The sequence below is a fragment of the Peromyscus eremicus genome, chromosome 7 (genome assembly GCF_949786415.1).
Source record: "Peromyscus eremicus chromosome 7, PerEre_H2_v1, whole genome shotgun sequence".
Classification (NCBI taxonomy): domain Eukaryota; kingdom Metazoa; phylum Chordata; class Mammalia; order Rodentia; family Cricetidae; genus Peromyscus; species Peromyscus eremicus.
Window position 1 is genome coordinate 79,619,126 of NC_081422.1, and position 144,179 is coordinate 79,763,304.

The window sequence follows — 144,179 nt, forward strand, 5'->3', positions numbered from 1 at the left end:
TCATGGCTTGCTTAGCCTGCTTTCTAATAGAACCCAGGACCACTGCCCAGAAGTGGTACTGCCCACTGTGAGCTGGCCCCTCCCACATCAATCATCAATCAAGAAAATGCACCACAGCCTTGTCCACAGACCAGTCTGGTGGGAGCATTTTCTCAATTGAGGACCCTCTTCCAAAGGGGTCCTCTTCCAAAGGCCCTAGCTTATGTCAAATTCATGAAAAAAAAAAAAAAAAAAACAAGCCAGCATGCAATTCCAGATGCAGGGAACTCTCTTCAGTCTCTGGATCATAGATGTTATGGGTTTCATCCAAGAGAGGAGGCTCGATAGTGAGGCTGTAGTTTAAAAAGTTGAGAAGCATCCACACAGCCCTAGATAGAAATGTACCTTAAAACATTTGCACAAAAGGGTCATCCTTAATGCCAAGCTGATGGAAGGCAGCAGTTTTAATCAGCACATATAAATGCCAGCTGTACATGGAATCACTGCTCTATGACTGGTGTTGGATTGGAGCCTGTGATACTGTCCAGATAGCAGTCCCTGGAAAACCGTCACCTGCTCACTGTTCAAGAGGACCTGCCAAGTACACAGGAGCTATGTTTTTGAGGGACTGTGGTTTTACTTCTGCAACTTTCTGATAGCACAGTTTGGGAAATCTCCTGATAACTTAGAGGGGACTCTTCAGATATTAAATGTGGAATATTCCTTTACAGTGTATGAATATATATCGCTGTGATTGGTTTAGTAAAGAAGCTGACTGACCAATGGCTGGACAGGGTAAAACTAGGTGGGAAAACCAAACTAAGGACACTGGGAAGAAGAAGGGCAGAGTCAGAGGAGTCACCAACCAGACACAGAGAGGAAACAGGAGGTGCAAGATGAAAGATAATGCCACAAGGTCGAAAGTAGATTAATATAAATGGGTTAATTTAAGTTGTAAGAGTTAGCTAGTAACAATCCTAAGCTACTGGCTAAGCATTTATAACTAACATTAAGTCTCTATGCATTTATTTTGAAGCCAAGGAATTTTTAAGAATTTACAAAACTCCTCATAACTATGACAATTATGATAAATTATTAAAATTCAACATCATGACTGCTTTTGTCAGAAAATGTATTTGTACTATTATCTTTAAGCAGAAGTTATAGGTAAGTTAAATGATAATGTCAAGGAAATGGGCAAGTAGCCTACGCCGAAACTTAAGAGCAACATTTAGTTAAATTTCTAAACACACTTGATGTTAAAGCTGTGTCACAAAACCCAAGGGCCACTCCCTCCTGGTCTGCCTGACTATCTATGCCTCTCTGCTGTATTGAAGACATGGCTGCTAGCCTAGGCATCCAAGAATCAGGAAGCATATGAGGTAACATCTGCCCAGGGCTAAAATTTCAGGAGTTGAGCTGAAAGACTTGTTCAATGTACCCAACACAAAGAGTCTTCAGGGAGTCCAGACATGGAAAGAGGCATGACCTAGCCACTAGATCAACAGAGCTCAGGAAGATGGATGGCAAACCGGCAAAAGACACCCTGGGAGGCTTTCAGAGTAACTGAGGTTTTATCCATAGGTGTAGTGGAGGTGATTAAGGATTAGTAACAGACTGAGCGATCATAGCTTCTTTTATCATCATAACCATCATCATCATTAGTGTGTGTGTGTGTGTGTGTGTAAGAACATGCATGGGTTCCATAACCACACTGTATGGATTGCTCACAGTCCAGGGAAGATGCTACATCAGGGATATTTGAGGGAAAAAAAAAAACTACATACACTATACTCTTATATCTATTAACTTTATTCCTCTATGACAAAATTCCATCTATATAGCTACAGCTCCATCAGGCATTCAAGCTCTTTGTCTGTCTACTTTACTTCTCTGGGATGAAATCCTGTCTACATAGCTTCAGTTCCATCCTGACACTCTGTTTCTCGTTGTCCCCTCTTTTACTGCCCTCTCATAGTCCTGCTAACAACTAAGTGTAAGGATTCTATCCTTAATTATGTCATCAGCCTGCGATGGTGTCCCAGCCTAAAAAGTGGGTGGGCCCTCTGTGTGTCCCTCTCTTTCCTTTCCACTTCTTCCTTCAGTCTGTCTTCTCTCTCCCTCTCTCTCTCCCCGCCTCTCTCCCCATAAAGCTCTAAAAAGGTAACCATGGCCTCTGATTCTTCCGATCAGTACTGTCCTCCAATGGCATAGCTGCTGTGGGCGGCGGCCAGCCACGAGCAGCACGTGTTTTAACCAACACTAAGCTCTTATGCTTCCAGCCTCATCTTCATCCTTTGTTTCTTCATCCTCCACCTCTACTTGCTCTCTACTCCTGGCTCTGATGAACTCTACAAGAGTTCTGCCTTACCGTCTACAAAACTTCTATGTAGCTAGAGTTTTCCTGCCTGGCCCACAGTCAGGACAAATCTCTCTCACCTGCCAGTCCCACAGCCGCTTAGACCTAACCAAGTAAACACAGAGACTTATATTGCTTACAAACTGTATGGCTGTGCCAGGCTTCTTGCAAACTGTTCTTATATCTTAAATTAATCCATTTCTATAAATCTATACCTTGCCAAGTGGCTCGTGGCTTACCGGCATCTTCACATGCTGCTTGTCATGGTGGCGGCTGGCAGTGTCTCCCTGACTCAGCCTTCCACTTCCCAGAATTCTCCTCTCTCCTTGTCCCGCCTATACTTCCTGCCTGGCCACTGGCCAATCAGTGTTTTATTTATACAGAATGATATCCACAGCACCTCTGTGTTCTTAACTTCTCCCTGGTCATGCCATTCTGTCTGCCTCTACAGAAAACATCTGTCTCTTCTTCCCCTGGCCATGCAGTTCTCTGCCTCCTCAAGAATGTAGCTCCACCTTACCTCTCACCTTGATATGTAAAAACCTCTTTTGTTCTTGGTCAATTGCTCTGGAGAGCCACTAGACCTCAAGGTAAGGGGATGGTCTGAACTTCATTTGCACAAGAAACAAAGCTATGTATCTACCCCTGCTTGGCTTTGCCTACAGTGACCTTATCAAAGTACTGGCTGGATCAGGAAGTTCACACACACACATTCTATGGGAATTGTGAGCACAAGAAGTTCATAATAAGGCACGGCTGAATATTAAACTGTATATTACCAAATAGTCCATGCTAGATGGCTTCCCACTTGACTGGCCCTTGGCCTGGTCAAGGTGTAGCTTTAATACACAGCTGCACTCCTTATAACATATTCTTGTGGCTCACCACAACACTGGAAGTCAAATGTCAACTTCATATAATTGGCTATTTCCTTTCTCTGTGTGGGTTCTAGAGATCAAACCTAGTTCTCTAGGCTCACCAGCAAGTTCCTTTACCCCCTGAGCCACCCTACCAGCCCAGTCACAGCTTCTTGACCTGAAAAAAGGAATATGGCAGTCACTATCTACCCATGTACTTTTCTCATCCTTCTCATACAGCCCATTTCCAGGGCCTCCAGAGCTACAGGAGGGACAGTATACTGTATTTGCCATGACACTAAAAGAAACACATTAGTCGGGACCCAGATAATTGCAACCTTTATGCAAGCATGCATTTTTACAGCATATTCCAAATAAGAAGCATGTATAAAGAATGCACTTTGTAACTTTCTCTTCCTCACATGGCAAGCCCCACTGCGCTATCCCCTTCATGTGGGTTCTGTTACCTTCAGGCTTGAAGACTCTTAAGGGATCCACATTTGCCAGCTCCAGGAAGGAGGATGTGGTTAGTTACGCAATGTAACACTGTAATGTAAGAGGTCCCATTGTGACAAAGAGTCCCAGAAGGCCAGAATAACTTCAGTAGCTAGTAACCTCAGAGAGGGCATTAAGCTGACATCCTCTGCTATAAAATAGATTAATGCTAGTTTTACCACTTCCCTAGATTGTAAACACACTGAGATATTAAACATAATAAATATGGGCACGTAAAAATCTATATCTTTAAAACACCATATAAGACAATGTCAAAAATAATATACTGAGGGTTGGCGAGATGGCTCAGTGGGTAAAGGCATCTGCTACCAACATGACAACCTGAGTGTAGTCCCCCAGGACCCACCTGATAAAAGAAAGAACCAGCTCCCCCAAGTTGTCTGTCCTCCACACACATGCCATGGAAGGTGTGCACACACACAAATATATACTGAAGCCTCTTCTTGAACACTGGACTCCTAAACACCCAGGCAGATCCCAGAGTCAAATAACCTAATATCTCAATTACGTAATGTCTTATTATTGAAATGGTTATAATTTCAAACTCACTGACTCAGTTACCCTTTATTCTAAGTTTGAAGACTTATTTCAATATTTCACACACGTTAAGCTCAGATGCTGAAGCTATGATTCAAGTCATTTCATCCTTCTGTTCTTTGGGAACAAAATCACCATCCATCAATGTCACAAATGAGTAACTTGGAAATTACTTGGTTTGCCTCTCCTGTTCACTCCCAAATTCTGTTGCTACAAACAGCTTGTGTTTCTGCTCCAGCCATTCCTGCCTTTGTTTCTTGACTCTTCTCACTGGTCTTCCCATCTCTGTTTATCCCTCTCTAGTTTTTTATTGTTGCTACTGCAAATGTTATTTTTCTGAAATTTTAGTACAATCAGGATGCTCTCAAATTCTTCACCGAGCTCAGTACAAAACCAAAGTCCCATAAGTACAGCTCACAAGCCCTGCAAGATTTTCCCCGCTCTCCTCCCCAAAAGCCCTGGCCATTTATTTATCCTCTTGCTCCAAAATCCAGATGCACTGATTTGCATTTTCCCAAATGTACACCCACCTCCCTGACCCGACGGATTGCCCGCACTGGTCTCAATAGTGTTGCTATTTAGCTCACTCCTACAGTTATTTTAGCCTCTGGTGGTTCAGTGAGGTTTTGTGGTCCTGGGGCTGGAACCCAGGGCCTTGCAAATGCTGGACAAGTGCTCTCCCATGACATTACATAGACTTAGACTTGGTTTCAGTATCACCTCTTCCAGCAAACTGCCTCACACCATTCCCAGCATGCTTGCATCTCCACAGCTGGGCTTTGCTAACACGACACCTGAAGCCACTTTTCCATTGTCTGTTTTCTTAACCAGATGTGATCCCTGAGGGCAAGTACTGAGACTTTCGTTGTTTTTTCTCCAACAGCCCCTTCTTCCCCTGGAACAGAAAGGGATTACTCCTGACCCTGATCAGGTAGTAAAAGCTGGGGAGACCCATGCATGGAAGGAATTTTCTTTTGAATCCCTTCCCAGACAGGAAAAGGATCTCTTTAATTAGGTATGACCTTGAGGTTGGCCAGCAGATGGATAAAAGCAGGTCAACGGTTTAATAATAGGTCTTCTCTAGACCGATGACATTTTAAAGGAATGTACACAACTATCCGGCTATCCTTCAGTTTTAAGGCTGAAGAGAAACCACAGCAAGCAGGAGACAGTCCCTCTCCTTCAACTAAATGCCATGAGTCAATGAGAGTTTGTTCCCAAGGTCCAAAATATAGCTGGCCCTTTGAGTATAGGCCGAGAAAGAGAGAGAGAGAGAGAGAAAGAGAGAGAGAGAGAGAGAGAGAGAGAGAGAGAGAGAGAGAATGAATCCTTTTGTAGTTATGTTTTTTTACTCTTCTACTGTATGGACATTCCTCATGGCCCTGAAAACAAACCAAAAGGCCGTTGCTTCCATGGCAACAGTATCTCCTTGCACTGACTCTGAACAAAGAAAGACCAGGAGAAAAGAAGCCTTGAACGTTTTGTTTGAAAACTCTTCCTTGCTTAATGAATTGTAGAAAGCCACTTGACAATCATCTTGCCCAGAAACAGTATTATAATCATTAAAATGGCATTGGTACCCTGATATGTACAAGTATTACCTAAAAACCTCAGGCTGTGTCCCTTCATTGTCTGACTAGCCATCCCAACCCCAATTGCTCTCTCTCTCTCTCTCTCTCTCTCTCTCTCTCTCTCTCTCTCTCTCTCTCCCCCTTAACACAGCCAAAGCCCTCTGCCAACACAGATTTCTCCACTCATGCAAGTATCCTGGTACCAAGAAGAAGACAGAAAATCCTTTGGAAAATTAATGGCAGTGCTCCCATTTGGTCTTAGCAGAGCTAACCACTCAGATTATTAGAAGCATGCTCAGCAAAGGAAATTAGCTCAACCTTTTGGCTGGAGAATGTTCCCCACCCCTCCCCCTGCTACCCCTCTCTCTGTCAATGAAGTTTCCATCAGACAGAATGGACACGCACACCTACACATGTCCTTACAGGCAAAAGCAGCTCCTGCATTGTGCCGACTGCCAAGCTGGAAGGTAATTAGTTGTCTGTAGCCTGGATCGCCTCATCAATATTTTAGCAAATTCAACAGCCTGAAAATCCATGGCTCTAGCAGTGTTTCTGGCTTACCCTGCCCTGGCCTTTGTCCTGTCCATTCCTCTTAACAAAATGCTTTCAGAAAGGCAGGAAGACCCAAAGGAGCCAAAGATGCCACTACTTTTGAAATATTTTCCTTCATGTTTGTTTGAAAAACATCCAAATTAGTTCCAATTATTCATCCACAGGCTTAGCGAATGAACCGAGGCAGTAGGCACAGGTTCACATTTCTTCTTGTTTTGTTTTGTATTTTTAAAAATATTGCTGTGATAAGCATCTATTTAGACTTGCCTAGGTCTAACAAATGAAGATGGGGACACCAATTCAGTTAGATTTAGATTTCAGATGAACAATGAAAACCTTTCTGTCATAAATGTAGCATAATCTTTGGGATGTACAAACACTAAAAGGGTATTTATCGGTTATCTGAAATTCACATTTATCTGGACACCTTTATTTTATTCATAATACTATATGTATTTCTTATGATCATCACTGGTTGAAGCAGATAAAAGAGAGAAAACCACATAGAACATGCAATGTGGTTACAACAGTTCTCTCCAGGGTGGGATTTCTTCTGACTTTTATGTTCATTAAATTGGTATGAAATTTCCAATTTTTTATCTTAGCTTTTATATGCAGAAATCTAGTGTGAGTCATGTTTTAAATGATCTGTATAGCAGGCTTATAGTTATGCAAATTGTATCCAAACAAAACTCATTCTTTGGAAATGGAATCCACTCCTCCATAGCAGGCTGAAGGAGTAACTGGCTGTGAGGATCCCTTGCCCTCATCCTGAATTTCATGCAGAGGAACCTCACCCTGTAAGAAGAAAATCAGCATTTCCATCATAGAACATGTCTGCAATGAAAGTGCCTGTGTGAGCTGCAGAGAGAAGCCAAGGTGTACATTGCAGAAAGGGAATGGAAGCTGTCTTTCAAAGTGATTGTTTTTCAAGTCCCAAAGCACACAAATCAGAAAAAGTATGAATTAATTTTTTTATTTGATACACGATGCATTGATTCTGTGGCAAATATCTTCTCTATAAATTCGATCACTGATGGGTAAGTATTGAGACAAAACAAAACAAATTTCACAGCCACAGACACTGCTGTTCTCACTTGAATCTTGCAGACCATAAACAGTCCCACTAAGACTTTGTAAGCTTTTTGGAATCATGAATATTTGAGTGAATTTTCTGCATTATTAATAATAAAAATGTAAGCTACTTTTCCATGACATAACACGCAGCAGCTCAGAATTTGCATTAGCAGTTCACGAGGGTCACAATCAGACACCACTTTTGTTTATACATATATTCATTTGAACTTATTTTCTCTTGAAATAATTTATTCAAGTTTTGTGGTCTCTATGGTTCGATAAATCACCCTAAGAAATGGTTCCTCATGGATATGTTGGCATTCTTGGTGAATTTACATGATTAGTGATGATTAAAGGTTATTAAAAACTTACATGATAAATATTAAATAGCCATTGTGCTAATTATTGGCTCTTATTCTAAGTCATATTTGTAGTAACAGATGCTATGAAGGGTCTCTGAAATAAAACAATGGTGTTCACAAAAGGCCTACCTCTTAAAGGAAGCCTTCTTTCAACTTCTGATTCTAATTGACTAAATTCCTGACCTCATCTCTGTGTTCCCAGCCATAGACTAGAGGTGAACAGAAAGCCAGCAATCAGCATTAGGAGGACAGGGCACTCCTTTGTGTTGGCTTTGTTGTGGCTGTTGTTCATTTTCCTTTTTATTTTTCCTGTGGTTTAGGGTCACTATTCCAAAAATAAGAGCTATGTAAGAATGATGGTCTAAAAATCAAAGGGAAAAAAATCCGCTGCTGAGAATTTTCTCAGAGAATCTAAAGCTTACCGCACTTTTCAAATGTCAAGTAGCAACTCCATGCTATGGCATTAGAGTGATGTCTCTGTTCCTTGGGGCAGTGGGGGGTGGGGGAGAGGGCTGCCTCCTAGAGTTCACAAGGCAACCAGGGGCTGCTTTCTTTCAGCATACTGAGGACATGGCTGCTCCTGCCAGTTTGCAGTCAGCAAGTTAAGACAGGCCAGAGTCAGGAAAGCCAGGAGGGGAAAGAGGGAAAAGGGAACAAAAGGAAAGAGATGGAGGGAAGGAAAAAAGGAGGGGAGCAAAGAGAGGAAGGAAGAGAGAGTGTGGTACTTTGAATGTAATTGGCCCCCATAAGCTCATAGGGACTGCCACTATTAGGAGGTGTGGCTTTGTTGGAGTGGGTATGGCCTGGTTAGAGGAAATGTGTCACTGTGGGGGCAGACTTTGAGGATTCCTATGCTCAGGGTACCACCCAGGGTCTCAGTTGACTTCCTGTTGCCTCTAACATGCGGGACTCTCAGCATCATGTCTGCCTGCACAGATCCATGTTTTCCACCATGATGATAATGGACCGAACCTCTGAAACTGTAAGAGAGCCCCCTCAATTAAATGTTTTCCTTACAAGAGTTGCTGTGGTCATGGTGTCTCTTCCCAGCAATAAAAGCCCTAACTAAGGCAGAGAGGAGAGAAGGCAGAGAATAGAGCAGCAAACTGGAGCACACAGATAGGGAGAGCCTGATGCAGAAGTACGGCATCAGATAGTGAAATCGGGGTTTTAAGGGCAGTCACTTCCTGGGGAATGGTTTCAATGGGAGGGAGCGGGAGCGCTTTTGGAAACCAAAGGAGAATGGGGACAATCAAATTATTTTGTTGGAGGTTGGGGAGATGGCTAGGTGTGAAAAGTGCTGTGCAAGCATGAAGACCTGAGTTCAGGGCCTGGGGATCCCAAAGGCTGGAGACAAACTCCAAGTTCCACAAGAGACTCCATCTCAAAAATTAGGTGGAGGGGCCAAAAAGATGGCTCAGCAGTTAAGAGATCTAGCTGCTCTTGCAAAGGGCCTGGGTTTAGTTCCCAACACTTAACATGGCAGCTTCTAATCATCCATAACTCTAGTTCCAGGGGATCTAATGCCCTCTTCTGGCCTCGGTGGGCACTATACACACCATGTGGTACACACACACACACACACACACACACACACACACACACACACACCTTTTACTAATTGAGACTTGTTGGAATATGTTTCACTCATCTGCAGTTCAGACCCACACTCACACTCACACTTGGATTAACATATACTGCTCAGACCTGTTCTGATGACCACACCCTCAGCCTTCCTCTTGACTAAGACTATGTACCTCAGCATTTGGCATACAAATGAGAAAGGCAGAGAAGAGCTGCTTTTACATTGGAAGCTGAGTAAATCCTGGTCGTTTATAATATTCTCTATGCTTTCTTATAGCTTAGGAACTTTTTCATTGTTCATAGTTTAATTAACTTATAATTAACTCTCCTACACCCAGTGTTGTCTGCATGTATATGAACCAACAGAGCTCATTCATGGAGAAGACTAATTCTCCCTCTCTCCATAGTCATTAATTGTCCATAGGTCCATAGGTCTTCATCTAGGAGTAGGGCCATTAAGAATCTCCCCATTTAGGTTGGGATGTTCTGCTGGCTAGTTTTAGGTCAACTTGACACAAGCTAGAGTTATCTGAAAGGAGGGAACCTCAATTGAGAAAATGCTTGCATAAAATCTGTTAAGAAATTTTTTAATAAGTGATTGATGGGAGAGTATAACAATAGTTTTCTTTGGGCCATCATCTCACAAATAATGACAGGGAGACTTATTATTAATTATGAAAGCTCGGCCTTAGTTTAGGCTTATTCCTAACCCATATTTTTAAATCTATGTTCTGTCACATGGCTGATTACCTCATCTCTCCATATTGCCAATCCTGCTTTCTCTGCATCTGGCTGATGGACTCTGCCTTTCCTCTTCCCAGCATCTTCTCTGTCCCCAGAAGTCCTACCTAACCTCTTCCTGCCTAGCTACTGGCCATTCAGCTCTTTATTAAGCCAATCAGAAGGTGCCTTCACAAAGACACATCTTCACAGTGTAAACAAATATTCCACAACAAGGGAGGGCCAAGTTTATAGTGAGTGATGCTATCCGCAGACTGGTGGTCCTGGGTTCTATAAGAAAGCAGGCTGAGCTAGCCTGTAAGTAGCACCCCTCCATGGCCTCTGCATCAGTTCCTGTCTCCTGGTTCTTGTCCTGTTTGAGTTCCTGTCCTGAATCCCTTCAATAATAGACTAAGATGTAGAAGTGTAAGCCAAATAAACCCTTTCCTTCCCAACTTGATTTTGGTCATAGTGTTTCATCACAGCAACAGAAACCCTAACTAAAACAGATGTAAACTGATTTTGGAATGGTTCATGTCTTGTTTAGGCATCCATGTTTTTGGGATTCATGGATGTAGCTTCCCTGTCATAGCTAGAAGGCACAATCTCACAGAGGACGTCCTGGTCCTCTGGCTCTTACAATATTCCTACATCCTCTTCCATGATGTTTCCTAAGCCTTGAATGTAGGAGCTGTGTTGTAGATGTATCACTTGGGGCTGAGCACTTTACAGTCAGTCATTCTCTTCATTTTGACCAGCGTGGCTTTCTGTAATGGTCTCTATACAATGTAAAAGAAACTTATTTGAAGAGGGGTGATAGCTACACTTATCTGTGAGCATAAGGATCAATATTTAGAATGTAGTTAGAAATTATACCACTTTAGAAAGTGACAGCAGTAGGTTCTCCTCTAAGATTCATGGCCTTACTAACCAGATGCATTTAGCTAGTTTTAAAGTAGCAGGCATGAGTCCCTCCTATTAACCAGGAGTTGAGTCCAATTAGATAGCTATTGGTTAACTCCAATGCTATAGAATGATTCATTTGTACACTATAGAGATTTGTCACTCAAATTGGTTTAATAAAAAGTTGACTGGCCAGCAGCCAGGCAGGGAGTATAGGCAGGACAACCAAACTAAGGATGTTGGGATTAAAAAGGGCGCAGTCAGAGGAGATGCCAGAAGACACAGAGGAAGCAGGACATATAGAAGATGACATAACAAGCCATGATCCACGTGGCAGGTGATAGATAAGAAATATGGGTTAATTTAAAATGTAAGAGTTAGCTGGTAACAAGCCTGAACTATTGGCCAAGCATTTGTAAGTAATATTAAGTCTCCGTGTTGATTATTTGGGAACTGGCAGGCAGGAAAGAAAAGTCCCCCTACAAATGGCGCACAAATGTGTGGCACCTACACCCACATAAAACCTGAGAGAACTTGGGAAAGGGTTCTAGACACACAGAAATGGAACAATGTATGGTTTCCCTCTTGTGTCTCTCATGCCAGGCACAATGCAGAGATGTGTCTCCCAGCCACTGCCTGCAGACTTGAGTTGCCAGCCTGAGCCCTGCCTGCATGCCATGAGGTAAGCTGCTTGGCAGGTTCACACAGACTCTCATGCAGGCAGTGGTACAGAGAAGTGTCTTCTGGCAGCTGCCTGTGGGAAGAGCCAGCAGCCATGTACTACCACCATATGCTAGTAAGCTACACCTGCAGCAGCTGACAAACCACTTTAAGATTCATCTCATGAGATTAAAACCCAATACAGATTCTTGGTAAAAACAGATCCAGACTTAAAAACACCTCTCAATGGGTTACAGTGTTTTTAAAAATATACACAGGCTTGGGAAAGAGATTAGGAAGAGTATATACAGTCATAGGTTAAAAAAATATAGTTTTAAAATAATAAAGTACTTAAAAGGGAGTAAAGTAATTTTAAAAAGCCATGTGAAGATGGAAAATACACAGAGAGTCTGGGTATTGTATGTTATCGTGTTGTCTTTGAATTTTTTGACTGCTAAAAAAGGAGCAATAGCTACTAAGAGACATTTGATTATAAAAGCTGCTGAGTTAAACCAACCTACATATTTTAACAATATCTTGATTTCAAAATTTAAGTCAAAAGGTATGTTACTTTGGGAAAGAGGTTATACTTTTATTTCCACAGAAAATAAAAGGCTATGGATTCATTCAAAGTTAAGGATCATCAGGTTTGATGGAGGTAGACTTCCTGAAAATCCTGGCTACAAACATAAAGAAAGAAATATAAAAAATTACAAAACACATAGCATATATTTTACCTGCTCAAACATAAAACAAAAAATCATCTTTGGCTAACTTGTGAACAATACACAGTCTATACTTGTATTAATACAAAAAAAGTATGTTACCTTTTAAAGTTTGTATATTTTTCAGAACAAGGAGACCAAACACCAATAAAAATGGATGACCCAGATTATCCAACATTGCAGAGCACCTCTGTTACAATTTCCTCTGAGTTCTGCATCCAGACCAGCTTCAAGGCTGCTGGCTGAGATGATCCAGCCTCACAGACTATTCCAGCCAAGATTTAACAATTATCCTGATTTTTCTCAAGGTTCCCCTAAAGTTGTCAGTGACCCCAAACAATAGGAAGCAGTCTAGAGAATAATAACTATATTTCAAAAAAAATGGGTTCTCCCTACGGGTGTGATACACCTGAAGCCTCATCCTCAGTCACTGACCTGCATGGTCTAGTTCTAGGACCCTAAGTTCTAGAAGAAGTTACTCTGACAAGGCCAGGCCTGGGTGCTATGCTATGCCTATGGCCACTCGCACTCCATAGCATAACATAACAGCAGCATAACACAAGATAAAACCAGCTAGATAGAACCAACACTATGGGCTGCCTTCTGCTGAGGCAGAATCATGGCTCAACCCTGCTATGAGCAGCCACAAGTAATTTTGGTGCAAATAAAACTCAGATGGAGTAGACCCACATGTCTCCACCAAACACCATGGCTGTCCCAGTGGCTCTTGCCACAAGCAGGTCTGAAGACAGGGTCCTAAGGACATGTCATGTGAGGTTGCACCAGTCCATCACTAAGTTCTGACACTGTCCTTGGCTGTCCTATCCTCTTCAACCGACAGTGAAAAGTCATTCTTCATACTGTGCTGCTTGAAGTTGAGAGAGTGCTGGTGAAGTAGTCTGATGGCCACTGAGGTTGATTCTAAACTGGGCCACATCTGAGTCTCTTAGCCCCAAGGACCTGCACACTCTCAAGGGAGCACCCCGACCCTTTTACCAACTGATAGTAATGCAGGCCAAAATATGAGTCGGTCCCACTAGGGTAGAGGTCTCCATCTTTGCTGGAAGCCTGTCTAGAGGCTGTATGCATGAGCCCTAGCCTTCGGATAGCTGCTCAGCATAAGGTTAGGGAATGTGTGATGGAGTATTCATTTGGCCACCAAGGCTGGTGCTAAGCTGACTCACACCTGAGGCTGATGATGCTCGAGGTACACTTCAAAGATGGCAATGATTCAGGCTAAAACTTGAGTGTATCCCACAAGTGTGCAGGTTCACCACTTGATGACAGGCAGGTCTAGAATTTCCATGCATGAACTTTATCCTAAGTGTAGAGGCTTTCCATTTCTCTCTGGCCCACCCGCTCACCATCAAGGATGCTGCTCTGAGCCCCTCATCAGAGTCCTAGGCTAGCTTGCATTTCCTGCTCCTCATCAGGTAGTCTTGTCCCTCCATCCGCCCCATCATCAGAGTGAATTGGGGTAGGAGTGGTGGAGGCAGTCAGACACCAGTTGATAAGTTCTGCTGACTTGTGCTGTGGCCACTTGCCTGATGCTAGGAATTGCTGGGCTCGTCTCTGGCACAGATACTCACGCTGGATACATGGTATCTGGTTTCAAGAAGAAGGCCTGAACTGAATTCCTTTTCTTTCCCCAGGCAGTAGTGTCTTTATCATCTGGAGTTAGAGAAGGGTGGAGGACAACTTCCTTCCTGTGCTCTTTCTCTTTTATTGTACCAGACATGGGCTCTCCCTTTGCTTCTTCAGCTTTTGCAAAAGGAATTTGAAAAGCTGTTCAAGATGGTGACTTTGTGAGAAGAAAGCTATTAAAGAATATTACTCATCCGCTAGTTCACTCTCCTTCTTTGGTTGGATGACTGAGGAGAGGTATGTACACCTTGGGTAGAAATGTTGGAGACCATTGTAGAATTCTGCCTACCACGGCCTGAAAACAAGAAACCAAACTTGGCTTCTTGGAAACATCATCAGAGCCACAGAGGAAATGTCCAGGTGATGTGCCCAAGACTATGAAACTAGAAAATCAGCACCATTTAGCAATCTATTCCCTATTGCTGTAGTGAACTGCTCCAGTCTGGAGACTTTATAAAGAAAAGGTTTACATACTGTGCTGTTCTGTAGAGTAAAAGTCTAATCTTGGGTGGCTTCATCTTGTTCAGCTTCTGATAAGCATCACCCCAGCCGTGCCACACGTGACACACGGATAGCGTCATGGTAGGAGTTTGCATGTGAGGGAGACATCAATGTGGTGAAATGGGAAGCTTGGCTACTCAGGGGTCAGTGTTGCTGCTGGAAGTAGAGCCTAGTACTTGCTGTGCCATTCCATTGTCTGAAACAAGTCACATGGCCAAGCCGATGTAAATGGTATAAGTATCTACAACACTCTCCCAGGATGGAGACTGCCAAGCTGCTCCTCAGACCACACTTTTTAAGAGCCTTTATTAGGGGTACAGAAAATGAAAATCTCTCTAGGGTAGGTACACCTTGTATTGCCTGTGGACAAGGCCTACTCAATAGGAGGAGACTCATGGCTGCTACTGCTAACCAAGCTAATCTGTGGCTGCAGAGGTCACAGACGCTCAAACAGAACCTACGGTTGCCATTTTCCTAAATCAATATAGCTTCTAACTGTATTTTAAATACTTATCCTTATACTCACAGATGAGTGTAGCTGTCAGTCTTCACCAAAGAAACTTCTTTGTGCAGCAAACACCATTACAAAAATCCACACCTGGTTAAGAGGCTGATTAGTAAGTGACCATGTGGTGCCCAGACACAGTTGTTCCAGTACAACCCAAACAGCTAAGACTCATGGGACATTTGTGGAAGAAGGGACAGAAAGACTGTAAGAGATAGATCCAAGATGTCTGCTGCAAGACATTGTCTCTAGATGTGACAAGGTGCTGCATCCATGAAATCTCAACAGCATGGTTACCTAAACAAGACCTTCATAATGACCATGAGTAGATGGGGGAAATTTCACAAGGCCCCACCTTAGATGAAGAGCTATTGGTAAAGCAATGGCTGATGAGAAAGGGAGAATCTATTTCCTCAGTTCAAGGGGGAAGTCCTAAACGCAGGTGCATATGAACAATACTAAATGAATCAATTGACTGTGTGTGTGTGTATATTCGTGTGTGTGTGTGTTTCATGTTTATGTATGTGTGTGCATCAATAGTAACTATAGGAGAGTTCATGAATTCAAGAGGGGAAGAGACATAGTAGGAGCTGAAAGGGAAGGAAAGAAAGGTGGAAATTGTGTAAGTCTAGTACTCATGTATAAAATTTGCAAAAAATTTAAGTTAAAATATTAACCTTCTGCCTAAAACTTCTGATTATCAGATAAGGACACACATACAGAGACACACACAGACACACAGACATACACACACACACACACACACACACACACACACACACACACTGTGCATTCTTCTCTCAGAAGAAAACAGGATCTGTCTGGTTTTCTTCTCTATGCTACCCTGGCTGAGCTTCACACATTCTGAACCCCCAGCGGCCACAGGCCTTGCTTGCTCAAGTGGCAGCTCATCTGGCAGGGCTGTGTGCTTCTTCTTGTGTTTCTGCCAATGTGTCACCACAGATAGGGTTAGATGATTTGATGGGAAGCAAACAGTTTATACAAATAACAACTTGACTTCCAGCTATCTCTGAACCAACGACAAAGCAGTGAGAGGTTTTGGAATCTCACTAATGGAACATGGCCTTCTCTTACTGAGAAAAAAGTGTCCAGAGGCTGGTGAGGTGATACAGTGGGTGAAGGGCTTGCCACCAAACCTATAAACCTGAGTCTGATTCCCCAGAACTCACAGGGTGAAAGAAAACTCCAAACTCCCTGGCATGTTGTCCTCTGATCTCCACATGGGGGCCATGGAATGAACACACAACACACACACACACACACACACACACACACACACACACACACACACACACACAAAGTCAATGTCAAAGGGAGAATGAAAAGAAAAGGCAACAACAAATGGCTGGGGGTTTATTTTCTCTCCTCGCCTCTTGCACTTACTTCTTTTTGTGTGTGTATTGGACATAAAACAGAGATCATTTGCCCCAACTAAAAAAAATTAAAATTTAAGTAATAGACTTAGTTTACTATAATTACAAACTACCTAGTTTCTTATAAACTTCAGTCTCCTGGGCTAAAACATAAAATGTCAAATGTTTTAACAGTATTCCCTAGAACAACTTTACATTAATAAAGCCATATCAAGTATTTTGAGAGTAAGGCTCACTCAAGTGAATTCCATATCTTCAAAGAATACCTTTTATACCTTGACATGAAGTTGTTATAAGAGAACTACCTTCAAAGTCAGTGATCCAGACCACAGTTACCTGGACTCTAGCTTACCTACCACTCACTGTCCCTGCCATTAAATATACATATAATATATTATATATAATAAAATTTTAGTTATATCCAAAAAGAAATAAACACACACCCACAGACACATTCAAGCATGCATGCATACATAAAAAGTATGCATAAACACATTCATGTTTATATTATAATATAACATACAAACTATTTTAGAGTTACAAGAAAATACACACAAATGTGTATGTAGCATATATAGTTATATAAGTTAAAACTGTATTTGGATTTAAAATTATGTACACAAATATAATATATAATGTAAACTATTACTTATTATTTAAATTATATATTTCTTATTCAATTTATTACAAATTATACATGGATCTCACATGCATTTCTGTTACTCCAAATAACTCTGCATTAATAGACAGTTATCAAAATCTTCTGTTTGAACCAAACATCCTCAAGGTAATTTGGTAGCATGAATGTATAGTTTTATTCTTTTATGAACCATCCTTTTAACACCTTAACTTAAAACTTATATATTCTCAGTTCTGCCGAAGCTTCCTTGGCTCATGGGCAATGAAAATGGCCTAGATTTAATAGTCACCCAAATAAAGTAGATCTTTTGTTCCCATCGGGATTTAAAGGCAGTTCTGCAGGTAGGCCTGTGGACCAGCTGGCTCGTCAGTGAAGCCACACACCAAAGAAGCTTCATACAAAGCAAGTTATTTTTACATTACCTAAAATGAGCTCTAACAAAGTAGTGTGTTCACAAAACAACAACCCACGCTTTCCTCCTCCACATGGTTTCATAATACTTTAATTAACTTGAATTATTTTGTTAGATAAAGCCTGTAATTGAACTAATAAGAGCCTCCCACTTCGTTATCACTAGGAGTCACAACTAATCATCTTGAAATATAATTTCTTAACTTGATGCTCATTATTAAACCATGCAAAGAATCAGAATAGATATTTTATTCATCATCTATTATTAGGGGATATGTATTTTAGTTATAGCTTTGGATAAGTGTTATAATTATTTTTCCAACTTTTGACAAAGGTTTTCTAATCAAAGAACTGGAGGAAGTGTCATAAAAAAGAAAAAATAAGGATGGTGTCAATGAAGAGTCCAGATGTGAACCCAGTCACAGTGAATAGGTGCTCGGAGTCAGAGGAAGAATAATGCATTTTGGCTTTTCTGTATTTAGGTAGAATTTTTCAAATTTCCTTTTGGTCAAAACTAGCTTTAAGGGAATCTGAACCCAGTTTCATAATCCTTAAACTTTACAGCACAAAAAACAGCTACCATCCTTTGCTTCTCCAACCCCATTTACTCACAGCAAAATGTTCAAACTACCTCACAGTAAATCTTTAAAATTTGGTACAGAAATTTACTCCAAAGAGTTTTGTAAACTCATGACTACAAAAGGTAGTTTCCCAAGAGCCTAGAAGAGACAATTTCTGTTCTACAGAAATGTAGTGATTTGAAGATTTTTTTAAAATTAGTGTATAATCATTGAATAAACAATGGCTTGACTGACATTTTCACACATGTATATAATGTACTTTGACAATATTCACCTCCTGTTCTTCTCTCCTGACTCCTCCTACCTTTTTCTGGTCTCCCTCCTCTTCTCAAGTAATCTGTCTTCTATTTTCATGTCTTTTTTCCATATAATCTAGATTGTATATATGAGAAAACAACATGTGGCATTTGTCTGTGTCTGGCTTATTTTATTTAACATGATGATCTCTAGTTCCATCATTTTTTTTTCTGAAAATGACATAATTTCATTCTGATGTTTGTTCACATTCCATTGTGTACATTTAATACCCTTTCTTTATCTAGTCATCTGGTGATGGACATCTAGGACAGTTTCATAACTTCTCCTACATCTTGGCAAAGATAGCTGTTTAGCTCACAAGTCAGAAAATAAAAAAGCCATTTCCACCTCCTTTTTAACCACGGGGAAAGTGTCTCTGTCCCTATAAAAATTCTATTGTTCTTGGGGAACCCATTGCAAGAATGCCACTTGTGCAATTATTTCTTATTTCCTCTATTTTTCCTCTGGATTATTCCAACAGCTCAAAGACATGCTCATGTTGCTGATGTTACCCATCCCCCCTCCAATGAAGCTCAATGATGTTATCGGGAGGTTAATTTCCTTGCATCTCTGCATCCATTCATGCTGTTAGCTTCATCCTCAAAGCAGTGTCTCTTACACTGGCCAAGTCACTGCAGCAGTTCTAACTCCATATCCGCAAACCATGCCATACAAAACGATTTGGAAGAGTGATTTTGGCAGCTTCCTTGGTGCTTTCAGAAAGACATGAACTGCTTCTTTCTATAGAAACTCACAGAAATGGAGACTATTAACGTTTTATTTGCCAAATATTTTACAGAACTACTTCTATTCTAATTCCCTTGAATAAATCAACATCATATGGAGAGTGACTTAAGGCTATGTCATGTGAGTCAATGACTATGATATAAAAGAGGAAATATTGAGACACAGCCATCAAATCTATGTTAGTCTCCAAGTAAGGAACCAGAGCCCTCCAAATACGGCAGGTGCCATACATGGTGACGAGAAAGAAATGATGGTGGGAGAGGGTGCCACTACCCCGCGTCATTTCCGGAATTACGTTTCACACTCCAATGTGAGATGCCCAAGCTAGAACTCTTTTACTGCCATCTGCCATCACTAGATCTGGTATCTTCTCCGGTATCCCAGTAAATGCTAACACTTATCACTTACTTTGTTGATGACCAAAGTTTACAGATTATTTTAACTTGACTTGGTTTCCATCTTCCCACCATCTAGACCATCAGTGGGGTCTATGAGTCCCATATCCAATCTATACTAAAGCTAATGATCTCCTGATTCCAAGAACACTGTCTAGATGTTCCCACCCTGTAGATTTTACTGTTTTCTTGGGTTCTAAAGAGAATTTTAGAAAAGGTATTCTAACTATAATCAGAATCATTTATGCATACAAATATTAACAATGACAAAAATAATTGCCAATACAGAGATGGGTAAACTTTTAATATATTTTCTCAAAATGTCAACATAAGATCCATATATTTATTAATCTCAGTATTAATTAAACAAATAGAAAGTACGTTCATGTTATTTTGAATTCAGGAAGAATGGAAGCATGCATGTTGAATAAAGAACAAGTGTCCAGCTCTAGAAATGGCTGTGGAAGCTAGGCCAATGTTGTAAAACTGTCAGTCTAGTTCTTTTACTTGTCACAGTTTTAACATTTTTGTTTAAGACATATTTAGGAATTCTGGGGGAGGGGATGGAGAGATGGCTCAGCAGTTAAGAACATGGGCTGCTCTTTCAGAGGTCCTGGGATTCCCAGCACCTGCATGATGGCTCACAATTGTCTACAACTGTAGCCCCATGGGACCTGATTCCCTCTTCTGGTGTGCAAACCATGCAAACAAAACACCCACATATCTAAAATAAATAAGCAAATCTAGAAAAAAAGAAATATTTAGGAATTCTTTAAAATACTTTTAAGTTCTTCAGGTATGGAACAATTTTATATAGTCCTGCTACTTAAAGTGTATTGACTGTTATTTTACTTTCTGAACATTAGTTAACATTGGCTTACTTTGCCTGGGGTAGGGTCCTCTTTAAAAGCAGTCTTCATGCTGGGTTGGGTGGCAGTTGTGAGGCAGAAGCAGGTGAATCCCTGTAAGTCTGGCTTACATAGTAAGTTCCAGGCCAGCCAAGGCAATATAATAAGACCCTGTCTCAAACAAACAAAAACAAAATGTCCCTCAATTCCGTTAGAGTTGAAATTAAATAAACAGAATGTATCCTGAATTCTTTTTGAAGAGCTTTTAACTATATGCAGTTGAAATAAATAAACTCTTTTGATAGTTTTTTTTAAATTAGTTCATATTCACTGTGCATAGTGATGAGTTCCCTAGACATTTTCAGTAAAGTATACTACATACTTTAACTATATTTAATCCCATATGTTTTTCCCACCTCTCTCCCCACCAGTCTGTCCTTTTCACACACACACACACACACACACACACACAGAGAGAGAGAGAGAGAGAGAGAGAGAGAGAGAGAGAGAGAGAGAGAGAGAGAGAGACAGAGAGAGAGAGAGAGAGAGAGACAGAGAGAGAGAGAGAGACAGAGAGAGAGAGAGAGGGAGAGAGAGAGAAAGAGAAAGAAATAAAGACAAATAATATATTGATACATATTTAAAATCAACATATAAGAAAAAAATTGATATTTGTCTTTCTGAATTTTGCTTAAAATTATAATCTCCAGTTCCATCTACTTTCCTTCTAATGACATGATTGAGTTTTCATCATAGCTGATTAAAATACCATGTGTGTATATGCTACATCTTCCTTACCAGCCTGATGGACATCTAGTCTAATTTATAACTTGAATAGTGCAATGAAAAGCATAGACAAGCTGGTACCTTTGTAGTACGTTTAGACTCCTTAGGATATGTCTCCAGGAGTGATATAGCAGAATCATATGGTAGCTCTATTTTCATTTTAAAGTGTTTGAGGGAGCCTCCATATTGATTACTATAGTGGGTAGACTAATTTACATCCCCAACAACAGTGTAGTAAATTTTCCTTTTCCCCCAACATTGTGACCAGGATTTGGTTTTTGTTTCCTTAATGACAGTCATTTTGAGTGGGGTAATAGCAAAAATAAATTTAAAACACATCAAAGACCTTAACGCAAATCCTGAAAGTGAAAATGCTTCAGAAAAAAATATTTCAAGATATTTACATAAGCAAGGATTTTCTTAAAGGATGCCACATAAAATTAAAAAACTTCTATATGGCAAAGTAAATAATGTACTGAATGAAGAAATGCCTTACAGAATGGAATAGAAATCTTTGTCAGCTACATATCTGGAAAGTGATTAAAATTTATACTCTATGAAGATCTCAATAAAATAAAAATAAAAACTCCCCAAGCTAAAGACTCCAATCAATAAATGCACAAATGAAATTGTGCTGGCTAGTTTTATGACAGCTTGACACAGCCAGAGTCATCAGAAAACAGGGACTAGCAGCTGAGAAAATGTCTGTAAGTGCATTTTTTTATTAATAATTTATATTGGTGGTATCAGCTCATCTTGGGTTTGTAGTCTGGGATATATAAGAAAGCAGACTTAGCAAGCTATGAGAAGCAAGCTAGTAAGCAGCGTCCCTCCATGACCTCTACTTCAGTTCCTGCCTCCAGGTTCCTGCCTTGAGTTTTTATGCTCACTCTCCTCAGTGATGGAGTGAGACCTGAAAGTTGCAAGCTGAAATAAACCCTTTCCTCCTTGAGTTACTCTTGGTTATGGTGTTTTATTACAACAGTAGAAACCCTAACTAAGAAAGAAATGGACAGATGATTCTCAAAAGATAAAATACAAAAGGAAAAAAAAAAAAAAGAACAACAGGAAAAATGTTTATCATCCTCAGCCATCAAGTAAATGCAAGTCAAAACTGCCTATTGATGCACAAGAGACTTCAAATAGCCAAAGCAATACCAAGCAAGAACAGCAATGCTGGCGATATCACGATACCCTACTTTAAATTACCCTACAGAGCCATAGGAACAAGACAGCATGGTGCTGGCACAAGCTCTGACATGTGGACTGATGAAACAAAATCAAACACCCAGAAATCAACCCATGCAGCTACACTCATTTGACTTTCAACAATGGAGCCAAAAATTCACATGGAGAAAAGAGCCTCTTCAACAGTAAATGAACTCTCAATAAAATTTTATTATCGTCCAGTCTACAAAAAGGAATAAGAAAAGAAGAGCTCTGATCATTCATAGTCTCTCAACTAATTTCCCCTGAGACTGAGAAGTGTTATCTTGGTATTCCTCCCTCTACAAGTATTCTGAAGCGGAAGTCTTACTCTGGGAAACAACAGTACCATAGGATTTGTGTTCTGAGGTTCCCATGGTTGAAGATGGTTTTATGGAGGAGAATTCAGGCAGAGAAGAAATGGGGAAGGAGAAAGGAACACACCTCCAGAGACCCATAAACATACAATCTAACTCATAAGCCCTGCCATCACCACAGAAAGGGGAAAGCTCACCATATCCAGTCACTAAGCATCTTATTTTCCTCTCTCGTCCCTGTCAAGAAGAGCTCTCTCATTTCCTGATGCCTTTCAAGGTTTGAGGTATGGAAAACAAGAGGCAATTAGACATTGTTAGGTGCCTGGAGTCTCGAAGCCTCACAGCCTTACATTATGATGGTCATTTCCTATTTTTGTTTTCAAACGAGAGGAGGGAATTAGGATTATGTCATTAAAACAGTCATTGGCTTAACCTTCTATTTGAGGTAGAAAAGTGGTAGCAATGGAGACAAAAAGAGACGTCTCTGGGATATATTTTGGAAGTAGATTGACATACATTGTGGTTGGAGGAATAGCAAATAAAAAAAGAACCAAGAATTACTCTGAGGTTTTTTTTTTTCCTTTGAGTAACTGAGTTTCTTTGAGTGGATGCCACTACTGGGAAAGAGAAATATAGTCAAGAGGTAGGTTTGGGGAGTAAAGAACAGAAATTAGAAAGTTCTGATTTGGGTCATTTGAATTTTGCAGTGTTTGGGGACCATGTGAATGCAGACCCTGTTCCAGCACTAATCAGGCTGACATATACACATCTTCATACACTGACACTTCCGTTCACCCTGTTTTCAGAGGGGAAACTTCCATGCCATACTAAATCAGGCCTTTTATTTCTGTCAGCCATTTTCTCCCAAAGCTTTCAAGCTTTCTACATTTCATTGTCCTGATGCTAACTCTGAATTTACACTTTTCACCCCAATTTCCACTACTTTGTGTTCTCTGTAATCATTAGAACTAAAAAACAGGATTGCATAACTTCTGCTGGCTGTATCCATCATAATACAAGAAACAACTCCACAAATAATAAAAATGCAGTCATCTGAATATGGGAGAATTTGTTTATTTAAGCCGTTCCCACTGGCATCCTTCCCACCCACTCTGGGACCAGCAGAAAACAAAGATCGTTGAGTAGTATTGGCCCTGTATCATTTGGTTTTCTTGATCATGGGAATAAAGGATGATAACCAGGTAACACTGCAAAGGCGCTAATGGAATTCTGGTTACCAGATGCTCCCGTGTGAACATTAAAACTGTTCCCGAAGGTAAAAAACAAAAAACAAAACAAAACACCTTTAGTGCATAGCGATCTTTCCAGCTCAAGTCTGTTCAGCTCAAAACTCCAGCTTTAACGAGAATGTTCTTCATCATATCTTACTTTGTCCACGCTTTAAGATAGTAAAAATCAAAGGAAGGGAGGGAGGGAGGGAAGAAGGAAGGAAGGAAGGAAGGAAGGAAGGAAAGAAAGAAGAGCGGGGAGGGAGGGAGGGAAGGAAAGGAAAGGAAAGGAAAGGAAAGGAAAGGAAAGGAAAGGAAAGGAAAGGAAAGGAAAGGAAAGGAAAGGAAAGGAAAGGAGGAAGGCTCCGCACATGTCACTTTATTTCCACCCTCTCAAACTTTATATCACTCTAACCCAGAGTGTAGTTTGAAGCAGTTTGATATTCTAAGAGCATCTAGATGGATCTCCTGTGAACGCCACAGGTAGACTATACATATAATTGGTGTTGTTTACATGGTGAAGAGAGAAGTGGTGGGGATGAATAATTAGATATTTCTTAAATCTTTTTAGCAAAGGTTCTTGGGAGTAGAGCATTTCCACTGATATTACAAGGGAAATGGAGACATCAAAATGAGAGGAGGAAGACAGAAATGATGCTAGTTTAAAAAAAAATACTATGAATTGATGCAAAGCCAGTCAGATTGGCAGTTCACAAGTATGCTTGCCTGAGGAGTGGACACTCCCAGGAGGCCCTTGTGTGTGTTCAACAGAAGCCATTAGAATCAGTGGACAGGAATTTGCATTTCACACCTGGGAAATCCCCAGAGCAAGTGTTTTAGTTCCTTTTCTGCTTCTGTGATAAGCAGTGTCACCAAAAGCTCCCTGAAGACAAAAGGGTCTCTTACATCTCACAGCTTGAAGTCTGCCTATTGGCTTGCCCTCTACAGCTTGCTCAGCCTGCATTTTTATATAACTTAGGACCACTTACTTGTCCAAGAGTGGCACCGCCCATAGTGGGCCCTCCCACACCCGTCATCAAGTCAAGGTCCTAGACTTGCCTACAGGCCAATCTGATGGAAGCATTTTCTCAGTTGAGGTTCCCTCTTCCCAGATGACTCTAGATTGTGTCCAGACAAAAAAAAAAAAAAAAAAAAAAAAAAAAAAAAAAAAAAAAAAAAAAAAACTAAGCAGCATACCACGTGACAGCAATTAGAAGCAACCAAACTAGCCAGAGTTGAAAACACCTCCATGCTGTTCTCCAGAGCTCACCTCCATAAGAAATTAATTTGTGTTGCACAACTCAGCCTTCTGGTGTAGACAGAAATATTTCATTTTTTAGAAATTACTAAAAATATTTATAGCTTGACGAAGCTAATTTAAAACACACAGCAAAAGCAGGCCATTTCTTGGGTTCTCTGGGCTGCAGCTGCAGGGATGGCGGCTTCTGCCTCAGCAGTGATGGTTCAGGTGGGAGCTCTCTGTGAAAGCCATTCTCGATTCAAGACAACCCTTGAGCAGGCAACAAGGCCTTTCGGCTCATCGGGCAACCGTTGAGCAAGGATATGAAATTCCTTCTGTCCCATTTCCACTAAACTTTCCAGGCATTTGGGCCTCAACAACATCCTGACTTTATCCTAGGGAGAGGTGGTATTTTTTTTTCTGACCCAGGAAAGTATTTTATAATCTATTTCCTAATCTAGGAAAAGCTGAATCTTACCCGTTTAAAATAAAACAACAAAACAAAACAAAACAAAACAAAAAACAACTAAAATTTGTCCTGAAAAACAAGTGCAATTAAATACAGCATTTGGAAAAAATATTTTCTTTGTTCTGCTGAGAAAATTCAACAGAGCCTGCGGCCCCCAGCCAGCCTGGCCATTAGGAATCCTGGCCAAGGTAGGAAGGTGGCCATGCTTACCCTGTCTAGCAGAAACAGCCATAGACATTTCTGATCTTTTTCTGCTCCTTGGATAGAAACAACTGCTATTAGCTTCTTTAAGAGTTCTGGAGAAGATGAACTCCATCATCTCTGCACATACAAAAGGAATCAATTTTTTCTCTGATGGAATTAACAATACTTCTTGTGGAAAAACTATTTTGTCATAAATTTTAATGAGCACACAAGGAGAAACAATTTGCTAGCTCCGAAACGTACAAAGAAAAAAAGAGAAAAAAAAAAAAATCGGAAGGGAGCATAAGGGAGGCCATCAGGAAATGGGAAGACCCACTAATCACATTCATTCTGAGGACATTGCTAAGCGGGTGCCGATTTCACACTCCGCATTTGAGGCACATATGTCTCTTGATAAAAGCAAAGGGAATGAAATTATAAAGCCTGACAATGTCATCACCGTAAAAAGCTCTGAAAGTTATTGTCTTAAAATAAGCGCCTGAGAGGCCTGGATGGCCTCACCCACACAAAAGCAATTTCTTTGTCATCTTCTTATTTAACTACGCTAATCCCTAGCGAAGGAAACGCGGGGTTCCTCCGACGAAGTGCAATGTTGTGAACCATGACATTTAACAGATGAGCAAGCTGTTCCCCCAGATGAGCCATTCCTTCAAGACTGGGCAAAAAATAGCCTGAAATGAATCACATAGCGTACAATGGCACAAACGATGATTCACCGGGTCCCAGGGCAAAGGAGGAGGAGTGACTGGCTGGTGTACTCGGTAGCACAATCCCAACGGGCCGGTGTTGATTGGTCTGTACCACACTGAGCTTGGAGCTGAGGGGACACCACAGGAAGAGCTGTGATGGACAGGGCCTGAGGAAACTACTCCTTCGGGGATGATAGCAAGCCATGGCTGCTTGTCTTCTGAGGCAGACAGGGCCCACCGCACTACACGCTCTGAAGTGTACACAGTGGGGTGATTTATCCGGAAGGTTGCACAGCTGGCATCAGATGAAACATTTGGGATCATTTTACTTGTATGTTACCTAGAGGCAGCATTCCCTCCGATGCTAAATCTAAACCATTCCTGTCCTGTCATTGCAGGCTCTTTAATGAAACCTGTTTCTCACAGGATGTCTCAGTCTTGGAAATAGTATGTGATTCCCCTACCAAATGGAATCACCTATGTACATAACTCCTTCTCTTTCACACACACACACACACACACACACACACACACACACACGCACGCACGCACGCACGCACGCACAAACAGACAGACAGACAGAGACTTCCTTTAAAGGAAAAAAAATCTCAAGATGAAGTGATAAAGATGTGTTTCTCAGGATGGTAGGGGATGGGCACATTAGCACCTGCAAATAATTCATACTAGAGGTGACTGCTCACTGACTCACGAAAAAGCCCCAGAGAGACTGGTTCCCATAGTTTCCCTTAGGGAAAGAGGGACAGAAAATGTGGTATGATAAACATTCCCACACAATTACAGCTTCAGTGGATTCAGGGCAAGTGGAATTGCCTTTTCAGACATTCACCATGCAAGAGTATAAATAAGGCAATAGTCCCTGCCTAATTAAAACTCTAAGAGAAAACATTCAAAACGCACCCCACACAATGCACACAAGTCCAAATCCAATGAGAATGTATTGATAGGCTGTGAGTCTATCCTACTTAATGCTTGAATGTTAGTCAACTTTACTTCTTGATTCAATTTAAAAGCAAAATCAATATTGTGATTATTACTATTCATATCTTAACTATAGGTTCCAAAACTATTTTAAGAAATTAGAAAGCAAGTTTAAGCAAGTCCCAGGAAGAGTTCCAGTTTGATGCCCAAACATTAGCACTCTTTGCAATTGGTAAATGAGCATCTTGCTCACATCCATTATAACCCACAGGCATACCACATCTTTAACTTTTCCCATATGTCCTGGGTTTGCATGGTGACAATACTGCTGCTTACCACAGTTTTTCACTTCAGCTAGAAATAGTCAAAGAATTGGATGCTATTTCTAGCATTCCAGGAAGGATGCCTAGAGTCTGTGCAATTAGTTGACAGTGCTTATAAGAGTCTACAAGTGCAAGGAAGGGTGAGCAAGCCTTGTTTGGTCTGAGTGACCTCTTCTTGCTTCACACTGGGGCTCAGAAAAAAGATGACCAAGCAGAAGTTCACACAGCACTCCTGTGAGGCAAGCAAGGGGCAGGTCATCAGGTGCCCTTATCGGTGACACCTCAGAACTGGGAAGTCTTTGCTTCTTTTATGTCCAAAGAACAGGCGCCTCTAAAATCACTGAGACTTCAAATGACCACGCCATTCTGGCTCTTCAGTTTGAGTGAACTTTTGCCAAACTGCTAAATTTGCTGTGAACGGTGAAGTCATGGTGTGAGTAGGTAATATTGGTAAAAGCTTCCACTTGATAGTTTATGGAATATAGCATAAAGTCAGAGGGAAAAACTGGTTTTTGGAAGTCCTGAAGTCCTACATCAGAGGTTACTTTAGGTGTCAAGATGGGGTCTACTTAAAGCACAGAATCAATGCTGTGGCATAATTAACACAGCAAAAAATTCTGCAGTCCTCACTACCAAAGCAAAGAACTTTAGTCTTCCTGGAATTCTACTGTGCTTTCATCCATGTTAAGTATTGCTGAAACACCTCACCCCTTCACACTCTTTTTGATATAGGCTTTTCCATCTAAAGGATGCTTTCTAAGAAGTCAAGCATTTGTTCAAACTTAGTGTGTGTCAGTAAGTTCTGGTATAGGCAAATTACTATTTGGTATTATGCATTATATTAGCCCCCAATGAAAGGCATTCATGGTACAATATTAATTGCACAAATTTATCTACAGAATGCAATCACCTCTATGACAATCAAGATATTGTTACATTATCAAACCAAACTATCCCACTCTTGCTCCATCCTAAGAACGGAACTGCTGATTATAAACATCTGTTGGTGGATTTAGTCAAGCAAAGGTTGTCTCGGTGAAGACCAGTTAACAAAGCAGTCCATCACCCGCCTGTTAGTCTTTTTGTTGTTTTAAGATTTATTTTACTATTACTTATATGTATGTTGTGTGCCTGTGGGTATCCACACGTGTACCTTGGGAAGAAAGAAGAGGGCATCAAATCTCCTGAGGCTGGAGTCACCAGGCCATTAGTTGTGAGCTACTTCATGTGGGTGCTGTGAACCAAACTCAAGGCTTCTACAAAAGCAGCAAGCACTCTTAACCAATGAGCAATTTCCCCAGACCTTTAAGATCTTCATTTAATGTTCAGAAGAGATTGGGTGAGATTCTTGGTTGATTTCCAGAATGCAAACAGAATCCATGTTTTTTATTTAGTTAAAACATACAGCAGTTAGCAAAGCCTGACAATGCACTCAGTTACTAAGATATTTTAGATGATTTGTAGGCAGGTCATGGAATGTACCAAGTAGAAAAGTAGGCACCACTCTTAAATATATTGTCTTCCTAACAAAAAAAATTCTTTTTTTTTCTGATCTCTTGTATCAGTGTAGAAATTTTAGTTCTTCTGACAGCAACATCTAATACTGGCTCACAAATTACAAACTAAACTTACTTCCTTGTGCAGTGACCATGAAGAACATTGACATTCAGTAACATAACATACACTTCAAGAACCAGTGACTGTACTCACCAGATGTGGTTTGATTCCACCTAAATATAACTTTACACTGCTTAGTAAACCAGTAGCTTTGCTATATAAAGAAGTAGAGAACTCTGTAGTCACTTCTTAACTGAAAGCATGTGGAAGAGACGCCACAGCAAAGGGAAGGGAGCACGACCCAGTGTTCCTGGAGAGGAGCAAAGTGATGGTTTTCTTTGTGCTTTGCCCTTTTCTTGACTTGCCTTATCTTCCTTCCCTTGCTCTCTGCCATCAGCTCTGTCCCAAGCCAGAGACCTTCTAAGAATCGGCCCATTTCATCTACTGTGAACGCCACCTATAGGACCTGACAGCCTCATAGGACCAACTGGATCAGATTCTCCCTGGGGACGTTGCCGGAGTCAGCTTGTGCATTTTTATCCTATCAACTTGACACAAGCTAGAGTTGTCTGGGAAGAGGGAACCACAACTGAGAAAATGCCCCCATGAGATCGCCCTGTAGGCAGGTCTAAGGCATATTCATGATTAATGATATGAGAGCCCAGCCACTGTGGGTGGTGCCATCCCTGGGCAGGTATAAGAAAGGTAGCTGGTCATAAGCCTAGGAAGCAAGCCAGTAAGCTGCAGCCTGCCATGACTTCTGCTTCAGTTCTTCTCTCTAGGTTCCTACCTTGAATTTCTGCCTTAACTTACCTCAGTGAAAGTGTGACATGAAATAAACCCTTTCCTCCCCAAATTGCTTTTGGTCATGGTTTTTAATCACAGCAATAGAAACCCAAGACACTGCCTACCCCAAAGTTGACTCATTTGTTCCTTCAAAGTAGCCTTGTTTTCAATACTGGGTCTCTGCTTAGGTTGCCCTTCGACATTTTCTTGGGTAGTTTCCATGTGCAGTAAATTCTCTGCCCTCAAAGACTGGCATTAATGGAGTTAATGGAGATGGGGCCTTGATGGTTCTTGCCAACCAATATCAAAAACTGAGTCCTGTCCCCAGTGCTCTCAACAAGATATAGGTAATCATTTGGGACCATGGCATTTACTGGCTCAAGGATTCCAAGTTCTTAGTCTCTGTACCACTATATCCTCAAAACCTGAGGGACTATGTAGCCCATGAACAAGATGGAGCAACAATCATTATTATTTCACCTTTTTTTTTTTTTTTTTTAGAAAAACAAACATAAAAACCCCCACAACTTTTTAAGTTTGAAATAATTATAGTCTCACGGAAAGATGCAAAAATACTACAGTCCCAGAAAACCATCAACTAACTTCTCCCACCAGCAACATCCCAAGAAGAGCTACAGCATATCACAAACCTAGCATGATGCACAAACCAGGAAAGGGGTAGCCGTCTATTACTGCTCGGTAGACTTTATTGTTTTCATCTTTTAGCTTGTACTCATTTTAGAGCACTTTTATATAATGCATTTCTTTTGTTTTTTGTTTTGTTTTGTTGACAGGGTTTCTCTGTGTAGCTCTGGAGCCTGTCCTGGAACTCGCTCTGTAGACCAGGCTGGCCTCGAACTCAAAGATACCCGCCTGCCTCTTTCTCTCGCATGCTGGAATTAAAGATTCGAGCCACCACCGCCCGCCCATAATGCATATTTTCATGTAACAGCTTCCACAATGGAGACAGAGAGCCATTCCACCTCTTTTGGGTGGGTACCTTGGATTTTGGGCCCTGCCATAACTGGCACCTGTCCCCTGGCAACCACATATCTGTTATCCTCTATAGTTTTATTTTGATTTTTTTTTTAATACAATATGAAATCTTTTGACTTTGTTTTTCAGCAGCCATACAGTCCTTGAGGTCTATGGAGGTTGGAGTCATGTATCAACAGCTCATTCCTTTCCATTGTTTATGGATCAAAGTTTGCAGAGTATAGGAATTCAGGGTCTATTTCCATCTCAGAAGTCTCCAGCCCCGGCTACATAAGTAAACAGTAGTAAGAGCTGAAAACAATCCACCCACAATGTAAGGGATGTAGGTTGAGATCTGGTTAGCTTCCAGCAATTTCCAATCACAACTAACCTGAGAAGAATATCCAAGTACAAGTTCTGTGTAAGTATAACCTTCTATATCTCTAGGAAAAATACTTAGGTGGAACTGTTGGTCACAAGGTCAGTTTTCCACAACAGCTGTACCAGGTTTCATTCCCACCAGACAATAACAAACCCAGTTCTTCCAGGTCCACATCAACACTTGCTGTTTTCACTATTTCTCATTTTAGCCATGGTAGTAGGTGTGCAATGATACGCCACTGTGGTTTTAATTGCTATTTTCTACTAGCTAATGAACATGTTTTCATGAGCTTACCTGTCAACTCTACCCCCTCATATGGTGAAACAGCAGCTGCTTTCCCCCTATTTTGCAATCAGATTGCTTTTTATAGTGATGTGTGTGTGTGTGTGTGTGTGTGTGTGTGTGTGTGTGTGTGTGTGTATTTAGGGCCTGGAGCTTGTTCATACTTAGAATGGAGCCTTTCACTGCCAAACAGGTAATGCTTTGAGGGCCAGTTTCTCCCTTAGAAGGAACTAAGGACACATTTCCATTGTGCTTAAATCTACACAAGAGGACTGGGAGAATGCCCTATGGAGCTCCTGAGGAACAGGTAGACATGAGGGACATGCAAGCTCAGCAGTATTTTTATGACAATTAAATGATAAATGCACATGAAAACACCCACTTGAACAGTGAATTACAAACCACGTGTATTTTAATCCAAGAGATGAAATTCTTCTTTTCTCACAAGGCAGTTGTCTTCTAACATGCCACAGTTCTTCCGTCTTTTTCTGCTGAGGAACTGTACTGGCTGCATCTGTGATCTCTGCTTCACCAACTTCTATGTCCTTCTATGAATCAGCAGTATTCCACACTGTGGTCAAGTAGGAATTATTACTGTACATCAAAGTTTGCCAAATGTAGGAATGCAAGGACTACTTCCCTATCTCAGAAGTCACTCTCCTCCCCTGGCTACATAAATAAATAGTAGCAAAGACTGAAAATGATCCACCTACCACACAAAGGATTTAGGTTGAGTTGTTGGCTAACGAAATGATGAAAGATTGAAGATGTGCCTTTGTTCAATTAGATATTTTGCAGGAACCATTTAGTGTGCAGCATAATTTTTAGTCATCTTCAGATTTCAGTAGAAAATCCACTCAGAACCAAGGACAACAGGATGGAGATGTGTTTGTCTTTGATTTTCCGCACCAACATGGCTGCTCAGAGTCATCTGTGACTCTGTTCCAGGGCTCTGATGCCTCTTCTGGCCTTTGTGGGCAATGTACACACAGTGTACAGACATAGAAGCAGGCAAAATACTCACATATACAAATAAATAAATCCTTTTAAAATGAGGATAAAAGAATTTTGAGACCAAAAGTTTGGGTTTACTTTAAAGGATATAAAACACAGTAAAGACGTTAGAAGTAATAAGGACAATGTAGGACAGAGAAGAGAGAAGATATGGAGGAGACAGGGTGATAGGTGTTGAGACCAGCAAGTGTGCAGAATGGGGAAACAGAGAAGCAAGGAACGTCCCACAGGCTCGGCCTGAATGATTTGGGTAGACAACTAAGGGACAAGAAAAGAATGGGATAGTAGAATAGCACTTCAACACAAATCAAAGGCTGACTCAGGAACAACAGAGGAACAGCTAGAAAATGAACCACGTTTGCCTTGGAGCAAAGATGCAGCTGGCTAGGGAACACATAATAGGACCAGGGTGGCTTTGATATCTGTCACAGCTTGACATTATCTTAAGAGAGGACACCTAGACTTCAGCATGTCTCAGATCAGTGTTTCCAATTTCTTCTTGGAAGATAGCTCTATTTTTTCCTGAAAACCTATCTATATTGAAAATCTCGAAGTCTCTGGACTATAATTGCCTTATTAAGAGGTCTTCTGTAATTTTTTTCTTGGCTAACTGCTATAGATAAATGACAGTTTCAAAGAGACAGCCTGCTGTAGTTAGAGAACCACACTACAAAGATAGAAGACATCATTCTCATTGCTCACTTTCTGGACTTCGACTTCTTCAGTATATAAAACAAACCGCCTGAGGTAAATCAATAGGGCTTCTTTAGATCTAAAATTGTGAGAAATGGGTATCAACCCCCATCTTAAAAAACAAACACATGCACCCTGCCCTCCAGAAGAGCCCCACACAAGCTGCTCACCATGGCTGGGCTTCAGACTGAAGCTGTTCCCATGCGAAACAGGATTTCCTAAGACTTGTCTTTATAATTTAGAGACCCAAATCCTAGTATTCTGTCAACAACTTCACTTGCAGTTTCTTGATTTCACAAACTTTCAGCACATTCTGCTGCTGCTACTCATTCCCCCAGCCCAATGTTTCTGACACCATCACCTTTCTAGACTCCAGCACTGGGTCTGTGAGTCTTAAAGGGCCTCTCCATCCCATCGATCACTTCAATGGATGACTCACAGGCTTTCTTCAGTTCTACTGGATTCTCTTGAATCTATGCACTAGAGATGGGTGAGTTACTACAGGAAGAAGGTACTGTTGGGGAAAACTACCATCATCCTCCTGGGTTTTCAAGGCAATATAACAGCTGTCATCTTCATGGATTCATTCATGAAAAACTAGAGTTCACAGCAGGGCTTATCTTCCACTTTTCTTGCAGGAGACTTTCTTCCCATATAAAATTTTATATAGTAGCTCACTACACAAAACAGACCATAAAGTACAAGCAATGTGGTGATGGTTTATAAGAAAGGACAAGGGTCCCAAGCTCAGCCCCAGCTCCTCCTTCCCATCTTCCATCTGCACCAAGGACTCCTGCGGATGCATCACAGGCACGGAAGACAGGAGAAAAGCACCATTTACATTCTTCTTCAGAGTATCAAAGCTTCCAGTAAGCCTATGACTTCGGAAAGCTTCTTTACTGACATCAAAAAGACATCATAAAAGTCATTTTTTTCTCAATTACTCAAACATATGGAATACAAAACAGGATTTTTAGCAGAATAAAAATATACACTGGCTATCAGTGTGGCACATAAGGGAAATAATTAGGAATAGCTGAAAATTCTTTCCTCAAGGTTTCAATCAGACACACATTAGTAGTGAAGTAGATCAAGATTACTTTTTATTGCACATTTGCTTACACGTCTGCTGCTTGCGGGTGGAACTGAACTGAAACACTGAGTTAGCTTCAGCCAATTTCCCATCAACTGAAGTCAAGTGGTGAACTGCCTACATGTGCCCAGGGATTCTCTCCCAGAACTCAGGCATTGACATTCTTATTCTATCTACATACCAAAGCACACATTTTAACAATGTTTTTCCTTTCATTTTAAACACTCAAAAACAAACCAAACAGCATACTATAAAGAAGATAATCAAAACTGACATGTCCACATATAATCCCCGGCTCACAGAACTTCTGATCACACAGCACTAAGAAGGAACTGTAAACAACCACTCTGCAAACTACTCAGCAATCCTATGTTTGTTCTGGAAAATCCCAACATTGAAGAAATTTACTCTTTCACAATTAGGCATTCATGACCTCTCTTGCCACCTTCCCACCCAACAAAAATTCATGAATCCAAATCTCCCATAGAAGTGATGATTCTTGACCAAAATGTCCAGAGCAGTTAGGAAGAACACAGCATTTCACCAGGTCCAACTTTAAAGAGGCCTAAGACATTAACAGCCCAGTGAAAAAGCAACAAAAGACACATCCCCTGTGGCAAACAGAACATTCTGGCCAGTAGTGGATCTGAAGTAATTACTGAGGCCCCTGCCTTAATCTCATCAATGTCTTACTTAAAAACATATATGGCAAACTCTTCTAAATTACTCCATATTCTAAAATGAAAAAAAATATTTTAATGGATCATTCCTAAACTTTACACTTCACCCATATTTTCCTATGTAAGGTAATTTAGAATGAACAATCCAACCAACATTTTTCCTGACACATCTTCACAGAAAAGCTACTAAAATCACAATTTTGAAAAATTTCTCATTAGTCATACAAACATTATAAACTACAGGAAGAAATCATATTCACATCTGCTCTGACTAGAGCAATGTGCTACCAAACACGTAAGAACACTTGTGCATGGGTTCTCTTCACGTCAGTGCAGCAACCACAACCTGGGCAGCAGCATCCTCTTTCCAGTGAGCTAGCACCCATGCTTGTTCCACATAGGCACTGCCAAAGGCCCCTGTGGTGTCCTCTCCACGACGACAAACTCATCAGGGTTGCCAAATGCCTCATAGAAAACCAGCAAGTCTTGTATGGCATGCTCCTCAACCTGGGAGAAAGAAGTGAAGAAGATTTGCTTCATTCTTTTAAGTAGAGCACATTAGTGGGGTTAGCAGTGTTCTGACTTCCTTTGGAGAAACTGAGACTTTACAGAGACACAACACAGCAGAACTGAATCAGAAACCTTCCTAGGCCCATCGCCTTGCTAGAAACCTTGAGTCTGAGCTAGAATAATCAGATACCTGTTCTCATTCCAATTCAAATCTCTTCTTAAAAAGGTTATGTGCATGTGTGAGCGACTGAGTGCATGTCTGTGTACCCCCTGTGTACAATGTCCTGGGAGGTCAGAAGAGAACTTCTGAACTCTTAGAACTCGAGTTAAATGGTTGTGAGCTAACAAATGCTAGTTAGTGTTGAGAACCAAATCCAGGTCCTCGAGAAGAGAAATACATGCTCTGAGCTGCTGAGCCATCTGCCAGCCCCTCAATTTGAATCTTAAGTTAAGGGAAAAGAAACGGAATTGACTTTCTGGGATCCATTCATGGTAGTAGTTCACCCTGTGAGGTATTTCCTGCTACTGCACATTCCTCTACAACTTGCTTTTGCCTTCTCCACTATCATGGGGCTTATCTTTTCCGAGCCGGCCTCTCTAATCTTTCAGATATGTCTGTGAAATCTTCCATCTCTCAAATAAATCCTCTTTTTCATAAATTAAGCCCAAGATGGTCTCTGTTGTCTATAATCTATAAGCTTCAGTAGAAACTGAGAAGAGCAGTAAACATCATCAAATTCTTTTAAAGCTTAGAACAGCCCACAGCATTGCCAATACTAAAAATAGAAACCTGATGGCAACATGCTAGTTCAAATTATCCTGAATAACTCCAATTAATGACTTAAGTTAATGGATATTTCCGTCTAGTTTTACATGCACTTAAATTTTTATCTAGTAGATCTAGTCAAATGCTCCAAGCCAATCAATAAAACGTCCTACAGACCTGTGGATGGATGTGGTGTCACACCAATAATGTGACATTTGGAAGGCAGAGGCAGGAAGACAGCCAGCTTGGACTAGAGAGTTAGACATTGCCTCAAAAATACAACAAATAACCACCAAACCCATGGGCCTCGGACTGAAACGGAGAGCGGTCCTGGCCGAGCTGAAGCATGCCAGTGTGTCCCTCACCTGAATGAGAGCCAAGGGTTTCTCCCGACTTCTGATGAGTGCGGCTTCTTGTTGCCGTTCTTCTTCTACGATAGACGCAAAAGTGACAGGAGCGACTGCCGTCGGAGCAGCCAGTGAGGAAGACAGCCAGGGGCTGGAAGGATGACAACAATGACCTTCATTCACGTCCTCAGAGTTTCTTCACATGTACAATTTCCTATGAATATGACTTAGCAATGCTGTCCCCCACCCCAGGGACTATTCCATAATGTAACCTGGACACTTTTGTAGAAATTTTTACACAGAATGGTGAGTAAAAACACAGGAAAGGAAAATTATTATTTTGCTTAAATAAGTGTTACAGATAAAATTTTAGAAAATTCTAAAAAGTAAAGGTGTAACAGAAATAATTAACTCTTATTTAGAAAAGAGAATACTCAAACAATACAGTCTAGTAATTTCAACTACCCAATTATCCATTTCTTAAACATGTATTTGTGTCAATGTATAGCACCAGCTTAGCTTTTGAGGCCCACAGGTAATCAATTAAGCTTACTTGGGACTCTCGAGAAGTGGAAAATCAGAAACATGATTGCTTTCTAGTCCTGGAGTTCCATGAGTTGAACACCTGCAAAACAAATTCCAAAAATTGGGATTAAGGCTTTCAGTAATATTAGTAGCATTACTTATTAATAGATACAGTAGAGCCATAAGCTTCTAACTCAGAGACAAATTACTGTTTGCAGTCAGACATAGCTTAAGAAAGACAAGCAAACAAAGGAACCTACAGAGAATTGAACCACACAGGGAAAGCATCGTAAGAAGCAGTCTTTTTCTAATGATGTTCATACATCATTATATATGGTAATCAGGCATCCATGAGAAGTATGAGGGCCTGTGTAAATAACTAGCACTCAGTACTAACATACTGTTGATATGCTCTAGATGACAGATAGAATAGGAAATAGGACACGATCCGAACTAGTTTCTGTCTCTGGAACATAAATAAATCTTTTTCTGTAAACTGCCTTGGTTATGGAGTTTTATCACAACAGAAAAGAGACTGATACATGAAGGTATTGCCCACATTTGTTCTTTTATTGTGTTTTAACACCCTAGCACGCCTCTGCTCTCTAGCCCTGGTCTGACTTGTGAGATCGTCCCAACGACTTCACCAAGAGAAGTTGCATTTGCTCTCCATCCAAGTTAATTCCATCAGAATATAGACTATTTCCCATTTATATTACCCTCTTGTGTAGATCTGAAGGTTTAAGTTCATGATGGCAGAGCAGAGAGAGTATGTATGATGGCTAGAACAACAAGCTGAGAGTTCACATCTTCAATCACAAACAAGAAGCAGAGAGAGTGTACTGAAAATGACACAAGATACTCTCAAAGCTTGCCTCCAGTGACATCCTTCCTCCAACAAGGCCATGCTTCATAAGCTTCCCTCAACAGTACTGCCAGGTGGGGACCCAAGTATTCAAATGCCTGAGTCTATTGGCGACAACTCATTCAACAACCACACTTCAGATGCTGAAAATTATCCTGGTGGTTCTGGGAACCAATTAAAATGTATTGACACTTTCAAAGATGCACAAATAATGTAGAACCGATAATTACTTAGTTGTTAGATAACTACAGTAAATCAGTAGTTACCAACTATTGAAGAGGAATAAAGGGTAGATATGATCAAAGTACAACATAGTTATACATGGAAATGTCACAGGGAAATCTGCTATTTTCTACAATTAATATTAGCAAATAAAGTATTAAAAAATGGTCTGTTGCTGGCTAACAAAAGAAAATTACCAGTCTAAGGAGGTTTCAGACCCAGGGCCTATTAAATCAATGTAAGCTAAAGCTTTAAAAATAACAATTCTAGCCGGGTGGTGGTGGCGCATGCCTTTAATCCCAGCACTCAGGAGGCAGAGGCAGGCAGATCTCTGTGAGTTCGAGGCCAGCCTGGGCTACAGAGCGAGTTCCAGGACAGGCTCCAAAGCTACACAGAGAAACCCTGTCTCGAAAAACCAAAAAAAAAAAAAAAAAAAAGAATAACAATTCTACATAACATTTTGTACTTTATGAGAAGCGTCAGTAGGTTTGTATGATAGGGTATTGTAGCCCTTACTTCATATATGACATTCAGAAAGGGCTATGATGTGATGTTGAAACATCAATCTGTGGACTGTACATTTAATTCAAGTGAGCGCTTGGTGAGCAAGTCCTCCAAAAATTTTAAAATGGCAAAAATCTGTTTCATAATATTATAATCCCACAACTCTTTCCACTAATAATATTTAATGGATAATTATATTAATCATTTCTTTATCCAAAAAACTTGGGAGTCCATCAAAATTTCATCATAAAATATAGGAAAGCTATTAAATAAAACAACTAGTATTTTTAAGAGTTCTAAGCTTCCAAATAATATAAAATTAGTAAGCTTCAGATATAAAAACAAAACCAGACATTCCAATATACAATCTGTATATAATTAGCCTTCTTAAAAACTACCAAAAGGTTATCTAAAATATTCTTTAAAGATTTTTATTTAAATTAAAAAGTACTGTCAATTTAAGAAGTTAACTGAGCTATTTTTGTTTAGACAATATCTTTTTATTTATAAGATTTTATACTAGCTTTATTTTAAAAATTTACCTAATACTAAAACTAATACAACAATAATAGTAATTTTGTTCCAGGAATAGTTTTTGATGTGATTAGAAGCACAGCTCACATTTCCCAGTGCAGAGACACAGTTATTTAGATGAAAAGGAAAACAAAAAACAAACAAACCAACAACCACACCGAACAAAGAACTAAAAGACAGAACACAAAATCCTTCCCTTCTGCATTTTAATATCCCCAGGACACTGCTTTCCTTTGCTTGCCATTGCCTCGGGGGCGAAGCATTTTTTTAAGTCACATTGTGTACAACTAAGACACGTGTGGTGTACAGACAGACCCTCCTCAGCTGAGTCCGATCCTTACACTCTAACCCCGAGGATCACCTGCATTCCTGTCCTCCCACTGTCTCCTGTGTATGCTATCTCTTCTCCTATTTGTCAATGTCTTCTTAAAGATCTCAGTCGGCATTCCCGAGCCTGTGACACCAAAAAGGCTAACTCCTGCCATGGCCTGTTTCTCGGCTATTCCCACAGTCCACAGTAGAGCAGGACGGTCAGGGCTGCAGCAGCCAGAGCTGTTCTCTACCTTACTTCCAGCATGTCTGACTTTCCCTTCACCAGGTCCTCTTCCATGCTGCACTGTACTGTCCTTTACTCTGCCTTGGCGTTTAACTTCATGTCTACACAGTCTCACTTATTTAACCAGACCTCAAATCCAGTAAGGCCTGGGCCTGCACATTATAGTTTTATATACGCCCAACAGAAGTCAGTACAACGCTATGCCCCTACCAGGTATCCCATAATTTGGTATTTTGTTTGTCTGCTGTTTTTTATATGTCCTTTTTGAAAAAACTTACTGGAGAATTACATGTTTTCTACGGTTAAATAAAACATGAAACACAACCTATGCTTTTTTCCATATCCTTATCAGTGAGAACCATCTACATAAAAATTAGTTCCCACATCAACCATCAAGCTATTGACACACAATCTCTCAACTCAATCTTCCAAAGTCACACAACAGCACATACTTCTCACAGTTAAGTTCCAATGTGACAGCACACTCTAGTGACCAATGAGCAAAGCACAGGTTCTTAAGATTTTCTTTGTTCCATGACCAATGGCAACACATTCAGTGAAGAATTAAAATCCTAATGGACACTGCTAGTATTCAAAATGTAAAATACTATAAAAAATAAACTTAATTTTTATACTTTCAAATTTGTGCATCAGAGATACCCAATTCATGACATTCAAAACAAGTGTTACCTGAAAAAGAGCTACAGTTTTAATTCATTTATTTATTCAATCACCAAATATTCATTAAAAGCCCATTCTAAATATGTGTGTGCAATGACTAGCAAAGGAGACATCATCCTTGCTTTAGTAATACTGCTAAAAAAACAAACGCAGCACACATACATCAGACTATAAGCTGGCTCACATCTTTAATTCCAGCCGCTGAGGAGACAGAGGCAGGGGCAGGTGGAGCTCTTTGAGTTTGAGACTGGCCTGGTCTACATAGCAAATTCCAGGCCAGCCAGAACTATTTACTAAGATCCTGTTTCCAAACAAACAAAAGAATCATTAGCAACAACTATAACCATGTAACAGAAATAAGTAACAAGAACTGACTAACTAAAAGAAGTAAGACCCTTTAAAATACCCAACTAAATAGACTATGAAGAGTTGGAATCACAGTTAAGGTGATACAAAGAAGGACTGTTGTGAACAAGAGAAATTCAAAGATACTATAACAGTATGGTTTCCACTAACATGAAATTCTAGAAAGTATACAAGCTCTAGATTGTCAAAAATTAATGGGTAACTGCTAGGGAAAAGGGGCATGAGGCAGACTCTGGGAGCAGTGATTATATTCACTCCTTTGAGTATATGTGACCACATCATGGGTGTAGACATATGCCAAAACTCCAAACTATGGCTTCAACATGACATTTATTATAAGCAAATATCTTCAAAACCATTACCAAAAGGAAAAATAAAGAAGAAATGGACTTTTTAACTTTAATCCTGAATTATAAGAAGTTATAACATCTGCCCTGTACATTTTTAACATCATTTCAGAACAAGAAATCACCAGAGAATATTTTAAGGTAGAAAATATATTAGTTTTGAATTTATTACCTCACAACATTTAAGGCCTGAGAGTTTTCGATTCCTTTCAAACCAACTTTTTTGACATGATCTCCTGAACCATGGCCGGTAACAGGTTTTTTTTCTCCTAGTAGGAAGTCCCGGAATGACTTGGAAGAAGGTGAGTGCAGAGAAGCCCTGCAGAAGAAAGCAAAAAAGCATGTTAAAACACTTTGCAAAGGAGCAGTATAAGGAGATAATAAATAGCGTGAAACTGTCAAAGAATAAAAAAAATGTAAAAACCAACTTCATAGATTTTTCAACAAGAACATTTAAAAACAGACAAGCTTCACAAATTTTTTTTTTCTCCTACAACTGTTTATTCCAACAGAGCTTCTGTGTGCATGCCTGAACAGGACATGATATACTTAATTTTTTTTTTTTTTTTTTTTTTTTGTCAACTTGATACAAGCTAAGATCATCTTGAAAGGGGGAACTTCAACTGACAAAACGTCTCTATCAGGTTAGCCTGTAGGGAAATCTGTGAGGGGCTTTCTTTAGTTAATCATACAGATAGGCCTAGCCCACTTTTGGACTACCCTGGGCAGGTGGTCCTAAACCATGGGGACCAAGCCAATAAGCACGATTTCCTCCATGGCCTCTGCTTCAGTTCCTGCCTCTAAGTTCCTGCTCTGATTTCTTTCCTGGACTGTGACCTGGGACATGTAAACCAAACAAACCTTTTCTTCCCCAAGTTAGTCCTGGTCATTGCTTTAACACAGCAAAGAAAAACTAAGACACCAGAAAACACTTTCATTAAATGACTATTCAAAGCGTATGCAAAAAAATAAGAGAGGAGAATATACAATGATTTAATTATGATTTTCAATGTGGTATTGGAATTTTGTCAATTTTGCACCAATGAAAGTTATGCCATAAGAAAAAGGAATTACTAGATACCTGAGCTGGAGATAAACTCTAGATGTTAAAAATTAGCAAGGATACTAAAATAGTTACTATAGTTGTGCAACAAATTTATGTTTGGGATGTGTGCTGGCTAGCTTTTTGTCAAACTGACACAAGCTAGAGTCATTTGGAAGGAGGAACTTTCAATTGAAAAAAAAGTCTCTATAAGCCTGGCAAGTCTGTCAGACACTTCATTGATCAATAACTGATGAGGGAGGGTGCAGCCCACTATGGGTGGTACCAACCCTGGGCAGGTGGTCCTGGGTTGCATAAAAAGCAGGCTGAGCAAGCCAATAAACAGCATTCCTCCCTGGCTTCTGCTTCAGTTTCTGCCTTGAGGTCCTGCCCAGACTTCCCTCAATGATAGACTGTGAATGTGGAACTGCTAAGGAGAAATAAACCCTTTCTTCGCCAAGTAGCTTTTGGTCATGGTGTTTTATCACAGCAATAGAAACTCTAGCTCAGACAGGATGAATTAAATGACATAAATAATGCAGCTGAGAAAAAGAAATGATAAAATAACAATGGCATTTCAAAAGTGAAACACAATGTTTAAAAACAGTTAATTGGATAGACTTGCAGACTGAAAGTCACTAAAGGAGATAAATATTGGAATTGTTGAATGTGAAGAACAGACAGATGATTACCACTAATTTAAGTCAGCCTTGGTGAGTTATGAGACATTAAGTGGCTAACCTACAGATTTCCCTACAGGAGAACCAGAACCAGCGGAGATATACAGAAGACAAAAATGGAAATCAGACAATGGCCAAAATCTTTTCACAATTGGTAGGAGACATAAATTTAAAGATTAAAAAATGTTAGCGAACTCCAAAGCCAAACACAAAAAAAACTCTTAAAAATTTGCTTTAAATTAAAGATAAAAGGAAAAGCTGGAGAGCCCAGCACACTTAGCTCAGTGGTACAGAATGCCTAGCATGCAAGAGGCCCTGAGTTTGATACCAAGACCGGAAAAGGGGTGTGTGTGTGTGTGTGTGTGTGTGTGTGTGTGTGTGTGTTTGGTGCTGGTGATGTGGGATGCTCTGAAAGCAGACACAGAAATACATCAGAATATGAATATAACTAGCTTGTTTCAGAAACAAGAGAGTCTAAAAAGCAGTAGAAAGAAATCATTAACATACCAAGGAAAAGAAAAATGTCAAGCTAGCCTACATCTCCAAACAAAACTTTGAAGCCATAAACAGGCCTTGACTGTGTTAGATGGGAGCCAAGACCCCTGAACCAGGCAATAAACACTGAAGCTGCTTTGTAGGGAAAATATGCTATGGAACAATAGATAATACAATGCACCACAGGAATTACAAAGGTAACGAGGAACTACTGTAAACAACTCAATGGAGAAAAGTGTGACAATTTACATGGCATGGGCAAATATATTTAAAAAAAAAATCTATTATCAAAGATTAAATGTTCATATACCCAACAGAGGTAAATCTGCAGAACAGGAAGAAACCAGAAAATGCACCTATTTCCAATTCTACTGAAATTACATATAATATTCCAACTACATATATTCTAATTGCATTATGTTTTAGAGTAGGTAAAACTAATCCACTGTAGAAAATGACCAGTCATTGGCTCTGGGACAAGAAAGGCACACGGTTAAAGAGAATATTCCAGTGGGAATGTTCTAGAGTGACAGTAATGTCGAGTAATTTATAAAACCAACAATATACAATTAAGAAGAATTTATTTTAGGAACACTAAAAACACTCCAAAAAAAGTCAATCAATATATATAATTCATCATATTAAGATGACAGGATGAGAAAAATCCTATGAAAAAATTCTATGATTCAGTCAACAGAGGCTTCACAAACAAAATACTTAGGAATATATATATATATATATATATACACACACATATATATACATATATATATATATATATATATATATATATATATATATATATACACACATTATGAAAACTGTTGAAACAACCCTAAGATTTACTATGCTCATGATTCGGAGCACGTTAAATTTAAGATAATTACCAACAAAAGTCCATCAGTCTTTTATCTGTTTATAATTTATTTATTTTTGACAAAATTCGTGTAAACATGCAAAAGATAAAGCAAATAATTTTGGAAAAAAGTCTGAGAACTTAATGGTCCCCAATTTCAATGCTGACAGACACTTCTCAGGGCAGTGGAGTAGAGGAGGACACAGACCTAACAAACTCAGTAACGGGTCTAGGTTAGACCCACATTCACTTCCAGCAACCTACCCTTTCATCTGCAGATACGGTCCCTATTTAAGGTCACTTACTATAAATAAAATCTCAAACAGCAGGAGACAAAATAATTTCTTTACAAATTAGTATTGGAACCATGAACTAATAAAGTATTTGTGTTTAAAAAAAAACTTTAAAAAAATTAATCTGAATTTGACTTTATCATAAAAATGTTGTACTCAAGACACACACACACACACACACACACACACACACACACACACACACCAAAAATCCAAAGTCCATTTGGAAGAACCACCTTCATTTCCTTTGCAGCCTTGGCCCTAAGCCAGACATATCTGAAGGTGAGGATACCACAAAAGACAGGGGCCATGAGTGACTGGGATCACTGTTGAAGATCCTCACAGCTCGCTTCTAAATCCAGGAAACCTGTAACTCCTACTATGAAAAGACAAGCTGTCAAATTCACTCATGAAGTTAGGAATTCCTACATGTAGTAAACAGCATACACCCTGCCAGGTTCTTTCCAGACAAAAACAGTTCTTTGCTTAGGATAATAAAACTACTAAAAAGTACCAAGAGCAGTTAGAGAATATCTTAAGCACACACACTCATTAACTGTGCACAGTAACCACCTATAAAGCAGCTAATTCGGCAGTCTGAGCAAGCCCGGCCCTTTCCATTGGTTATGCCCAAATGTAAAAAAAGTCTTGTTTCCCACAATTTTTCTTTCTGAAGTTGGGCTTTGGCTATTTTCTATCCTAAAAGCCACAGAAAATTTATGGAGAAATATTTTCAGAAATTTATATCCATACAAAAATTAGTTAGGATTCTGTTCCTTAGCCTCAGAAACTTTAATAAATAAAATTTTCAGGTCAAAAAGGCTAAATATCTGCAATTATTTTACATAAGCTAGCTCAAAAGAATTTTACATTCAAACATCACGCCAGGCCACAAAGACCATATATTTTCCACAAGATGATAGTGAAAAATGTATTTCGCCAAGTAAAACATTTGAAAATGAAAAGTGCCCAGATCCCACACACACTCAATGTTTCACATTAATTTTAAAATTCAACTGGCTAGAACTTCATTCTAATGCAAAACCCCATTCTATTTAGCACTTTCCATGGCCACAGCCAACTGTAGGTAGCAGGGGTACAACTATATCTTAGGAACGTAGGGAGTTACTGCATGGATATGTGACTAGACCAGTAAACACTACCACAACCACAGTGTAAGATTTAGCAGGCTCACTTGTGCTTTAATTAACTGCACATTTAACATTAATCTAAGGACAAATATAAAAACATCTACAAAAGTAAAATTTCATTAGGTGATCCTATAGATAATGAAATGTAAGTAGCTAAAAAAAAATCACTACTATCGTAAATACATTCTGTAAAGACAGCCTAACAAATCAGATTAAAATGCTAACTTTAGATTTATTTTCTACTTTCTAAACTAGAATATAATTTAAACTCTGCCAATTACTTTTCAATTAGCTTGTACAAGGGATGGTATCTCAGGAGTATTCACCATGCATTACACATGTTTTCACAGCACATGTGTCTGAATTAAAAATCAAATTATGTATTATATTGAATAATGTGATTAACTGTATTTTAAGTATTTTGTACATAATTAACAATTATAAATCTATCAAAAGCAGCATATTATATTCATTTTTTTCTTAAGCTCAATTTAAGCTTTACAGACAAATACTAATTCAAGAAAGAAAATCACTCAACAACTAATAATATTTATTTCAATTTATCCTAAAACATGCCTCAAAGTTCCTAAAAATTAACCATTAACTAATTATTTTATATAAATGTATTCTTTAAATTTCTAACAAATAATATTGGGGAATATTATTTTAAGGTGTGTTACTTTTATTTATGTTGCATTTGTTTAACTCTGTAAAGCTGTGTTACTGTGCCTATGTAAAACTCCTGATGGTCTAATAAAGAACTGAATGGCCAATAGCTAGGCAGGAGAAAGGATAGGCAGGGCTGGCAGGCAGAGAGAATATATAGAAGGAGAAATCTGGGAGAAAGAGATTGAGGAATGAGGAGGACTTCAGGGGCCAGCCAACCAGCCACCCAGCTACACAGCTAGACACGGAGTGAGAAGGAAAGAAAAGGTATACAGGAATAGAGAAAGATAAAAGCCCTGAGGCCAAAGATAGATGAAATAATTTAAGAAAAGCTGGCAAGAAACAAGCCAAGCTAAGGCCAGACATTTATAATTAAGAATAAGCCTCCGTGTGTGCTTTATTTGGTAGCTGGGTGGTGGGCCCCACAAAAGAGCAAAAACCAACAACAACACTGGCCTGTGCCAATAACTTAAGATAAAATCCACATAGCCTTACAGCCTATTACACTCATGGATATTATTCTAAATAGAGATCTTCACAAAGAAAATATCTTCATATTTCTGCCAAACTTAATAGCATTTTTCTTCCCATATTCCTAGAACTCTCCTTAATAAGCAATACCCGATTCCCTGAGCATTTTAGTAAGACAGTGCCATCCACATGGAGCTCAGCTCACACTGCTAGTGATTACTGACTGGGGAAGTGAGTCGACTAAATTTGAACATCAACAGCTGAGGTTTCAAATACCTCATTACTTTTACTAAAATCCCATATAACAGGAAAACAAAAATAATCAGAATAAAGACATAACTCCACAGCATCCTGAGGCCAGCACGAGTGCAGCAGTAGACAGCTACAGGGACAACTGGTTTGAGTGTGTAGGAAGACTGAATTAGTAGACAGCTACAGGGACAAATGGTTTGAGTGTACAGGAAGACTGAATTAGTAGACAGCTACAGGGACAACTGGTTTGAGTGTGCAGGAAGACTGAATTAGTAGGACTGAAACCCCACAAATTCCTGTCTGCTAGAGACACCTTTGGAACGAGACCCTGTGGTGTGGCTGGGTTACTAGATATCACCTACCTTAGCACAAAGAAATGTTGATTTGAAGTCACAAGTCAAATGGAAAACAGGAATAATAAGCTGTGTGCTGTGTGTCGTCTCAACTTGAAATGGTAAAGCATGTGAAAATCTATACCAAATGTTGAGAACCGAGCACCAGCGCTAACCTCCTTACCCTGACCAGCTTCCAGAATACCAGCACCTAAATATGCAGACTTTGTCAGTGGAAGCAGAAGATGCCCGTTAGAAAACTATGATCTCTGGAGATGAGGGAAAGACACCAAAGATCACCAACATATGTGGGGTCCTAAAAGGGAGACTGCAAGGAATCACAGTTATACACACAGGCACACAGTATTTCCAACTGTAGCACAAAAGCAAAAGAACCAACATACTAATACAGCAAGACATAAAAATGAACCATAACAGAGACCTCTGAAGCAAAGGGCAGTGTTTAATCAAATGCTAGTTTTAATGTTTTATGAATGAGTCATACAGTGTGACTTTTTGACTTCCTATATTAATATATTGCTAGGATCCAGCTATGGTTATATTTAGTCATACTTCTTTCATTACTCTGCAGTATTATACTTTCTAAAAATGTTTAGCTATTCATCAATGACAGATGACAAGGCTGTACCAGGTTTTAGGTACTGCAGTACTGATAATATGGACATTCTTACAGTATGTAGACACAGATTTCTGATTCATACATACCACACAGAGAATCATTTACAGAGTAGATGGATCTATCATAGTATTTGAATCATGAACACTATATAAAGGCCACAAAGCACCACAGCAAACGAGACAGACCACAGAACACAGATGCCAAGAAAGATGTTGCCAGGAAAAATCCTGAAACTCCCTATCCTTGTTTACTGATGACTTTTAAAATAAGCCAAGTGATGGCATAGCGAAATCCACAATATGAAGCCCAACATATCCTCAAGTATTTAACAACTTCTCTCAGACTACGGTAACATCCAGAACTGCGACAGTGGTTTTCAACTGGGTTTTGCCTGTGTTTAGAGAAACACCTCAGTGCCACCTCCAATCTCCAACAACTCTTAGCTGGGTTTTCCCATTTCTTGTCTCTTTGTTTCCTTTCTCACTGACAATGCTTCACACCTACTGGTACCTTTGGCAGGCACTGACAGTTCTACTGGCGACACTCAGAACAAAATCAATTGTTTGCTATTCTCTTCAAAATAATTTTTATTTTCAGTGGTAGGAAAACAGAAAACAAAAAACCCCTCAGGAACAGAGTGACAGGCATGAACACTGACGGAATTCCCCTAAATCCTGAGACAGGATTCTCCTGTCCTTCCCCTGCCCTTCCCTCTATCCCTCTATCCATGCACCTTTCTCTTAAACTGGGTGCCAAGCATTATGAAATGAGTTTCCAAAAAGGGAAACTAGGAAGGAAGCAAAGAACAGCATTTTACACAGCTCATCTTTGGAGATGATTCCTAGCAATGTGGCCACCATGGGAAGACTGTGACGGCTCAAACTGCCATGATGTGACACAGAGTCCAACAGCACTGCTCGGTCAACGGACAGCTGCTTCGGCTGTCCCATGTGAGACAACCAAGGATGCACACAGGACTAGAGGGTCGGATTACTAAAGATCAAGCTTGCTGTTTTGAAATTTTAATCTATTTGTTCTTTATTTTAAAATGAAACACTGAATCTCTTTTCAACAGAAACTACAGAATAGCAAGACTGACATCCAAAAGTAAAAAGTAAATCCACACTCTTGAAACCATGCTGTCTGTTAATACATCTAAAATTACAATAAAACAAAAATACTTTAGAAGTCTGTACTGCACAAGCTCCAACATTTAAGTTAAAAGCCAATAGGGGAAATGAAATATTTAAAAGGACTTTAGAAACACATGCAGGGGAAACTCAGAAGCCAAGAACCACCATTGAAGCCAAGGGAAGACCTCTGTAATTTTAACAAGAGCATACCATGCGTTTGCTGGCTTGGGGGACTTTGAAGGAGCTGTTAGAATTGGTTCCATGCTGTTTGTTCCTGAATTGTTTTCTTTGGTGGTCAATGCAATCATTTTCCTTTGCCTCTGAGAAAGTTTGACTCCATGAGAAATAATTTTCCTAAAAATTAAATTAGGGTAAACCAATTATTTCTAATGGCTTCACTGCTTCTAAGAAATCTTAGTTTCCTAAGAAATCATTATGCTCAAAACAAAATTAAACCCCTCAGCATTAATGTCTGCTTAATCAAGGTCATCGTAACATGTTTTCTATTAAGTTTCAAAAGTTAAAGTTTCAGTTTATATTGCTGATGATCAAACAGTGGTTAAACATGAGCCCCCAGAACAGCATTCTTTTCAAACGACTTTGCATCAGGCTTGTGCATTTCTTCAGAAATAAAACTTCATGACAGTCACTTCCGTGACAACAGTACCCTGGCCCTCTGGCATGTAACACTGACTCTAATGCACTAGAGCATCAGACCAACTCAATCATCAGCACATAGCTAGCAAACAGTACTGAGGCTAAGGTACCTATTGGAGGGTTTATAACTATTGTATCAACTGCACAAAAATAATAGGAAAGATCCAGTATGTTGTTCCAATTCTGTAGGACAGAAATACAACACAACATGGTCTTTTGTCTTAATTTTTTTTTCTTTTTAACCAACCCTAAGTTTAACTTTGGTGCTGCGCCATATTTTTGTCTATTTTCTTCTGTTTCCATGATGGTTCTGAAATCCACAACAGGAGGACTCACGGGACTAAAAGACAAAAACAAAACAAAAAAACAGGATTCATTACCTATAATGCCCAACACCAAACTTAACTGAGCCTGTAAATTATATATAAGACTGATAATTAACTTATAGACTAATAATTAAATTCATTTTGTTAGCTTCAGCCACCCTCAAAAAAAGATATTTTGAATGACAGATACTCCCATAGATACATATATAACATTACCAAATAATTGAAATCTTCAAGTTGAGCAATAACCTGAAGTTATTCTAACAAAACAAAAGGAGTCCTAGATCATCTAAATTAGGCAAAAGAACTCACTAAAATTCTAATTAAAATCTTATCCTGACAGATGAATGAAGCTGAAAATCATTTCATTTTAAAAAACAAATGAAATTGTTGCTATCATCTATTATTAACAAAAACAGGGACTTTTCAAAAAATACCGGGGTGCTCAGCAATACTGAAGACATACCCCAGATCCCTCTGTACTCTAAGTGGAAAAAGAGGCCCTTAGGGGTATGGCGGCTGCACTGTTAGGGGAAAAAAAAACAAAATCTCTAGAAATAGTTTCCGATACAAGTGAAATCTATGATATAGCTAAGAATAATTCACTTTATTACATATATATTTCATATTTCCAACTGACAAATGGTTGCAAAGCAAAAACTAGTTTTCTCCAATGGAATCTCACTAGGGAAACAAACCATTCTTAAGGGTAGAACCCCATGCCCAGTAGTACATGACCAACATAAAATGAACTCAATAGTGATTTTGTAGATGTTTTGTCTTACATTGCTTTGAGCATTTTTTAAAAAATGTTTCATGCCTTTTGCTTGTATTATTATGGTTTCTGATTTTGTGTTTTTACAGGTGTGTGTGTGTGTGTATCTATTATGTGTATTTCCTATGGTTTTTCTTTTAATTCTTCTGATTTGTTTGTTTGTTTGTTGCCTGTTTGTTTCCTAAAGAAAGAGAAGGCAGGCATGGAGTTGGATGGGTGGGAATGTGGGTGAGGATCTGAGGGGAGATAGGGAGGGGAAACCATGACCAGAATATATTATATGGAAAAAAAAACATTTTAAATAAATAAATAAATAAATAAGTAAGTAAGAGAAAAAAAGAGCACCCTACCTGCAAGAGCCAGCAACCCAACTGGAAGAGCCTGTCATGTCGACCCTGTTACTGGGGATGAACCGGGGAGCAGATTTAGACGTGGGTGATTTTTCCCATGGTTTTAAATCTTCCCTAGCACATGTAGGAGGTGTACCATTCACATATGGTTTAGCTTTCCCCTGTGAGAAAAAGGAGAACCCAAGTAGTAATGGCAAGCATCTAACTTGGTAGCTTAGCGTGCATAGTCAGTGACACCCGATCAGCTAGCACTCGCCATGTCTGTCTCCAGGCCCCCCACTTAGCCTGCTGACCCTCATCACTTACAACAAGCTGCTGCGCACACAGGAGAGTAAGTGCACACCTTAAAATTCTACTCACTACAAGAAACACACACACAAAAAAAAAAAAAAAAAAAAATTCTACTCAGACAAAGAGCAAACAAAATGACAATAAAAGTAGTACATATAAGGTACAAAACAGTAATATTAAAATTCCTATTTTAGAAAGAAAATTCACTTTAGACATAAAAATGTGGTACAAATGTCTTATCATCTACTCTATGATGTAGTATTTTAAATCAAATGAAAGTAAATAATATTGACACTTCAGGGGCCTTTAGGTCACAGCTATTACAAAAGGCTCAGGAAGGTCTTAAATGGCATGTGTACTACTTCTGTCCTCACAAGACATTCACTATGCACCTTCAACCTCCTGACACCTCACTGTCCTTCAGATTAACCTTATGAAAACAACAATTTCCTTTAAACATCTGCATTAAACTTGAACACTTTGTAAGAATAAATTTATAGTCTCAGAAATTCCTAGATGTTCCAATATGTTTTGTGAATGTGGCAAAGGTTATAGGAAAATGACTCAATTTCTAAACATGTAGCTATTTTCCTTCCTGTAAAGAAAAGCTGCGGAGCAGGTATTAATGGATGTCAAGAAGAAAGCCTCCGCAGAGATAAGCCCAGGAGGAGCGCTGCAGCTGTGAAATCAGCCAGCCAGCCTGGCAGAACAGCTTCCAGCTGGCTATGTCCATTAGCACCAGGTAAGAAAGAGACCACGACATCTGAAACCAGGCTTACTTTCAAATCATTTTTCTCTGATAAATTTTATTTCGTTTTAATAGCCCCTTCTTCAAATATTTCTGGAATTTAGCTACAAATATACTTTCCACTGAATAATATTGAATGTCTATTGAATAATACCACATTATATCAATATATTTATCATCAATATATTTTACTTGCAAAAAGACTAGAAATGAAATCATAAAGAATTGAAAACTGTATTAAAATTTCTACAATTAGAATAATTAGCCAGGCAGTGGTGGCGCACACCTTTATTTTTATTTTTATTTTTTTTTGGTTTTTCAAGACAGGGTTTCTCTGTGTAGCTTTGCGCCTCTCCTGGGACTCACTTGGTAGCCCAGGCTGGCCTCGAACTCACAGAGATCCGCCTGCCTCTGCCTCCCGAGTGCTGGGATTAAAGGCGTGCGCCGCCACCACCGCCCGGCATTTTTTTTTTTTGGTGACGCACACCTTTAATCCCAGCACTCGGGAGGCAGAGCCAGGCGGATCTCTGTGAATTCGAGTCCAGCCTGGTCTACAGAGCGAGTTCCAGGACAGGCACTAAAACTACACAGAGAAACTCTGTTTAAAAAAAAAAAAAAGAATAATTATATAATTCTGGAAGAAAACATACATTATACATATTAATTTTAGTTTTTGTTAACTCCAGGAAAGTATTTGAAACTTTAAGAATATCATGAAAACTGAGGTAAAACTAAGGGCACATCCAAACATGTGGTGAGGAAACAATGCTGTATCAGACCAACCTCGACCTTCTCTGAATGGAATCCTGCTGTAAAATCAGGCGACTGTAAGTCCCTGGGACTACCTACTCCTGCATAGCTTCCTTCAGAGTCTGAGGTCAACAGTTCTGGAAGAGACTCCACAGAATTGGTCTTATCAGACTTTAATAATCCTAAAATGCAAAATAAAATAAAGTAAATAAACTTTAACCAGACATAGTAAGCAGATATGCATTTCACTCAATGAGCCAAATGGAAAGCGAGCAGCTTATTGCTCCAGACTACACTAACACTTAAACTATATTCACCACACTAACAGCACACTAGTTAAGCTACAGTGACAAAGACATTAAGTGAAAGATCAACACGGAGGAGATAGTAACACAACTGTTTATTCATCCCAAGTCTCGAATAACTCATCAATCTCAACAACATAGAGCGCACAGCATTTGCTTTGAGAGATGGTTAACTTCCTTCCTCAAGAAAGGTAAGAAGGGAGAAGAGGTGACTGACTCCACAGCAACCCATCCCTGCCTGTCCCTTTTCAGCTGTGCTCTGCAGGGAGGCAATGGCTCAGCTGTGAGAGAGGAAGTACCTAAGGGTCTCTGTGCCAGCAGAGAGCCCAGGAACACAGGCTCCTACTGACCCCACTGGCAGCCTGTTGGAGGGTTTGTCAGTTTGTTTTCTGTACAAAAAAATCTGTCATTTGAAATTGTTAATTATCTTACCTCCAGAGATGATCTAAATGTTCACCTCTGTTATCCCTAAGTACAGGTTCGCCACACACACACTACAAAATAAACTTCTACTTGATTTCAGGTGATAATTCATGCATTTCAAATTAATTAGAATCTATATGAAATGCCAAAAGAAACTTGAAGATGTAGACATTATCTGAGCCGTAAAAGCTATACAACTGATTAAAAAGAACATGTGCTGTCTCTTATACATTCAGAAAAGAGTTATCCCTCTAAGGAGATCACCACACACTGTAGCCGCCTTCTCTTGTCTATTACTAAAAACAGGTGGCAATGACATCTAAACTTTCTCCTACTTTCATAGGTATTTTAAGTAAATTTTAATTTCATATATTACACTTAAAACTGTATGCTTCCAAACCCATTAAAATCAAGACAATCAAATAAATGATTGACATGGCAAGCAATTATTTTTGGTCAAAACGAAACACCTTAACAGGATCACTCATGGAACTTTAAGGATCAGCATCCATGTCAGGTCTCTACACAATTGTTTCTGATGAAACATGCCTTGTACTCAAATGTTCCTTTTGGCTCCCAATTAAGTTTCACCCTTTCATCATTATCTGCTTGGGCCACAGAAATTATGCAACATCAGAATGTATATGGAACTTAACTCAAGAGAGCAAATACTATTCATTCCTTTTGTCATTATCTCAGATCATCATAAACTTTCTAGATCCATTCCCTGATGTTTAAACGAAAAGTTTAAAGTAAGGAGCATAAAGTATTTCTTCACTAATCTCCTCCAGCTTTGAAATGTCAAGATTGTGTGTGTGTGTGTGTGTGTGTTTATATCCACATGTGTGAGCATGACTCAACACGTCATAGCAAAGGTGTTAAGATCAGATAATAATAATATTGGGTGTCTATCCTCACCTTGTATCTTCTTTGAAGCAGGATTTCTTTGTTGTTTTCCTGCCATGTATACCAGGCCAAGCTAGCTAGCCTGTGGGATTAAACGGATTACTGTCTGTTTCATCTCCCAGAGGTGCACTGGGATTTCATATTTTCCTGCTCTGCATCTAGCTTTTACTTGGGTTCTGAGGGTTATAACTCAGGTCCTCACTTGCACAGCTAATGCTTTTACCCACTAAACAACTCCCTAGTCCATGAGACTCTAAGACTCTACTACACATATATATATACATACACACATTCACTCACACACATTAAATTGATTCATACTATTTAAAGCAAATCAAGTATCTACTTTTTCCTTCAGTCATTAGGTAACTGAAAGATCCCCAGTTTCACAACTGTCTGACCATTTACTCATCCTTTATCAACCTACCTATGCTTTGTCTTCAGGTTAGAAGTAAAGCATTCAAAAGAGAATACAAATCACAGAATGTTATGCTTGGAAAGACCCTAAGATATGTCTTTCTCATTTCTAGATCTCCTGATTCCTACCTTTAATGCTTCATAAATCAATCTAGGCAAATAATCTCTCATTTTAGGTATCTTTTGTGTTACTTAAACCAATTCTTAACATTATTTCCTTTAGTTGTAACAAATATCAAATACCTCATTCTTTCTTTGTCTTGCATAACAGCCGTCTTTTCCTAAGGACCACAAGTCAATACACAGGGTAGACTGCCTGTGAATGATGTGACAGAAACTATACCAGATTATGTCTGATTGCCATACGCAGACACACCTACCACCTCAAAAGCCACACTACAGTCTCGTTACTTTTTGGTCCTACTTCACAATTTTATCTAAAGAAACCATTAACATTTTGTACAGTTTAAATATAGATAAGATGAATCTAACACAAGGGACACTACATAAAAGAACTAGCCTAACGGTTGAGAAAACAACACAAAACAAATAGCATGGAGGATACTGTTCTACTAAGAGACACCACCAAGCAAAGGCAGTGTGACCCTTGATAGAACAAGAGACAACGCTGAACAGAGCTCTGAAAACACTGTTGAGTACTCCTGAAAATCTGGATACAGACACTAACACTAGGTAAAGCTAACCAACTGTGTTAATATCTGACACTGATATTAGGGTTTTAGAAGAGAGTTCTTAAGAGAGTCTTATTATACTATTTATGAGAAACAGCATATTACAAACAAAGTATTCCAATCAGATCAGTTAAAAACAGCTCTGTCAACTCCCACACTATGTGTGGAATGTTTAGAGGACCACTGTGGGCAACAAGCAACTGTGCTTCTCATAAGATGCATCTGGACAGAGCTACAATGAAGGGCACTGCCTGGCATGTATGTTGCCCAGGGTCAGGCCTCAGCACCACAGAAAGGAAAGGGTACAAGGGAGAGAAGGAAGAAATTGTGGCAATAAATTAACACTGAGTCTAAATACAGTATAAAGGTGTTCATAATGGTGTGTGTGTGTGTGTGTGTGTGTGTGTGTGTGTGCGCGCGCGCGCGCGTGTGTGTGCCTGCATGCATCTTTTATATTTTTAGTAATTAATAAAAAATCTTCAAAATAAGGCTGGCAGACAGACCAGCAAATAAAGGCTTCTGTCACCAATCGTGATGACCTGAACTTGACCCCTGGAACCTACATAGTGGTGAAGGACGGAAATCACTCCTAAAAGTTGTCCTCTGACCTCCACACACAGACCAGAAATATGCTCAAACATACTAACCTGTAGATGGTGGACTCTGAATAATATCTGAAAGGTTGTAGCCTCCGGAGCTGTCGGAGCGCTTCCGTGGCTTCTTTTTAGCTCTTGTTTTGGCCTTCTTGAACATTGTTTCCCTAAAAAAATGCAAACATAGAATTGAAGGGCAAAAAGTTTGGTCAAGCACAAACCACGTAAGGACATGCAGGTACCATTCATGCGCTTAGGCAGACCAGGGGACATCACTAACCTTGCTACTCATTAGTGTCATCTATTTGTGCTTTAGCCCCAGAATGACTGTTAAAGTTAAAAAAACACAATGTTGGCCACAATAGCCAACAAAGAGTAGCACTGAGAGTTCCGTGCAGCCACATCTCCAAGTCACCGTGAGGGCTACCGAGTGATGGCAGCAGCTTGAGATCCACTCACTTCCACAGGCGCTTCCCAAGAACACCAAGTTCACCAAGACTTGATCTGAGACCTGGGCCTAGTCACGTATATGAAGCATGCTACAGAGCTGCTCCAGAACTCCAAGGGCAAAGGGACCCTCAAGTTCACCAAGACAAGAGGACATACATCTGTACCATAAGGAAGTGAGGACTGAACAGCATCCTTCCCAAAGACTGAGCCTCCTCCCCGTCTCCTCATAAAAAAGCCTTCACCAAAAAAAAGTACAACACTGTACATAGTTACATAAACTATAATCTTTAAATAAAAACATTTGGCGTGTGTGTGTGTGTGTGTGTGTGTGTGTGTGTATGTGTGTGTGAGATTGCTTGTTTGTACAATGTGAAGGCATCAGGGGTCCTGCTCCATCACCTTCTACCGGACTCCCTGGAGACAAACTCTCTCAATATTTGCTTGTGTTACTTCACACTAACACCTAGGCTCCTGCCTCTAACCTCCAAGTGCTGCTGGACTTCCAGGACTAAGGCCAGACCTGGGTTTTAACAATGGGCTGAGGTCCCATCTCAGACCTTCAGGCTTGTGCAGCAGTGTTCTTTCCCATGGAAGCACCTCCTCAGCCCCTGTGGTGGATTTTTAGAGTAGCTGAGTGAATGTTTAATTGTTTGAATTAAGTACTATAAATCAGGAAAGGGAAAGTAGGTATCTGTGAGTACAACAACTGTCTTATTTTAGTGAAATATTTAACATCTCATTATATACTATAGTCATGCAAGCCAGCTGTGAATATATCATTTTGTGGCAGTTAATATGAATTATTTAACTCAATGTTAATGCATTTTATAATATTAATATCATATATGTTACACACTTAAGGATATTATGTTTAACTTCTATTGTCCAAAATGATATCACACATCAGAAAAAAAGCTTAGAAAGTAATTAAAAGAACACTTCTAGAACTCAAGAATAGTTTTTCAATGAGGTATAGCTGTTTGTCTATCATAGATGACCTCAATGCCCAAAGACTTCACCTTACCAAGTTATTTGTCCCACAGATAATTCTATGATGTGAGCCTAAAATACTAGTAAGGTATTAGCCTAAAATACTAATTAGGTATCTATTCTATGCAAAGGTTGTCAAAATTGTTAGACCCACATTTTGGTGATGGACTCCCAAATCTCAATTTTTGTGGATTACTGTTGGGGTCTGAATATGAAATGTCCTTCCACAGACTCATATATTCAAAGTGGTCCCAGATGGAGTAAGGCTCAAAAGCAGGGTCACAAGAAAACACTTGGATAATAAGGAGTCCAATTTCATCAATGGCATAACAAATTTATGAGTTTACATCTTAATGTGCTATTCAGAAGTAAGTTCCTAACTGGAGAAACTCGATCACCAGAGCGTTCCTTGGAAGAGTGTGTTGTGACCTGGTCCCTTGTTCTCTCTCTCCTTGGCCTTATGAGGTGAGCAGCCCTGCTCTGCCATGCCGACACTGCTGTGACATTCTGCCTCTGGCCTTAAAAGCAAAGGAGCCAGCAACACATGGACAAACCTCGGAAGCTGGAGGATAAAGTAAACCTTTCACCTTGAATGTTTTTTTCTCAGGGATTTTCTCACAATGCCAAAAAGCTAGTGTAGTCACCATCTACTGAAGCAATCCGGGTCTACAGAGAGGACTCCTGAGAAAATACAACCCCACCTATGGCTGCTACATTTCTCTCTGGATGCTCTCTAGTTCAGCCTCCTGAGTACAAATCTGTAGTCTTCCAACAAGATGGAGGAGAGACAATCTCTTGACTGAATGGAGCTCAGGAAGGGATGGCATCTACTTGTCCTAATCCTCACGAGCTGGGCTGCCATAACTGCCAAGCATTTCCAGAACTGTTTCAAGTTGTGTGCTGTCAATACTACAGAGCCACGACTTTTCAGCCAACACCAGCCGCATCTTCTGACCCCCGCTGGCACCCCTGCTGGTCTTCCTGTCTAGGGCAAGCAGCACGCCTTTTCAAATGTCTTTACTGTAACTTCAGGAGGTTTGGAGGAGGTCATTAAGACAAACGCACTTGACTAACCTGTCTGTCTATCTGAAGCCTACAGTATTTTTATACTTACATGTTAAACAGTTTAGATTTATAATATCAGTCATGTATAATTACTGTGTATTATATCAAAACTGAACTGCACATTCATACTTCCTATATCAGAACTTCTCAATTTATAATTCCAGTGTTAATATAAAGTGTCAGGTGTCCCACGGGGTAAGGAAGAAGAAAAAGGAAAGAAAAAATAGAACGGGGCTTACGAGTAATTTGGTTCCATATTTATTTCTTCTTTAAAAAAGACATCTCCATCATCTACTTGCATGTAGCTAATATCTGGTCCATCTTGATATGGTGTAATGACTCTTCTCTCCATTGCTGGAATCTACAGAATGAAAGACAGTAAACACAAAATTTGTAAAGATTTTTAAAAACTAATAACGTGTGTCACTTATACTGTCAGGTGGTAACACTAACTAGGAAAAGCCTAGGATGCCTAATAACTCTCAAATACAATGGGGAAAAATTTTTGAACAGATTCAATAAAAAGCATTTTATATAAAATCATTGGGGGTGGGGGCTGAAAGGCAGCTCTGCTTTCTTATTAAGTACAGACTGATCCATCTCTCAGGAGTCATGTGAACCCATGCTCTGTACGTACTGTCCTGACATTTGTAACTAACACTCTGAAACAGCAATTTTTATTATAAAGAAATTATAAGAGATGTGTTAATTTTTTATGTCTTCAATTTTGATTTGCACACTTATCTATGGGACTTGAAAGAAAGTTTATATTCTAATTTCTAAAAGATAATGTATTTGCATTCATTATAAAATTATTCCATTGTGTCTGGTCTAATACCGTTTTAAAAGGTAATATGTTGTTTTTTGCTTTTTACTCTTTTTGGGGGAGCCCGTCACCCAGCCCCCAAATAAATCACACACAAGGCTTATTATCACTTATGAATGCCCAGCCTTAGCTAGGCTTAGTTTCTAGCCAGCTTTCCTTATCTTAAATTATCCCATCTACCTTTTGCCTCTGGGATTTTACCATTCTCTTACTTCTATAAATCTTACTCTTACTCCTTGGCTTGCTGGTGGTGGAGCTGGGTAGCTGGCCCCCGATGTCCTCCCCTTCTCTGGCTCCTTCTCGATCTCCCTTTCCAGATTTCTCCCTCTATATATTCTCTCTGCCTGCCAGCCCTGCCTATCCATTCTCCTGCCTTGCTATTGGCCAGTTCTTTATTAGATCATCAGGTATTTTAGACAGGCACAGTAACACAGCTCACAGAGTTAAACAAAGTCAACATAAACAAAAGTGACACACCTTAAAATATTCTACTACCGTAATACCTTAGCTTACAAAAACTGTACTGAGAAAACAAAAATATTACCATTTTTCGGTAAAATGTGGAAAGATCTTTCAAAACATCCTCACTTAAAACATCAAGAGACCTGAAAAACAGGAAATAAAATTCTAGCTTAGACTCAAATGACTTAGCAGCTATCGAGATTTTCAAGTATGTTTATTTCAAGTTGTCAAATAAGTAACAAAGTTCTTTTTCAAGTTTACATACACTAGCTATGAAAACTTCTTTTGGAAATACATATAGTTATATGTTATGGATTTCAGGTAACCAGCAAACATATTATACAAATATCTTGATAAAACTAAAGCAAGTCTTTGGAAAGGGAATAAATATGATCTTTTCTTCTATAAGATGATATCAATCCTCATTTCTCAATCTTCTTCTGCAAACTGTAACGTCTAACTGTGTAAAGAGTACTGTAATGATAGAAGACTGCCTTAAGCATCAGAGTATCAAGGTTCTACCTAACATTATCACTACTCTCAACTACCTCCATGACCAAGAACAGCTTATTTTGCTTCTGAGTCTTAACATCTTCCAGTATAAAATGAAAAATGTATTACATCAACTATATTCAAGATAAATTCAAGTCTCACAGGTTCCAAAAGATACTTTAGGCATCAATGAAAACTTAAAACAAGGTTTACATCCATTTTTATGTGTGTGTATATATGTATATATTGTTTTATATATACAGTGTTATGTGTATGGTTTCACATATATACTGTTGTTTTTTAAAGCTATTTCTACAACTAGTACAAAGCAACTTTCATATTCAAATTTGTACCATAACAGTTTTCAACACTTATAGGATAATTACTTACATTAGCTTATAATGCTAAGTAAATTTGATATAGCCCTCCTTTTCTTAATATTTCTGTACATGTTGTTTTCACTTTTAGCAAACACATACCTGATTAAGAACAATTAACTTTACAAACAAAGTTATGCTTGTCTACTCATATAAAATTACTCAGAGACATCACCACAGCAAGAGCTATCCTGAAGTGGCTCCGAGGACACATCTGTCTCAGTATAATAGAAAAACAATGTGATATAGCATTTTCTATTACAGCAGTTTTGAAAGAATTGATATTTGTTTTATTTTTCGGTAGCCTCTTATCTGACAAACTGAATGAGACTAATCTCACGATATTGAATAATAAACCTGCTCTCAAGAGAATCACTAATGTCAGAAATGAAATTAAGTCCAGAAACCTAACTAGCTTCTAATACATTTTTATTTTAATTTTAATTTTAAAAATTACAAAATAATTCTTAAATAGCAATAGAATTTTCTTTAAATCAGTCCTAGCTCGTGATTGAGACCATTCGTGATTCATCTCAAGAAAACAGAAGAGCACTTTATTTCAATGTTTTAGAATAAGTTTAATTAAAAATCATATTGAATTTGCAAAGTGGATAGCTAAGTTGTTATTTGTTTTGCTTTGTTTATTCATTTTATTGTTGTTTTGATACACAGTCTCACCATATAGCCTTGTCTGGCCTAGAGCTTGCTATGTAGATCAAGCTGGCCTTGAACTCACAAAGATCCACCTGCCTCTGCCTTCAGATTGCTAAGATTAATGGCATGCACCTCCATGTCATTTGTTATCATTTGTAATGATCAAGATTTTCTCATTTCTTTCCTCCCAAATTAAAAAGGACAAAGGTTCCCCAAGCCTTCTTGTAGCGTGAATCCTAATTGGACTTAATAATAAAAACCTGGAGTCAGCTATACAGGTAAATGCTGAAAGATCAGAGAGACAAAAGAGCAAGCCACAGCCACTACCTCTTACCTCACTAACTCCTCAATCTGAAAGAGCTTGAGCTCCTATCTCTGTGGCTTTATATTCCTCTCTCCACCCAGCCATATCACTTCCTGTCTCCTCCTCCCTAGTGCTGGAATAAAAGGCGTGAGATCCCAAGTGCTGGGATCAAAGGTGTGTGCCACCACTGCCTGGCCTCTATGGTTAACTAGTGGTTTAGCTCCACACTCTGATCTTCAGGCTTTTTAGATCACAAACAAAACATCACCACACCTTCTCATTTGCAGTACAAGGATATTAAGAAAAACTATTTCACAAGTATGTGAAAATTAATTAATCTATGTAACACTTTTAGAAATGATCAGTATATATAAAACATTAAATACTAATTATTGTAACTACTCAAACAAAATATAAAACTACATATATAATAAGCAGTATTAGCTACTATTATTATTAGTGAAACAAAACACAAAACAAAGGAGAAAAGAAATTATCTTAAATATCCTAAAATACAAACTGGCACCAAAGGCTCCAATTCCATAAATCTTTGCTCACAAATGTAGCCTCATTTTTCTTACCACTGACTTAACAGTGAGAAGTAATATTTTTATCCTCTTTAGGTTTAAAATTTTCATTAAAAACAAAAAACAAAGAATGACATGTAAACAGGCCTCATACACATAACCCTAATGATTAGGACCATAAAGCTGCCCTAGACCACATAGCCAGAACTTATCTCAACAAAAAATCATTTTTAAATCACTGTTAGAAACCCTGGAAGTTTCCATGGTCCCGCAAATTCTGAAAGTGATGACTCCTTAGCATTTGTCAAATTCTTTCCATCTTAGTAAATACATTATTCACTTTTAAAGTCCAAGTCCATCTTTTATTTACATATAAACATCTGCTTGTGCAAAAATCATACAGCATGGGAAGTCAACCAACCTTGCTTCAAGTAAGGCTGCCATATTCAGCCCTATGAACTGTAAACAAGACAGTTTCAACTGCTGAGCATTGTACATCGCTGCAAACTCCAGCAGCATAGCAGCGTTCTTAAGGGTGACTGCAGAGAAAAGAGATTTGCAAAATCAGACAAGTGGCATACTTTAGCGAGGGAAATGCTTGCATTTCCAAAGTTACAAGATTTCAACATTTAAAACAAGAAAACTGTTCTCTAAACCAAGAAAGGAATGCTGAAGTGAATACAGAAATGAGTTTCACTACAATAGTAAAGTAATTTTCACTGACTGGTTTCGAGGGGAAAAAATAAGCTTGCACACACAAAAGTTTTAGAAACAAAATACATAAGGGTATTTGTGTTATCTGAAAGCATATACATAAGAACTACCATTCTGGGCTGGAGGGATAGCTCACAACAAAAATATAACAACTACCATTCTTCCTCCCCAAAGCCTTGAATATTCTTCACTTTCATCAGTGAACATTCCTTTTCATTCACACAGCAATAGTCTTCTATAACACTAAAAAAGACAGTTGGACATAGTAGTGAACACCCTGTAATCAATCCCAGCACTCAAGAGACTGAGGAAGGACTTCTGTGCATTCACTCATCTGGGCTACATAGTAAGATCTTGTCTCGGAACCAACAACTACAAACGAAAACAGGCATTAAGTCTAGGAGAAACTGTCAAGCTACTTCTAAGATCTTGTCTCGGAACCAACAACTACAAACCAAAACAGGCATTAAGTTTAGGAGAAACTGTCAAGCTACTTCTAAATGTTGACTAATCTGTATATATGAAAATATAACTAAATCTTACTGTAGCATTGTCCATGCCAGTGCATAAAACTATACAAGAGCTCAGCATTACTAACGTTTAGTAATGTTCTATCTATGTAAAATGCTGTCTTGCTCAAAACCCTCCAAGAATATTCCACCTGCTTGTAACTCCAGCTGCCTAAAACTCTCATCTTCTTATTTATACTGAGTTCCAGCCAACAGAAGAATATAGCAGATTTTTACAGTCTGTCTTCTCCCATTTCTTTTTTCTTTCTCCCCTAAACTGTCAAAAGCTACAATCACAGTCAATAACAGTTTCTGCCTCCCTCTGACTAAGCTAACACTGCAACTGATGAAATCATCTCACAAAACAAAAGCAGATCACACAAAAGCTTTCCTTGAACTGTTTAGCTGGAAATGATGTGTATAATGACTAGACAGGCTTCCATGGAACCCTTCTGCTAGGAATTTACCTACCAGTAAAATCAACTGTGCAGCTAAGACTAGGAAGGAATATCCCAGGGGGTCAACAGAGACCACTGAGTCGAGGAGAGTACCTAGGTACATACTGTACATCTATGCCACAGGAAGTCCTTTACTGTAGCATCTTTTCTTGCCTATGGAAAGAAATTCAGGGCTATTTGCCTATTACTAATCAAGAAGACAGCCCACAACACTCAAAAAGAAGAGAGCCTGGCAAGCTCCTATCAAAATAAAAAAAAAAAAATTTAGTAGAATCTCTTCCATATTTCCCAAAGCAGCCATGAACTAAAATAGGTTATGAAAACTGCAACTTTCATATTAGAATAAACAAAATTATCTAAATGAAGAAAGGAAAAAGGGCATTTCAAGATCACTGTGGTACTGAAAGGATCAGTAACACTGAGCTCAACAAAGTGAGAACCAAACAGTGGACAAATGGAAAACACATGGCCTGCACAGCTAAGTCATTCCTATAGCTTGAAGAAGCAGGGTACAACAGGTAAACCATAAATAAAAACTAATATTTCATTTCTAAGATGAAAAAAGTCCATTGATTTTGTTGAGATAAGGTAAGGAGAGAAGTATATAAAATTTCTAGAAAACAGAAAATGAGTTGGTTAAAAAAAAGAAAAAATAGCGATCAAGACCAGGATAACGGTAACAGCCTGCTTTCAAACCTTCACTACTGAAATCCCCAAAGAGACTGGCTATCACTGTCATTATTGATGGCTTCACAGCATGTTAATAAAAATATTTTCAGCCGGGCGGTGGTGGCGCACGCCTTTAGTCCCAGCACTCGGGAGGCAGAGCCAGGTAGATCTCTGTGAGTTCGAGGCCAGCCTGGTCTCCATAGCGAGTTCCAGGAAAGGCGCAAAGCTACACAGAGAAACCTTGTCTTGAAAAACCAAAAAAAAAAAAAAAATTTCTAAATCAAAGGTATGTATGTTTTCAATTATTTCTAAGGAAAGAATATGTTTACAAATGATGGCATGTAATTATCTAAATGTCTTGCCCTTTCTTTGTTTTTTGTTTGCTTTTGAGGCAGAGTCTTACTATGTAGCTCTGGAACTCTATATGTAGATCAGGAGCTCTGGCCTGGAACTCTGTATAGACCAGACTGAATTTAAACTCACAAAGATCCAACTGCCTCTGCCTCCCAAGTGCTAGGACTGAAGGTGTGTGTCCCCATGCCCAACCATCTTGACTTTTTTTAAAAGCACACACACATACCAACAGTGTTTCACCACAATGGAAAAATAAAGCTAATACAATAAAGTACACTAGATCAATCTGAAAACATGGTAGTACTCTCACCCCAATTACTCACGTTTTTCAGTCAACGCTCCTTCACAAACCTCCTTTAATCTAGTTATGAGAAGCTGATCGGCCACTACAAGAACACTACAAATAAAATCCACATTTTGAGACTCTAACAAGAAAAAGAAAAAGAAAAAGATTACTGTTATTCTGTAACCATTTTAACTAGTAAAAAACAAAAAATTAAGACATCAAGGTACAGAGGCTTATGATTCTTCCCTACATGTCCGACGGACAACTACAACAAACTGAAACACATCAAATTATCTGCACTTTTCAGGTGGACAACTAGAAAAAATCCCCTAAAATGCCTTAGTATTGAAAGTTCTCTTCCTATCACTATGATAAAAACCTCAACTAAAGCACCTTGGGGAGGAAGGGTTTGTTCCGGCTCACAGTTTGAGTACAGCAGGAGTCAGGGCGGCAGCAGCCTGAAGCAGGGCTAACACTGCAACCAGTGAGAAGACAGTGACGGATGCATGCTGCTGCTCAGCCCCCTTTCCTCTTCAGACAATCCAGGACCCCAGTCCAGGGGATGCAGCCCCCCACAGTGGATGGCTCTTCCACCCTAGTTAATGGTCTTCCTATCTCCACTACCATATTTAGGACAATCCTTGGCGGGCACAATCCCCCTCCCAGTTAATTCTACGTTCTATTAAGTTGAAATTAACCACTAACCACACTTGGCTCATACATTCTCACCATGGGACCATAAAACGATCAACCTGAAGTGACTATTTCAGTGCAAAAGGCTATTAGAATATCTGACTTACCTATAATTTCCCGTTTCATCAGGAAATATTCCTAGACTAACAAATGAGAGTCAAGTAGCCTATGCTCCAGTGCAGGGCCACAGAGCCATACATATGGGAAGCATAAACTATACTTAGTGGTCTATCAAAAATAAATAAGTAAAAAAAAAAAGAAAAGGAAGTTGGGAGGGGAAAAAGTTGGGAGATACATGGGAGAAGTTGGAGGGAGAAGCAGGGCTGAATATGATCATATTTCATTGTATACATGTATGAAATTTTCAAGAATAAAAAACTTTCAATTAAATTATAAAGACAAAATATCATAAACATAACTACACACCAAACAACAATGGTAGAAATGTATTTCTTCCTTGATGACACATTTCTTTTTTCAAAAACGTACACATCAATAACAGACTATGATGATGGGCATACAATATTCTATAAAGACATAATGATAACACAACAAAGTAGGTAGAAAGGGGCTATAAAATACATTTTTGACTAATATTGACATTGAGTTAGAATTAAACAGGATTGTTTTGACAGTAAAAACCTCCCCTAAAACTAGAAAATTAGAAAATCACTTTTTCTAAACATAATAAGGGCTAGCAGAATGGCTGAGTTGGTTAATCCACTCGCCACCAAGTGTGATAACCTGAGTTCAATCCCCAAGACCCACAGGGTGGAAGGAGAGAACCAACTCCAGTAATTTATCCTGACCTCCAGCACCAGGGTATCCGACACCCTCAGCTGGCCTCTAGGGGCACGTGCATATACAACACACACACACACACACACACACACACACACACACACACACACTTTAAAAAAGAAATAAAGACAAAAATATTTCCATTTAAAATAGTGGCAAAAAGAATTCTGAGAACAATTATTTTAACAAAGGAAGTAACTGTAAAACCTATACACAAAAATCAACAGATTAAAACTATGGTTGCACACCCAATGCCCTATACTCAGGTTACTGTTAAAATGGCAGCTTTCTCACATTAATCTACAGGTGAAAATACTGCACAATTTGAAATGGTGACAAGGGCACAATTTTAAATTATAACAACAGATATGTACTTTAGAAATATGTCATTTATTTGATGTAAATATCTCATTTTTTAAAAAGAAATATATATATACATTTCTTTTTAAAATATACTATTCATTTCAAATATATAAATAACAAATATATATTTTAAAGTCAAAGTTACACATCAGGTACACAAATCTTCTGAATCTCACCCTCAGTCGAACACATCTTAACAAAGACCACCCAGACTTCCTCCTGCAGACTGGGGTACTGTCCCTGCTACAGACACTTGTCTTCTAACACAGTTTCATTCTTCTCCGCTCAACTCTAACTTCTTGCAAAGAGGGTCTCTTCACTTTAAAAATTCTTCAATGTACATCTGTGTGCTGTGGGATGGTCTGTGTGTCCAGTGTGTTGCTGATTGGTCAATAAATAAATCACTGATTGGCCAGTGGCCAGGCAGGAAGTATAGGTGGGACAAGGAGGAGAATAAAGCTGGGAAGTAGAAGGCTGAGTCAGAGAGACACTGCCAGCCGCCAAGATGAGAAACAGCATGTGAAGATGCCGGTAAGCCACGAGCCATGTGGCAGGGTATAGATTAATGGAAATGGATTAATTTAAGCTGTAAGAACAGTTAGCAAGAAGCCTGCCACGGCCATACAGTTTGTAACCAATATAAGTCTCTGTGTTTACTTGGTTGTGTGGCTGTGGGACTGGCAGGTGATAGAGATTTGTCCTGACTGTGGGCCAGGCAGGAAAACTCTAGCTACAAATGGCGTCCAACGTGGGGCAAGAGTTTCCACCTAAAAACTGAGAAAAAAAGATTCTAAAACGGAGCTAAAAGCAGCTTCCTAATTGTCTCTCTCAAATGAGCGGCAGCTGCCAGTTGAGCTACTGGCGGGTTCCTAGAGTGCGCGCTCGACCTGCGGTATGGTGGGAATGAGGCCTCTGCAAGTGGCACATTAAGCTGCGTGGTGGATTTAGCCTTTGCTAGTACAAAACAAAAAAAGAGGTTCTGGGCTGCCCGCTGCTTGGATAAAAGCATAGACCCACGATAGCTCCCAGAGCTGGCGGTAAACGTACCACCGCCATGTTGGGAAGCTGAGGTGGGCGGAGCCAGCAGCCACAGCTGCTGCAGTTTAAAGCAATAGCTTCACAATAAGACAGATTCAGATGTAATAGTTTACAATGTGTGTAAAATATACATAGGCTTGAAAGAGACAAAAAAGGTGGTATATACAGTTATAGAAACAAATACATAGTTTTAAAAAATAAAGTCTTTAAAGAGACAGTAAAATTAATATAAAAAATAAGCCACGTAAAGATGGCTACCACACAGAGAATCTGGATTATGTTCTCTTTGATATTCGTAACTGAAGAAAAACATTTGATCGTAAAAGTTGTTGAGTTAAACCAATATGGATATTTTAAAGATACTTTGACTTCAAAATTTGGATGTAAGGATACGTTGCTTTGGAAAGGAGGCTCTGCTTTTATTTCCACAGAAAGCCAGAGGCTATGGATTTGTTCCAGATTAAGATACATCAGGTTTGACCAGCCAAGACCCCCTGAAAGGTCTCCGATGACACCATGGCCCAGATGATCCAACATCCAGAATGGTTTCAAGGCAACTGGCTCAGACAATACAGCTTCATGGACTATTCCATAATCCTAAAATTTTCTTTGTGTCCCCATAAGATACAGCGCCCCCCTCCAGCAGGAAGTAGTAAGAGAAGCTACGCCCAAATTCCCAAATTATATGTAATTTTACTTTAAGGTTAAATAAAACCTTCCTTTTTTGAAAAAAAAAAAAAAAAGGGGAAGTGCTGTGGGATGGTAAGTCAAGTGTGTTGCTGATTGGTCAATAAATAAATCACTGATTGGCCAGTGGCCAGGCAGGAAGTATAGGTGGGACAAGGAGGAGAATAAAGCTGGGAAGTAGAAGGCTGAGTCAGAGAGACACTGCCAGCCGCCAAGATGAGAAACAGCATGTGAAGATGCCGGTAAGCCACAAGCCATGTGGCAGGGTATAGATTAATGGAAATGGATTAATTTAAGCTGTAAGAACAGTTAGCAAGAAGCCTGCCACGGCCATACAGTTTGTAACCAATATAAGTCTCTGTGTTTACTTGGTTGTGTGGCTGTGGGACTGGCAGGTGATAGAGATTTGTCCTGACTGTGGGCCAGGCAGGAAAACTCTAGCTACATCTGTGCCTAAAAACTAATGGCACAATGAACCCCACAAATGTTATTCAGAACTGCAGCAAATCAGACCCACAATCAAAGCGTGAGTTCTGCTTAACAACATGCACAAATCACTTCCTTCACAAACTTCCTTTGAATCTGTCTGTTTCACTGCTGACACATTATTAGAAAGAGGAAATTTCATAGAGAATTTGTCAAAAATTATACTCCTTGTATTCACCAATCTTAACACAGAGGTAGCTAGAGATGAAATTTCTAACACTAATTTCAACCATAACACACAATTCTAAAATGATTCAGGGTGATGAAAATATAATTTTTTTTCCTGATTACTATATAATAATCTGTTACATTTTAAATTAAACCCTTAAAGACAGCACAATAGGAAACTATGATTCCTGTTGATTTCATCATTCTCCTATGATGTTAGTACCTTTTATCACCACAGCTTCATCAGTATAGAGGTAGTCCAGAATAACTTTCAGAATCTCAGACTGTATTGGCATTTCCAGAGCTGCACAACTGGAGGCCTATGAGCATATAACACAAAACAAACTCATTAACCTGAAACAACAAAATACTATCATACTCTATGCTGAGTTAGTACTATGAGAACTTTGGACAGGAAATAACACAAAAGATCCTTGAAAGAATTTATAAAATACAAGTCTAAAATGAGATGCTTAATTTTAAAATATAACATAAAAAAGGGACATAGAAAATTCAGAAAACAAGACACACAAGGACAGTCCTAATGTGTCTTAATAATGGTGGTGAGACTATGATTTTTAAGCAGCTTTATGGCAATAATTTTAACTTCCAAATGTTGGTATTTTCTAGCAAACTTGAACACACATAAGGTAACACAGAAATGAAGAACTAATCCAAAATACCACGTTCCAATTCTGAATGTCTTAATGTCTAACCCCCTAACCCCAGATATGCCGAGATGCCTACACACTCTCTATTTACACCTTACCTCAATCCACGAGCTGCTCAGCATGCTGTGAAAATATTCTGGAAAAAAAAAAAAAAAAAAAAAAAAAAAAAACAGTGCAGTGAGAACAGAGAAGAAGAACCCAAACAAAGGACCCAGCAGCTAACAAGATGCCACCTACCAAGTCTTGCACAGAGCACACATTTATGACAGGGGAATTCCTTTCCATCCACAGACTTCATGGTAACATCATACAGAAATGAACTGGAAAAAAAAAGTTTACTCAAACAAAGATCAATTTCTTGCATATTTACATAGGGGTAAAGAAGCCTAAGGGTTTGGCTTAAGTTTAATCTTAGTCAAATGCTGGCAAGAGTAAAAACACTCACGGATACACATGCACCTCATCTCTCACTATCTCAGGAAAGACAATAATAGCTAAGTCATCTTTAATTTTTTTAGGAGAACTGAATCTTAACACTCAAAAACCTTCCATTTGATTTTCTCTTTTCTTGTACTTGATTTCTTTTTGTATTAGTGGCAGTTAGTGGTACACTCCAAGCCCTTTAACTCTCTTTTTTGAACAACCTGTTGCACGCCAAGTAATCCTTAGAAATTTTCAGTATCTCTTTCTTCAAGATTTATCACCTATAAAGTATCTAACATAAAACTTTAACAATGTATATAGTCTATTTATTCTGGAAAAAAGGCATATTAAGCAAAACAATTATAATCATAATGAAAATACATAAACAGTTTGATTGGGAGAGATGAGATCTGCATAAAACCCCACTTGTAAGATTCACAACTGAAGAAAAAGCGAAAATTGAAGTCCCTCTCTTCATCTGCGTAAACCAGAAAGCATGCTCTTCTAGTGACTTGAGCAGTTATCCTCTGTCTGACTCAATGGCTCCCTCAGCCCCTGAAGTAGCAGAGGTAAACGGTCTCCCTTCTCATGACAGCTGCAAGCAGCTCCACTTCCATCTAATGAGCCAAAAATCTAAATATGCAAGGCTGATCCTCATTTACTAACTTACCATTTTTTCTGACTTAGCTTCAGTTTATTACCAGTTTTCTTCGCAATAACATTAATTTTTTCATTTTCAAATCTGACTCCATCTAACCTATCAAGGAAAAATGTAAATTAACAACAGGTGGATATAGTCTTCTCCTAAGACCAACACACAACAAAATCTAACAGTCAGGCTTACAGTTAAACACAGCTACATCATTCTCCTAGAAAGTATCAACAAACCTCATTCCAACCTATAATATATCAGTCTTAATTTGAATTTAAAATATGCTTAATATCATTACTGACAAATCAAAGCTGTAACACAGTCTTTCTGTATTTTCCAGTAGGAATCACAGTACACAGTCCTCCCTGCCCCAAATCCATGACAACGGTTATTCCAGCCAAACAGCTTCATATGAAAGCCTGTGAGAGAAAGAGCCTATCAGTGCTGGTTCATAATGTGACAAGTGCCATGAGGCAAATCTTTATCAACAATACAAGGACTTTACATACTGAGAAACTGAGGTCTGAGACAAAGTACACACTGTGTAGGTCTTTCTGACACCCAAGATCTTTCCAGCACACACTCAGGGCATAGCACCTGTAACCCACCAGCAACCTTTCTGTTCTTTCATTTCAAATGAAGAAGTCCCTAAGTGGTAACTGTACCAGAAAACAGCAGTCCCTCTCTCCCAATGATAGAAGGAAAAGAGAAAGCAGAGAGGGGAATGTAAGGAAAGAAAGAAAAGGCAACAAATACTTCACAGGAGGACTGAATGAGATAAGCAGAGGATGAGGAAGGGTACCTGCTACTCAAATTACTGAGGCCAAATTTCTTTGCAACATTTTGCAACATTCTTACAGGATCATCTTCCCCAACACCTTTTCCCTTTTTGGAAGATTTGTGTTTGCTTTTCTGCCTTTCACTAATTGTATGAGCTTGGTTGCTTTTGTAAACCTCAAATGCTGCCTTCTGGTTATCATCCGCAGAGCAATTCTTCTTATTCATAGGAGAATCTGGAGAGCCCTTACAGTCTTCTGGGTTTTTGCTCACGAGTATTCTGGGTTTGAAGCCATGAGTTAAGAAGTCACAGGTATCTGTATACATGAACTGTAAGAGGTATTCAAACAAATCGGGATGAACTTTCTCCACTACAAAGAGATGGCACCCTGCAGCATCTTCGTCCTTCCGGTACACATCTGTCAGTTCTAAAGGAGTGCCATCTGAAAGAAACAATTTCTGGAAGAAGTCAGAGCGCACTGCTAAAACGTATTTATGAGCAGGGAAGAGTCTGTTGCCAACTTGAAATGTCACATCGTGGATGTTATCCATTTCATCTGTTTCCCTCAGGAGCTTGCCAAACTCTTCAAAAAAGGATGAAGAAGACACAACTGGAATTTCATAAAGGCTGGAAATGAAACAAAGATAATTACTACTTCGAAGAAACAAGAAAATGGATCCCAAGCTGATTCCCTTGAAAAGTAACGGTTTACTTAAACTTAGAAATGTTCTGGTGTTTTCTAAATATAAGAATATCACCCAAAAAATATTAAATACTCTGTTACACTTTAATGTTTTTCTATTTGTTTTTATATAATGTTTAAACAACATAACTGAAAACAATAAAAATAAGAAAAGTTCCAAAGTTTTTTACACATAACTTATTTTACAAGTGAAGAAAAAACAGGAACTAAGCAAATAAGATCACAGATCAAGAATGGTTACTCATTCAAGTAAAAATATATATGCAATTACTCTAAACCCTGAGTGTATGCCTATAATCACAACATGTTCATCTACATTTCATTCTACCAAGGAGGGAGACTGATGCTCTTGCTTTGCCTTGGACTGGAGGTTTCCCAGCTTAGGACACTTTCAATGCTAAACTGTTAACCTGGGCAAACCAGAATGGATCATCACCTCACTTCAGGCCCTCCTCCCTCTTCAAAAATACCCCTGATGTTTATCTTCTCTCTTTACTAATGTAGTTAGAACATGTTCACTGGGATTCTACCCAACATGTGACCACACCACCTCTTTTTTTTTTGTCAATTATCACGTTTAAGAGTCAGAAATTTTTATACTACCTAGGAAATATTTACAATCCATTCTTCAGAATCTGAGAACCCCAAGTCTAACATGTACTAAAGACAGCCCCTATGTAGGCATGTGTGTTTTTCTTGAATGTTTTCAAAATCAGGTTATAAAGTAGGGGACCATACACTATGCCCAGTGTAACAAACACTGCTTCCGATCGCCCTTGTAACGCACTCATTTTTGAAGGTCTCTAGATCTTGGTAACAGCTCCTCAATTTGTTTGCATCAGGAGCTACTGAAAACAGAAGAAGGTCTAATGATTATTCCTTCTAGAAATAGAGTGTATTAAAGACAACTGTACCTTGTTTTAGGGTCTGACTGTAGGACTGCAAAGTTGCACCCACTCGCATCTGTGCTGACACTAACAGCTCTATGGGCAAAAGGAAGTTTCTCAAGTCGAATTCTTTCATACACACTATTTGTATCAGAGACACAAGACACATCTGATGAGGAATGATGTAGGTTTGGTAAAATGTCTGCTAAAAAGAAAATAAATGAACTATCATTAATCGAGGCTGCAATGAAATTATTAAAAAGATTTGGAGCAACTGGAATAAAAAATGATGTGAAAAATATAAAAGTACACATAAAGTCCTTCTGAAGAATTTAGAACCTCTCCATCTTCAACACAGATTAAGTGCTGCGTACTTACTATACATACAGAGAATTTTCAGTATTTGCCACAATTTCTTCTCCCAATAAACACCTTCCACACTGCAGCCGAAGTCACCTTTCACACTGGTAGCTCTATCCATATTAGCTTTGTATGAACCTAAGTGTCACCACAAGCTCCCTCCTTTCTCTTGCAGGCTCTGAGAAAAGACCTCAATGACCACACTGTGCTACTGTGATTCAGTGATCACCAATAAGGGGCAATCAAGAGTCAGTAGGACAGAAATGCCCCTATCCTCAATAGTCCAATCTAGCAAGGAAATCATACCTCAGGGAAATAACTAGTCAAATGTTTCCATGTAGACATGTCACTAACAAAGAAATTATTCTGGCTGCAGCACAAAAAGATTTTAAATCAGAGAATATACACAAAGACTCTATTACTTTAATTCCACACACAGAAGTAATAAAAAAGATGATATAGATTGGGACTGCAGCAATCAATCTGGAGAGGAGAAAGGAACAATTTTAAAAACACATTTAAGATAGGAGTAGCACAACTTGGTAACTGTTAGATGTACAGGAAGGGGCATGGGGTAAAACCACTGAAGTGCAGCTGAGGGTGCATGAGACCATGAATTCTATCAGACCATTAAAGAGTAATGTAAAACTCAAGACTCGCAAATCTTCTTACAAGACAGACCTGTGCTCCAGTTACATTTTCAAATGTAGTCTATTTCAGTCTCCTGGACTTTATTATTCTTCCTCTAACACTGTTATTCCTATCCCTATGCTCTTAAGAAACTCACATGAACATTACATTAGTTATCTGTCTCAGGGAACTTTGAAATAAATGTGTCTCGGCTCTATAAGCTATGATAGGGAACAGGGGGCTCATCTCCCACATTTTTATATCATTAAAATGCTGCCCTGTATCTACCACACAGTCAACAAACCTTGCATGTTTACAGACATGAGTCATCTATAAAGAAATAAAACACAATAAATCAATACTATGTAAAATTCCTTTTACGTTTTATAATTTTGAAGAGTCTATAATGCTCAAAGTAATCATAAATGTTTTTAAGATATACTGTAAGCATTTAACAATTAATTTATTGGTTCAAGAGGATATAACGAAGGACCACGATGTGCCAGAGAATACATTAAATACTAACAACAGAGAAGAATACCCATGCCCTGTACCATGAGTGACCTTCTATCTACAGGAGATATATACTGAACTAATCACAAAGGCAAATACACAATGCTTAGGGGTAAACCTAGCAATATCATCACATTAATAGCTGACTAGAGTTCTTAAGTACAATCACAAACTGACCTTTCTTTTCAGAATTCTTTCTTTTGTCTTCAAACCATTTCCCTTTAAATCCTTCCCCATCCTGTGTGACAAACAGAATTTCATTTCTATTTAAAGCAATATCGGAGATTGACACCTGGCGTGGATAGGCCCATCGGCACTGCTTCAGGGAGCTGCTAAGTGATCTCCAGCAGAACACCTAAAACGAAACCAAACCACAGCACAATATAAAGCAACAGAGCATCAGGACAAGCAAAATCGGAACTTAAAAAGAGTGCTGTCAAAATAAAAGCCTGAACTTGTGTGTTTCGATGATTATTCTTCCACAGAAAAAAGAGACAGCTGCAGGCAAAACACCAATGCACATAAAATAATTAAGTAAATCTTAAAAGCAGAGAGAGAGAGAGAGAGAGAGAGAGATGCTACAAAAAATCAAGATGATGTTGGAGAATTACATCTTTCAGGAAAGTAGATTAAGCAACATGAAGTATTATGTGTGTTTCCATGGCACTCCCCCAAGGAGAAGCTGTTTTCCATATGACTTGCTTGGGGCAAACAGTCCTGCTGGAGTATTATAGCATACTAAAACGTTAGAGCCAACACTTTAATGTCAGGTAATTACCAAACTCAATCCAAAAAGAAGACATACTTAATTGTACAACTAAAACAAAGTCTTAGATAAAGAAATCACTCCAGTTCAGTGACCCCGAGTAGTCCTGGGAACAGGACAGGGAGTGGTGCTAAGGTAGAGGACGCAAGGGGAGGGTGCTGGGCTGTCCTGCACAACTTCAGCTACAGAAGCGGCGGCGCCTCTGTCTGGTCACATGACTAAGTTCAAAACTGCTGACAGAGAAGGAGGGGTTGTTGACTGTTTTAAGCCCAGCGCCTACTACACAGCCGAGGCTAGACTAAGAACTCATGAATCCTAGTTTCATTGTCCTAACTACTGGGATTGAAGAGTGTTCCACCATACCCAGTTAAAACTGATGATTTCCAAAGTCTGACTCCTCATAACCAATTTTTGAAAATAATGGCTACAACTTGTGCCTATGAATACACCAGCAGGTGGAGCTTTGCAATTACATCTTGTGGTATCTGTTTATCTTTGAGGGATGGGGTTGAAGCAAGGTTTTCTAAACAGTCCAAGCTGTACTACATCTTCCTATGCAGCCAGCATGGGCTCAGCTCACAACCTTCCTGCCTCAGGCTCCAGCATGCCAGGAGTACAGGAAAGCACTACTATGCCTTTCTAAAGTCTATGATGGCCCATGAGGAGGGAAGCACTCTGTAGTACTGACAAACATGTCCAGACGTGATTATTCAATTTTTAAAATGTGAAGCTTCATATCATTATTTAAACCTCACAAAATAACTTATCATGTCATTATTTTATCAGAAGAAAACTGTTTTCTTAACCAGTGTATAATTTTATCAGTATTACTAACATATGAAAGTTAGATATAATATTAAATTTAAATATATTTAAACTTTATAATACTATTTAAAGTTTAAAATATTTATAATTTAAAATATAATTATGAACCTATATTAAGCATGTCCTTAAATATATAATTAAATATTTTAGGTAGGGCTGGTGAAATGGGTTACCAGTTAAAAATGCTTGCTGCCAAGTCTGATGACCTACGTTCAATACACAGGACTTACATAGTATAAAGAGACAAGGAGCTCCCCAAACTTTTCCTCTGACCTCCACAGAAGTGTACCACAGCATGTGCTCATACACATGATTTAAAAATTAAAAACATCTAAAACTGGCAATTCTATTAGAGAAATGCATTGATACACGTGTAAAAGGGATGAAAATTACAGTTAAGAGATAAGACCTAGAAGCACAATATTATTTATGTATGTAATAGAATAAAGGGTATCATAATCTCTACACACATATATAATGTGTACATTGATATAAAACTGTAATTGGGGACAATCTTTACAACTATGGCCCAAATGTGTAATACACTGCCTGTTTATTGTTATAAAAATAGAGAAACCCTGTCTCGAAAAACCAAAAAAAAAAAAAAAAGAAAAAAAAATAACTATATGACATTATCTTCTATCTACACCTTTCAACTCTGTTTATGGATACTCGGTTTACATACCAAATAATTCAAACTACTTGTTTTTTATTTTAAGAAGAGGAAATGAAGCTTTAGGCTGCAGTTTAGCAACACTACTGGCACCGTTGGGTTAGAGACATTCCAGGGTGTCTCTGGAACCCTGGCTCCTCACTAGGATGTCAAAGAAGGGAAGGAGCATCAGTAGCAACCATCAAAAACCAGGCACTACACTTCACATTATCACCTCTATACAGAGCATGTTACTAGTCTTCAACATAACATAAACTCACCCTTCCGGCTCCATCCATAGCAAGGATGCATATTTTCTGGCCCCCATTTTCTGTCAAATGTTCTGGATCAACCTTGTATTCCATACAACCTCCAGACACAAGAATCTTTTTCAAGTTTAGTTGTCTGAGTGAAAAAAAAAAATTCATAAATTAGCATTCTCTAAAACACACACACTTAATTTTATAGAAATAATAATTCAAACAATAACTGTCAAGGAAAGGAGGAAGAGTCCACCTCCCCTCATTGCAGTCCCTCCCCAGCAGCTCCTTCTTCCTACAGCATGTCGTTCTTCCTCTCAGAGCCTCTACTCACACCATGGGTTCCCAAACCCCACTTGCTAAGGTACACATTCACTTGGAGTTTCATTCACTGGAAGGCTATCAGCTCCTAAGTATGCCCATATCTTAACAGAAAAAAAATATTAAAAACAAAATAGAAATGCTGGAATACGGCTAATCCTAACCAGTCACACATCCCATGAAGGTCATGGCCTCGGCTAATACCGCCTCCATCGGCCACACATTTGTTTTTCTGCGTGTTTGATGTACAGAACACAGGGCAGAGCCTGCCCACTGCTACTCTACAACTGTCTTACCTTTCAGAAAGCTTACTTGCTTTGAAAAAACAGTATTTTCATAGTTACAATGTAGTAATTTAATCTGTATCAGAACAAATTCTTAGTGAAAATCTGGAAGGAAGGTATATTTATACAACTTCATATGTTCAGGGGAAACTTTAAAATGTTTTATAAATGTTCATTAAAAACTACAACTTAACATTCTACAAGTCAACTCACACCTATTTAATTGGTTCTAAGAAACACATGGGATCACATTTCCATGATTCTGAAACTAAAATGCAACCTACAATCAATGTCAGACAGGGAAGTTTCTGTGGTAACCTGATGTCTTAACAACCTGAAGAAGTCACCATCTCATCATCACCTTCATGCATCAGCAAGAACGTTCACTGCACTCAAATTTAAATCTCTGTGTTTCCAAGAGCTAAGTTATATTTTTCCAGGAATCAGTTATAGTTGTGCAAAAAATTATTTCCACATTTGTATTCCCTACTTTAATGAAATATGATAGAATGAAACATTGCTCAAATATTGCTCTTAAATATCAGTCTGAAATGAAAAACATTTTCTACAAAAGGTGAATACTTTGGAAGGACCTAAAACAATACATGACTGTCAAATCAGATATAAATTAATAAATGACTAAAGACCATAATGTATCAGGAACACAAGATTACTTCCCAATTACTTTTAAACATCTGCTCTTTGTATCACTCTAAACAAAATCACAGGTGAAACACATGATAAGTGAAAGGCAGAGAGCTACAGATGGCATGTGCACCCATACCTAAATTTGATTCTGTATTCTTTGATATCCCAAGTAACAGCTAGTTTACTGCATATTACTGCAGCATGGTAAACACAACAAGCTACAGTGTACCAGGAGAAGCAGCACACCAGTCAGATGTAAAGAGCGAGCCTGGAAAGAGTGTTTATGGTAAACAACTATTTTAATAAACAGTGGATAAGATAGTAAAGTCTACAGATGCAACAGTGACCCTGATAGAAAGCAAGAGTGGGGATTAGTTGAGTTCTGTGTACCAGATACATTAAAAAGGAAACTAAACCTTGTAGGGCATAGCTTACGTTAAATATGATTCAAAAACAGTATTCTACAACTTGCAAACAAAACTTTTATATGTCTACTAGATCCTTGTCAAAAAACAAAAAAAATCATCAAAAAACCATGCTTAATTTTCCCTTCCATTCTGTCTTCTCATGAAGCACAGCATGCTGGTGAGCAGATCTAAAATCAGTTCTTACAAGGACAGGCTTCTTTTCCAGAAATATACATACTTAGTGGCCATCTTCTTGCACTGATAGTCTGCAAGTAAGTAAATATCTCCCCTTGTGGTAACACAGACAGTGGCACCATCGCTTGCTGCGACCAAAGACATGGTAATATCCTTATGATGAAGGGCAGAGACTTGACGAGGAGTAGTGACACACTTTTCTCCACTGGGATCCAGTAAGTGACCTAAAAATTTACACGAATAAGCAAACCATAAAATACCTATTCGAAGATCACACTGTAGTTTTTAGATATTGCCATGAAAAATTTCTTACCCAGTTGTCCACCATTCAGTCCCAGTGTGTAAACGGCTTCTCGAGTCCACAGCACCGTATGAAACCTGCCTGCTGCTACTCCAACGACAGTCTTTCCTTTCAGGTATTTTGCCTGTATCTATTCAAAATGAGAAGTAAGACTCTGCAGCTGACTACGGATCGAAAATCTAGTGCGATCTTCTCTAAGATACAGTCCACCAGATAATAAACATCCTCCTCACAACCACTGTCTTCTCAACCACGAACACATCTCCCCATCACACCAAGACCCAGATCAGCAGAACACACTGATGAAGCCACTTTCAGCCATCAGTTTTAACAAACTAAACTAGCATTGTGTAAAACTCAAATCATTACAATTTTAGTAACAGTAAACATTTACAAAATAATCACTCTTAAAAAAATATATACAGTGACTTTTAATCTACCGAATCCAGGATCTCATAATGGTAACACACTTGACATTTTGGCACAGATGATCTTCTCTCATGAAGGACTGTCTTATGCATACCTGGATTCTACCCACTAGCTAGCTATCATTAGCACCACCATCCCACTCCTGCTGAAACTGTCTTCAAATACTGCTGTGTGACCCCTGGGAAATCGAAGCTTCGCTATCAACCTAGGATTCGAAGGTGGCAATGTAATGACAAAAAAATAGGAGTGCAATCCATTTGCTGCTCCTAAAGAACTCCACAAAACTAAATACCCACAAGTTGACAATAAGACTAGAGACTACACCCAAATATCCTGGGGTAATACTACTGACCCACTAGCAATTCAGAAGAGAAAAGAGGAAGATTTATACACTTAATTAAAACTGTCAATTCAATGATAGTTTTAGATACAAAGGATTAAACCAAAAGGGAATTTAACACATAAGACATGTGTAAAGTGTGATGTACTGAAAATATCTGTCATGGGTGATGAGTTTAATAAAACAATTTAGAATACTCCATCTAAGGTTTCTAAATTTGGGGAATAGGTACCTTTTGATGGTGGTCATGTGCTGATGGGAATGCGAAAATGGTGAACTCTGACCCACATACCCTCTTGTCAGCAAGTGTGACACTTGAATAGAGACACATTTAATAATGCAATAGCTTTTTTCTTAGTACCTTGCTTGTGTAAGTGTATGTTATATTGATACATTTCTTTTTAAGGAAAACAAGTTTCAAACTCAAAAATCTGGGTCTGAGAGTAAATTTAAGTAGTAAAAATCCTGTCTAGCTTGCAAGAACCTTGACTTCAATCCCTAGCACCTAAAAGGGAAAAACAAAAATGAAAAATCAAACCACATTCATCTCAGCTTCTAAACATTTAAAGTTAAATCTGCAGGCTGGTGAGATGACTCAGGGGTTGAGAACTCACATTGCTCTTGCGGAGAACCTGAGTTCAGTTCCCAGCACCATGTCGGACTGTTCACAACCGCCACCCATAACTCCAGCTCCAAGGGACTCTTCTGATATCCAAAAGGCACCTGCCCTCAGGTACACTTACACAATTACAAGTAATTTTTTTTTTAATCTTTAAAGTTAACTCTATGGTAATTTAATAGACAATCTCCCAAGTGCATAATCTCCCCTGTGCTTTTATTTTTAACTTCAAATGAATGCTAATTTGTACTGTCATTTTCTTATGGAAAAAGATAAACACAGGGAGCATAGGAAACCCTGAGAGAGGTCTTGAGCTAATGTGTATTGCTGACATGGCAGAGCCATGTGGAGGGCTCTAACTCCTTAGCCACAGGGAGTAGCAGAGCCTCACCTGGGTGAAGCTCAAGAACAATGGCAAAGCTTCCCTCGGGAGCTTGAGTATGAGTGTTTATGAACAACTGGCCAGTGTGTGCAGACTAACAACTGCAGCTTTCTCCTCCTCTTGGCTGTTTACAGCCTGGGACTGTGGAGAGACCTCCTACCAAGACCAGCTTTCCCTCCCCCTGTGCTGCACCTAATATACATGCTGAGGTTCCAGGATGCTGGGGGTAGTAGGCAACCACTCATCAAAGGAAGCACACTGCCACTTGATCCCAACTTCCCTAGACATATATCTGCTTGTCCTTTCTTCATTCTCTCTGTACTGCTAGCCAGGACTCCAGGACTCAAGCTGCATAAGCCACATCAGAGTAGTATGTATCATATCACTGAAGAGAAGTTAACTAAGTAGATACAGTTACTCCATTAATAAGCTACATCTTTTATCCATATAAATTTTATAGCAAATAGACAGCTTATTGGTTAAAAACAGAAGCTTACCTGTCTGGGTACATTACAGCTGGAAGGTGGGGGAATAATTCCTAGTTGGTGAAAAATGTTGAGACCAAATGTATAAACACATCCATCTTCAGTTAACACAACAGTGTGATCCTTGGCAGCTGCCACTTGGGAACAATTGTGACCAGCCAATCCTTCCACAAGCCTGGGAACCTAGGACACAGTTAACTTTATTATAATACACTAGTCCGTAGTGATCACTTATATAAAAATGCACACAGACTCTGTGACACTACATCCAAAATGGTACATCTAGAAGACTTCCCCTTCCAAAGGCAAAGTCTGCATCTCATTAAGGGGCAGGTAAACTAATGAAATTATGTTCATGATTTATGAGCAAAATGGATATAAGACCAGTAGGGAACTTCAATCAAATAATTTAAGTGAGTTTTAAAATATTTTAAAAACTGTTTATTAATTTTTTTCTTTGTATGTGTGCATGCGCGTGCGTGCATGCGAGCATCACATGGGACATGTGTGAAGGTCAGAGGAAAACTTGTGGGGTTTCCTTCTGTGAATCTGAGAACCAATCCCATAATATCAGCCCTAGCAGTACCTGCTTAGCCAACCCATTGGGTCTCAAGTGACTTTTAAGTCCTTACTGCATCCTAAATGCAAATTTAGTGGCGTGAATAAAAGGAAAAGGAGCCTGTGGCGGTTTGAAAGAAAATGGTCCCCAAAGGCAGGGACACTATTAGGAGGTATGGCCTTGTTGGAGTAGGTGTACTATGTTGGAAGCAGTGTGTCACTGTGGAGGCAGACTTTGAGGGCTCACATATGCTCAAGCTACACCCAGTGAGACAGTCTACTTCCTGTTGCCTGCATATCAACATATAGCAGCTCCTTCTCCAGCTCCATGTCTACTGTACACAGTCACACTCCCTGCCGTGATAATGGACTAAACCTCTGAAACTGTCAGCCACCACCTCAAGTAAATGTTCTCCACTGTAAGAGTTGCCTTGCATGGTATCTCTTCCCAGCAACAGAAACCCTACCTAATAACCAAACATACACTATCCTATTTCTTTGCAGTTATTCATACTGGACTCAAAGTTCACATCAGCCACTTACTAGCTATTTGATCTCAATCAAATTTTTAACTTTTCCTCATTTTCCTTATCTGGGAACTAAGCAATCAATAAATGACTGCTTTCTTAGTGTTACTGTAATGCACACAATACAGACAGAAGCCCTTGCAGCTGACCAGACCATTGTGAGGTTCACTGTAAGTAACAACAGTTCACCAAATCCCCAAGAAATGGAAGTTAGTAATGTTGTAGCTTTCTTTCCTTTAATAGATAATTTAAAAAAAAAAAATCAGCCTTTTCCAATTACCACTAAGTTTCAATAACATAAAAACTAACATTCTAATAATAAAGTATTTTTCACTTTTTTAGATCATGCATATTTTAAGGAAATAAAAATCTGTACTTCTTCAGAAAAAGGGTTTTACAATTAGTCTGACCTTTAATTTCAACTCTATAACTTATATATACACATATACATACATATATTATATATACACATATATATATATATTATAAATACATATATTTCTCCTTACTCAGTATTTGCTGTTATGCCAAATATTTTTTCTTTCACTTTTACTTAAGTCTTTAATTTATATGCTATATACTAGGAAGCAGATTTCTTAAAACTATTACTAATTTTGAACATTATTTTGCTTTACAATTAGGATAAAAAATTAACTGATGTTTCCAATTCATCATGGCTTTACTGATGTCTACTATGTAATGACTCAATTACCAAGCATGTTTGCTCATCTCCATGGCCTAACCGTCCACCACGACCGTGCCCACAGGTATAAACCTGCCCTTTCTGGGACAGAAACACAGAATGAAATTTGCAAAGCACCACCTAAGGAGAAAACAGAATTATGTTATTAAAACTCTCTGAAAAAAAAAAATCATTTATTTCATTTCTTTAAGAGGAACATTGTTAATTGTATAAGTTAGATAATGTGTTCAGGGGTACTCACTATACTATTCTCTTTACAAGTGTTCTAAATAAAAATAAAAAATATATATGCCTCATTTTAAATTATACCTATAAAATACATGGGAGGGGAACAAAGAGAGCAATTATAGTGGGAAGTATATAGTGTAACAGTGTAAGCTTTCAGTCCTCAATGACAAAATCACTGTCCTTTGTTTTCCAGTTTAGTGAGGTGTCAAACAACAAGAACTGAGCAGAATGCAAAATGGAGAGTAAGATTATCAAACAGAATCTGTGTTATTAATAAAATAGTCAATCAAAAGAGTACTTTTAGATAATAGGTTTGGTAATGCACAGCTGGAGAAGCACTGTATCCTTTTTTGATCTCTGTTTTTAATCAAATATAGCTTTAATGTCTTTACATAGCCTTAGAGAATTCTGTATCTGTTTTCAAGTCTCTCTCTTCCCATTTCCTTACTCGGTTCCTAACATCAACCAGCTGCTGGCACACACTTGGCACTCACATACTCCACAAATAAGCATACTCAAACAGGTAGACTGCACCATGAAAGGTAGCAACACTCAGTTCACAGCAGCTTTAGACATGCCCATGCTTACAGGCTACCCCACAGGCCACATTTTGCTGCTTTCACACCAGCATTACGTCACTCTGCCTTACTACTCTACAACTCCTTCCTCTTAAGATACACAAAGATGAGAAAGAAGGAAATCCTAGAATCATTCTCCAGAAAGGCATGGTCCTTTGGAAAATAAGAAAACTGTAAACTGAGCTATAGAAATCGATGGGTGATTACATCGATTTACATGTTCTGTAACACATGCCTGTCCAAAAAAAAGAATATAAAATACTCACTTAGCTGTACCACAAATACAATAAAAGAAAGTCTAAAAGCCAATCCCAAGTTTATAGTTAGAACTTTTAAAGAAAAAAAATTATTGTTTGAGTCAAAACGAATATATTTGGTTCAATTATATATTCATTTTTATTCTACTACTAAACCCATGATACCAGAACTTAATGTCTGAATTTTTAAACAATTAGACATGGCTTTCACTCCAGTTCTCTAGGATATGTAACGATTTTATCTCTGCCCCATGTTCAGTTCACTTGTTGCTACACCAGAGCTCTTTTTCAGGGAGTAAAAGGGCTGGCTCTTTAACCAACTGTGCTCAGTAAATATTCCCATCCAGCTTCCACTTCCGGGACTGAAATTTACAATCCTTTTCTCACACCTGTCCACACAGCTTGCCTTACTCATGTTCTATAGTAAATAAAGTTCCCTTGATCCTCAGTTTCTTTACAAACAATACAATTTCCTTTCATTAGTGAATTTTGTTTTTTAATGTCTTGTTCTAAAGTTTATACCATCAAGTAGAACATACTCAATTTTCTTATACTCCATACACAATAGGACCAGAAGGTAGACTCATACTCTAGGTCTCTTAATAGCGCCATTATTCCCTCATTACAGGCAAAAGCTCCCCACTCCTCAAGACCACAAAATCTAGCTCTACCACATAAAAACTAGAAAAGGAAAAACATCTTTCAAATACCCTAAACGGTCAGTCATTAACACCTAAGAATAGATTACCATTTTATGCTCTTAGACAAAAAACTGAAGGGATGGCACACCACTGTGAAAGCCCTTGAGGACCTGCTCAGACTAGCACATACTGAGCAGCACTGCCTGCCCAAGGACGACATGGCTGTGCATCTATTCCACTCGTGCGCTGACAGCCCATCTCCTCATGTTCACTACAGACTCTGATACCGGGCTCAGGATTCCTACCCAGGCTGTACTTCCATTATGGAAAGGTTTTTCCAGGTCTAAAGACAGCTTTTATGACACCATCCTACCATTCTCCGCATCCTCTAGTCTCTTCCCATTCCTATACAAGCTCCTGTTCCTGGCCTTTCAAAGTTGAACATTCTCTATAATTCACATTTTTATTAAAAACCAAATGAACAAACAAAAAACTTGCTAGCTATGATCCATCAGAGCTTGGCTTTGTGATGTTATACCAAGGCCTAACACGGTGCCCGTATCATTCACATCCAAATATTTTAGTTAATGACACTAACAATTCCACCAGAAAACCCATCCAAACCAGAACTGTCACAGGCAAGCCAGGCATGCACAGTAATTTTAAAACTGAGCATTCCATTTTCAAATATAAACTAAGGATTTGTAATGACACGTGACCTTAGGTGAAGTCAGTACATTACTAAGATCTCCAAAGCCTCTGTGTGAAAGGTTTGATTCTCAGGTTGGTGTTACTAAAAGGTGGTAGAAACTCAACAAGGGGGAAAGTAGGAGGGAATGCCCTCAAAGGGGACTATGGGATACCAGCTTCTCCTTCACACTCCTTGCTTCTTGGCTGCTCTTAGGTGAGCAGTGTCTTCCATCAGTCTCCCGACAGGCTGTGCTATTTCACAAGACCCAAAAACCAAAGCCAACTAAATATGGACTCCACAACTTGATCCAAAATAAATCTTTCCTCCTTTCAATGAATCCCAGGTGTTTCTTTATAGTAACAAAGATTAACATAGCTCATAAGGCAAAGATGAACTCAATGATGGGCTCTGAGGTACAAAATGTAAACATCTCAGCATTACAGTGAGTACAGTGTGAGCGACAAAAATAAGACTTCAGGCTTGTTAAATTTAAATACTTTTCAGGACTGCCCAGAGTCCTGTAAACGTGAAAGGAAAATGAAACACACACACACACACACACACACACACACACACACACACACACACACACACAATGTTAGAGAGGAGGAGCAGACCAACAGTGGCAGTCTGTGGAAGTAAAACACATTGCTCAGCAGCAGGACAGAGAGCATGGAGAAAAGCTTCATAAGTTACCAGCTTAAAGTGCACACTCACTCACATTTAAGAATTCAGGATCATATACCAAAACTAACACCAACCTGCAACACATGCACTCCAGAAATAAATGGCTTAGCACCCACTACACATATGTCCGGGGTACCTTAGTCTTGATATGACCAAAGCTAATGCAGTAAAAACTGAAAGTAACAAATTCCTAATGGATTTCATCATTCAGGTGTTATTAGAACTTCACAAGAGTAAAAATGTGCAAAATCCAAACTATCAAATACAATACTTTTTTCTATCTCCAAAGTACACAGATGATATTTCAAAATACCTGCTTGACGTAAACTCCGCTCCTGGAGAACAGATCCACCAGCTCTGGGTGATGCTTGCTATTCTGGCTTCCATGACCCAGAGTAAAGTTTGTGTTATCACCCCAAGTATAGACTTCTGTGGGATCTGAAATAAAAATTAAGATTTTATACTGTTATAGTTTAAGCGAATGACAACTTAGCCTAATTATACATACACAATAATCATCAGTTTACCTGAAACATGATTCAACAGAAACTAACTTAGCTTCCATATTTAGAAAGATTGCAGTCTTTATAAATATGAATCTATTAACACAGTATATATAATTCTAGGAAATTTTAAAACTCAGAAAATCCAAATCACAGTGAAAGCGAGAATCTGATGTGAACAATCACAGCATTTGGCCCTCACTGAGAGCTAACATGTAACCTCCAGCTGAGAGCACCATCACCTGCCCTGTCTATCTTGTTTCCAAGAAAATCTAAGTGTAAGATTTATAATTATACCTGCGTTTATAAAGTATCACTGTTACTATACGTTACTAAACAAACATTAACTTTTTTCTTTTTTAGGGGAATTGAGGGATTGAGATGGGATTCCCAGAGTGCAGAATGGCCTCTTAATATATTATGTAACAGAGTACGGCCCTGACCTCCTCACCCTACTACCACCTCTCAAGTGCTGGGATTACAGGTGTGAACTAACACATCCAAGACTAACATTAGCTTTCACAGTTCACTCTTGATACACAAAATCACAATGACTAGGGCAAGAGCCTTTAAACTGATATAAAATTTAATCAGAGGAAAGTTTGTGGTAAGTCTTCCGTTTTACTCTGGAAGACTGAAAAATGTTCTAGAACGAAATTGTGATTGTCATGTACAATGTGTGGGGGGATGACTGTTCTCACTTAGATAAAAACTATGCGATACCCCCATTTAATCCTCTTCTCCCTTCCTGTAAATTCACAAGGGCAAAGAAACTGGAAGAAGTGACACTAATCTGTGCAAGCAGGACTTGGGAGATGGTTCAGTGGGCAAAAATGCTTGCCACAAAAGTGAGGGGACCTAAGTTCAAAGCCCCAGGACAGGGGCCAGCCAGACATGGAGTGAGCATCTGCAATCGCAGCATTCCAACAAGAAGATGGGCTTCTTTATGGAAAACCTCAGAAGCTTGCACAACGGCTCACCTGGCAGAGGCCATGCATCTCCAACAAGGTGAAGGGTAAGAACCAATACCAGGGCTGCCCTCTGACCTCTACATGTGCACTCTGTCACATAAGCATGCCCACATTCACACACAAAACGCAGACACACATCCACAATGTGTGTACACACACAAAGACACTTACTAAATAAACTGGCAATTTTTTTAAGGTAAAATAGTTACTTTTTTTTCAGTTACTTTGGGTACTGATGTTATTTTCTGGATGCACATTATGGCTTCACAATAATAACAATTATAAACTGCCAACCCTTTGGGTTATGCTTTAACTCTTAAAGACACAACTTAAAAAAGGCAAAACAAGATATTATGAATAAAAAAAATAAAAATAATCAACAGATGTGAAAGTAAAAGTTCTTTGTAGATATTCAAACAAATAAACCCTCAGTATCTTAATCAGAAAAAAACACTAGTAGGAGTTTCCAGAACTGCACCTTGCTGGACTGACTGTGTGAAGCTATCCTTACCAGTGTTCTTAAATACAACGTGAGTTGGCCTGTCCTTCATTAGAAGATCCAAAGGTGACAATCCTTCTTTATCTTGAATACACAAGCTAACACCATGCTAGAAAAAAAAAGTACATATTATAACTTCTATATCAAATTCAAATGATCAACACCATAAACACACTGAAAAAAGAAAGCTAACAATGTAATAATTATCTCTCATAGCTACATACATTTTTTTCACTGATATACAAAAGAACTAAAAAATATTAATGCTCAATTATTGGTAGAGCAAGAAAAGAAGTAAATTTTAAAATTTTGGTTTTGGTGTGTGCGTGTGCGTGTGTGTGTGTCCAAGTGCCTACTGATGCCAAAGTGGACATCAGATCCCCTAGAGGTGGAATTAGAGTGAACTACCCAATGTGAGTGCTGGGAAATGAACGCCAGTCCCCTAAAGAGCAGCAAGCACTTCTAACTGCTGAGTCATTCATTTCTTCAGCCCAGAAGTAACATTTTAAATCAAAGTGAACAGAGGCAGGCGGATCTTTGTGAGTTCGAGGCCAGCCTGGTCTACAGAGCGAGCTCCAGGAAAGGTGCAAAGCTACACAGAGAAACCCTGTCTTGAAAAAAAATTTAAAAAAATAAATAAATAAATAAAATAAATAAATAAATAAATCAAAGTGAAGTACATAAGACAATCTTTCAAAGTAAATACTTCTCCACTGTGGGACGCCTAGTCTCCATATGTGGCACTACTGGGAGGTAGAAAACATTTGACAGATAGGGCCAAGTGGATACTCTTCCATCTCTGGTCCTGTACTACTGAAGGACTACTGTCAGACACTCCACAGAGGAGACAGCCAGAACATCCAAGTGACTGTAGACTTGGAAACACAAAACGTGTTTTAAAACTAGAATATAATACCCATAAACTAACTAGAAGAATTGATCTGAAATTTTATCTTCAAATTTTATCTGTACTGAAAGGACTACAGAATGTTGGTCTCTTCTTCTTTGTTGCTTTGTAAACACCACAAGGTGAGCAGAGTGCTCCACCACAGCTTCCTGGTACTGTACTATCACAGGCCCAAAGCAATGGGACAATGAGTTTGAAATCTCCAAAATCATAAACCAAAATAAAATTTCTTCATCATAAGGTAATTTACCTCAAGTATTTTGTTAAAGTAACTTCTAACAAAACGAATAAGGTAGATCTGATTGCCTAGAAGGACCTACATCTGTATACATGTAGTTAAGCATGTTTAAGGACACACTCATTTTTTTATAGTCAGATTCCATGTCTATAAATATAAGGATTGCAAAGATTTCACAACAATGGCAGTAGTAGTCAGGGTTTGCCTCCTACAATGTGATCATCAGTACCCCATCTCTTTCATTTCACCTGCCCTGGTCTTCTAAGAAAGGCAGTCTGAGATGCATAATATTCCAAACTATAAGCATGACAAATGAGAACTCAGTAACTCAGACTCATAAAGTTTATCTTGTCTGTATTCCCACTAGACCTTACTTACCACATATATCTGTATCGCCCGAAACAACCTCTCAACAGAATGCAAGACCTTGGACTCTTGTTCTCTAGAGCTCCCTCATGGACTTCCGTACTTCCTAATATATTTATCTTGAATGCTAAAGGTACATATGCTGAGCATAGTATATGCCACTTATTTAAGATCAATTCTTTCTGTATATGTCTCCCAAATGTGTAATTTACAAAATGGCATTTAAGTGGATAGCAGGCTTAAGAGCCTGAGTAGTTTGGGATGGTCTTCTACGGGCAACAGCTAGGCTTTATATATCATTTCATCACAGAGCCCTAATGCTACTGGAAACACTAACATCTGCTTTCAATTTGACTATGTAGTCCTAAAACAGTGCAAGGTAAAAATTATTATTCCTGGGGTTTAGAAGAAGATAAAATTTCAGATCAATTCTTCTAATTAGTTTATGGGTATTATATACTAGTTTTAAAACGTGTTTTTTGTTTCCAAGTCTACAGTACCTTGGATGTTCTGGCTGTCTCCTCTGTGGAGTGTGTGACACCCTAAGATCTTTTTGTTTATGTTACCACTGTTGGTCTCTGTTACATACAAAACCCTAACACTACAATATTTTAAAAACACTTTCCATTTATATTTAATTATTTGATTCTTACCTATCTCCCCATACTAGTAGAAAAACTCAATCAAAAAAAGCTCAGTCATGTTCACTACATTGTCTGTAATGCATAGGTCACGCTATGGCATGTATCATATACTCAAAAGAGATTTGTTGTGAATACTTTGCAGTTAGTGTGTCATTCAACCCATGCAACTCTGGGATTCAATTAGGTTTTCATAACAATAGGAAAAATCAAAGCAAGTTCTTCCAGACCAGTGAGTAAACAGCAGTATAAAAATACAATGGCACCAGGCGCAGGGTGACTCCTGCCTGCAATCCCTGCTAGGCAGTAGGATTTACAAGTTTGAATTCAGCTTGGAAAACTAAACGGAATCTGGTCTCAAAATTTAAAAACAAGACTAAGTACAGTCCAGCCACAGAGTAAGTACTTCCCTACCATGTGTGAGGCCCTAGGCTCACCCCAGTATTACAAATGAAACAGTTTAAAGGACACTTGCAGAAAAACTATAAACATAAAGCCTTAGGCATCCAATCTCATCATGGAATAAAATGGTCAAAACAAGGCTACTTAAGACTGTTACCTCTATTGTACCTTTATGTAGGCAAAGAGTTTCTGCTAAGGTCTCTTGTATCTCGAAATCAGGGACTGATAGTGTTGACACTATCAGTATGTGTGTATATTTATTGAGCAATTTATTTTGGCATTTGACATAAAAATTTCTATAGTTCTGAAGTTTATCAAATGCAAATTCACTGAACCTGTATTCATGATTATAGTGTTTGTTGCCAACAAGTAACACTTGAAGTACTACTGTGTACATCAGAGAACTGACATGAAGCCCTTCAATGAAGGACTAGTCCTGTACCCTTTTCCCCTGAAAGGAGAATTGCAAGGCCAAAGGAGAAGACATGCTGAGCTTACAACATGAGAACACTGAACAGTTTTGGAAGAACAATTTGGTAGGAATGTCTTATCAGTGAACTTCACTCACTACTAGACTACTAGTGGTCAATAAGGCTCTGATAAACAAGCTAAGCAAGGCAGCCAAAGCACAAGTTCCCAACTTCTCATACCAGTACACACCCATACTACCATGAAAATCTAAAGCAAGCAAAAGTCCAAAATTCAGGCCAAATCACAACTGTTTCAAATGGAAGCCCTAAATATAGACACATGCCTAGCAACCTCTCAGACAGAAGAAAACCAAAGAACCCTCAAAAGCTCAACAGAATTATCAGCAACGCAATATTCCAGGCAAGGTTTCAGAGGTGAGAAGGGGTAAGCCTGCAGCCAACTGATGCTTTAATTCTTTAGCTTCCCTACAGGGAGAGAAAAGGGATTGGTGACGCTCCTTACACACGTGCGGCAGAGAGGAGAAAGGACTACTACTCCCCTTTTGTAGATACAACTGAGGTCTCATGTTTGGAAATTCATCCAAGATGACTCGGTAAGTAGGGCACTTACACAATTTAGCTACAGAAGGATGATACTATACTACCAATAGACATTAGAAATTATTTTAATGAGAATATATTACAAAAAAATCTTATGTAAATAATTATTTTTTTAAAAAATAAAACAGCTGAAAATACTAATGGCAAGATTCCTAACTACATATTGCTTGAGGATAAAAAGACTTGTTTAGTATTTTCTGGGCCTGCATAAACTTGAAAAAAATGCCTATATAAAGCAAAGTTACACATTTAGAATGAATGACTCAGTATTCATGAGTGCCATAACACTGAGTATTTCTCAAAACACTTCATAATGTAGCTATTCACAAAACAAACCTAGATGGAATCTACTGAGTGAGAAATTTCATATATATTAAGCTGATTTTAATTATCAAATTTTTAAACTAAAAACATTTTATTCTAGTTAAACAAGAAGTGGACATATTATTCAAAACTATTCATTCTGATGCTCAACAGAATTGTAAAGTAGTCAACAATAATTTAAGTCATTTTTTAAATACCCAAAGATATTATTTTAAAATTTTCAGTGGAACTCATTAGACTGGAGTAACTTTAACAGTGGGTTTCATTGTAAGCAAGCAGAAGCCCAACATAAACAGAGCAACAAAGGAAGACCTGACCAGTCACAGGCACCAATGAACCTCCATGAGGTTTCCACTCTGCCCATCCGCTCAAACAGCTCTCTACACCTCTGGGGGGGGGGGGGTATGCAGGGTACTGGAGGTGGAAACCTGGGCCTTGAGAATGCTAGGCAAGTATTCTGCCCCTAAGCTACTTCTCCACACTGAGCCTCTCTGGGTTTAGGTGCTGCCCAATTAATAAACCATTCTTTGTTCAAATAAACTCTGTTCAAGTTTTTTTCTGACAATAGCATACAGTGCACATATCATAAAATTGCACAGTAGCTCACTGTATGTTGTGAGCTTTGATGTATATTTGAAATTTTACATAAAATGTGTAAATAACTAAGATAGAAGGGATTTTAAGGGGGCTGGAGAGATGGCTCAGAGGTTAAGAGCACTGCTTGTTCTTCCAAAGGTCCTGAGTTCAATTCCCAGCACCCACATGGTGGCTCACAACCATCTGTAATGAGATCTGGTGCCCTCTTCTGGCCTGCAGGGATATGTGCAGACAGAACACTGTATACATAATAAATAAATAAATTTAAAAAAAAAAAAAAAAAAAAAAAAAAAGAAGGGATTTTAAATCTAAAGATGAGTTATAGCAGTAAGAGTATCAAACACATATAAACCTCTCTTAGAAAATACAACACGAAATAGATTAAGAAAATGCCATGCCTAAACTCCAGCCAGGGAAGCAGATCAGTGCCTTGCTCAGCCAATCAGCAGAGACGCTTCCTCCCGCAGCACATGGGAACGGATACAGAGACCCACAACCAGACAATAGGCAGAGAGAGAGAGCTCTGGGAACACTCAGCCCTAAATGGGCTGTCTCCATCAAATCCCTCCCCCCAGAGCTCAGGGAACCCTGTGGAAGAGGAGGTGGAAAGAGTGTAAGAGCCAGAGAAGATGGAGGACACGAAGGAACCACGACCTTCTAGATGTAACAGGACTGGCACACGTAGGAACTCACAGAGATGGAGGCAACACGCACTGGGCCTGCCACACTCAATGAGATGGGGTCCTAGAGCTGAAAAGAAGTAGTTGTACGTTCAACAGTAGATGGCCAAAAGAAAATGAACTCAATGGCAACACTGGAGATTCTTTATCTCATAATGTCACATCTGTCATACTGGACTTTTTTTTTTAATTTTACCTTATTTTTTAACTTTTATTTATTTATATTTTCTCTTATCTTTTTACTCTACAGGTCCTGTGTGTACATATTATAGATTCCAGTTTAGTGTGTTTTTATGGGATTCCTGAGTGTGCGAACAAGTAGGTCTGTTTCTTATGCCTTTTCTTGAGCTCTTTTCCTTCTGTTTGTTTTGTCCAATTGCAATGTGTTAGTTTTTGTTTTATTTCATTATGCTTTATTTTATTTTTATCCAAGAGAAGCCTGTTCTCTCTCTCTCTCTCTCTCTCTCTCTCTCTCTCTCTCTCTCTCTCTCTCTCTCTCTTTCAAGACAGGGCCTCACTATATAGCTCTGGCTGTCCTAGAACTCAAAATGTAGACCAGGTTGGCCTCGAACTCACAGAGATCTGCCTGCCTTTGTCTCCCAAATGCTGGAAATAAAGGCATAAACCTGGGATTAAAGGCGTGGCTTGTTTACTTTCTAATGAGAAATAGGAGGTAGATCTGGATGGAAGTAGAGATGGGAAGGAGGTAGGAGGAAGAGAGGGAGGTGAAACCTTAATCAGGATATATAATGTGAGGAAAAAAATCTATTTTCAATAAAAAGAAAAAGGAAAAAGAAAAGCACATGCCTAAATAACTTTTAAATAAACTGACACTTACCTTCAACAGAGACCAAACGCAATCAATATGTCCATAAAAAATGCTTCTGTGCAATGCTGTCCAGCCTGACTCCTTGTCTTTCACCAGCAAATCCACTCCTTTCTCAATAAGCCAATCTAATACTCCTTTCTTCCCGCAGGAGGAAACCAGGTGGAGGGCATTCCTGCCAAAGGCATCCTTGACAGTTGCAGCATTGAAACAGTGACTGGAGAGGAAGGCCTTGATCTGGTTCTCACTCCCCTTTGTCACCACAGAGAGGACATCCATAGCATGCTTCAGGGATCGGCATTTTGATGTGCAGTCAGGGGTGGCAGAATCCATCCTAATTGTTTTTATATTGCTTACTCCTTCAGAACAGTCACTGAAGGAAATTTTAAAAATGAAAAGCTAGGACACAAGGATACTAATTCAGGAAGAATTATTGAGAAGATACGACCCTCTGGGGTTATAATTTAATTAATCACAGCAATTATATAAAACTATATATCTTTGTATAATCTTTTGGCACTTAAATCAAAAAATTATAAATAGTTCTAGAAAGTTCATATCAAATACAAGTTCTTTAATTTTTTAAAAAATCCCAGTTTATAAATGATTCCTGGAGTCAAGCACCAAGGGGGAGTGAGGAGGGGAACTCCCCCTCCACACCATCTGAGCCTTTCAAATATCCATAATTGCGAGGGTGGCCTGTAGGAAAACAAAGTAAAAGCAAAATTACAAATCTAACTCTCTTGAAGTACTTTACAATGTAACTCCACATCTAAATGCCCTTCATTCATTTTTAAAAAAAAAAAAAAGCTATCAACTTCCCATGTTGGTCTCTTTCAGAATGTTCATTATCTCCTGTATTTTTAAACTCTATAAGCTACGTCCCCAGGAGCTATAAACCAAGAGAATGTCTTCCAAAAGGTCACCACCTAAAACTACATCATAACCATTACCAAAATAACCAACACTTCACCCATTACTCTTCACTTTGTGGTAGGCAATGTGTCTTCTCACCTGAATGGCCTCTTGTCATGGGGGGAAATAATTAAAAAGGGGTTTCAGAAAAGCTGGAGCACTATCTGGAAAGAAATAATTTTTGGCACTTTATACCTGTATTAATATAAATTTTAGATGGCTCAGAGACAAAAAAAATGAAAACATAAAAGGGTATTCTTTTATAGTCATTGCATACAAAAAATATGATCTGAAATCTCAAAGTATAAAATGATGATGAGATTCAATGTAACTCTTAAAGCTATATAAAATGTTAAAGACAAAAAAAGGAAAACCTTCCCTATTACATGGTGTGCAAACTTTTCCTTGCTATCTATTCTTTGGGAACAAAAAAAAAAAAAAAAAAAAAAAAAAACAAAAAAACAGTTACAAGACTCTTTAGAGACAGGCCGGAGTCCACTGTGTGCATAGGGGGAACTTCAGAACATTAGATACAAATATGGAAGAGTCTAAATAAGTTATTTCCACGCCCACCTGAAATCACAATGTCAGAAGTCTAAGATCTAACTGGTTTTCTGATACTGACTATTCTGATGAGTCACCTTTTAGAAATGAGAGCAACAAACTACTTGAATTCTAATCCTAACTCCAGGTCTGTTTCTGCAAACCTATACAGTTTTAACTGAACACAGTCCCACAAAAACAAACAAGCCAACCAACCAACAAACAAACAAAAACCCAAACAAAATCTTAGTTTGAACCTAAAAGAATAAAAAGTCTTTGGCATTTAACTGGCACCAAGAAAAGGAACCAATGCCTCAAGTAGTTTAAGATGTCAAAACCAAACACAATATACAGCAAAACAGTCAAGTCACTAATCTCACTCTTTCAAGCTCTAAAGCCCACACCACTCTTGCTTCTCCCACATCAGGATGGGTTAGACGTTAGACAGCCTTTTGTGTTTGAAGTGGCCACTGCACCGAATCCTAAAAGGCAGGATGGAGTGATAATGTAAGGCTCCTGCTTGGGTGATGGGCTAAAAAAAAAAAAGGAAGGGCTAAACACTTTGGAAATCAGAAAAAAATGTAGCACGCTATACTGGTTTGAATGAGAATGGCCCACACATTCCTATTTTTGAATATTTGGTCCCCAGTTGGTGGAACCATTTTGGGAAAGAGTATGAGGTGTGGCCTCAGAGAAAACATGCTACTGGGGACCAGCTGAAAAGTTTCAAAAGACTCTAGCCATTCCCATTGTCTCTCTCTGCCTCCTACTTGCAGATAAAGATGTAAGCTCTCAGCTATTCTCGCCACCCCCCTTTGCTCTGCCATGATCATAGACTCTAACCCTCTGAAACCATAGCCTCAAATAAACTTTTTCTTTCACAAGTTGTATTGATCATGGTGTCTTATCACAGAAGTAAAAAAGAAACTAAGACAGGAGCCTAAACAAATGAACAAATAAATTATAAATAAATCTTTGTCTTATACACGACATATGAACTGCTGAAGAGAGCTGGCACAGCACAGCTGGCTAGCTTAGCTACCGGCAATGGTTCAGCCTCAACGACTGTCCCACCACAAAGATTTTAGCAGGTCAACATTGAGTTCTGAACAATGATTCACAGGCCTTATACTCATCAATAATTAAGAGTATAATTATATTTTAAAACAAATCTAATCACCTACTCCCCTAATATATCCCAAACAAAAGAAAGCAAAACAAACAAACCAACCAACCAATGTCTCACATGTTACAGACAGCTTTATCTAACAGTAATCAACAGTCTTACCAAGTGTGAACCCTGTGAACTACAACAACCAGCTTGACAAGGTATGCTCACTGTTGTAATATTAGCACAAACATTATGGAGTAAACACTTCCTGATTGGACTTAAGGCTTGCTCCATAAGATAGAACTCATATCTGGCACCATTAATGGGGCCAATTAATGGTTGGGTAGGTCATAGGCCCTAGCTAAGAATCTACTACTATTATTCTACTAAATGAGAATAACTTTTAACAGACTTCTAAGGACTTTTCATTATATCCATAGATTAGTGCATCTCTCAACTTTCATCAGAGAAGATTCTTTTAGCAGTAGATGGTGATTCACACAGAGACCCACAACTGGTCAGCATGCAGAATAAGAGACTGCAGTGTTCACCTTCAAATGAGATATCTGTATCACACCCATCCTCCCAAGGCTCAGGACAAGGGGATAAAATAATTTAAGAGCCAGAGGTGGTACACAGCAATTTTTCTGGACAGAGCACGATGGTTGCACATATGAACCCACAACCACTCTGACTGCATACACAAGGTCTGAACACAATAAAGCCAGACAAAATCTTAGCGTGGGCCAGGGAGGTAATCATGAAGTCACTTCCCTAGCTGAGAATTGATGGCTCATAGAGAAAGTCAGGGGTGTGGTTCCTGAGAAGCTACCCGTGCTACCGTAGATGGCCCTACACCCATGCACATACAGAAAGCATAAGTTGTCCAAGTGTTTGTGTGTGTGTGTGTGTGTGTGTGTGTGTGTGTGTGTGTGTGTGTTTAAGACATTTAAGTGGAAAGGAACAGTGGTAGAAAGGACAGGGAAGGAATTAGGGAGGAAGAAATGGGGAGTGGGTTTAATCAAGACACTATACACATGTAAGAAATTCTCAAACAAGAAATAAATATCCTTGAAAGTCTAGGTAGAGAGTTTCATATGAGCATAGGCATTTGTGGAGGTATGAGCGATAATGCCCCAAAGGATCCAATGTTTGAATCCTTGGTTCCCAGTCAGCTGAACTGTTTGGAAAGGACTGGGAGTTCTAACTATGTTGGAATCGGTGTGGCCTTGTTAGAGGAGGTGTGTCACTGGGGGTGGGTTTTTTGAAGTTTCAAAAGTCCACACCAGGCTCAGTCAGCCTCTGCACCTCTCTCTCTCTCTCTCTCTCTCTCTCACCATTAATAATTAAATATTTCAACTATAAGTCCCTTTGGTCATGGTGTTCCACAGCAACAGAACAGTAACTAAGACTGTATTATGCAGCACACAACGCTCAGATTCTGAATTCAGAACACCTGAACTAGTAACACAAGTATTAACTACCTAAGGATCCTGAACACACCACTTAATTTCTCTAAGCTTCAATATTTTCATTTGTAAAAGGAATTTTGAAGTATCTCTTGACCTGTTCTAAAACTTAATGAGATATTTTATCCACATGGCGCAAACATCCAACAAGTTAGGGAGGAAAATAGGACATCTTGATGAGTCGGAAAACGTCAATACTATATTAGGGCCCTTTCTTTTTGAAATACTTTTCATCCAAATCTTTAAAAGGCTACTTCTCAGTGCTTATAGAAATACCTACCATCTTTGAACTTTCATATGGACATGTACATACAGAGCTTTACCTAAATTAACTATGTCTCATTTCAACCTTATTATTGACCCTATAAATATTACTACCTTCACCTTACTATGAGGAAACAAGTAACCTAAAAATCATACAGTGAGAAGAGTACTCTGGATACCACTTGTCAATCAACTGGCTCTCTCACCACAGTTAGGAATGTCAATAGGATGTAATACAGTGTAGTCAAGAAAACTGTCATTTGGGTTGCTACGCTAGAACCACAGACAAGCGACTTGAGTTCCCTATTCCTGCATTTCTTCCTTTGTGAACTACTGACAAGAACCTCCCTTGGAGATACATGCCTTGCCGACATGGAAGGCTTTTAAGATCCTTACAGTAAGGGAGAGAAAAACATGTTATCCTTCTTCATAATTTTCACAATCAGTAAGCAAGACTGTTTTTACTGAGCTCTTTAGAACCAAAATACCTCCCCTGTACACCTATATCTTTACTAATTTAAATGTTTCAAGCTACATATTATGAGTCATAATCAAAGATCAGTTTTTATAAGCCTAAACACATTTTTAAAAATAAGCCCTTACAATGGCTAGGACATTAAGTAATTTAACTCTATTAATATTGTAATCTAATGTTCTCAAATACTCTCTGTGTAGAAGACCTAGAAACTTAGTTTAGTTCAATAACTATCTCATTTTCATAACAGAAAATGTGCCGACAATTTAGGGAGCAAGTAAGTGCATCTGGATGTGGCAAAGAATAATAAGAAATTAGTGTGTCGAAAGTAACAAGTCATACCAACATCCTTTAATAGGTATACTTATTCAGTCTAGAATTTTAGAATCCAGAAGCATCTTGAAAGTTAAAAAACGAAGTGAAATCATCACACAAAACTAGCATACTGAAAGTCCTTCAAACAAGTTTTATTAAAAATGAAAACCAACATATCCAATTAATTTTTGTCTTGAAGCTGCGATGTGACTAAAGTTTGGCAAAAACTTTTTTAGAAAACACGTTTTTTTTAAAAAAAAAAAAAAAACTTGTGACCTCATGTACCATGAAGTAAGTAGGTTTCTAAAACAATAAAAACAAACGAACGCATTTCAACAAAGAAGTCAGGAATTAACCAAAAATGCCTGCAAATTTGCATCAGGGGGGTAGCCGCACTATTAAAAAAAAAAAAAAATCAAAGCACCACCCTTCTCAGTATTTCTGAGGAACTTCTTCAAATGTCCTACTTCGAGGTCAACGGAAACAGGTGCTACTCAACTTTTGCTCCTCGAAAAACACCCCCTCGGGCTAAAACAACTCGAGTTTCATGACTGCGTTAGAATGTCTGATAACCGAGTCAAACATGGCCTATGGTCTGGGTTGGCCATTTCCCCTCTGAACTAGAATTCCCTTGCAACCTGATAGCTACGAGCCAAAGGCCTCTTTAGCCTATATCTCTGCAAAACAGACACAGTCCCTTTCCTCCCAGCAGCACATCTTCCTGCAAGACCTGCTTCTGCCAACTCAGCAAGGCCCACGTGAACTCAAAAAAAAAACTTGGTAAACTCCACTAAGGGCTTAGGGGGACACGGGCGCCTCCAGGAAGGGCTCCAAGGGAAGTGACGCCAGGCAACTCTCGGAACTAGAAATGCAACGTCGCTGGAGGGCGTGTCGGGAAGCCGGGCGACGTAGCGCTTCGCGGGACCAGGCCATTCATTAGCTGGAGGGGGCGGCGGGGCTCGGCTCCCAGGCCACCCGCCCGTGCCACGCGCGGCGCGAAGCTCGAAGCCACCCCTCCGCGAGTCCCCTCCCCGGGGCCCTGCTCCCCCGCCGCGCTGGCGGGACGCCGTCGCCTCCGCCCTCACCAGTCGCTAGATGAAGGTGCGCCGGGGGTCTCCGCTGGGAAGGCGCGCGGCCGCGCAGGGACTCATCTTCAGTGAAGGCGACCGGGGACAACGAAGGGAGCCAGGAACCGGGCTGCCCGAGTCGGCTCCGGAGGCGGCTGCAAGCGACAGCCGCGAATGCCGGCGCCGGGACGGGGTTCGGGGACCTGGGCTAGAGCGGGCGGGCCTCGGGAATAAGACGGGCGCTGATTGGCTGGAGTTCGTGTATGCCCCACAGTGATTGGTCGGGGCCTGCCCACAAGGCCTAGCGTGGCAGCACCTCGGCTGTGGCCTTCCCCTAGGGTCCCAGAGGAACTTGACCCTGCCGGCCTTGGGGCTGCAGACACAGGCTGCCGCCTTGGACTCAGAAACAGTAGTGTCCCTCTCGTAGATGGCAGATGTCATCATAGTAGTTGTGTCTCCCGGCAGGTCGTGACTCGGAAGGGAGGATAAGGCGGGGATGGAGAAAACAAGGATCTGGCTGGATGCCCGAGCACCGGTCACCACTCGGTAGAAGCATAGACACCTTAGCTAAGTTGCCTCCCCGGTCCCTAGCAGTGGGGTGACTTGGAAACCAGGGGTGTCCTCTTCCCAAGTCTTAGCCCTGCTGCTCTGTGGGCCCCTGTTATGCCCAGAGTGTCTGTCACTCCCTTTGTCAGAAGGCGCCACAGCTTTTTCAAATCGCCACTGTGCGACCAGCTGCCGACTTGGGTCACACCACTAGGTACCTGAGGCCAGACTTGCAATAGGTTTTCTCCCTTTGAATCTAGATCTAAAGGCCATTTTAAAAGTTGGAAACTGTTAGGGAGGAAAGTAAACCAATAATCAGTCCAGAATGGAAAACATACTGCTGCTGAAGTCTGATAAAGAGGCGCCTTAGTAAACATGTGTTCATTTTAAAAGTTGGAAACTGTTAGGGAGGAAAGTAAACCAATAATCAGTCCAGAATGGAAAACATACTGCTGCTGAAGTCTGATACAGAGGCGCCTTAGTAAACATGTGTTCAGGGAGGAGTAGCATGACTCAGAAGAAAACAGCACTAAGAGCCCGGAGATGGTTGAACCTCTGCCATGTTTGTGTTACTATATGAGCCACTAGCACTTTAATCTGTTAAATGGAATTAAACTCGATATCTTCTTATACTGGTTCAGCCTGGTTATCTGTTTTGTAGACTTTGTAGGACCTTAAGTTGCTAGATCAACGTGAAGGAGAAATGAAAACTGAGACCTAGCTCCCCAGCTCTCCCAGTACAAGAACTTTCTTTGCTTTCCTACTTCCTACTTTTGACGCGTAACAAAACCCAGTCTGTAATGTATAAACAATGACTTGAAGCTGTGTAGGATAGTCACACATTCAGGAACAAAGAAGCCCAGTGATCCAAAACTAAGAATGTAAATAAACGTGTTGACCTGAGTTCACATCTTTTATCTGTCTCTTCCTTGTATCTGAGTAAGTCCTTTAGGTTTTCTGAAGCCTTATTTCCTCATCTTGCAAAGTACATTTTGCTGTGGTGAAAATGTGTTGATAGCATTGAATAGAGTGCCAAACACACACACACACACACACACACACACACACACACACACACACACACTCACACAGCTAATTTTTATACATAAAGTATGTCCTTAGCTGTAAGTATTCATTCATCTGGAAGTTGCCATGTCTCAAACACTTGTAAACATTGGGGGCACAAAATGTTCACATAGCCATAATCCTATACATAAGAATTAAGTGCAACTTTAACGAACATGTGAAGAGATACACTAAAGTACTACAGATTTCATCTGACTTCCCAAAGAAATGACAAACTAGGTCAGAAGTAGAAGATAATTGGATCATGGAGAAAAAGAAAGGACAGAATCATGCCAAGGAATGTCTTTGAAGTTGGGGGTGGGGGACAGAGCTGGTCCTGCTTCAGGAAGTAGCAGAGGAGAAAGTCTTAGAACACTGCTTATGAAGTAGAAACCCACCTGCCACAGTTGTCATGGTGCTGACCAAATTGAGAGACACTCTGACATAATATTATTGTCCCTGGCACAAACAGTATGAGTTTCATATTTTTATACACTGTTGGGCCCAAAAGGAATGCTCTTGGTGGCCAATAGGTATCATATATGTAGTGGTTGTAGGTGGCCATGTCAGTTAAGAAACTCCAAGCTAATGGAAACTTAACCTTTTACTGTAGATTGAAAGAAAACTACTTAACTTTTACCTCAAGGTGAAAATTAACCACATTACACCAGAAAGTAAATAGCCTGGCTTACCTTTGGACGAGGCAGAAAGACACTGATCTAACTCTTCATCTTTTTTTCTTTTTCTTTTCCCATTCCTTCTGCTCTCCCCTTTTTATTTTACTACAGGTTCAGCAATATTTGTAAGTCATTACATTTTTAAGTATTTTTCCCCTCCATGCCTTTGTCTAAAAATTTTATGCATTTTTTTTTTCATCATTGGGCAATCTTCCTTTTGGGGCCTACTTTTCCTACTTGCTTTCTCTTGCCCCCTTTTTCCTTTCTAGTCTACTTTTAGTAACGTTTTGGATTTTGTCTTACTGGTTGTAAAAGTTTGTGTTTTCTGTCTTTATTCCCCTTCTGCCACTCATCAAATGTTATTTTGGAGCGTTCTCACTATTGGGGAGTTACTCTTTTCCCTTTTCTCTTGCTAACTGCATGTTCTTTTCTTTCCTTCCATCACAGTCTTCTCTTCCTTTTTCCTTTCTTCATTAGCCTGGCTTCTCCTCCAGCTTTCTGAATCCTTGACTCCTTTCTCCATCTATTGCAGTGTTAACTGTAAGTGACTGTTTGTCTCATACCAGACTCGACCTTGGCTTTGTCATTTTCTGTTTTATGTCATTGGTTGTCTACTACTGAGATTTAATTCATTCTGGTGTGTTTTTTATTGCACAGTTTGATGTTGCTGTTACAATAGTTCATCTTTTCCTCTCTTGAGTAGTACTGGGTATTAAGCACTCAGGAGAAGTATTCTCTATAAGGAAATACTCAAATACAGCTAAAATACATTGAGAGAGATTCCAATGAAGGGATGTAAAAACATAACACAAAAACACAAGAAACATGAAAAACACATCAACATAACTCCCTTAGAGTCTCCTTTGCAACTCTAATTCCTCGATACTGAAATAGGTACAATATCAGCTAAAGATTTTAAACGTTTACTAGTAAAACCTGTCAATGAACTTAAAGAGAATACAAGCAAGCAGATGAATTCAATCTAGGAGCTAGAGAAAAAAGTAAGGGACACAGAGGGGGAAAAAAAAACTCAGCAAAGTAGGTGAGAAAAACGTGGATATAAAAGAAATGTTCAAGAATAATTCTCACCAATAGACTTAACCAAGCAGAGGAAAGAAATCAGAGGATGAGGTAGAGTATATATTACATCCAAACATCAATAAAACAAAAATAAATAAGCATGACTACAAGATTCAAGGGCCCTGGAATATAATCAAGAGACCAATCCGAAGAGTCTATGGATAGAAGAAGGAACTGATAGAAAAATTAAAGATCTAGAGAATCTACTCACTGAGATTTTCCCAATTCTAGAGAAATAAATGGACTCTCAAACACAAGTTATTTAAAACCATGAGTAGACATGACCAGTGAAGAACTTCTTCATGACATGTTATAATCATTCATGTTGAAAACATAAAGAAAAAGAACAATATTAAAAGTGGTAAGAGATAAACTCTAAATTACCTACAAAAGCAAGCACATCAGAATCGCATCACTATGTGATGAACAGCCCTAAAACCCAGGAGAAGGAACCATATTTTTCAGGACCTGAAAGGAAAAACTGTCAACCAACATTGTTACACTCTGGAAAGCTCTCTTAAAATTGATGGAGATGGGGTTGTACCAAGACAAACACAAATGCTATGGTTCTTGATGACCAATCTGCAAAAGGATACTTATGGAAATACTATACATAAAGGAGGAAGATAGACTTAAGCACAAGACCAAACATGAGAGGAGTAACTTAATGAAGGGAAGAAGGAATCTCACATGTCCAACATAGTAAACCAGCGTATTCTTAATACAAATAGGGTAGAGAGATATTATGGGAGAGGCAGAGAAACAATCTTGGAATTAACCAGACAAATCAATAAGAAAATGTTAGGATTTAGTAAACATCTCTATAATATGTTTAAGTGTAAATGATCTCAACTCACCGATAAAGAGATGCAAACTAGCTGACTGGATTAAAAAAACAAACAAACAAACAAAAAACCTACATTCAAACTATCCACTGTCTCTAAGAAACATACCTCACTGGTATACACTCAGGAAATCTGGGTCAAAGGATGGAAATCAATTTATAAAATGAGTAGAAGTTGAAAATAGGATGGTATAATAATGCTGATACATGGTGGAGTAAACTTTAAAAAAGATTTTTTATGGCCACTGTATATTAATAAAGGACACAATTCATCAAGGTCTAAGTATCCGTCTGTATACACACAGGTGAGTGCAGCTCTAACCCCTCATCAAGCAAGTTTTGTTTTGCAGCAGAGGAGACCATCACAGAAACTCACAGTTGGTCAAAATGCAAAGAACAACTGACTATGGGGTGGGTGCCGGTATGCAACTGATACATCTAAAACACAACCCTATTACTGAGGCTCAGGGAACATCATGGAAAAGGGGGTGGAAAGAAGGTAAGAGCCAGAGGACCAGAGCGTCTGCTACATATGACAAGGAGTTACATGCACAAAACTTTGACAACATGCTCACTTGAAGAAGACCTGCAGGAAGCCAGGCAATGGTGGTGCACGCCGTTAATCCCAGTACTTGGGAGGCAGAGGCAGGTGGATTTCTGTGAATTCAAGGCCAATTTGGTCTACAAAGCAAGTTCCAGGATAGCTAGGGCTGTTACTCAAAGAAACCCTGTCTCGAAAAACCAAAAAAAAAAAAAAAAAGACCTACATGTCAAGGACCAGCCCTGACCTGTCAAAGGATTCTTGAATGGAGGAGTGAGAAATTGAGAAATAATAGGAAGAAATGTAGACGAAGAAAATGACAGAGACCCAGGATAGCTTTGGGAGGTCCCTGGGTCAATACCTAGTTACTCCAAGTTTATTCATGATGGTTTTTTCAAAAATCATCAAGGAGAGGGGCAAAAGACTTTCAAGGTCAAGGTTTAAAGTGCCAACTAGTGTAGACCCGTCAAAACACTTGATAAACACGCCTTTGGTCAAATCATCCTATTATGGAGCCTTACTGGGCAAAGCAAGCTCAGACTTTCTGACCTTGAGTAAGGCCTTACTAGGGAGCCTCTGTGGGCCCCCACACCTGCACAATGATAATACCAGTTGACATGTCAGGAAAAAATCTCACAAGGTCCTACCACTAAATGAAGAGCTACAGCAATTAATGAGTACTAAGAGAAGAATAATCAGTCTTCTCCAGAAATGAGCTGCTGATAGATGATCTAATCCCAAGTAGTCAATCCTAACAAGTCACACACATACACACACACACACACACACACACACACACACACACACACACACGCACACACGCATACACGCACACGTATATGTCAATAATAATTAAAGAAGAGTAATGAGTTTGAGAGGAAGTAGGGAGAGACATGGGAAGAGTTGGAAGGAGAGAGTGTTGGGCAGAGATAATGTAAATATAGTACTCATGTATGAAATTCTGAAAGAACATTTAAAAATAAAATAACAATAAGATATAATAATAATTGGAATACATATGCACCAAACATTTGGGTTCCAAAAGTCATAAAACAAATTCTAATGAACATAAGAAGCCTGCCAGGTCCTTATACAATAATAATGGATGATTTCCATACCTTACTTTCATCTCTAGATAGGTCATTTAAACTGAAAAATTAACAAAGAAACTCAGACTTAACTTACATCATAGATCAAATGGACTCAACATATATATATATATATACATACATATATATATACACACACACACAGAATATTTCATCCAACAGATGCAGAATATACATTTTTCTCAGCAGCCCATGGAATCTCCTCTTAAACAGACTATATAGTCAGCCACAAAGCAGGTCTTAATGAATACAACATAACTGGAAGTTTCTTTGTGTAGTATAACATCATAGTGCAATAAAAATAGCAATCAATGTCAAGAGAAATTATTCAAAGGTCAGAGACAGAACGCTGAACTTTTGAAGAGCCGGTGGATCTTCTAAGAAAACAGAGGTGGGGGAGATGTGAAAATCTGAGATCGAATGGTAATTAATGCACAACTGTCCCAGTTACTCTTCAATTGCAGTGACAGAACACCATAACCAAGGCAACTTGTAGAAGAAAGAGTTTGATCTGGGACTTGTAGTTTCAGAGGGTTAGAGACTGTGATGGCAGAACAAAGGCATGGTGGCTTACATAGCTGAGAGTTTACATCTTGATCTGCAAGCAGGAGGTAGAGAGAAACCCTGGGAATAACATGAATGGTTTGTAACCTCAAAGTCCAACCCCCCAGTGACACACCTCCGCCACCACAGTCACACCTCCTAATCCTTCACAAACAGTTCTACCAGTTAGGGACCATGTATTCAAGTGAACCTACAGGGGCCCTGCTCATTAAAACAACCACAACAACTTTCCAGACTATTCGGGACACATCTAAAGCAGTTCTAGGGGAAATGTTTATAGCTGTAAGTTGTTACAATAAAATTTTATAAATTAAAATTAAAATTTAAAACAAATCCACAGAGATTGTTACCCACTGGTGTACCTCAAGAAAAACAAAGACAAGGCAAGTACAAAAGTTGTAAATGGAAAGAAATAAAGATGAAGGCAGAAACTAATGAAATGGAGACTGAAAGAAAGATTAGGAAGCTCAACCAGAGTTAATCTTTGAAAAACAAAACAAGCTAGAAAAACTCACCAAAGTTAAAAAAAAATGAAGATGAAAACAAATAAAATCAGAGAAGAAAGGGGGGAAGTTATTACAACAGATACCGAGGATTGTTGGGAAGTACTTTAAAACTTAAATTCCAGAAAAACCGGAAAATCTAGAAGAAATAAATTCCTACTGAACATGACCCACCAAAATTAAATTAAAAGGATATAAGCAAAGCAAACGAATTCATGATTGGAGCAGCAATAAAAAGCCTTGTAACAAACAAACAAACAAACAAAATTATGGATTCCTGTCAAATTCCTCAAAATCTCTAAGAAAAGCTAACACCAAGGCTTCTCAAACTGTTCCTACAATAAAAAGGAAAGGTACATTACCAAACTCATTCTATGCCATCTGCATCACCTTGTACCCAAACTGGGAAAAGTATACAACCAATTTCTATCATGATCACAGACTCAAAAATTCTAAATAAAATTCTTGTAAACCGAATTCAAGGACACATGAAGACCCAATACCATGCTTTCATTCCAGAAATACAAGGACAATTTAACATATCAAAATTAATAAATGTAATACATAGACAACACAAACATCACATGAGCATCTCAACTGATGTGGAAAAGACTTTTAACAAAGTTCAACATCTTAATAATAAAATCTCTAAGAAAGCAGAGAGAAAAGAAACATATATTAATGTAATGAAGACTGTATTTGACAAACTTGTGACTAACCTTCCACTCAGTAAGGGAAACCTGAGCATTTTCTTTAAGCACACATTGAGACAAGTGTGCTGAGATAGTTAAATTTTGTTGTTAATTTCAGCAGTGTCGAATCACCTGGGAAGAGAAAATCAATGAGTAATTGTGTCAGGCAAATTGGCCTTTTGGTATTTGTAGGGGATTATCATGAATGCCTTGGCAGGTGTGAGAAAACCCAGCAAGAGAGTGGGGGGCATCACTCCCTGGGTTTTGTCTCTATACTGTGGAAAAGTAGAGAAAGTCAGCTGAACACTGATCCTGTGCATTTGTCTTTTTTTTTTTTTCCACGTGATACAGCTAGCAGTTTGGAGTCCCAGCCTTTAGAGTCCCAGCTTTGACTTCTTTGCAGAAATGGACTGTGAGGCCAACCAAACCAAACCACATCAAACCAAAACCCTTTCTCCCCTGATTTGCTTTCTGCCCAGATACATTATCACAGCAACAGAAATAAAATTAGAAGAGGTGCCCACTCTCTGCTCTTACTCAACATAGTGCTCAAAGCCTGTGTTTTATTTTTGAATAAAAATAAAAGAGGAGGAAATAAAAGGGATACACTTAGGAAAGGAAGAAGTCAATTTATCCCTAACTGTGACACATTCCTATACGTAAAAACCCTAAGACTCCCTCAGAAGACTCTGAGAACTAAAAAATATTTCAGCAAAGTAGAAAGATATAAAATCAACATTTAAAGATCAATAGATTCTTCTGTATGCCAATAACCAACTTGTAGAGAAAGAAACCAGAAAACATATTTATAATTCCTTCAAAATAATATAAACATTAATAGTAAAATAAAAATTGTACCAGTAGGGAATTATTTGACATATCTCTGTTTTGCCTTTTATTTTGTTTTTTTGAAATGAACCACTCATTGCTATAAACTTAACCAAGGAGGGAGAGACCTGTATACTGGTCACTTCAAGACTTTGAAGAGGAGCTGAAGAGAGCCTTGTGATTAAGAGCACTTGCTCTTCAAAGGAATTTCTCCTTCACCTGTAAAGAATGTCTTTTGGGAAAGAAATGCAGCTAGCAGTGAACCTAGGTTGAGTTTTGAGTACTGTGGTGGTTTAAATAAGAATGGCCTCTAGAGGCTCATATATTTGAATGTTTAGTCATCAGGGAGTGGCACTATTTGAGAAGGATTAGGAGGTATGTCCTTGTTGGAGGAAGTGTGTCACAGGGGCAGGGTGGGTGGCTTTCAGGTTTCAAAAGCCCACAATAGGCCCAGTCTCTCTGTCTCTCTCTCTCTGCCTGTGGACCAGGATGTAGCTCTCAGCTACTACTCCAGTGTTTGCCCAAATGCTTCAAGGCTCTCCTCCATGATGATGATGATGGGCTAAACTTCTGACAATATAAACAAGTACCCAATTAAACCTTTCTTCTGTAAGAGTTGCCTTGGTCATGGGGTCTCTTCACAGCAAAAGGTCAGTGATGAAGAAAATTCTAAAATGGAGGCTAATAACCATCTGGCTTCTGAGGGCTCCAGGCACACATGTGTCACACATAAATATATTCAAGCACAATGCTCATACAGATAAAATAAGTCTTTGTTTTTAAAATCCTAAAGAAATAAATTGAAGACAGTAGAAGATGGAAACACCTCACATGCTCTCCGGCAGTTTATAAAAAAAAAACAACCTAAAAATAGAAAGCATGAGTTGTTGTACCCATTTCTGGAAACTCCCAAAGACCACCAAGGAAGAGCTGGTTTCTGATGCAAGCACATAAGGGTCCTTTTATTCGGGTTTAACCTGGGCCACCACATGGCAGATGGAAGGAAATGTGGTGACGGCCACAAGCCCAGGTGTAGAAGGTTTTTATAGGGAAAAACCACAAGCTGGGAATTGGCAACTTGGGATTGGGTAGAAGGGGCAAGGTGATTTTTTTGAAACTATTGGTCTAGACTTTTGGCGGGGAACCACAACCCGCTGAACAGGATTATCTGGACTGCTCAGCAGTATTATCTAGATATCTCCAAGGGCCATAAACCACAGACAGGATCCTGTTAAGCTTTCCTTTCCTGTATAAACAGCAGACAGGATGTCTGCAGGAGGATACTGCTCTGTATCCATTCAAGTTATCATGGCATATTCCTGAGCCTGTAAAGTTAAGTCCAGGCCTCCACAGAGTCAGCTATACAGTTCTTGGGTATGTACCCAAATGACGTACAGAGGTACTTGCATAGTCATGCATATTACTTACTTTAAAAATTAAAAATGAACTACTAAAGGACAATTTTTAAAGTGGTAAACATTATGAAATTGAGTAAAAAAGTTGATGCCATTTTATTTAAGGCAACTGAATTAAGGATAAGGGCATACCTACAACTTTCTATGAAATGCAGCTAAGAATCCAAGAGGGAAAAGAGAAAAGGCCTATGGATATGTGATACAGTATGCTTAAACGCTAATGGTGTGATCTTAATGGATATCCAGTTGTACATAGTAGAATTCTAAATTTCTTATATGTTTCAAAATTTTAACAGAGAAAGAAAAAAAAGCTGGAAGTAATTTTTAATGTATGGATATCCTTTGAATCATGATTTGGACACACCAAGTGTAAACTATTTTTAATTTGTGAAGTTCTGTGAGCATGGCTGCTAGCTCACTACTTTTAGGCCTGTTGTGGGGGATGCTGTGGGTCCCCGGGTACAACCATCCTCACCTTACACTTGAGAGTGGGCTACTCTGAGCTCAGCCACTGCCAGCTGCACCTTCTTCCTGAAGGCATTCTCTGCCTACTGAAGTTCTGTTTTCTGTTCAAATGATTTTCTTTACAGGCAAAGGAGAAATTCCTGGGGAGAGCAATCCACTTCCAGTTTCTTTGGGTCCACACATCCCAAAGGATCTATACCCTCCTTTTCTTGTCTAACTTCCTCCGCTGTCTTTACCTGTTTTGCCTCCTTCCTAATAGACTGTTGGCATTCAAGCATTTTTATCATTTCCATGTCTAAAGGAAAACAAAGTGAGGAACTGAGATAATGGCATTTTTTTTTTAATTTTAGTTTTTGGAGACACATACACTGAAATGTTTACAGATAAAACTCTACTATCCGAGTATTTGTCTCAAAATACAAGTGTTGGTAGGAAGAGTGAGCGTAGCAATATATGAAAACAGGACAGAGGGTGAGACTCACTGACATTCAGTGTTAGACATGGGGACTCATTATATACTTCTATCCACTCTCTGTGTCAGAAGATCTACCCAAAATGACTTAGGCGCCAAGGACAACAAAGGATTCATTAGAACAAGCCATTGCTATTTGGGTTCTGCTGAGCAACTCAGTGAAGGAAGACACTGATTTTTAAAAACTTTACAGGGCTGGGCCTTACAACATGCCTGTAATCCCGGCACTCAGGAGACTGAGGCAGGAGGATCAGGAAATCAAAGCCAGTCTGATCTGCATAAAGAGTTCAAAGTTAGCTGGAGCACTATCACTCGTAACAAGAAAACATCCAAGAGTGGAACAACACTAAACACTGGCAGATTCTGCCCAGGCATATTCCCAATGCTTTACTTGTAATAACACAAAACTTGAAACAAACAGATTGCCCTTCAGTGGATAAAAGGCTAAACATACTTAGGTGTGTCAATTCCACAGAACGCTACTCGGCTGTAGGAAGGAACTCACTATTGATAACACTGAAGTTGTTGAATGGGCTTCAGGGGTAACGTGCTGAGTCTAAAGTCTAATCTCCAAAGATCACATGATTCCACTATATGACCCTGAAAACAGAGTAAAATGAAGATTGATGGATGATTGCTAGTGGTGAGGGAGGAGGGAGGGGGTGTGTGACTAAAAGGAGAAGTATGGAGGAAAGCATCATGGCAGTGGACCAGAGTGGCATCCTGATTGTGTTGTGGCTTTATGAACCTCTGCAGTTATACAGAACTAAATACACACACACACACAAAAAAAAAACCCCACAAATTTTCTTCTTTTAAATCTGTTCCATTTATGTAATATGTAACTGAATGACACTAGTGGATGGCTTGAAAGGGCCTCTCTGAGCTAATTCTGTAACTTCCTGGGAATCTGCACTCTTTTCAAAGTACAAAGTAAGGAAGTGCATGCAATTTTTAAAGGCCTCCAGATTTAACTGAATGCTGAATCCAGTGTTGAAAGTGTGAGGGTGAAATCTTCCTTTCCCCTCTCTGGAAGCAGGAGTGAAGATTTTCACTTGAAACCCTCTAGCCTAATCTTTGTAGGCCCTCTATCCTCTGTGAGGCTTTCTTGGAGATTTGATAAGCGTCCCCCATCTTAGTTACATTTTTGTTTAAACTAGACAATGTGGGTTCTTGTTTGCTGATTTGAATACTGACTGATTTTTATTCTGATAGTTTCAATTAGCTGTCATTATCTCCTAAGAGATTTAGGACAGCGATAAGTAAAGCTAATTTGTCTTCATACACTGGAGCCACTGATGAAGCTGATACAAAGCAAGGAATTAATTAATGGATGGTTAATATGCCTCAGGAACATCTTTTCCGTGAGCCTGATTACAGCAGCTTTGTTAACACTAGCAGCAGAATGGACAGGAGTCTGTTTTGCCTTGTGGAGGTTGGGGGCCCTCATTCTGTCGGCCTTTTGTGTCACTCTGAAATACTCAGGAAACTGGAATGTTTATTCTTACACCTATGCCAAGGTCCTTAATTTCTCTTCCTTTTTTTTTTCACTAATGTAGTGATATACAGCGTTGTCCTAACCTCATGCCAATGCTTGGTACTAAACGAAGACTCCTTGGACAGTTCTCCTGATGGGACAGGGGAACGTCAAACACAGCACTGCTGTTGCCCTCAGTAGTACGGTGATGAGGAGTGACACTCAGGTCAAGCAAAGTACTAAGGGAGAAAGCAAAAAGAAAAAATAAAACATGCAGTTCAGAAAAGAAATGGGACCTACATTTGGGGTAAGTTTAAAAAAAGGAGAGAAAGAGAAACTCAGAGCAGTATCTTAGAGGGCACCCCAATCCACATTTTAGTGATTTCCATTGTTACTACTTTGTACATTCAGTCTGTCCTAATTACAATCTGTTGCTGTGACAAAATAATCTAAATACAAGGAACGTTGGGAAGAAAATATCGATTTGACTTACAAAGTCACAGACCATCATTTTGGGGAAGTCAAGGCAGAAACAAAGCATCTAGTCAAATCACATCCACAGTCAACAGCAGAGTGAGAATGAACACATACTTGCTTACTTCCTCTCAACTAGTTTTCTCCTCTCATATTCAAGATACCCTGTCTAGTGAATGGTGCAACCCACCATGGATTGAGTTTCTTCCTCCATCAATTAACAATCATGACAGTTCCCCACAGACTAGCTTACAGGCCAATCTGATCTAGATAATTCCTCATTAAGAAACTCTTCCCAGGTGTTTCTAGAGTGTGTCAGGTTGAAAATTAAAACTGTCTAGCACAGACTCTGTGTCGATGTTGGGACTTTATACCCCATGTACTTAGATTACAATTATGAAGAAATTGATACACTTTATGAAGACAGAAACACAGACACACATAACTTGAATAGAACCTCAGGCTGATCCATATAGAAGTAGTCAGCTTTATTTTTCCTTCCTCTTGGTCTTAGCTTTGTGGTTGTTAGTAAAATGTGTCCGGGTATGCACTTGCTAAAGTCATACATAATTGCTTCAAAGGGATTGCCCCAAAATGAAGCTGGGAGAAGGGACTGTCAGGGGGGACACTGCTTGGTTTTTGTTTCTTCTCTGTCTTTTCAAAGTTCCTACTATGGGATATTTAGATTGTTTTTAAGATAACAGAGAAATTGAAGCAGCTCCATGTCAGCCAAAGGCCACCATTTGTTTCTAGGTGTCTCTTTAGTACTTTGCATTTACGAGTTGCTTGAAACCCTCTTTTTCCTGTTTATGGTTCTGGTTTTCTACAATTATGGGAAAGAAGTGTAATCTTAAAATATTTTGGAAAGAATTTAAATGAGATCAGTCATTGTGAAAACTCCAGCTTTCTCTCTTTCACTGAAATTGATTTGACTATTCAGTGTTTCATGGGCTTTTTTTTAAATTAAATTTGTGATTTTTAGATTTCCTGTAAAGAAAGTTGTTAGTCTTTTGATGAGAATTGTATTGAACCTATAAATCACTTTGTGTCATGTGGACATAAAACCGACTATAAAGCCACAGTCAGTAAAACAGCATGCATCTGGAATAAAAGCCAACACATGGATCAATTGGATAGAATAAAGAACCAGAAACAAGTCCATATAGCTATAGTTCCCTGACCAGTGACAGTCACACACACACACACACACACACACACACACACACACACACACACACAGAATAACAACAACAAAAGACATACATTAGAGAAAGGATTGTCTTGTCAATAAACAGTACTGGGGGGAAATGGATATAAAACCAGATTCCTATTTCTCACTGTATTAACGTACAACTCAAAGTGGATTGAAGCACTATAGGTAAAACATGAAATGACTAAACCACTGTAATAAAGCACAGAGAACACTTCAATTATAACTATAAGCAATACTTATTTTATAAGACTCTTTAAGCAAGGCAATGATACAAAAACACTAATCATAGTCCTTGAGAGGCTGAGGCAGGAGGATTCTGAGTTTCTGTCTGGTCTATATAATGAAACTTTATCTCTCAAGGGAAAAAAAAAAGAAAACTGGAGAAGGAAAGGAAGGAGGGAGAGAGGACAAGCAGACAAATGGGATCATGCATGACAAATGAAATAACATGGAGTGGAAAGACAATCTACAGAATGGTAACTATACAAGTTACCAGTGATTAATATATTGACTGTATCAGGGACTCAAAAACTCAACAGCAGTAAAAAATAATGTAACTAAAAATGAGCAACAGACATTTCCCCCAAAGAAGACACAAGTATGTGAAAAAAAATGCACAGTATTAGTAATTCCCAGGAAAAGGCAAATCAAAATCATAATGAGGTAGCACCTCAAACCACTTAACGTGACCATAGTTAAAAAAAAGACAAACCACACCAGACACTAGTGAGAGTGTGGATAAAGGGGGATTCCTATACATTGTGGGTGGGAACATAAATGAATACAGCCAAAGTGTAAGCGTGCAGATTCTCCAACTGATAACAGAAGTGCTACATAATCCAGCTGGAGGAGGTGAAATCACTGTATCAAAAGATACCTGCACCCCCATGTTTACTAAAGTACTATTCACAGTAGCACAGCACCAACCAAGGTGACAGATATAGATGTACCTTGTCTAGCCATGACGGATTGAAATCGAATAATTTGCAGCAACACAGACTGAAGAACTGAAGAACATCCCACAGCAGTAGTCAGGGATCCAGACACAAATACTTCTCCTCACCTGTGCAATCTACAAAATTCTGCTTCATAGAAGTGTTGCTTTTTTGTTTTTTTGTGGTTGTTGTTGGTGGTGTATTTTTTTTTTTTTTAACTCTTTGGAGACCCATCACCCAGCTCCCAAATAAATACATGGAGTCTTATTCTTACTTATGAATGCCTGGCCTTAGCTTGGCTTGTTTCTAGCCAACTTTTCTAACAAATTAACCCATTTCTCTTCCTCTACGTTTTGCCTCTGAGCTTTTAAACCTTTTGTAACACGAATCTTAAACAGTCTTATTAATTAAAAAAAAAAACCTCAGGGCCAGGTATTGGGGTGAACGCTGAAAGATCAGAGAAACAGAACAAGCCACATCCAACCTCACCTTGCCAACTTCTCAACCAATCCTGTTTCCTCAAACTGGAAGCTTCTGAGTTCTCATCTGAATGAATTTCAGCTGAACTGCTGCTGAAAGCTTAAAAGCCCCTAGTTCCTGGTCCTTATGTCTTATATACCTTTCTGCTTCCTGCCATCACTTCCTGGTATTAAAGGCATGTGTCTTTTCCAAGCAGGACATGAGTTCTCAAGTGCTAGGATTAAAGGTGTGTGTGTCACCATGCCTGGCTGTTTCCAGTGTGGCCTTGAACTCACAGAGATCCGAATGGATCTCTGCTTCCCAAGTGATAGGATTAAAGGTGTGTATGCCACCATTTTCTGGCCTCTATGTCTATCTAGTGGCTGTTCTGTTCTCTGACCCCAGATAAGTTTATTAGGGTGCACAATATATTGGGGGACACAATATCACCACAACCTTTCTTTAGTTTATATGTCTTTCTTCCCTTCTTACTTCATGGCTGATTGTGTGGCTGGGTGGCTGGCCCCTGGCATCCTCCTCTCCTTCTCCTTTTCTTGATCCTCCTTTTCTCTCGAGCCTAGACTTCTCTTATTTATTCTCTCTGCATGGCAGCCCCACCTATCCCTTTCTCCTGCCTAGCAATTGGCTATTCAGCTCTTTATTAGACCAATCAGGTGTTTTAGAAAGGCACAGTGACAAAGCTTTACAGAGTTAAACAAATGCAACATAAAAGAATGCAACACATCTTTGCATCATTAAACAAATACTCCCCAGCATAAACAAATATAACACATTTAAAGTAATATTCAACATTTCTCTTTTTTGTCTAAATAAAAATGAGAGGTTTTAACTTTAACATAGTAAAACTATACACAACAAAACCAGTTACCAAGTAAGAATTATATTTACAATATTCATTCAATTTGTATTTAGCAAATTCAGAGAAAACACTCCATTATCTATCTTATCTTAGTGATTCCAAAGTTTTACACCCAATTTACTTTCTATCATAACTAAGAAAAACTATAACTCTAATTATTTAGTCTTTAACTCCATCAAAGACCCCAGAAGAATGTAATATTACCTAACAATAGAGACATCTGGCTTATTGTACAGTCATCCAAAGTTCCTCTGCAACGTTGGGGCATCCATCTTCAACCTACAGACCTAAAACATCTGGCAGACTTTTCAGTGAAGCAGGAAATTTGAAGGACTGTCCCGCCTTGTATTGGTAAAGTTCATCAATTGCTTCCCTCTGTGCCCTGTAGAATGTCTGGCAGACCCTTCTGTGAAACAGAAATCTCAAAGAACTGTCCTGCCTTGTCTTGACAAAGTTCAACAGTCTTTTTCCTGGGGCCCACTGGTCCAGTCTGTACAACACGCTATCAGCAGCACTCAAAGCAAGAGCAGGTTCTTGCCCAAATGGCTAGCCTCGCCACATTGAGAACAAACTCCATATGGAGTTTCTTCAATGCCCATCAGCTTTTTATGAAGTAAATTGATGCTGCCAGGAGCAGATGTGTCTCATTGTCATGAAAATCCATAGGTTATTAAACATCATAAATTCCATATTCTGTAGGTCTTCGAAGTGTTTGAAATTCATCTATCTGTCTAAAATATACCTGTTTAACCTTGAAAAAGTAACTAATGTGAATACAAGTTTGATTATTATAGATTAACTACTAACCTCATTTCTTAATGACACATTGCATTTTTAAAAGAGCTGTGTAGGCCGGGCGGTGGTGGTGCACGCCTTTAATCCCAGCACTCGGGAGGCAGAGCCAGGCGGATCTCTGTGAGTTTGAGGCCAGCCTGGGCTACCAAGTGAGTTCCAGGAAAAGGCGCAAAGCTACACAGAGAAACCCTGTCTTGAAAAACCAAAAAAAAAAAAAGAGCTGTGTAATCACAATACCACAAACAAGAGTAGAAACATATATAAAGTATAACAAAAATAACTTTAAATTTGTATCAGTATACCAAAATCCATGCCAATGCAAAATATTTGAGACTAATTATTGTCTTTTTATCCTATATTCCTATATTCCCCTAAATGATAACAAACATCCATAGCCCACCAAAGAACCAACAACCACCCACACCATCTTTTGGGAATGTGGGTTTCATCTTCTCTAGATTGCTTCCTGTTGTATGTAGGCAATGGCATCTTTAGGATCCCTGAGAAAACTGAGATAATGGCCAAGTCCTGGGAAGACCAGTTGTAACCTTTGATGGCTGGCCCCTCCTGCTTCCCAGGTCCATGAAAACCAAGTCTAAAGCTCACAGGCCTGGTCAGAGGTAGGTGGCCAAGAACTGCATTCAACACCCCAGATCAGAAATGCCAGTGCCCTGTATTGTGGCAAACATTTTTATTTAGTTTTTCGTTTCTATTTAGTATGGGAAAAGGTTGTTTAAGTGCTCTGATGTACAGCAGAACTTCTTAAAAGAGCTGTATCCTTTTTTTCCCCCAGCTTTTTCAGGCCCTATGTGGAAATTCGAGCCTCACATTGGAACACCAAAATGATGTTGTTGTTTTTGTGTTTTAACTCTTTGGGGGCCCATCATCCAGCTTTCAAATAAATATATAGAGTCTTATTCTTACTTATGAATACCTGGCCTTAGCTTGGCTTGTTTCTAGCCTACTTTTCTAACTTAAATGAACCTGTTTCTCTTCTATGTTTTGTCTCTGGGCATTTTACCTTCCTTATTCTATATGTCTTTCTTCCCTTCTTACTCCATGGCTGGTTGTGTGGCTGGGTGGCTGGCCCCTTGTTGTCCTCCTCTCCTCTTCTCATTCTTCCTCTTCTCTCAAGCCTAGATCTCTCCTCCTCTTTATTCTCTTTAACTGACAGCCCTGCCTATCCCTCTCTCCTGCCTAGATACTGGCTGTTTAGCTCTTTGTTAGACCAATCAGGTGTTTTAGACAGGCAAAGTAACACAGACTTACAGAGTTAAATAAATGCAACATAAAAGGATGCAACACATCTTTGCATCATTAAACAAATATCCCAAAGTATGAATGAATGTAACACATCTTAAACTAATATTCCACAACATGGAAGTGAAGAGATGTTTCTAGATGCTAGGAACTTTAGAAGGGAAGGGGATGGAGGAAGTTTGGATAAAGGACACAAAAACAAAGTTAGAAAGTAAGTTCAGTTGTTCTTCAGCACAATGAGATGACTACAAGCAACAGTGATTTATTATATTGTGATGAAGGTGCATCATTGTGTATCACTTAAATTTTAGAATAAGGATATTTTTAATGAGAAAGATGAAGTTTGAAGAGGTTAAATGACTTTCTCAGAAGGTCACAGAGATACAAATACTCCCATCTCCCATATCAGAAGCAGAATAAGCCCATTGCCCGCTCTTGTACCAACAGATTAGCAAAGAAAAAAGAAAGAGCTCTGGGGGAATCTTCTGTAATTGCTCCATATCAGCTGACTGGCAAATTGCCTTCTGCTTCCCAAACCCCAATGCATTTGCCATCTGACCAGCTCACTTGGGCTTTCCTTATATTTTGTCTTTTCTTAAGCTTTTAACATGTAAATAGGGGGTGGGAAAGAGGGAGAGTGGGACTGAAAAGGGGAAACCGAGAGACAGAGATAGAGGTGATTGGTAGATAAATGATAAATAGATAGATAGATAGATAGATAGATAGATAGATAGATAGATAGATAGATAGATAGACAGAGATAGATGGATGATAGGTAGGTAGATAGGTAAATATGATAGAGTGATAGATAGATAGATATATAGATGATAGATAGATAGATGGATGATGGGTGATAGGTACATAGATAAATGGATGGTAGGTACATAGATAGGCAGATAGATGATAGATAGATAGATAGATAGATAGATAGATAGATAGATAGATAGATAGATGGATGGATGATGGATGATAGGTACATAGATGGATGGTAGGTACATAGATAGACAGATAAATGATAGATAGATAGATAGATAGATAGATAGATAAATAGATAGATAGATGATAGATAGGTAGATAGATAGATAGATAGATAGATAGATAGATAGATATAGGAGAGAGAGAGAGAGAGAGAGAGAGAGAGAGAGAGAGAGAGGACTGGGTTTCTGGTTACATAATATGAATATTAGAATTAAAAGTCTAGATACATTCTCACAAAATTTAGCATAGTGTATTTACAAATAAGTTTGTTTTTAATTTTCTTTTTTTTTTTTTTTTTTTTTGGTTTTTCGAGACAGGGTTTCTCTGTGTAGCTTTGCGCCTTTCCTGGGACTCACTTGGTAGTCCAGGCTGGCCTCGAACTCACAGAGATCCGCCTGGCTCTGCCTCCCGAGTGCTGGGATTAAAGGCGTGCGCCACCACCGCCCGGCTTGTTTTTAATTTTAAATTAAGTAAATTATATGATCACAAAGAAAGTAAGATTTTGGCCCTCAGAAGATACAGTTCAGAACAACTCATCTGTTTTTCTGTTGATGGACACCTTGGTTGATTCTGTAATTTAGTGAAGTAGGCCAGGTACTCTTCTACTATTAAATCTGTCATCATCATCTTAATCATTCTTTTTATTGTTTTATTTATTTTATTTTATCTTGCAGTGAGTGTGCATGTGTGTATGCATATGGAGGCCAGAGATTATCTGTCAGTTTTTCTCTTCTTCCATCAAGAGGGTCCCTGGGATTGAACTCAGGTTGTCAGGTGTGGCAACACACACCTTTGTTCACTCCATACAGTAGTTACTTTAGGGACAAAGTTATAAACCATGGGAAAGTGAACTTAGACGTCTCAATTAGCAAAACACACGTATAGTGAAAATTCCAAAGTTAAAATTGGCTTCAGATGAATTCTAATCTTTCAGGTCAAATATTGTGAGCAAGGCTGTTTCTTTTTATCTTTCTACTCAGCTTTCTTTCTTGGGGTTGGCTCTACCTCCGTACCAGACCCTGATGGTCTCAAGATGCCCTTAGCAAATCATTCTTTATTAATATTGAACAGGTAAATATAAAGAGTATGTTCTAATATTCACAGTCAAGTTCATAGGTCATATATACACCATTGAACTATTCCCTCTGGCCATGAAAGACAGAGTAATGTAAAATGAAACTCAGACTTACATTGCCATAGGAGCTAAAAAGGAAGAATTTCCTTGGAATTACATGGATCACCAAATGGATATTAGTAGCTACTAGACAGACAGAAAAGGTACTGTAGAGAAGTAGCACATTTCTTTGATGTTCTCATATTTTAGCCAGTACATATTAAAATAAGACATCAAGCAATATTTGGAGTGCACCAACAGGGTTAGTATTACTCTAGTTATCTCTCCCTCTTGATTCCACTCTGTTTTGTGTTGTTCCTCAGTTTATTAATTTGATCAAATATTCTAATAATAAAATCCAGAAACAATCCTCACTAAATCATTATCCTTTGACTGCTGCTCCATTTACTCATGGCTAAACATTAGTTTTCTTACACAATGTAAACCATGACAAAATGGGTCCAAAAAAAGGTCACTATGCACCCACAAAAATGGACCCAGCCCCTCTCCAGCTAATAGATGTAAAATGTATTGAAATTCCCAAACATAAAATTGCCCCATTGTCTAAGTCCACTTCCTTAAATTATGTCCCAAATTACTCAAAACAAATATTACGGTCTTGAAACTCCTTAGTTCCTCATGATGAGAAGCTTTCCTGTTGCGATGAGCAATGCAGACAGTTGGTTCAATGAAGGGTATATTTTGGTGGGTTCTTGCCACAAGTGTTACCGTAGTCCTTGTTATATCTATGTACTCTCTGAAATCCATACTTGTGTCCTTCACTCTTTTTCTGAATTACTCAAATATTCACAAAATGGTTTTCTTTATATCCAGACTTATTTCTTCCAAGGCATGTCCTAGAGTCCTTTCCAGAACTGTATTTCTGAGATTCGGATCTGGTAGTATCATCTCATGCCCTAATTGCTTCCGAATATGTTCTTGCCTGTGATATCTTCTGCTGTCTTCTCCAACTGTCCATTCCATCAGGCATCATCTCTCCAACTCCAGTTTCACTGACCAGCTTTGAAGAGTCTGTCACTCTTCCAAACCATTTGTCTGAACCTTGATTATCTTCTGGCCTCTTCTGAGTCTGGAAATCTTTGTCTAGATAACATTTATTTGTTCTTCAAGACTTGGCTCAGTCTCTGGCTTGAGTGTTTCTTCTTCTGATAAGCCATTTTGAAATTCTTTGGGAGTCAGCATTTTGTGCTGTGGGTTATCTAAATCATCTTGTGGTATGTTTACTTACTTGCTATCCCTGGGAGGTTCCTGAAGTTCAGAATCTTGTTTTACTCATCCTGATACTCTCCAGCAGTAGACCTTACCCAGTGTTCCTTAGCAATGTTTGGAAATGCAAACTGTGAAATGAATTGTTTTGCAATTTCTAGAGGAGAAAATAGGGCAAAGGGGCCAGGTTGTTCAGGAATTGAGGACTATTCTGTGGAGGAGCCCATGGATAATCCACGTCTATGCTATGGTAGTGGGGCTCTGGGTCTCCTTTCATGTCTTTATCTCCTCGATAAAAGAAATTAAGGAAAGACACAGAAGGAAACTCAAGGGCAATTTATTGGAATCAAAACAAAAAGCCGGGCAATGGTGGCGTATGCCTTTAATCCCAGCACTCAAGAGGCAGAACCAGGCGGATCTCTGTGAGTTCGAGGCCAGCCTGGTCTACAAAGCGAGATCCAAGACAGACACCAAAACTACACAGAGAAACCCTGTCTTGAAAAAAATCCAAAATAAATAAATAAGAAAGAAAGAAAGAAAGAAAGAAAGAAAGAAAGGAAGGAAGGAAGGAAGGAAGGAAGGAAGGAAGAAAGAAAAAGTCACCAAGGCATTCAGCTGGTGATATTGGCAAGTTCTAGGAGATGGAAAACTGACAAAGACAGTACAAGGTGAAAAAAGAGACACCTTGGAAGACCAGATAGACGTACTGAGAAAAAGAAAAAGGTACCCAGGGACATTGTTCCTTATAGTCCATATTGAAGGGCCACAACTGCTCTCCTCTTCTGGCACTTGAGTCTTAAATGAAAAAGCAGCATTCCCTTCTTCTGGATGAATGAAGGTGAAAATGATTTCCCATAGTATTATTTAACCCGACTGTTAGCTAGAAGTTGCTTCTTATAACTCAAGGGTAGTAACTAACTAGTTATGTTTATTGTTGTCAGCTTACCTTCTAGTTGTGTTATCATCCTTGGGTCAGTGTAAGGCCTTGATTGTCTTCAGTGCTGCCCTTTGTTATATGCAGCTTGCAGTTTTCATTACTCACTGAACAGCCTGGGCTACTCCACTCCTCGTCAATGAAAGCCAGAGCTTGAAAATGAGTGACCGACAGCTTGGAGATTTTCCTTCATGGTACTTGAACTCTGCTTGCTTTTTAAACTTTTAAGTTTCTTATGTATAGGGTATTGTTAACCAACGATCCTGCCCTTGGTCTCAGAAGAAGCTGGCATGCTGAATGAAGTTCATGTCTCTTAAGTGGTGCCAGGAAAGGAGGCAGCCAAAGATGGCACCTTGATTCACTTTCTTCCTGACTCACCCATTACCATCTTGAATATAGCAGACCATCTAATACCAGGGATTCTCTTGGGAAAAATACCGGGGTCACATCCATTGAGAAACCAATGGGTTCTCAATAGTTGTTCGTTTAAAAATGAATAAAAGTCTAAAAATGATTGAGTCTGATAAAGAAAAAACATTTAAAATTATGAATAAATAAACTGGGGAAATCAGCCCAAACACTGTACTTGAAGATCAAAGTGTAACTTAAAGTGTGTGTGTGGGTGGGGTGGGGGGGATTGAAGGGAAATCCATGTTTTCACGACGCAAAAATATAACATTTCTGTCCTACCCCTGGAGTCTGTGAGTACTCAAACTTGGTTGTAAAAACTGAAGTAAGTGCAAGCATACTTGGTGACATCTGGGGTGGGGGCTGGAAGTCAGCTACCTGATGGGAGGTGGATCTCTTTGAGGCCTCTCAGACCACGTGGCCTATGACATTTACCTCACCTTTTGTCAAGGCACCTTTTATCCCAGTTCTGACTTGAACTTTATGTTCAACCATTTAACCTAAGGCCCATTACTTGCAGTTTATTGTTGCTGCAAATTAAAATCTGCAGGGAGCAGATATGCACTGTGGTTTTATTGGCCAATGTAAGTACAGAATGACTCACATCTTCCCTTCAGGGAAATCTTAGGTAGGAAAAAGTTTTCCAATGCTCAACTTTTCCTGGAATAACTTTGCCATTAAAGATATAGGCATTGAATCAAAAGCTAATTGACTCAAACTGTGAATAATTTAATCTGGAATTCTAGATCCATTTACTGCACAAATAATTGACACCAAGCATCTTTTATGCAGTGATGCCAACCACTTCTGAGGTCCAATGCACTTATTTCTAGTTTTGAAGGAAATATTTTAAAGTCCTCCTGTCTACTCGAATTGCTAATGATATAAAAAAAAAATCAGTGTGGGGGTAAGGAGATGGCTCAGTGGGTAAGGGCACTTGCTGCACAAGCCTAAGGATCTGAATTTGATCCCCAGCACCCATGTGAAAACCTGGACATGTGCACATGCTTGGCCAATAACCCCAGTGTTGTTGGCAGTATAGACAGGAAGGTTGCTGGGGTTTCCTGGTCAAGCCGAAAGGGCAAGCTTCAGGTACAGTTTGTCTTAAGGGGAAAAAGGTGGAAAGTGATGGAGTGGGACACTCAATATTTTCATGACTCTCAGCATTCAGCATTCTCCTTCGGCCTCACAGCACACAAAGGTGCATTCATTTGTGCATGCATACACTCAAGCGCATGCTCTCTCACTCACTCACTCACACACACACACACACACACACACACACACACACAGAAAAAGAGAGACAGAAACAGAGAGAGACAGAGAGACAGAGACAGAGAGACAGTGACAGAGACAGAGAGACAGAGATAGAGACAGAGAGAGAGAGAGAGAGAAAGAGAGAGAGAAGGATTTCAGTATAATACCAACCCACACATGATCTAAACTGTGCTTCAAAATATAAGAGGCATCCTTTAAATCAGGCTTAAAAATTTTAAATGCAAGGGCCAATAGTTAAAAGCACTGGTAGTCAAAAGGCTCAGTAGTTAAAAGTGCTTGTAGTTCTTACAGAGGACCTCAGTTTAATTTCCAGTATCCACATTAGGCAGCATATAACCTTCTGAAATTCCAGCTCCAAAGGATCTGATTCCCTCTTCTAACTGCTTTGGGCGCCCATACACATATAGACACATACACATACTTTTTTTAAAAGATAAATTTATTTTTAATATTTAAAAAATTTTAATTATATGTATTTAATTAAAATATAGTTACACCATTCCTTCCCTTATCCCCCCAAGTCGCCTCCCTCCATCTCCTTCCATGTTCTCCATCACTCTCAAATTGGTAGTCTCTTCTTCCTCAATTATTATTGTTACAGATACATATGCATTTATGTATATGTATGCACAAAAATATAGATACAACCTGTAAATCTGTTTTGGTTGTTTGTGGGTATGTGGTTTCAGGGCTGACCACTTTGTATTGGATAACCACCTAGGGGACTCATTCCTGGGAGAGGCTACCCTTTCCTCTCTCGGCGGTCATCCGTTGCCTATATTCCTTGTCCTGAGGTGTGACCCTATGAGGTTTTTACTCCTGCCAAGTCAGCATGTCTAGGAATACTGCCATTGCCGAGATCTCATTCTGTAGCCATTTCTGTGGGAGATTGTTTCACAGCAGACTTCCTGGACTTCGGGCAATATCTTCAGCAATGAGGGAGCTTACCTTCAGATACTGAGAGGCAACTAAGGGCAACAACCATAGTCTATAAGTTGTGAGTCACTTGAGCTACAAAAACCAATCATTCTAAAGGAGATTTCTCGTGCCTAGTGCTGGAGAGATTTTGGTAGTCTACAGCCCTAGTAGCACAAATCCCTTTAATATATAAGTATATGCATATGTATATATGTGTACATATATATATATTCCTAGGCTTTAGTATATTCTGTACGATTTTAGGTAAATACAAAGTAATAAGATTCATTACTTATTAAGGTGCTTCATCAAACACCCTTAGTATTATTTGTCCCTCCCCTTTCCCTTCTGTATTGGCCTCCCTCCCTCCTCCCAAATTGGAGCCTTCCTCTCCATTTTTCTGATTCCAGCTTCATATCACCTGTATCCAACTGTAGCCCCCTCCCCCTTTATAATTTCCTGGTTTCTGGGGTTACTCCATGTTGTATATTCATACCTGAAGATTTGGAGCTAAGAACTGCAGATAAAAGAGAACAGAAAGAATGCAGCCACTCTGGAAATCACTGTGGAGAATTCCCCCCCCAAAAAACTAAAAATAAATCTCACCTATGACCCAGCTATACCACTCCATGTCATATGTCCAGAGGACTAGAGATCCTACTCCACAGATACTTGCTCAGCCATGTTCCGTTGCTGTTCTATTCACAGTAGCTAAGAAATGGAGACAACCTCAATGTCTTTCAGCAGATGAATGGATAATGAAAACATAGTACAAATACACAATGAAATACTATTCAGCTGTAAAGAAAAAATGAAATCATGAAACTTGCAGGTAAATGGATGGACCTAGAAACTATATTAAGTGAGGTAATCCAGACCCAGGAAAAAAAAAACCACTATATTTTCTCTCTTTAATAAATTTAATATATGGTTATCAATGATTATTGTTCCTAAACTTCTAAACTCAAAGGAGAAAGTAGTACTAAAGAAATCTCACAAATGACCACAAAGGAGTCCTGTTCATCTTCACTTGCTGTTGACATAGCACACCCATAAGTCCAAGGGTTCTGCTTCTTCATTCCATCTTTGAAAGAAGAATCTACTTCCAATCCCTCACCATTGTTCTCTTGGACCTATCAAGGTGGTCAGCTTCTAAATGATGAAATTAACAGTGGCTAATGGTTAGTGATGCTCTCATGTAGCCTCTTTCTAATGATGTTTTGGTTCTCAAAATTCACTTGTAAATCTGGGGGTACAATTGCTCCAGTCATTCATAGTGTGTGTGTGTGTGTGTGTGTGTGTGTGTGTGTGTGTGTGTGTGTGTGTGTGAGAGAGAGAGAGAGAGAGAGAGAGAGAGAGAGGGGGGGGGGAGAGGTGAATAGACTAGATCTACAGAAAAAAGCCGAGAATTGGAATTTGTGTGAGTATGGAGGAAGAGATTCCAAGAACTCACTTGGTGGGAAGCTGCTATCTTTACCTGTAAGCAAAGCTCATCATAACTAACTACATTAATATAAGAGAGATATTAAATTGAATGTCACTTATCTATTAAGCACATTATATATATAAGTACTCTGAAAGCACTGCAAAGGGTCACAAACCCACTTAATTTTCTATATATGGAATAAGATAGTTACATAAGTATATCATTGATAGTAAAGTAAAAACTCCCATAAGAGACAAAGGAGTTGTCAAGGTACAAATGACTATCATAGCCACCTGAAGGGGGTTGTGAATAACTTGTGAATACTTGTGAATAACTGGGGCTTGAAAAGATTTTTTTTTTGAGCATCTGAAAGCAATCTATAATTTCAATGTCTTCAACATGGAGAAAAAATTGAATAGAATTTGACTTGGACCAAAAAGATGTGTAAACAACTACAAAGGGAAACCAAGTGGCTGGGCTGATTCGTTGAGATCACTAGTCTTTCATCATCTAGATGACTATGAGTAATGCTGATGGTTATCGACTCCAGTTGACAGATGTGGAAGTTAATTTCAGGTGGTAGGAAGACTGGTTTCTCTAACTACCTTTCCTTACCGAATATCGTAGTCTGTTTTGTGATACTATAACAGAATACCTGATACTGGGTAATTTATAAAAGACAAGAAATTATTTCTTGTGGCCAGGCAGTGGTGGTGCACTTCTTTAATCCCTGTACTCAGGGGGCAGAGGCAGGCAGATCTCTATGAGTTCAAGCCCAGCCTGGTCTATAGAGGCAGTTCCAGGACAACCAAGACTATACAAAGAAACTCTGTCTAAGAAAACAAAAACAGAAAAGAATTTATTTCCTATAATTCTAGGAGCTGAAAAGTCCTGAATCAAGGAGGTAAGTGGTTCCTTATTGTGTTGTGTTATGTCATCTGATAAGAAAAGAGGGAGGAAAAGGAGGGGTAAGGGAGGGAGAGAGAGAAAAACTCACTTCTATCTACTAATTTGCTCTTCTGCTATACAATCCTGACATAATGATATTAATCCATTAATAGTGGCGGAGGCCTAGTGGCCTGATCACCCTTTGAAGTCTTACCTCTTGATACTTTTGACATTGCTGTATTGTGGGTTAAGTTCCTGTCTCAGTCACTATTTTATTGCTGTGAAGACACCATGACCAAGACAACTCTCACAAAAGAAAACATTTAATTAGGGGCTTGCTTTCAGTTCCAGAGGGTTAGTCCATGATCTTCCTGGCAGGAAGCAAACAGGCATGGTGCTGGAGTGGCAGCTGAGGGCTTTGCATCCTGATCTGCAGGCAGCAGGCAGAGAGAAAGAGACATTGGGCCTGGATGGGCTCTTGAAACTTCAAAGTCACCCCCAGGGACACATCTCCTCCAACAAGTCCACGCCTCCTAATCCTTCCCAAACAATTCATTAACTGTGGACCAAGAATTCCAACACGGGAGCTTATGTAGCCATTCTCATTCAAACCACCAGTTTCTATCCCAGGCAGTTTGAAGAACACATTTACATATGCATATTAATTTAATCCTTCTATAATCAGTTGTAGGATCTTATTGCTTCCCTGGTTAGTTAGTTAGTTAGTTAGTTAGTTAGTTAGTTAGTTTGTTTTTTTGAGACAGGGTTTCTCTGTGTAGCTTTGGAGCCTTTCCTGGAACTCACTCTGTAGCCCAGGCTGGCCTCGAACTCACAGAGATCCACCTGCCTCTGCCTCCTGAGTGCTGGGATTAAAGGCGTGTGCCACCACTGCCCAGCTTCCCTGGTTAGTATAAGCTGTACAAAATCTTTGATGTTAATTTTACACTTGTATCAGAGTCATGATTGTATCCTGTTTAAAACATTTTTCTTTAATGCTAGTACTTTTCATCTGCACATAATTCTCAAGTAACTAATAATATATCTTTCACATTTTGCCTTTATTTGAACATTTTAATAGGTACCTCAAACTTTAGAGTATGGATGAAAATTCAAAAGTTCAAAGATAGAAAAACAAAGGACAAGATGAGTAATTTTGCTTCTATGGATAGCATTGGAAAATATTATCCTAAGTGAGAAATCCAAGTCCAGAAAGACAAACACCACATACTCACTCTCATTTGTGGAGCCTAGCTTTGAATTTTAGATTTGTATGTTTAACTTGCAGGGTGTTTAGGGGTCAGAAATCCAGCAGGGGGGAATATCAGGGAGGGAAGGGAAGAGGTCTCAGAGGGGAAGAGGATAGTAGAACGTATTTGACATGAAAAAGAAGAACACAGAACTACTGGGGTTTAAATGTATACGCAGAGATGGGGGATGGAAGAGAGGAAGGGGTGGATGGAGGGTTAATTAAAACTAAGAACTATGGATATACAACAAAGCCTTATGGAAACCCACTACTTTATAAGTTAACTAAAAATATAATAAAAAAAGAGGAATTTAGACAGAGATGTCCTGCATGGGTAGACAATGCTAGAAGATAGGAGTTAATTAAATGAAAATCTCAGTGTTAGGATTCCTCCTTTTTAGTTATTGGTCAGGAAGCCTAGAACAATCACACACACATACACACACACACACACACACACACACACACCCGCCACACACACACACACACACACACACACACACACACACACAAACAAACAACATAGGCTATTGCCATTGGTCTTGGTTTTTCACCATAACTAGATGGTAAGACACTATTACTGAAGACGCCACATGCTTTGGTTGTAGAACATAAATAAACCAGTCTGGAACCGATCAGCAAACTTTGTCTTTGCTGCTACCTTTCACAGCAGTAGAAAGTGGTGCTTCACTGGTGGTATTAGACCCTGCATACTGACCTGGTGAGTGAGCTATGCCCATGGGTACAAAAGTGGCATGAAAGTTACCGGGGTTAGCCAGCTGCTTTCTAATTGAAATTGAGACCTGCTCCATAGGAGGGAACTCATGTCTGATACTATAAACCTGGTTAAAGGCCCATGGCTGGGGAATCATAAGCCCTATGAGGGATCCTATTATTGTTATTTTATTAAATGGTTATGTTGTCAAGCTGCCTTCTAAATATCTTTATATAATATTATATTCATAGGTTTGCGCTGCTGTCCATCTTCATCCAAGAAGCTAATCTTTGCTCTGAGCAGCGGTTAATACAGAGAGGTTCATAACCAGTCAAAGTACCGAGAATTTTGTCTGTGAATGCTCAGCCCTAACGGGACATCTATATCAATTCCTGGGACATCTATATCAACTCCTGCTCACACTAAATACTCAAAAACACAGTGAATGAAGCGGGGATGAGAAGAGTGTCAGAATGGGGGGATGGAGAGGGGTAGTCTGAAATGCTGTGTTCTAGACATAACATGTCCATTGCATGAATGAATTCACAACAGCTGTGGTTGCCTGCTTGATACCTGCGCTAGATCAACCCAGTCAGAATTCCAGTGTGGATGGGAGGCGGTGTTTCATCAGACTCCATGAGGCTCCACCCCTTACATGAGAAGCTATTGGTAATTGATGGCTGCTGGGAGAATGAAAGAGTCATTTTTTTCTTTGGGGGTGTGTGTGCTGCCACTGCATGTTGCCCATGCTTTGGTGGATACCCCAATGCCTACGTGCACATGGTAAGAACTGATTGGACTCAGAAAGTTATAGAAAAGAATAAGAGGCCGTGAGGTTGGGAGGGAGCCATGTTGGGGGTGCCCTGAGAGGAGTTGGGGGTAGAAATGGGGAGTGAATATGTTCCAAATAAACTATATACACATTTTAAATTCTCAAAGAATAAAAATGTATAATGTTAAAAAAGAGTTTTTCCTCTAGAAATTCAGAAACTCTCAGAATCATTTGTAACTAATACAGAAAGAATGACTGAAAAAGAACTATTGAATCTAGGGACTATGAGGCATTGGCTTATGTCTGAGAGTAAAGCCTTTACTTCAAAACAATACATATTATACATCGAGTGTGTAAATATTCAGATTTATATTTTACATAATATATTTTATACTTATTAATTGAACATTTGAAGATAAGTATACATATACATAAATTTATAAGCATATATTTACTATTTACTTTAGAAACATCCCTTTGGAGCCAGGCAGCAGTGACATATGCCTTTAATCCCAGCACTTGGGAGGCAGAGCCAGGCAGATCTCTGTGAGTTCGAGGCCAGCCTGGGCCACAGAGTGAGATCCAGGACAGGCACCAAAACTACACAGAGGAACCCTGTCTTGAAAAACCCAAAAGAAAAAAAAGGAAAAATCCCCTTGGGGGTGTGAGTCTTCTATACATCATTTGACTCTGATGTAAGACATCTGATATAAGACAGATACATGAGCCATAGTCATTGTGGTATACTCTTCGAATCTTAGCCACTAAGATAGGAACACAAGCATGCTGTGTCAAATCAAACTCATAGTTACAGAGAGATGGATGAACAGAGCCAATCCTTCTTATCATTTAGAACCTTGTTTAGTCCACAGACACAGCTGTTTATCCTTGATGACGCACTGTGTAGTTGAATTTTTTTTTGGGGGGTGGTGCTGGCTCATAAATAACACCACAGAGACTTATTATTAAATATGAAAGCTCAGCCTTAACTAGTTCTTATAAGTTAAATTAACCTATATTTTTAATCTATGTTCTCATGACTCATTACCTTATCTCCATACTGCCCATTCTGCTCCCTCCTCATCTGACTGGCAACTCGGCCTTTTCTCTTCGGAGATCTCTCTTTGTCCAGAAGTCCCACATATCTCTCCTGACTAGATATTGACCATTCTTCGGCTTTTTGTTACACTAGTCACAGCAGTACATCTTCACAGTGTACAAATATCCCACAACAGCACTGTCTGTCTATACCTCTGCTGGTCTATCATTGGTACCTCATGGTATTACAGAAACTTCTGGTCCTACTCCTATCCAAACCTTACAAATATCTCCCCAAGAAGACTGACTATCAGAAGTCTGGTCCCTCATCTGGTTCTGCCCAGATACTTCCTAGTACACAGAGATCAATCCCCACCTCAGAGTCTCCCACGGGGGTCTCTACTTACAGAGTTCTTTTCTAATCCAGCTCATTTCCTCTCTTGGTGAAGCCCAGAAGGTCCAGGTTCCTGACACTGAGCCTTTTACTGTAACCCACAGGAATCACTTGTCCTTTTTCTAAATTATTCAGTCCTATTGCCTATATTGAACTAAAGTCTAGACCATGAAGATGCAAACATCTCTTTATCTTCCTCTCTAGCGGTCAAGTACTCTTAAGCAGCCAGAGCACAAAAATCCCCATAAGATAAGAAGTATAATATAAGGCACTATTTGTCCCTTAGAATTATCACACTTTGATTTTGTCTCTTAATATGGATGTCCTTAACTCTTAACTCTACCCATAAACTCTATAAACTTTTATTAGAAATCTGCACACTTTATAAAGTATTTATAAAACACTACAGATGTGTTTGTGTTCTTCTGAAGTGGGGAGATGTGAAGCCCTGCTTGAAACTTCTATGTATGTTCAATCTCCATGCAGCCAACAAGAGCAGAGGCCAGCCATGGGCAGATGAATTACAGGAGGAGGAGGAGGAGGAGGAGAAGGAGGAGGAGGAGGAGGAGAAAGAGGAGGAGGAGGAGGAGAAAGAGGAAGAGGAGAAGGAGGAGGAGGAGAAGGAGAAGGAGGAGAAGGAGGAGGAGGAGGAGGAGGAGGAGGAGGAGGAGGAGGAGGAGGAGGGTCCTCTCAAATCAAGTTATTCTCCTCCCTTACTACTGAGTCTCACTGTTCAGCTTTTAAGAGCAGTACAATAAGCTATCTTAGTCTGCTTTCTAGCGCAATGATAAACACCATGACCAAAAGCAGCTTGGGGAGGGAAGGATTTATTTAGCATATACATCCTGATAACAATGGATCACCGAGGGAAGTCAGGGCAGAAACTCAAGCAGGAACGAAGGGAGATTACTTACTGACATGCTCTCCATGTCTTGCCCACTTGCTTTTTGCACACAGGACCAGAGGTGGCACCATCCACAGTGGACTGGATCCTCCCACATCAATCATTAAGCAAGAAAGTGCTCCACAGACTTGCCTGCTGGCCAATCTGATGGAGACATACATCTTCTCAGTTGAGCGTCCATTGTCCCAAATGATTCTGCCTTGTGTCGAACTGACAAAAACTAACCAGCACAGGATCTTATAGGCTCCTAGAAAGCCCCAGAAGTAGATAACCTGAAACAACACTGAGGAAAGTTTCTTTCTAAAAAAATAAAAAAAAAAATATCCCTTGGAAAAGTTTGAGTGGATGGCCACTCAAAAAGGAGAGATCCTAACAAAAGATTATAGATTATATATTACTTTAAATAAATTTCTGTATACACTTTAATTGTGTATGTGAGCGTGCAGGTGTGTAAGAAAGAGAGAGGTTTTTTTTTTTTTTGGCCATAGTTAAGGTTGTAACATGGTGTATTCATCACATCTTGATCTTGTATCATAACAGGGTCTGGTTATGCAATTAAAAAATAATTAAACTGCCTTCATATCTTGATGTGAAAATTAGATGACTACATTCTAGAAATATGCTGCTTAATCCTGTTCCATTTCTACCGTATAATAAACTTGGCACTACAAGAGAAGGTTGAAAGGGAATGCTGCCTGGCGTTCTTCCACAAAACTTCCTGCTGTGGAAGATTGGTCCTTTCCAATAACACGGAGTACTGAACTGGTGTTTAATTTAAAAATCTTTAATCAACAAGGACCCCAACAACCACTTAAACTCCACTGCTTGTCAGTTCTACCCACCAATTAGGAAATCACTGCTAATGCCATCTACAGAATGAGAGCCTTTGAATTAAGAGTCTGGGGGCGGCGCTGTGAGATCAAGAGCTCGCCATGCCGCGTCTGAAAGCAGAATGCAGGAGTAGTTTAGCTGAAATTAAGAACAAGGTGTTGGAGTACTTATCAACAGAACTGTCTCTGCGCCTCAGCCACCTAGTCTCATTATCTAATCAACACAGTGCATGTGTTTGAAAATCTGCCACTCTGAAAAAGAATACTCATTTTTGTATCCTAGTGATGAAAAGGCAAAGACAAAGAAGCCTTTTCCTGAGCGTCAAAGAACCCTAAGAAGAAGAGTAAATCGAACGAGGAAGGTTCAGCTGATGGGTTATACTGGGAAGTTCACCAGATGTCACGTGAAGTCTGAACGTCATTCCTTTCATTGTCTCCTGTTAGTCAAAACATTTAAGCTTTTCCCAGCGTGTTTTATGTTTTCATTTGTTTTCATGCCCATCAGCTTACCCACAAGACCATGGCACGGCATAAGAAGGCATGACAGGATGGAAGAGATCCTGAGGGAGTCCAGCCATCCGGAGGCAGAGGGGACACGCCAGCAGGGTGTGTCGGGGTGTGTGCAGAGGTAGCCATTGCCACTTGCAGGTTTGGTGGGCTGGAGAGGAGCAGCTGAAGAGGGGCCCTAGGGAAGGTGGGAGGGTTTGGAACCCCTGCAGCCAAGGAGGTGGGAACAGAAGAGAGAGACCTCATCCTGGAAGTAACTCATAGTTGAAGCAAAGCTGTCTTCAAGGACAAGCTTGAGGTCTCCGAACAGGCCAATGGATTCTGAGAAGCACAAATCATATAAGAAGTTTCTGGTCTGTGTAGGATCTTCGATATTTTCTTTCCATGCGGACAGAGGGAAGGTTGTTACTGATCATACGGACAGAGGGAAGGTTGTTACTGATTTTCAGTCTTGCTCATAGTGAGCCAGCTTCTAAAACCTGGTTATTATCTTCATACATATATCTCTTTAATAAGTATAATTAAGACACCTTTTAAAGATCCCAGTATATGTAAAAATTGAGGAAGACAGATTAAGTCAGAAAGGTTTAAAACAGAAAGCAGTGAAGTGAGGGCTTTTGTTTTGTTGGATTTACTAATATCCGCAAAGCATGTCTTTTATTTTCTTGTGACAGGCAGGGGTAAAAGTACAGAGAAGCCCAAAGTTCAAAGGCAATAATTCTTCTAAATATTAAAATAGACTGGTCTTTTCTGTGCTCCACAAAACAAATTAGACTGTCAAACTCCTGATGACAACAAAAAGAGAGAGAAAAGTGAGAAACAGTCCCTGCCGAAACAAATGAACAAACCAAGCCAAACCAACCAACTAACCAAAATCTCCAAAAGCTCTGGAATGAACACCTTGGAGATTTTAAGCCAGACCCAATGGAATGGGGTTTTAAATTTTATCTGCCACGAGATGGCGCTGTATAAACACAAAATATTAAGGCAATCCATTTCAGCTTTTTGAAGTTGGTGGTTTATTAATTTAAATAAATCTTTAATGATAAACCTAACCACCTTACAAAGCAATACGTCAATCCTTTACGTCTCTATTAATGAATACTGACTAGCTTTGAGAACAATTCAAAAGCAGCTTTCGGGTTGTTCTATGACAGATAGGAAACTGAACACCAAAAGGTAAGAAAGTTGATAATACAGGAGAGGGAAACAGAACAGAGAAATAAACTCACGAAAGAATGTATAATTTGAATTTTCTTTGGTTGCCATTAAAACTGCTGGAGCCCCAGAAGACTGTGGGCCTAGTGTTCCATCAGTAATACCATAATTCATTCTTTTGTTACATCATGAGAACTGGGGATGAAAAGGCCCATGCTAGCAGAAGTCTTGGGAAGAGATTACATATGCAAATAATTTCACAGCACTTGGACCAGGAAAAGGTTTGTCTTATAATATTTCTTTTAAGTCACAGAAATCTTTAGTGGGTTGCTGAGAAGCAAAATTGTAAAATTAAAAGGGACAGAGAAAGGAAGAGAATATTTGAAAGGGGCATGCAAAGCTGTGGTGAAAAAGTCAAACTATGGATATGTGCAGATTCTGTGCCATTTCCTTTTTTTAAGTTAAGGGAAGGGTAAAGAATTTAGAAAAGTTTAGGGAAGAAAGGTTAAGTGTATTTGTAGCCTGGGGAATTGAGGACATCTGGTTATAATCATATAAAATAGTATGGGTGTGACCGGGTGGTGGGGAAGGGTAACCCAGGTCACCTGCCTTCCTGCAGCAGGCTGATCACATGCACTGTTTCCCAAGAGCAGTGGGGCTGTATTCCACACAGCTGGTGTGCTATCTACTGCTTCCTCTCTGCACCTCCTTCCCCAGGAAATGAGAGAATTTTAGGATGTCAAAGAACTTGAGAAGGCCATCTCAGTGGGTATCTGCAGCAGCAGTATGACTGGTCTAGTCTAATGCCAGGGGGGAATGGAGAAACGTGAAGAACGCTCAGGGCTGCTGATGTAATGACCTTCCTTCCCTCACACAGTCAGTCACCCAGTGAACTCCTTCCTCTTCCTTTGTGTTTCAGCCTACAAACAACGGCTCCTTTCTGAAAAGGTCAGCCTCCTGTTCAGACAGAATGGGTGCTTCTCAGCAACTGGGAATACCTTGGTACCAAGAGCACCTATTAGGAGAGGCAAAAAGACAGCCAAAACAAAGAATAGGTTAACCTCCACATTTATTTTTGATAACAAAAACATAAATTCTATTTCCCATCTGCAATAATTCCATGATGTTCTGAAGATACATTTACATTAGAAAAGGGCTTCATAATCATTTGAATTACTTTATAGAGAGGACATGGCTGCCACCAAAACTGTGGAAAAATACAGAGCATGACTTTTTTTTACTCTCAGTAATTAAGAAAGAATCTAATACGGAATGCTGAATTTCAGATACTGGGGAATTATGCTTCTACCCACAATAAAATGTTAGCTTACTACTTTAGAAAAGCTTTGGCTCATTAATTTTGACACAAGTATTTAAAATAATTTAGTTTCCTTGGTAAATGGTCTGTAGACTCTTCAAAGTGTTGTTAGCTAAAATATTATTAATGTGAAAATACACTCAACATGTCTTATAATTTTGCTGAGAAATGAGACGTGAATGCTGTGTTTTATGGGAGAGCCGGAGGTGGAGGGAGGAGTATGGCTCAGCAGTGTGACTCAATTTACGGGAGTTTTGAGTGACATAGAAGTAGATCACTAGAAAAACACACAATTTCAACTTTGCTATCAATTCCCATTCAGCTCGTTATCTTAGTTACTTTTCTGTTGCTGTGACAAAACACCATGACCAAGGCAACTTATAAAAGAAAGGGTTTAATTGGGCTTATAGTTTCCGAGGGTTAGAGTCCATGACGGTGAAGCAAAGGCCTGGCTTCAGGAACAGCCAGGAACTCACATTTGAAGGTAAGCACTAGGCAAAGAGGGAATATTGGGAACAATGAGAATCTTTTGAAATGTCAATGCCCTCCTCCAGTGACACATCCTTCTGCAACAAGGCCATACCTCCTAATCCTTCCCAAACAGTTACACCAACTGGGGGCTAATTTTCAAACATATGAGCTTATGGGGGCCATTCCCAATTAAACCACCACATTTATTTTTGAAAAACAATTGTTGTGGAGAATAAACACCCTGAAGATGGTTACTGACACACTTATGGCCAGCTCAGCTCTTGCTAACCCTGTGATGACCAAGAGCAACTGGAGAAAGAGCTAGCGACTCTAATTACAAAGAGGGAGAAGTAGAGCCACAGTGGAACTAACTCCAGCCGAGTCTGTTTTCCAGAAATCTCAGGAAATATTTGGTGGGAGTGAAACTTTGAGGAGAAAGGGTCAAACTGGATGAATGACTCATTCCTCATCATAACTTCAGCTGTTCTGCCAGAGCACGAGGTGCCAGGTGTATTTTCTGCTTCCCTCCTGCAGAGCAGGGCTGGCTTTCCACTGGAGCCTCTCTCTGCACCCTCTTGCGGCTCTCCTCCACTTTTTCTCCCAGGTTATTTACTCCATAAAGTCACCCCAAGATCCTCAAGAACACCTACTCCAGGCCTGCCCCATAACGTGCTCCTCCAATCAGTTTTACCTGAACTGCTCTCGGGTCATTCATTCTATGGTTCACTTTACAATGGTGTGTGCATTCAGTCGTATTTCTTACTGAAATAGAAGATCCTTATAGGCAGTATTCTGGTCAGCCTTCTCTCTCCAGATAACAAAAGTCCAGATATATCTGTATCAGCTCCTCTCCACAGAGCTCTAGGTGTTTCCTAATCTTTCTGTGTACCCAAGCCCCCACTTAATGACTGTTGACAATGTCTTCCTTCATCCAGGATCTCAATAAGTTTATGCTCTCCCAGGTTGCATTGGCTAGCCTGCTCTGTGTCCCAGAGCTAGGGTGATCAATTGTCCTGTTTTTGTAGAGCTGAGAAATTTCCAAAGAAGGATTTGTAGGACTATATACCATGTCAACTAAGGTCATTGGTCAACCCAACACTTTTTTCCCAGTCTCCATGCTTACACTGCAGTCAGAGCTCTGCTAGGCATGTCTTTAATTTTCTTGTTTATCTCTCTCAATAGAGCAGTGGTTCTCAACTCATGGGTCATGACCCCTTGGGGGGGTCACATATCAGATATCTTGCATATCAGATATTCATATTACAATTCCTAACAGTAGCAAAATTATAGTTATGAAGTGGCAATGAAATGATTTTATGGTTGGGGGTCACCACAAAATGAGGAAGAGTATTAAAAGGTCACAGCATTAGGAAGGTTGAGGACCATTGTACTTCTCTTGTCTGTCTGTGTTCCTGGCATCTACCTGGTGACTAGTACTTTTTCTACAAGTCTTCCTCCCTCCCTTCCTTCTTTCCTTCCTTCCTTCCTTCCTTTCTTCCTTCCTTCCTTCCTTTTTTCCTTTCTTCTTAAGAAGGCTTCTTTTATTTACTCTTATTTTGGATTTTGGAGTGAATAGCTACTGGGTTTCTATAGCATTTACCTTCCCAGTTACTCTGAGGGCAGTTTGGACATTCTCATCTCATTCATTTTTTTGGATGACAAGCTGCAACTCTACTCTGGTCCATCGTGTGTGACTAATAAGGGAATAAAGGAACATGCTGAAAGTCCAGGGGGTATTTACTAAGAGTCACCACTCTATGTTCACTATTTCAGTTAATCCTCCCAGCAAACTTCTTCAAGGTTTGATCATCTCCATCTTATGAAGCAGAAAATTAAAGGTCAGAAAGAAGAAATATTGCTCAAGGTCACGTAGCTCACATGAGGTATAGACCAGTTCTGTTGCACATTTTTCTTTCATTTGGCTCAGCTGAATCTCTGGATTTTTTTTTTTTTTACCTTGAACAGTAATAGCCCTTCAACGGAAGACAAGAGCAGCCTGGAGAATTGTGTCTAAGTGTGCTGAGACAGTGAGGCAGTGAGCAAGGACTGCTTATTACTAAAACTGTCTTCAGAATCATTTCCAATCATTTCACCAAACTTCACTTTCTTAGACATGCTAGATATGATATGCATAGAGAGAATACACTAGTTCACAGGCTTAATTTTCTGTTTATATTCATTAGTGATATTTGGGTGAATGTGATCATATGGTCTGTGGGGACTCAGGAAAGAAAATTCACATCCCAGATCACATCTGAAACCCCAAATTATTCACTTATTTCGATATTTAAAGCATCCTTTCCATGTGTTTGCTATATATCTCTTGCTCACTATCGACCCCAGAATTGTATTTAAGAAGAAACCCCAATGTGGGTTATAATACCGTACACACCAACACATACACACAATGTGAACACATGCATACATATGCATGCACACACAATTTGATTTGAATAACGTGTGATTTATCTCATTATGATTTATTTTTAAAACAGAGAAACAATGGGAGCTTGTAATTAGTCTATAGTCTTTGATTCACTACCATGGACTGCATGGCATTTACTATCATAGAATAACTTTGAAAGATGAAAGCGGCATCTTACTTTGGTAGCCTTTAGAATAATTTTGAAAGTTTTGCTTGTTTCAGAAAACAATAGTCAATCACATGTGGAGTTTTGCCTTTAATACTTTCCACAAAAGCTTCTATGACAACAAAATCACTGCTTCAAGGCTTAAGAATCTAGCCTTGTCCATTTGATGATTGACATGTACTTAATAAGTGTAGTAAAGGATTCCTTCATGCTTAATATCTGCTTTTATATTTTGTCTGTTCTGGAATGAATTACTCTGTACTAAAGATAGCTATCAATTTAATTAAGCTGGATTATGGCTGATTTTTAAATAGTGAGATTAGTTGGGTATTGATATTTTGAGCATATATGTTTAATTTTCATTAATATCAGAAGAAAAATTAATAAACATTTATACTTGTGATTCTTCATGAGGCATTTAATAATGGAAAAGTAAGATAATACGAAAGAAGTCATTCGTTGTAAAATGACTAAACGTATGGAGATCTGCCTTTCTGCAGGGATACTAAACCACAATAGACAGAACATCCTAACTCAAACCTTTCCTTAGATGCGGTTTTCTTGGTTGCTCTAATTTATTCTGCTGCTGGCATAATTTACACACTGATTTGTATTTATCATGCATTTGTTCTGTCTTTATTCAAGCAGTGGTAGCATCCATGAGGGGATTGGGCAGGCCATCTTTCTCAGAACCAGGGGGATTTTTTGTGGTAGCTGCCTTTCAACTTCAAACTAAATTATAGCAAAGACTTCCAGTTTCCCAGAACCCTCTCAAGTCTCTTCCTGACCTCAGTCACTATACAATAAATCACACACACACACACACACACACACACACACACACACACACACACACACACACACAAGGGACAGAGTCTCCCATGCTTCCAGTCAGCCTGTTTGGGGGCTCTGGGGGTAATAAAGAATGAACACCAACTTTGTGGAAGCACAGAGAACATTTACCTTCTTTCCTGTTTTTCTAAACATTGATCTTTATTCATCTCATCACCCATATTTCAGAGAAGATCCAGGGTAGATAGAAGGCAACCAAGAAGAAGTTTCAGAGATTAGGATAGTCTCCCCAATGGACAGTGATCATGAGTCACTGGGAGAATGGAAAGTGAAGTAAGGCCATTGAAAGACCCAGTGGGAAGGAACACAGCTGTGCCCAAGATATGAATATTGCCCCAGAAACAGAATGGTGGTCACTGCTAAAGAGTCTAACTTCCCTTCCCCCTAGCAACACAGCAGGAGAGAGAGAGAGAGAGACAGAGAGAGACAGAGAGAGAGAGAGAGAGAGAGAGAGAGAGAGACAGAGAGAGACAGAGAGAGAGACAGAGAGAGAGACAGAGAGAGAGACAGAGAGACAGAGAGACAGAGACAGAGACAGAGAGACAAAGAGACACAGAGAGAGACAGGGACAGAGACAGACAGAGACAGACAGAGGCAGAGACACAGATAGAGAGACAGAGACAGAGACATAGAGAAAGACAGAGAGGCAGAGACAGAGAGAGGGTGCTCCAGATGCTTGCATTACATGGGAAACATTTTCCAGTGCAGAAGCCTTCTGGAAGGCAAGGCAGTGCCTGAGAAACAGAGCAAAGGGTTCCAGAGATGAGGAAATGTAATCAGAGTTAAGAGGAAATTCTTTGTCAGTTTCAAGATCCATATATGAAGGAAAGTTCTAGAATATAAAATTTGTGCTGAATATAAAAGTTATGGCAAAACCAGGTCTGTCACAGATTCTCAGAAAGAGAAGTAATGTGTGAGAGAATGATTGCAGCAATGGGCTCTCCAGGGTAGAGGCTTCTCAGGGATCCCCAAGATCTCCGCGCAAAATCATTCCTGTATTAGACAGAAATACTATGCCGTGTTTCTATTGATTAAGCCTTTTAATACATTTCTGTGGGAAAATTTCCTGTCCTAAGATCTAATATTTCTTGCTCTGTGAAAGGCAAAGAACCAGAAGGGAGCAACCCTGAGTGCTGCTAGATGAAATTAATTGCCCACAAGGAATTGATCAAAGATTAATAATAAGGATGATTGTTCCCACCCATGTTACTGATTTTCCTGTTCTTCACTAATTGTCTGTCTAGTTATTGACTCAGTGTGACATTTTAGCCAAGCCTCTGATAATCTCTGAAGATTTTGCTCTTGTATTAATTGAAGATCAACTCCCAGTCTCTCGTGTTGTCTCTTTGCCTAATAAAAATTCTTATCATTTAATAACTAACAGATGTTTTTTTCTGGTAAAATGTTTTCATATATGCCTGACAGAATCACAGTGTTGCATATAATACATATAGCTAATAATAGATAGAGTTATATGCACAGATATGAGAAAGAACTTGATAGTTACAAACCCATGAATTGGGTTCAGCAAACTCACATTTGGGTTAATTGAATTGAACTGGGAATGATTATGTCTAAAAATTGTTTTAGAATTTGTTGTTTTACAAATAAACTCCTACAGTACATGGGAGGTTTGCAAGGAATTATTAGAGAAAAATACAAGAGAGTGATGTTCTTCTCTAATAGGGTGATAGAATTCATGGGTGCCATTTTCCTGGTTACAAGGGTTCCCCCATGTATCTTTTCTCAATAATAGAAGAAAATTTGAAAGCTTACTGAGATAAATGCATTCATAATCTCCTTTAATCCTCAAAGGGCCACATTTTACAGATAGAGAAATTCAAAAGAATAATTTTTCCTCTGCCTACTCAAATGCTAGGTGATAGAGCTTGAGCAGTGAATTTCAAATGCGTTCCTTTCTCTTGAAACTGAGCTGACCTCAGTGACTCACTTATTGCTAACAGAATCCACCGGGAGTGGTTCCTGAAGCTTGGTCAGAAAAGGTCATGCAGCTTCCACGTTGCTCTTTTGTGGTGCTTTTTCTAGTGGAAACCAAGGGGTGTATAGGAAATCTTATCTTCTTCAGACCTTCATCTGAGGGAAGCCACATGTCAGCACTCTGGTCAACAGTTCAGTGTCAATTATCAGTTCCAGGAGTGGGGCAATTAAATGTCCAACACTAGGAAGCCATGAGATATTGTAGCCCCACATCTGATTACAATGACATGACAGATTTTTTTTTCTTTTTTTAAAAAATTACTCTTTCATGATCACACACACACACACACACACACACACACACAC

General features: G+C 39.2%; 1 protein-coding gene across 1 annotated transcript; it reads right to left on the minus strand.

Moving 5' to 3' along the window:
- Positions 1 to 34,537: 34,537 nt before the first annotated feature.
- Ibtk (inhibitor of Bruton tyrosine kinase) lies at positions 34,538 to 101,830 on the minus strand. Its single transcript, XM_059268307.1, has 29 exons — positions 101,633 to 101,830; positions 95,468 to 96,154; positions 89,456 to 89,552; positions 87,784 to 87,908; positions 84,398 to 84,508; positions 82,613 to 82,783; positions 80,358 to 80,475; positions 80,088 to 80,268; positions 78,211 to 78,334; positions 75,864 to 76,041; positions 74,211 to 74,388; positions 72,618 to 73,220; positions 71,834 to 71,920; positions 70,978 to 71,060; positions 70,839 to 70,876; positions 70,293 to 70,389; positions 65,871 to 65,972; positions 63,265 to 63,382; positions 60,572 to 60,632; positions 59,441 to 59,562; positions 56,751 to 56,863; positions 53,394 to 53,542; positions 51,572 to 51,732; positions 50,368 to 50,460; positions 49,674 to 49,817; positions 41,625 to 41,771; positions 37,406 to 37,477; positions 36,871 to 37,003; positions 34,538 to 35,736 (listed from the first exon to the last, which is right to left on the minus strand). The coding sequence occupies exons 2-29, from the start codon at positions 95,786 to 95,788 to the stop codon at positions 35,605 to 35,607; spliced, it is 4,059 nt and encodes a 1,352-aa protein (XP_059124290.1). The 5' UTR covers positions 95,789 to 96,154; positions 101,633 to 101,830; the 3' UTR covers positions 34,538 to 35,604.
- Positions 101,831 to 144,179: the final 42,349 nt, after the last annotated feature.

Coding starts and splice junctions, on each gene's coding strand:
- Ibtk (XM_059268307.1), bottom strand. CDS start 95,788: ATGGATTCTGCCACCCCTGACTGCACATCAAAATGCCGATCCCTGAAG. Junction 87,909..89,455: donor CGTTGTATTTAAGAACACTG/GTAAGGATAGCT, acceptor TTTTTATTTCAG/ATCCCACAGAAGTCTATACT. Junction 76,042..78,210: donor CTATGGATGGAGCCGGAAGG/GTGAGTTTATGT, acceptor GTTTCGTTTTAG/GTGTTCTGCTGGAGATCACT.